Source organism: Hypanus sabinus, chromosome X1 (genome assembly GCF_030144855.1).
Source record: "Hypanus sabinus isolate sHypSab1 chromosome X1, sHypSab1.hap1, whole genome shotgun sequence".
NCBI lineage: Eukaryota > Metazoa > Chordata > Chondrichthyes > Myliobatiformes > Dasyatidae > Hypanus > Hypanus sabinus.
Window position 1 is genome coordinate 28,250,998 of NC_082738.1, and position 144,179 is coordinate 28,395,176.

The 144,179-nt window shown below is 44.8% G+C and overlaps 1 protein-coding gene across 1 annotated transcript; it reads left to right on the top strand.

Annotated features, from left to right (window-relative positions):
* Positions 1–32,540: 32,540 nt before the first annotated feature.
* On the top strand, positions 32,541–90,298 carry LOC132384730 (nuclear receptor subfamily 4 group A member 1-like). Its single transcript, XM_059956145.1, has 7 exons — positions 32,541–32,702; positions 58,081–58,895; positions 73,260–73,389; positions 81,556–81,719; positions 83,015–83,217; positions 84,768–84,946; positions 86,860–90,298. The coding sequence occupies exons 2-7, from the start codon at positions 58,083–58,085 to the stop codon at positions 87,114–87,116; spliced, it is 1,746 nt and encodes a 581-aa protein (XP_059812128.1). The 5' UTR covers positions 32,541–32,702; positions 58,081–58,082; the 3' UTR covers positions 87,117–90,298.
* Positions 90,299–144,179: the final 53,881 nt, after the last annotated feature.

The window sequence follows — 144,179 nt, forward strand, 5'->3', positions numbered from 1 at the left end:
GTCCCTTAGAACCCTTCACCCCCCCATACACTGTCACTTCACGCTGACACTCCACATCTCACACCTACACTCACACACTCCTCTCCACAGTCCCTCAGAACTCTTCACCCCCATACACTGTCACTTCACACTGACACTCCACACCTCACACCTACACTCACACACTCCTCTCCACAGTCCCTCAGAACCCGTCACCCCCATACACTGTCACTTCACACTGACACTCCACACCTCACACCTACACTCACACACTCCTCCTCACAGTCCCTTAGAACCCTTCACCCCCATACACTGTCACTTCACGCTGACACTCCACATCTCACACCTACACTCACACACTCCTCTCCACAGTCCCTCAGAACCGTTCACCCCCATACACTGTCACTTCACTCTGACACTCCACACCTCACACCTACACTCACACACTCCTCTCCACAGTCCCTCAGAACCCTTCACCCCCTCATACACTGTCACTTTACATTTACACTCCACACCTCACACCTACACTCACACACTCCACTCCACAGTCCCTCAGAAACCTTCACGCGCTCATACACTGTCACTTCACACCGACACTCCACACGTCACACCTACACTCACACACTCCTCTGCACAGTCACTCAGAACCTTTCACCCTCATGCACTGTCACTTCACTCTGACACTCCACACCTCACACCTACACTCACACACTCCTCTCCACAGTCCCTCAGAACCCTTCACCCCCTCATACACTGTCACTTTACATTTACACTCCACACCTCACACCTACACTCACACACTCCACTCCACAGTCCCTCAGAAACCTTCACGCGCTCATACACTATCACTTCACGCTGACACTCCACACCTCACACCTACACTCACATACTCCTCTCCACAGTCCCTCAGAACCTTTCACCCCCACATACACTGTCACTTCACACTGACACTCCACACCTCACACCTACACTCACATACTCCTCTCTACAGTCCCTCAGATCCCTTCACCCCCCATACTCTATCACTTCACGCTGACACTCCACACCTCACACCTACACTGACACACTCCTCTCCAGAGTCCCTCAGAACCCTTCACCCCCCATACACTATCACTTCACACTGACACTCCACACCTCACACCTACACTCACACACTCCTCTCCACAGTCCCTCAGATCGCTTCACCCCCCATACACTATCACTTCACGCTGACACTCCACACCTCACACCTACACTCACACACTCCTCTCCACAGTCTCTCAGAACCTTTCACCCCCACATACACTGTCACTTCACACTGACACTCCACACCTACGCTCAGACTCCTCTCCACAGTCCCTCAGAATCTTTCACCCTCATACACTGTCACTTCACACTGACTCTCCACACCTCACACCTACAATCACACACTCCTCTCCACAGTCCCTGAGAACCCTTGACCCCCATACACTGTCCCGTCACTCTGACAATCCACACCTCACACCTACACTCACACACTCCTCTCCACAGTCCCTCAGAATCTTTCACCCTCATACACTGTCACTTCACACTGACTCTCCACACCTCACACCTACAATCACACACTCCTCTCCACAGTCCCTGAGAACCCTTGACCCCCATACACTGTCCCGTCACTCTGACAATCCACACCTCACACCTACACTCACACACTCCTCTCCACAGTCCCTCAGAACCCTTCACCCCCATACACTGTCAATTCACACTGACACTCCACACCTCACACCTACACACACATACTCCTCTCCACAGTCCCTCAGAACCCTTCACCCCCATACACTGTCACTTCACACTGACACTCCACACCTCACACCTACACACACACACTCCGCTCCACAGTCCCTCAGAAACCTTCACCCTCATGCACTGTCACTTCACACTGACACTCCACACCTCACGCCTACACTCACACACTCTTCTCCACAGTCCCTCAGAACCCTTCAGCCCCTCATACACTGTTACTTCACACTGACACTCCACACCTCACACCTACACTCACACACTCCTCTCCACAGTCCCTCAGAAACCTTAACCCGCTCATACACTGTCACTTCACACCGACACTCCACAAGTCACACCTACACTCACACACTCCTCTCGACAGTCCCTCGGAACCCTTCAACCCCATACACTGTCACTTCACTCTGACACTCCACACCTCACACCTACACTCACACACTCCTCTCCACATTCCCTCAGAACCCTTCACCCCCATACACTGTCACTTCACTCTGACACTCCACACCTCACACCTACACTCACACACTCCTCTCCACAGTCCCTCAGAACCCTTCACCCCCTCATACACTGTCACTTTACATTTACACTCCACACGTCACACCTACACTCACACACTCCTCTGCACAGTCACTCAGAACCTTTCACCCTCATGCACTGTCACTTCACACCGACACTCCACACCTCACACCTACACTCACATACTCCTCTCCACAGTCCCTCAGAATCTTTCACCCTCATACACTGTCACTTCACACTGACTCTCCACACCTCACAGCTACACTCACACACTCCTCTCCACAGTCCCTCAGAATCTTTCACCCTCATACACTGTCACTTCACACTGACTCTCCACACCTCACAGCTACAATCACACACTCCTCTCCACAGTCCCTGAGAACCCTTCACCCCCATACACTGTCCCGTCACTCTGACAATCCACACCTCACACCTACACTCTCACACTCCTCTCCACAGTCCCTCAGAACCCTTCACCCCCATACACTGTCACTTCACACTGACACTCCACACCTCACACCTACACACACACACTCCGCTCCACAGTCCCTCAGAAACCTTCACCCTCATGCACTGTCACTTCACACTGACACTCCACACCTCACGCCTACACTCACACACTCTTCTCCACAGTCCCTCAGAACCCTTCAGCCCCTCATACACTGTTACTTCACACTGACACTCCACACCTCACACCTACACACACACACTCCTCTCCACAGTCCCTCAGAAACCATTCACACCCCATACACTGTCACTTCACACTGAAACTCCAAACCTCACACCTACACTCACACACTCCTCTCCACATTCCCTCAGAAACCTTAACCCGCTCATACACTGTCACTTCACACCGACACTCCACACGTCACACCTACACTCACACACTCCTCTGCACAGTCACTCAGAACCTTTCACCCTCATGCACTGTCACTTCACACTGACACTCCACACCTCACACCTATACTCACACACTCCTCTCCACAGTCCCTCAGAAACCATTCACCCCCCATACACTGTCACTTCACACTGAAACTCCAAACCTCACACCTACACTCACACACTCCTCTCCACAGTCCCCCAGAACCCTTCATCCCCATACACTGTCACTTTGCACTGACACTCCACACCTGACACCTAAACTCACACACTCCACTCCACAGTCCCTCAGAACCCTTCACCCCCATACACTGTCACTTTACATTTACACTCCACACTTCACACCTACACTCACACACTCCACTCCACAGTCCCTCAGAAACCTTCACCCGCTCATACACTGTCACTTCACACCGACACTCCACACCTCACACCTATACTCACACTCTCCTCTGCACAGACCCTCAGAAACCATTCACCCCCCATACACTGTCACTTCACACTGAAACTCCACACCTCACACCGACACTCACACACTCCACTCCACAGTCCCTCAGAACCCTTCAACCCCCACATACACTGTCACTTCACACTGACACTCCACACCTCACACCTACACTAACACACTCCTCTCCACAGTCCCTCAGAACCCTTCACCCCCATACACTGTCACTTTACATTTACAGTCCACACCTCACACCGACACTCACACACTCCACTCCACAGTCCCTCAGAACCCTTCAACAACCCATACACTGTCACTTCACTCTAACACTCCACACCTCACACCTACACTCACACACTCCTCTCCACAGTCCCCCAGAACCCTTCATCCCCATACACTGTCACTTCACTCTAACACTCCACACCTCACACCTGCACTCACATACTCCTCCTCACAGTCCCTTAGAACCCTTCACCCCCATACACTGTCACTTCACACTGACACTCCACACCTCACACCTACACTAACACACTCCTCTCCACAGTCCCTCAGAACCCTTCACCCCCCATACACTGTCACTTCACTCTGACACTCCACATCTCACACCTACACTCACACACTCCACTCCACAGTCCCTCAGAAACGTTCACCCGCTCATACACTGTCACTTCACACTGACACTCCACACCTCACACCTACACTCACACACTCCACTCCACAGTCCCTCAGAAACCTTCACCCGCTCATACACTGTCACTTTACATTTACACTCCACACCTCACACCTACACTCACACACTCCTCTCCACAGTCCCTCAGAAACCTTCACCCGCTCATACACTGTCACTTCACACTGACACTCCACACCTCACACCTACACTCACACACTCCACTCCACAGTCCCTCAGAAACCTTCACCCGCTCATACACTGTCACTTTACATTTACACTCCACACGTCACACCTACACTCACATACTCCTCTCCACAGTCCCTCAGAACCCTTCACCCCTTCATACACTGTCACTTCACTCTGACACTCCACACCTCACACCTACACTCACACACTCCTCTCCACAGTCCCTCAGAACCCAACAACCCCCCCATACACTGTCACTTCACACCGACACTCCACACGTCACACCTACACTAACACACTCCTCTCCACAGTCCCTCAGAACCCTTCACCCCCATACACTGTCACTTTACATTTACACTCCACACCTCACACCCACACTCACACACTCCACTCCACAGTCCCTCAGAAACCTTCACCCCCATACACTGTCACTTCATACTGAAACTCCAAACCTCACACCTACACTCACACACTCCTCTCCACAGTCCCTCAGAACCCTTCAACAACCCATACACTGTCACTTCACTCTAACACTCCACACCTCACACCTGCACTCACACACTCCTCTGCACAGTCCCTCAGAACTCATCACCCCCCCATACACTGTCACTTCACACTGACACTCCACACCTCACACCTACACTCACACACTCCTCTCCACAGTCCCTCAGAACCCTTCAACCCCCCCATACACTGTCACTTCACACTGACACTCCACACCTCACACCTACACTCACACACTCCTCTCCACAGTCCCTCAGAACCCTTCAACCCCCCCATACACTGTCACTTCACGCTGACACTCCACACCTCACACCTACACTCACACACTCCTCTCCACAGTCCCTCAGAACTCGTCACACCCTCATACACTGTCACTTCACACTGAAACTCCACACCTCACACCTACACTCACACACTCCTCTCCACAGTCCCTCAGAATGCTTCACCACCCCATACACTGTCACTTCACACGGACACTCCACACCTCACACCTACACTAACACACTCCTCTCCACAGTCCCTCAGAACCCTTTACCCCACATACACTGTCACTTCACACTGACACTCCACACGTCACACCTACACTCACACACTCCTCTCCACAGTCCCTCAGAACCCTTCAACAACCCATAAACTGTCACTTCACTCTAACACTCCACACCTCACACCTGCACTCACACACTCCTCTGCACAGTCCCTCAGAACTCATCACCCCCCCATACACTGTCACTTCACACTGACACTCCACACCTCACACCTACACTCACACACTCCTCCTCACAGTCCCTTAGAACCCTTCACCCCCATACACTGTCACTTCACGCTGACACTCCACACCTGACACCTACACTCACACACTCCTCTGCACAGTCCCTCAGAACCCTTCAACAACCCATACACTGTCACTTCACAGTGACACAACACACCTCACACCTACACTCACACACTCCTCTCCACAGTCCCTCAGAACCGTTCACCCCCATACACTGTCACTTCACTCTGACACTCCACACCTCAAACCTACACTCACACACTCCTCTCCACAGTCCCTCAGAACCCTTCACCCCCTCATACACTGTCACTTTACATTTACACTCCACACCTCACACCTACACTCACACACTCCACTCCACAGTCCCTCAGAACCCTTCACCCCCTCATACACTGTCACTTTACATTTACACTCCACACCTCACACCTACACTCACACACTCCACTCCACAGTCCCTCAGAAACCTTCACGCGCTCATACACTGTCACTTCACACCGACACTCCACACGTCACACCTACACTCACACACTCCTCTCCACAGTCACTCAGAACCTTTCACCCTCATGCAATGTCACTTCACTCTGACACTCCACACCTCACACCTACACTCACACACTCCTCTCCACAGTCCCTCAGAACCCTTCACACCCCATACACTATCACTTCACGCTGACACTCCACACCTCACACCTACACTCACACACTCCTCTCCACAGTCCCTCAGAACCTTTCACCCCCACATACACTATCACTTCACGCTGACACTCCACACCTCACACCTACACTCACATACTCCTCTCCACAGTCCCTCAGATCCCTTCACCCCCCATACACTATCACTTCACGCTGACACTCCACACCTCACACCTACACTCACACACTCCTCTCCACAGTCCCTCAGAACCTTTCACCCCCATACACTGTCACTTCACACTGACACTCCACAGCTACGCTCAGACTCCTCTCCACAGTCCCTCAGAATCTTTCACCCTCATACACTGTCACTTCACACTGACTCTCCACACCTCACACCTACACTCACACACTCCTCTCCACAGTCCCTCAGAATCTTTCACCCCCACATACACTGTCACTTCACACTGACACTCCACACCTCACACCTACACTCACATACTCCTCTCCACAGTCCCTCAGATCCCTTCACCCCCCATACACTATCACTTCAGGCTGACACTCCACACCTCACACCTACACTCACACACTCCTCTCCACAGTCCCTCAGAACCTTTCACCCCCACAAACACTGTCACTTCACACTGACACTCCACACCTACGCTCAGACTCCTCTCCACAGTCCCTCAGAATCTTTCACCCTCATACACTGTCACTTCACACTGACTCTCCACACCTCACACCTACAATCACACACTCCTCTCCACAGTCCCTGAGAACCCTTGACCCCCATACACTGTCCCGTCACTCTGACAATCCACACCTCACACCTACACTCACACACTCCTCTCCACAGTCCCTCAGAACCCTTCAACCCCCCCATACACTGTCACTTCACACTGACACTCCACACCTCACACCTACACTAACACACTCCTCTCCACAGTCCCTCAGAACCCTTCAACCCCCCCATACACTGTCACTTCACTCTAACACTCCACACCTCACACCTGCACTCACACACTCCTCTGCACAGTCCCTCAGAACCCTTCACCCCCATACACTGTCACTTCATACTGACACTCCACACCTCACACCTACACTCACACACTCCTCTCCACAGTCCCCCAGAACCCTTCACCCCCATACACTGTCACTTCATACTGACACTCCACACCTCACACCTACACTCACATACTCCTCCTCACAGTCCCTTAGAACCCTTCACCCCCCCATACACTGTCACTTCACGCTGACACTCCACATCTCACACCTACACTCACACACTCCTCTCCACAGTCCCTCAGAACCCTTCACCCCCTCATACACTGTCACTTTACATTTACACTCCACACCTCACACCTACACTCACACACTCCACTCCACAGTCCCTCAGAAACCTTCACCCGCTCATACACTGTCACTTCACACCGACACTCCACACGTCACACCTACACTCACACACTCCTCTGCACAGTCACTCAGAACCTTTCACCCTCATGCACTGTCACTTCACTCTGACACTCCACACCTCACACCTACACTCACACACTCCTCTCCACAGTCCCTCAGAACCCTTCACCCCCTCATACACTGTCACTTCACACTGACACTCCACACCTCACACCTACACTCACACACTCCTCTCCACAGTCCCTCAGAACCCTTCAACCCCCATACACTATCAGTTCACTCTGACACTCCACACGTCACACATACACTCACACACTCCTCTCCACAGTCCCTCAGAACCTTTCACCCCCACATACACTGTCACTTCACACTGACACTCCACACCTCACACCTACACTCACATACTCCTCTCCACAGTCCCTCAGAACCATTCACCCCTCATACACTGTCACTTCACGCTGACACTCCACAACTCACACCTACACTCACACACTCCCCTCCACAGTCTCTCAGAACCTTTCACCCCCACATACACTGTCACTTCACACTGACACTCCACACCTACGCTCAGACTCCTCTCCACAGTCCCTCAGAATCTTTCACCCTCATACACTGTCACTTCACACTGACTCTCCACACCTCACACCTACAATCACACACTCCTCTCCACAGTCCCTGAGAACCCTTGACCCCCATACACTGTCCCGTCACTCTGACAATCCACACCTCACACCTACACTCACACACTCCTCTCCACAGTCCCTCAGAACCCTTCACCCCCATACACTGTCACTTCACACTGACACTCCACACCTCACACCTACACACACATACTCCTCTCCACAGTCCCTCAGAACCCTTCACCCCCATACACTGTCACTTCACACTGACACTCCACACCTCACACCTACACACACACACTCCGCTCCACAGTCCCTCAGAAACCTTCACCCTCATGCACTGTCACTTCACACTGACACTCCACACCTCACACCTACACACACACACTCCGCTCCACAGTCCCTCAGAAACCTTCACCCTCATGCACTGTCACTTCACACTGACAATCCACACCTCACACCTACACTCATACACTCTTCTCCACAGTCCCTCAGAACCCTTCAGCCCCTCATACACTGTTACTTCACACTGACACTCCACACCTCACACCTACACTCACACACTCCTCTCCACAGTCCCTCAGAAACCTTCACCCGCTCATACACTGTCACTTCACACCGACACTCCACAAGTCACACCTACACTCACACACTCCTCTCGACAGTCCCTCGGAACCCTTCAACCCCATACACTGTCACTTCACTCTGACACTCCACACCTCACACCTACACTCACACACTCCTCTCCACAGTCCCTCAGAAACCTTAACCCGCTCATACACTGTCACTTCACACCGACACTCCACAAGTCACACCTACACTCACACACTCCTCTCGACAGTCCCTCGGAACCCTTCAAACCCATACACTGTCACTTCACTCTGACACTCCACACCTCACACCTACACTCACACACTCCTCTCCACATTCCCTCAGAACCCTTCACCCCCATACACTGTCACTTCACTCTGACACTCCACACCTCACACCTACACTCACACACTCCTCTCCACAGTCCCTCAGAACCCTTCACCCCCTCATACACTGTCACTTTACATTTACACTCCACACCTCACACCTACACTCACACACTCCACTCCACAGTCCCTCAGAAACCTTCACCCGCTCATACACTGTCACTTCACACTGACACTCCACACGTCACAGCTACACTCACACACTCCTCTGCACAGTCACTCAGAACCTTTCACCCTCATGCACTGTCACTTCACACTGACACTCCACACCTCACACCTATACTCACACACTCCTCTCCACAGTCCCTCAGAAACCATTCACCCCCCATACACTGTCACTTCACACTGAAACTCCAAACCTCACACCTACACTCACATACTCCTCTCCACAGTCCCTCAGAACCCTTCACCCCCCATACACTGTCACTTCAGACTGACACTCCACACCTCACACCTACACTCACACATTCCTCTCCACAGTCCCTCAGAACCTTTCACCCCCACATACACTGTCACTTCACACTCACTCCACACCTACGCTCAGACTCCTCTCCACAGTCCCTCAGAATCTTTCACCCTCATACACTGTCACTTCACACTGACTCTCCACACCTCACACCTACACTCACACACTCCTCTCCACAGTCCCTCAGAACCCTTGACTCCCATACACTGTCACGTCACTCTGACAATCCACACCTCACACCTACACTCACACACTCCTCTCCACAGTTCCTCAGAACCCGTCACCCCCATACACTGTCACTTCACACTGACACTCCACACCTCACACCTACACACACACACTCCGCTCCACACCCTCAGAACTCTGCACACCCTCATACACTGTCACTTCACACTGACTCTCCACACCTCACACCTACAATCACACACTCCTCTCCACAGTCCCTGAGAACCCTTGACCCCCATACACTGTCCCGTCACTCTGACAATCCACACCTCACACCTACACTCACACACTCCTCTCCACAGTCCCTCAGAACCCTTCACCCCCATACACTGTCACTTCACACTGACACTCCACACCTCACACCTACACACACATACTCCTCTCCACAGTCCCTCAGAACCCTTCACCCCCATACACTGTCACTTCACACTGACACTCCACACCTCACACCTACACACACACACTCCGCTCCACAGTCCCTCAGAAACCTTCACCCTCATGCACTGTCACTTCACACTGACACTCCACACCTCACACCTACACACACACACTCCGCTCCACAGTCCCTCAGAAACCTTCACCCTCATGCACTGTCACTTCACACTGACAATCCACACCTCACACCTACACTCACACACTCTTCTCCACAGTCCCTCAGAACCCTTCAGCCCCTCATACACTGTTACTTCACACTGACACTCCACACCTCACACCTACACTCACACACTCCTCTCCACAGTCCCTCAGAAACCTTCACCCGCTCATACACTGTCACTTCACACCGACACTCCACAAGTCACACCTACACTCACACACTCCTCTCGACAGTCCCTCGGAACCCTTCAACCCCATACACTGTCACTTCACTCTGACACTCCACACCTCACACCTACACTCACACACTCCTCTCCACAGTCCCTCAGAAACCTTAACCCGCTCATACACTGTCACTTCACACCGACACTCCACAAGTCACACCTACACTCACACACTCCTCTCGACAGTCCCTCGGAACCCTTCAAACCCATACACTGTCACTTCACTCTGACACTCCACACCTCACACCTACACTCACACACTCCTCTCCACATTCCCTCAGAACCCTTCACCCCCATACACTGTCACTTCACTCTGACACTCCACACCTCACACCTACACTCACACACTCCTCTCCACAGTCCCTCAGAACCCTTCACCCCCTCATACACTGTCACTTTACATTTACACTCCACACCTCACACCTACACTCACACACTCCACTCCACAGTCCCTCAGAAACCTTCACCCGCTCATACACTGTCACTTCACACTGACACTCCACACCTCACACCTATACTCACACACTCCTCTCCACAGTCCCTCAGAAACCATTCACCCCCCATACACTGTCACTTCACACTGAAACTCCAAACCTCACACCTACACTCACATACTCCTCTCCACAGTCCCTCAGAACCCTTCACCCCCCATACACTGTCACTTCAGACTGACACTCCACACCTCACACCTACACTCACACATTCCTCTCCACAGTCCCTCAGAACCTTTCACCCCCACATACACTGTCACTTCACACTCACTCCACACCTACGCTCAGACTCCTCTCCACAGTCCCTCAGAATCTTTCACCCTCATACACTGTCACTTCACACTGACTCTCCACACCTCACACCTACACTCACACACTCCTCTCCACAGTCCCTCAGAACCCTTGACTCCCATACACTGTCACGTCACTCTGACAATCCACACCTCACACCTACACTCACACACTCCTCTCCACAGTTCCTCAGAACCCGTCACCCCCATACACTGTCACTTCACACTGACACTCCACACCTCACACCTACACACACACACTCCGCTCCACACCCTCAGAACTCTGCACACACTCATACACTGTCACTTCACACTGACACTCCACACCTCACACCTACACTAACACACTCCTCTCCCCAGTCCCTCAGAACCCTTCACCTCCCATACACTGTCACATCACACTGACACTCCACACCTCACATCTACACTGACACACTCCTCTCCACAGTCCGTCAGAACCCTTCACCCCCCATACACTGTCACTTTGCACTGACACTCCACACCTGACACCTACACTCACACACTCCACTCCGCAGTCCCTCAGAACCCTTCACCCCCTCATACACTTTCTTTACACTGACACTCCAGACCTCACACCGACACTCACACACTCCTCTCCACAGTCCCTCAGAACCCTTCACCCCCTCATACACTGTCACTTTACATTTGCACTCCACACCTCACACCTACACTCACACACTCCTCTCCACAGTCCCTCAGAAACCTTCACCCGCTCATACACTGTCACTTCACACTGACACTCCACACGTCACACCTACACTCACACACTCCTCTGCACAGTCCCTCAGAACCCTTCAACAACCCATACACTGTCACTTCACACTGACACTCCACACCTCACACCTACACTAACACACTCCTCTCCACAGTCCCTCAGAACCCTTCATCCCCCATACACTATCACTTCACACTGACTCTCCACACCTCACACCTACACTCACACACTCCTCTCCACAGTCCCTCAGAACCCTTCACCCCCATACACTGTCACTTTACATTTACACTCCAAACCTCACACCTACACTCACACACTCCACTCCACAGTCCGTCAGAAACCTTCACCCGCTCCTACACTGTCACTTCACACTGACACTCCACACGTCACACCTACACTCACACACTCCTCTCCACAGTCCCTCAGAACCTTTCACCCCCACATACACTGTCACTTCACACCGACACTCCACACGTCACACCTACACTCACACACTCCTCTCCACAGTCTCTCAGAACCGTTCAACAACCCATACACTGTCACTTCACTCTAACACTCCACACCTCACACCTGCACTCACACACTCCTCTCCACAGTCCCTCAGAAACCTTCACCCCCCCATACACTGTCACTTCACACTGACACTCCACACCTCACACCTACACACACACACTCCTCTCCACAGTCCCTCAGAAACCTTCACCCCCCCATACACTGTCACTTCACACTGACACTCCACACCTCACACCTACACTCACATACTCCTCTCCACAGTCCCTCAGAACCCTTCACCCTCCATACACTGTCACTTCACACTAACACTCCACACCTCACACCTACACACACACACTCCTCTCCTCAGTCCCTCAGAACCCTTCACCCCCATACACTGTCACTTCACGCTGACACTCCACACCTCACACCTACACTCACACACTCCTCTCTACAGTCCCTCAGAACCCTTCACCCCCCCCATACACTGTCACTTCACACTGACACTCCACAAGTCACACCTACACTGACACACTCCTCTCCACAGTCCCTCAGAACCCTTCACCCCCATACACTGTCACTTCACGCTGACACTCCACACCTCACACCTACACTCACACACTCCTCTCCACAGTCCCTCAGAAACCATTCACACCCCATACACTGTCACTTCACACTGAAACTCCAAACCTCACACCTACACTCACACACTCCTCTCCACAGTCACTCAGAACCTTTCACCCTCATGCACTGTCACTTCACACGGACACTCCACACCTCACACCTACACTAACACACTCCTCTCCACAGTCCCTCAGAAGCCTTCACCTCCCCATACACTGTCACTTCACACTGAAACTCCACACCTCACACCTACACTCACACACTCATCTCCACAGTCCCCCAGAACCCTTCATCCCCATACACTGTCACTTTGCACTGACACTCCACACCTGACACCTACACTCACACACTCCACTCCGCAGTCCCTCAGAACCCTTCACCCCCTCATACACTGTTTCTTCACACTGACACTCCAGACCTCACACCGACACTCACACACTCCTCTCCACAGTCCCTCAGAACCCTTCACCCCCTCATACACTGTCACTTTACATTTACACTCCACACCTCACACCTACACTCACACACTCCTCTCCACAGTCCCTCAGAAACCTTCACCCGCTCATACACTGTCACTTCACACCGACACTCCACACGTCACACCTACACTCACACACTCCTCTGCACAGTCACTCAGAACCCTTCAACCCCCCCATACACGGTCACTTCACACTGACACTCCACACCTCACACCTACACTAACGCACTCCTCTCCACAGTCCCTCAGAACCCTTCACCCCCCATACACTGTCACTTTACATTTACACTCCACACCTCACACCTACACTCACACACTCCACTCCACAGTCCCTCAGAAACCTTCACCCGCTCATACACTGTCACTTCACACTGACACTCCACACCTCACACCTACACTCACACACTCCTCTCCACAGTCCCTCAGAACCTTTCACCCCCACATACACTGTCACTTCACACTGACACTCCACACCTACGCTCAGACTCCTCTCCACAGTCCCTCAGAATCTTTCACCCTCATACACTGTCACTTCACACTGACTCTCCACACCTCACACCTACACTCACACACTCCTCTCCACAGTCCCTCAGAACCCTTCACCCCCTCATACACTGTCACTTTACATTTACACTCCACACCTCACACCTACAATCACACACTCCTCTCCACAGTCCCTGAGAACCCTTGACCCCCATACACTGTCCCGTCACTCTGACAATCCACACCTCACACCTACACTCACACACTCCTCTCCACAGTCCCTCAGAACCCTTCAACAACCCATACACTGTCACTTCACTCTAACACTCCACACCTCACACCTGCACTCACACACTCCTCTCCACAGTCCCTCAGAACCCTTCACCCCCCACATACACTGTCACTTCACACTGACACTCCACACCTCTCACCTACACTAACACACTCCTCTCCACAGTCCCTCAGAACCCTTCACCCCCATACACTGTCACTTTACATTTACACTCCACACCTCACACCTACACTAACACACTCCTCTCCACAGTCCCTCAGAACCCTTCACCCCCTCTTACACTGTCACTTTACATTTACACTCCACACCTCACACCTACACTCACACACTCCACTCCACAGTCCCTCAGAACCCTTCACCTCCATACACTGTCACTTCACTCTGACACTCCACACCTCACACCTACACTCACACACTCCTCTCCACAGTCCCTCAGAACCCTTCAACCCCCCCTTACACTGTCACTTCACACTGACACTCCACACCTCACACCTACACTCACACACTCCTCTCCACAGTCCCTCAGAACCCTTCACCCCCTCATACACTGTCACTTTACATTTACACTCCACTGCTCACACCGACACTCACACACTCCACTCCACAGTCCCTCAGAAACCTTCACCCCCATACACTGTCACTTTACATTTACACTCCACACCTCACACCTACACTGACACACTCCACTCCACAGTCCCTCAGAAACCTTAACCCGCTCATACACTGTCACTTCACACCGACACTCCACACGTCACACCTACACTCACACACTCCTCTGCACAGTCACTCAGAACCTTTCACCCTCATGCACTGTCACTTCACACTGACACTCCACACCTCACACCTACACTCACACACTCCTCTCCACAGTCCCTCAGAACCCTTCACACCCATACACTGTCACTTCACACTGACACTCCACACCTGACACCTACTCTGACACACTCCTCTCCACAGTCCCTCAGAAACCTTCACCCCCCATACACTGTCACTTCACACTGAAACTCCAAACCTCACACCTACACTCACATACTCCTCTCCACAGTCCCTCAGAACCCTTCACCCCCCATACACTGTCACTTCAGACTGACACTCCACACCTCACACCTACACTCACACATTCCTCTCCACAGTCCCTCAGAACCTTTCACCCCCACATACACTGTCACTTCACACTGACACTCCACACCTACGCTCAGACTCCTCTCCACAGTCCCTCAGAACCCTTGACTCCCATACACTGTCACGTCACTCTGACAATCCACACCTCACACCTACACTCACACACTCCACTCCACAGTTCCTCAGAACCGTTCACCCCCATACACTGTCACTTCACGCTGACACTCCACACCTCACACCTACACTCACACACTCCTCTCCACAGTTCCTCAGAACCCGTCACCCCCATACACTGTCACTTCACACTGACACTCCACACCTCACACCTGCACACACACACTCCGCTCCACACCCTCAGAACTCTGCACACACTCATACACTGTCACTTCACACTGACACTCCACACCTCACACCTACACTAACACATTCCTCTCACCAGTCCCTCAGAACCCTTCACCTCCCCATACACTGTCACATCACACTGACACTCCACACCTCACATCTACACTGACACACTCCTCTCCACAGTCCCTCAGAACCCTTCACCCCCCATACACTGTCACTTTGCACTGACACTCCACACCTGACACCTACACTCACACACTCCACTCCGCAGTCCCTCAGAACCCTTCACCCCCTCATACACTGTTTCTTTACACTGACACTCCAGACCTCACACCGACACTCACACACTCCTCTCCACAGTCCCTCAGAACCCTTCACCCCCTCATACACTGTCACTTTACATTTACACTCCACACCTCACACCTACACTCACACACTCCTCTCCACAGTCCCTCAGAAACCTTCACCCGCTCATACACTGTCACTTCACACCGACACTCCACACGTCACACCTACACTCACACACTCCTCTCCACAGTCTCTCAGAACCCTTCACCCTCATGCACTGTCACTTCACACGGACACTCCACACCTCACACCTACACTCACACACTCCTCTTCACAGTCCCTCAGAACCCTTCACCCCTCATACACTGTCACTTCACACTGACACTCCACACCTCACACCTACACTCACACACTCCTCTGCACAGTCCCTCAGAACCCTTCAACCCCCCCATACACTGTCACTTCACACTGACACTCCACACCTCACACCTACACTAACACACTCCTCTCCACAGTCCCTCAGAACCCTTCACCCCCATACACTGTCACTTTACATTTACACTCCAAACCTCACACCTACACTCACACACTCCTCTCCACAGTCCCTCAGAACCCTTCACCCCCCATACACTGTCACTTTGCACTGACACTCCACACCTGACACCTACACTCACACACTCCACTCCGCAGTCCCTCAGAACCCTTCACCCCCTCATACACTGTTTCTTTACACTGACACTCCAGACCTCACACCGACACTCACACACTCCTCTCCACAGTCCCTCAGAACCCTTCACCCCCTCATACACTGTCACTTTACATTTACACTCCACACCTCACACCTACACTCACACACTCCTCTCCACAGTCCCTCAGAAACCTTCACCCGCTCATACACTGTCACTTCACACCGACACTCCACACGTCACACCTACACTCACACACTCCTCTGCACAGTCCCTCAGAACCCTTCAACCCCCCCATACACTGTCACTTCACACTGACACTCCACACCTCACACCTACACTAACACACTCCTCTCCACAGTCCCTCAGAACCCTTCACCCCCATACACTGTCACTTTACATTTACACTCCAAACCTCACACCTACACTCACACACTCCTCTCCACAGTCCCTCAGAAACCTTCACCCCCCATACACTATCACTTCACACTGACACTCCACCCCTCACACCTACACTCACACACTCCTCTCCACAGTCCCTCAGAAACCTTCACCCCCCATACACTATCACTTCACGCTGACACTCCACACCTCACACCTACACTCACACACTCTTCTTCACAGTCCCTCAGAACCCTTCACCCCCATACACTGAAGGCTTTCCATGGCACTTGAAGAAATATTAAAATGGCATCCCGAAGCACAAAGTGGAATAATCTTAAAAGGAGGGAAAAGGGCGAGGATGTTGCAGGGAACTCCAGGGAGCTTAGGTCTGCAGTGCCGGGAGGCATGGACACCAATGTCTGGAATTAAAGAACAGAAATCTGGAAAGGTTGGAGGAGCTGAAAGAATTGCTGGGGTGGGTTGGAGGTGTGACAGTTGTTACTACTAGTCTTGAAAGCAAGGGTGGAACAAGGGCAATAGTAAAGAAAGCCTGCCCGTGGCTCTGGCTTTACTTCATTAGGAGTTTGAGGAGATTTGCTGTGGCACTAAAGACCCTAGCAAATTTCTACAGATGTATCATGGAGAGCATTCTGAATGGTTACATCACCATCTGTCATGAGGGGCCTCTGCACAGGATTGGGAAAAGCTGAAGAGGACTGTAGACTCAGCCAGCTCCATCACGGACACTAGACTCCCCACCATCGAGGACACCTTCACGCCTCTAGAAGGTGGCATCCATAACCATCAATGACATGCCCTCTTCTCATTACTACCATTAAGGAGGCGGTGCAGGAGCACAAAGACACACTCAATATTTTAGTACCAGCTTCTTCCCCTCTACCATCAGATTTCAGAACAGTCCACGAACACTACCTCACTACTTTGGTCTCTTTTAGATATATATACACTTAAGGCTTATAGTAATAAGCATGTCTTGCCCTGGTCCGCTGCCACAAAACAAATTTCACAATACATGTCAATGCTAATAAACCTCCTGATTCTGAACATTTTAAAAACAACAAATTTTTAGTTCTGACTTTCTGGGAAGAACAGACCACCACTGAGAAGTTTCCTGCTCAGACTGCATCCCATACAAAATGTTTATTGACCTTTTCCTAGATGAGGTAATCCTAGATTAGGTTAAAAAACTTTTTAATCCCTCAAAACGTGGGAGAATCTTGGAATTGATGAACCCATCTAAAACAGGATGGCTTGTTTTTGGCGTGGAGACATTTTTTGGTCACCCCAGCTCTTTAATTCTGCAACTGGATCCTAGACTTCCTGACTGGGAGACCTCAGTCAGTCCGGATTGGGAGCAGCATCTCCAAAACCATCACACTGAGCACGGGGGGCCCCCCAGGGCTGTGTGCTCAGTCCATTGCTGTTCACTCTGCTGACCCACGACTGTGCTGCAACACACAGCCTGAACCACATCGTCAAGTTCGCCGATGACACAACTGTGGTGGGTCTCACCAGCAAGAACGATGAGTCAGCTTACAGAGAGGAGGTTCAGCGGCTAACAGACTGGTGCAGAGCCAGCAACCTGTCTCTTAATGTGAACAAAACAAAAGAGATGGTTGTTGACTTCAGGAGAGCACGGAGCGACCACACCCCACTGAACATCGACGGCTCCTCGGTAGAGATCGTTAAGAGCACCAAATTTATTGGTGTTCACCTGGTGGAGAATCTCACCTGGTCCCTCAACACCAGCTCCACAGCAAAGAAAGCCCAGCAGCGTCTCTACTTTCTGTGAAGGCTGGGGAAAGTCCATCTCTCACCCCCCATCTTCATCACATTCTACAGGGGCTGTATTGAGAGCATCCTGAGCAGCTGCATCACTGCCTGGTTCAGAAATTGCACCATCTCGGATTGCAAGACCCTGCAGCGGATAGTGAGGTCAGCTGAAAAGATCATCAGGGTCCCTCTTCCCGCCATTACAGACATTTACACTACACGCTGCATCCGCAAAGCAAACAGCATTATGAAGGACCCCACGCACCCCTCATACAAACTCTTCTCCCTTCTGGGAAAAGGCACCGAAGCATTAGGGCTCTCACGACCAGACTGTGTAACAGTTTGTTACCCAAAGCCATCAGACTCCACTGACAGCAAACTGCTGCCCTCTACTGTGCCTAATGTCTTTATTGTCCTGTTTATTATTTATTGTAGTGCCTGTACAATTTTGTGCACTTTATGCGGTCCTGTGTAGATCTGTAGTCTAGTGTAGTTTTTGTGTTGTTTTATGTAGTTCTGTGTAGATTTTGTATTGTTTCATGTAGCATCAAGGTCCTGAAAAATGTTGTCTTGTTTTCACTGTGTACTGTACCAGCAGTTATGGTCAAAGTGACAATAAAAAGTGACTTGACTTTACACTGACAATCCACACCTCACACGTACACTCACACACTCCTCTCCACAGTCCCTCAGAACCCTTCACCCCCCATACACTGTCACTTCACACTAACACTCCACACCTCACACCTACACTCACACACTCCTCTCCACAGTCCCTCAGAACCCTTCACCCCCTCATACACTGTCACTTCACACTAACACTCCACACCTCACACCGACACTCACACACTCCTCTCCACAGTCCCTCAGAACCCTTCACCCCCCATACACTATCACTTCACGCTGACACTCCACACCTCACACCTACACTGACACACTCCTCTCCACAGTCCCTCAGAACCCTTCACCCCCTCATACACTGTCACTTCACACTAACACTCCACACCTCACACCTACACTCACACACTCCTCTCCACAGTCCCTCAGAACCCTTCACCCCCCATACACTGTCACTTCACACTAACACTCCACACCTCACACCTACATTCACACACTCCTCTCCACAGTCCCTCAGAACCCTTCACCCCCCATACACTGTCACTTCACACTGACACTCCACACCTCACACCTACACTGACACACTCCTCTCCACAGTCCCTCAGAACCCTTCACCCCCTCATACACTGTCACTTCACACTGATACTCCAGACCTCACACCTACACTGACACAGTCACTGTTTTACTGGTTTCCCTACGCCCTGCTGCCACCAAGAAGAGTTCCTCTTGTCAAGAGTCACTTTGTCACTTTAACAGTTCCTGTCAGTCTCCTTACGCTCAGGTACTCCTGCACCTAACATCACTTTATAGTCATACAATCACTCTATGTGTATAAGCCAATGTTATGTATACAGTATATAGCCACACTCAATGGTTACTTGTGCATTGTGTTTTATAGGATTGCTTTTATATTTATATGTATTGTGTTTTTATTGTTTTTTCTTGCGTTCTTTATGCTTATTGTGATTTTTTGCTGCATTGGAAACTTATGTCTGAATACTGTTTCTGGATTTCTGTTTGACATTCAACACTATTGTCCCACAGACCTTGGTGAGCAAACTGCTACTCCTTGGTATAAATACACCTCTGTGCATCTGGGTGTTGGTCTTCCTAACAAACAGAGCACAGATAGTCAGGATGGACAACTGCTCCTCCCTCCCCTTCATCCTCAACATCCTCAATTACAGCCCACTGCTGTACACTCTGCTCACACATGACTCACGGCCAATCACCCGAGTAATCACATTGTCAGGTTCACCGATGACACGACAGTGGCGGGGCCCATCACCAATAACGATGAGATTACCTACAGAGCGGAGGCGAAAGAACTCGAGGTCTGGTGTCGGACAAAACCTCTTCCTCAATGTCAGCAAGACAAAGGAGATGGTTATTGACTTCAGGAGAACTCACGGCACTCACACCTGTTTACGTTCGTGGCACAGCAGTGAAAACTGTGATCAGTGTCAAACCCCTGGGACTGCATATCTCGCACAGCCTCTCACAGTCCCAGACATTGTCAAGAAAGCTCATCAATGCCTCTACTTTCTGAACTGTGAACATCATTCTCCAGAGATGCAGGAGAGAGCATTCTAAAAAGCTGCATCACTGCACGGTGCAGAAACTGCACTGTGGTGGACAAAAAGGCGCAACACCAGGTAGTCTAAATTGCCCAAATCATCACTGGCACCAGCCAACCTACTATGAAGGATATACAGAAGGGGGCCGGAAAAGGGCCAGTAACATCGTGAAGAATCCCACCCACCCCGCTCATGGACTGTTTGTCCCACTCCCGTCAGGGAGGAGGCTATGTAGCATCCACACCAGGACCACCAGTCTCAAAAACAGTTACTTTCCTAAGCAGTAAGGTTGAACAGCACCTCCACCCACTTAAGCTATCTTATGTATTTGTATTTATTGTGTTCTTTTTCTTAGTGTGTTTTTTTTTCTGCTGCATCTGATCCGGAGAAACAATTATTTCCTTTTTTACACTTGTGTACTGGAAATGACACAAAACAATCTTAAATCCTGAATGCTGAATTTTGAATCTTGAATCTGGAGTAACAATTATTTCATTCTCCTTTACACGTGTAGAGAAGAATGACAATCTTGAATCTTGAACAGATTGAAGGGACTAAATGACCTCCTGCCAATTTCCATCCTTTTATGTTGACACATTTTTTTCCTCTCCACTCCCAGTTCTGATGCACGATTTCGACAGAAAACTTGTACGTTTCTATTCCCCCAACAGTTCTTGCTCAACCTGCTGGGTTCCTGCAGCAGGTTGCAAATTTTTCTATATTTCAAAGTAGCACCTAGCTAAACTAGCATTCTTCTGCTTTTACAGGGTCATCTTGCATACTGGATTAACAGTCATTTACTTTAAAACTACTAATTCTGTAAATTATACAATTATTTATATATGAATTGTACAGCTACTCCACCCTGCAATCACCTCACAACCCCAACTAACCCTAGACTAATCATGGGATAATTTACAATGACCAATTAACCTACACGGTATGTCTTTGGACTGTGGGAGGAAACCTATGCATTGCACGGGGAGGACAGACAGAAATTCCTTACAAAATGGCGCTGAAATTGAACTTCGTTCACTGATTCAGTGCAAGCACTAACCTGAGTTAACAATCCTAATAAAAATAACACAGAAAATGGTCCCCATTGGATACATGCAGTAGAATGTTACTTTGTATCATTTATGAGGCCAATTCATTCCAAGAAGAGGAGATAAAAACAAATGTTTCTCTCTAACTATGAAATGATCTAAGTTTGAAACACTTGACAGATAAGACAGCACAAAAAGTAGCATAACTAACACTCTACAGATGTGAATGTGGCAGCTAGCCACTGGTAAAAAGTGGAATAGGCCCATGTGGTGTAACTGTGGTCTCAAGAATTATAAGGGACAGTACCTGTGTTAGTATCTAGTTTACAATCTGCCCACAATGTCAAAGTAAATTTATTATCAAAGTACGTATAGGTCACCATATACTATACTACATTGAGATCCATTTTCTAGTGGGCATTTACAGAAAAATAAAGAAACACAATAGAATTTATGAAAAACTATACATAAAGACTGACAAACAACCAATGTGCAAAAGAAGACAAATTCTGCAGTTCAGTGTTGAGGTGGATGAAGTTATCCACATTAGTTCAGGAGCCTGATGGTTTCAGGGCTATAACTGTTCCTGAACCTGCTGGTGTGGGACCTAAGGCTCCTGTACCTCTTTCCCGATGTCAGCAGTGAGAAGAGAGCATGGCCTGGCCTGAATGACAGGGGTTCTTGATGATAGATGCTGCTTTCTCATGGCAGTGCACCATGTAAATGAATAATCTGGACATAATACACCAATTCTTTTGTCCTAACCCTAATCCTAATAACAGACTTAGCAAAAATGTTACAGATTTCTGAGTGAAGTAACTTTAAGTATGGAGTCCACACCCGCTAATTCAAAGTTGAAAGGGGCAGCTTAGGGGACGGGGAGATGAGTTATAACTGATTCTTTTCAAAAAGAAATGATGAAACTAAGACCTCTTCTAAATCTGTGTTATTATTTGTGGTGATGAATGAATATTTTGTATTTGTCAAGGTACATGACGACTGAAACAGGCAACTGAAAATTCATGCAGGGGAAAAGAAAATTCCACTTCTGAGAGATGATAAGACCATCAGAATGTGGAATTCTTATGTTTTTAGGCTCTGCACTCCTGTGGTTTTGTGTTTCTGGGTTTCTGTGCTCCTGTGCTTTTGCCCATAAGGCCATAAGATCAAAAGACATTGGAGCAGAATTAGGCCATTTGGCCCATCATGGCTGATTTACTTTCCCTCTCAAACCCATTCTTCTGCCTTCTCCCCATAACCTTTAATGCCCTTATCAAGAACCTATCAACCTCTGCTTTAAATATACCTAAGGACTTGGCCTTATTCATATATTTAGGTATATGAATTCCACAGGTGGGAGAACCTACATCATACAAGAACTGTGCAAGGTGATGTTGCAAGTAGCCTGACAATAGAAAAAGAAATGCATTTCTGTCATTCTGGTCTTCTCTTTGGGACGTTATAGAACAATGAAGTGCAGGGAAACATCACAGTTTCTCCACGACAAGATCCCACAAATGGCAACAAGATCTGTTTGAGTGGTGTTGCCTGAAGGGTAAGTATTGGTCCAGACACCATGGAGAACACCCTTGCTTTTCTTTCCAACGATGGCAGTTTCCATCTGGCCAATCAAAGTTCTCAGATTAATTACTTATCTGTCACTGCAGCTTGTATTAAAATCCCTGTCTCTGGAGTGGGGCATCACACCTATATTTCATACTTTGTACCACTGCACAAGTGTCTGTAAACCAACGAGAAGAGGTACTCTGCCAAATCATCACACAGTGTATTGAGCTGGAAAAAGGCAAAACAATAACAATGCAGAATAAAGTGTAAAAACTAAAGAGAAAGTGCAGAACAGGTAAACAATAAAATGCAAGATTATAACTCGGTATCCCTGTTGTGATATTTTAGTAGATTTGTGGTATCATATGCATGTTGATAAAGGCTGCCAAATGATGACATATTTGTTAGAAGAAGAGGAGCAGCACCTCATATTCTGTTTGGGTAGCCTTCAACCTGATGGCATGAACACTGATTTTGCTGAAGTCCGGTAACTTCCCCCTCCCACCCCTTTCTCTTTGTTCATTCCCAATTCTGGTTACCTTCTAACCCCTCCTCTTCTCCTCACCTGTCAACGATCTCCCTTTGGTACCCTTCCACCTTCCCTTTCTTCCATTGTCTAATGTGCTCTCCTATTAAATTCTTTACTTCTTCCACCTACCAGCCTCACCTGATTTCACCTCTCACCTGCCAATTTGTACTCCTTCCCCTCCCCCACCTTTTTATTCTGTCTTCTTCCCTCTCACCCCTTCTCTTATCCTTACCTGACCATCACCACCATCTTCATTCTTCTTCCATGGTCTACTGTCCTCTCCTACTAGATTCCTTTTTCTGCATCCCTTTACCTCTTCCACCTATCCCCCATCTTACTTCATTCCCCCCTTCCCCACCTACCTTCCCCCTCACCTGGTCTCACCTATTACCTGCCAGCTTGTACTCCTCCCCTTTCTTACGTCCTTACTTACTGTCCATTACGCCATTGGCCTTCAGGGCAGCAATGAAGGTCCTCTATCTCTGGTGGTGTTCAGGGCTTCCTTCATCATGTCAGTAGCTTCCCCTTGGGTTTCACTACTGTCAGTCATGCAAGTCCCAGCTGGAGACTGAGGAATACCATCACACTCAGATGTAGAAGGATTCTTCATTGCTGTTTCTGTAACAATTTGGTTTTACCAGTCAGCGATGTTAGCCCTGAGCTGAACCCCTGAACATGGAGGACCAGTGGACCACTCTTAGTCTGGACTCTACCCTTTGATCTGTTTGACATGGGTGACCCTACTAAGAGTCAAGGCATAATGCCCTGACTCCACCCAACATCGCTCTCCGGGTCATTGAGGCACGCAAGCCTCCAAACCCTATGACAAGGGTGCAGTCCTCCCCCTTCTCCACTTTTTTATTCTGGCTTCTTCCCCCTTCCTTTTCAGTCCTGATGAAGGGTCTCAGCCTGAAATGTTCACTGTTTATTCCACTACATAGATGCTGCCTGACCTGCTGAGTTCCTCCAGCGTTTAGTGTGGTTTTCTAAAGATTTCCAGCATCTGCAGATTCCTTTGTGTTTATAATGTGCCTATTGGAGGTTAGACACAAAGGAAAACTAAGTACACAAAAATATTTCAGATTGTAACAGTGGCTGTGCTTCAAATATGCTTGCTTGGCCCTGAGACACTTTGGCACATCATTACCACCAAGGAAAACCAGGTATACAAAATTAAAAACAAAAATATGTCTGTAATGCAAGTTGAAGATGATGAGATATGTGATGGGAGGAACTACTTCCAGTGGTAACAGGCTGGCAACCAGAATGCACAAACAGAAGCTGTGAGAATGATGGAAGCTTTCTTAAGCAGCAAGTAGTGGTGGTCTGGAATTCAGGGGAACAAGAAGAACATCTTGAAAGACCTAGATAGAGTGGATGCGGAGAAGATGTTTCCAATAGTGGGGGAGTCTAGAACCAGAGAGCACAGCCTCAGAATAGAGAGACATCCATTTAGAACAGCGATGAGGAGGAATTTCTTCAGCCAGAGGGTGATAAATCTATGGATCTGTGGAAGTCATTGCCACACACTGCTGTGGAGGTCATGTCATTGGGTATGTTTTAAAGCAGAGATTAATAGGTTCTTGATTAACAAGGGCATCAAAGGTTATGGGGAGAAGGCAGGAGTGTGAGGTTGAGAGGGAAAATAAATCAGCCATGATGAAATGGTGGAGAGGACTCGATGGGCCAAATGGCCTAATTCTGCTCCTATGTCATATGGTCTTATGGACAGTCAATAGTAACTTGACTATTGGAATCCAGAAGCAAAATGCTGCATAAAAACATAAAAATAGAAGCAAGCCAGACCCTTTGCTCTAGCCCATTCAGACCTTGGTTGATGCTTTATGTCAGCATCACTTTCTCACACAAACCCCAGAATCAAGTCCCTGAGTGACAACATCTCTGAAGATCTATCCTGGGCCCAACATATTGATGTAATTACAAAGAAGGCACAACAATGGCTATATTTCATTAGGAGTTTGAACAGACTTGGTACGTCACCAAAGAGTCTCACAAATTTCTACAGATGTACTGTGGAGAGCATCCTAACTGGTGCATCACTGTCTGGTGTGGAGCTGCCAGTGCTGCAGAAAGATGTAAACCCAGCCAGCTCCATCATGGGCACTGGCTTTGCCAGCATCAAGGACAACTTCAAAAGGCGATGCCTTGAAAAGGTAGCATCCATCATTAAGGACCCCCAACATCCAGGACATTGCTACCATCAAAAAGGAGGTACAGGATCCTGAAGATGCAAACTCAACATTTTAGGAACAGTTTCTTCCACCTTGCCATTGAGTATCTGAATGGGCAATGAACCCACCAATGAACACTACATCAATACTTAATTTTTTTGTTTTTTTAACCCTTTTTTCACTACTCATTTAATTTATTTTTACAATATATATTTCTTATTGTAATTTATAGTTTTTAAAACTATTATGTATTGGTATATACTACTGCTGCAGAACAACACATTTCCTCCAATCACCATAAAATTATGCCTCTTTGTATTAGCCATTTCTGCCATGGGAGAAAGTCTCTGGCTATCCACTAGATCTATCTCTCTAATCATCTTGTACACCTCTATGAAGCCACCTTTCATCCTCCTTCTCTCCAAAGAGAAAAGCCCGAGCTCACTCAATCTGTCCTCATAAGACACGCTCTCCAACCAAGGCAGCATCCTGGTATATCTCCTCTGCACCCTCTCTAAAGTCTCCACATCCTTCCTATTATAAGGCAACCAGAACTGAATACTATATTCCAAGTGTGGTCTAACCCAGGTTTTATAGAGCTGCAGCATTAATTGGAGCAAGATATTTTACTCTTGTACACAGATCCTCTTGGAACAAAGGCCCTTTGCTTTCTTTATTATATGCTGAATCTGTATATTAGTTTATAGTGATTCAGTACAAGGACTAACAGGGCACGTTGAACAGCAACACACTTTCTTCTCTCATTGCTTAAAAAAATTCCATTTTTTTGTTGCATATAACTTTGGCTAGCTTCCACTTGGAGTATTGTGTGCATTTCTGGTCATCCCATTACAGAAAAGATATGGAGACAGTGGAGAGGGTGCAGAAGAGACTTACCAGGATATTGCCTGGATTAGAGGGCAAGTGCTACAAGGACAGACTTGGGCTGTTCTCTCTGGAACATCAGAGACCAAGGAGAGACCTGATAGAAGTTTACACGATTATGAGAGGCATCAATCAGTGTCTTTTTCCCAAGGTTGAAATGTCTAATACAAGATAGCATGCTTTTAAGGTGAGAGGGGTCAAGTTCAAAGGAGATGTGCTGGACAAGTTTTCTTTTGCACAAAGAGTGGTGGGTTCCTGGAATGCACTGCCAACATTGGTGGTGAAAACAGATACAGTAGAAGTTTAAAAGGCATAGAAACATGCATATACAGAGAAAGGAGGGATATGGATCATGTACTGTATAGGTAGAAGGAATTTAGTTGAATTCAACATCATAGGCTAAGTGCCTGTTCCTGTGCTGTACTGTCTATATTTGATGTTCCAAAACTGGAAATGATCAACAAGTTAGGCTGCACCTACAGAAAGAGGAACAGAATCAACATGTAGGGATGATGACCCTTCAAATAACACATTCATGCAATGGTGGTGTTGAAGTGTTATTGCACACAACCTGATTATTGTTGTACAACTCACCCTCACTGATTTCTTTCTCCACCGTTTTCTCATCATTTAGTTTTGGTATAATTCCATTTTAACCATCTATTTTGGGATGGAGAGTCCCTGCATGTAAACTGAATACATTCCCCTGCTGCTACAATCCAGTTGCTTGGCAGGCTAGTGGGGTAGATTGACTGCCCTTTTATTTTTTTTCTCTGCATCTTGTTACAAAATATCTTGATCTTTGCTGCCCTCCACCATTGTGAATGGTGGGTTTGAGTTCCTGTGTAACTGAATAAGCATAGTGTACCATGTTGCTAATTAGCTGCTACTGTGATAATCAGGGTGAATCAGTCCCAAGGACTGTGGTGCAGCCCTATCATGGTTGTCCAGCTATTAAAAAGGCAGTGATGTCAGGCCTCCGCGGCAACAAGTGTTACAAGCAGGGTAGATTCTCAGTTCCCAGATCAAGTGCTGATTTATTTTAAGTTTCAAATCTGGTACATTTCTCAAGGTGACTGCAGGATATATGTGTCCTGACTGTTATTAGAGCAGGGGTATGGAGTTCAGTTGTACCACAGCCAAGAGATAAAGCAGGTGGCTACAGCAGACCTTGACAACTATTGTTGAGTAGGAAAATATACTGTGGTCACCCAGTGTGACCCAGTTCATACAAAGTTGTGAAGAACAGAGTGACCTTTTCTGAGGTTTTTTAAATTTGTAAGGTTATTAGATAGGACAAATCTGCTTGTCAGGGAGGTCAAAACTAGGGAATATAACAACAAGGCAGTCTCTGGTAACTCCAATGGGGGTTTCAGAAGTCCCTTTACTTAGGGAGTGGTTAGAATGTGGAATTCAATCCAATCAGATGTCATGAGAAGTCTCTTTACTCAGGGAGTGGTTAGAATGTGGAACTCAATCCAATGGAGCGGTTGGGAATAGTACAGATTCATCGTGAGGGAAGGCAGACAAGAAGTCAAAATAGAGAGGGAAAAGAAGAGGAATACATTGATAAGGTGAGATGTACCCCCAGGCTGAAGGACAGCTTCTAACCCACTGTTATAAGACTACTGAATGGCTCTCTAGTATGATAAGATGGACTCTTGTCCTCACAATCTACGTACTTCATTATGGCCTTACACCTTATTGTCTACCTGCACTGTACTTTCTCTGAAACTGTTACACTTTATTCTACATTCTGTTACTGTTTTACCTTGTTCAAGCACTGTGTGATGATCTGATCTGTATGAACAGTGTGCAAGACAAGCTATTCACTGTAACTCTGTACGTGTGACAATAATAAACAAATTCCAGTGTAACAAGGAGTATGCTTAGATGTTGGCACAGACTAGATGGGTCAAATGGCCTGTTTCTGTGTTGGCACAAGTGTAATCAGAACTAATATGTTTGCTATAGTTTGGGTATCTGGTTATATTTCAGTAGGAACTGTGATGAGATGGCCCATTTCCCTGGTTTTCCTTAGTGTGTAAATAGTGAAGGGCAGATTCGGAAAACTCACTTGTGTTTGATGTAGTGTCTGAGGATCATGACCTTGCTGTTTGAAGAGACTTGTGTGTTCCTGAGATCCCAACAGTGATGCCGTCTAAAGCTTAGCTCCTGATAGGTTCACCCATGGCAGTAAGGTCACTGCAAAGGCTCTAGACAAAGAGCGATTCAACCAAGACCTCAATAGTGGAGCTGGCAGAAGATGCTGACACATCCCAACGGCAATGAAGGCAGGGGAAAGCTGTAGGAGTGAAGGTTCCCTAGTTGCCTTGAATTCAATGTCTCTGGATCCTGACCCCAATCTGTCAGGGACAATGTGATGGCTGCCCGTGCACCAGCCTCCCCACATTAAACAAAGTCTTGCAAGGGCATTCTCCATTAACATCATACTCACCTCAAGTGATCATGCTACTTCTACGAGAAGTAGTAGCAGCCACTCAAGCCCCAGGCTGCAGTCAATACTCTACATGCAGAATTGCAGCTCCATAAGCAAGTGCTCACTACCTGAAGGTTTAATTGCAACAAATAAGAGATCCTATTGTGGATTGCATTGTATCAATGGGTCATAGTTCAAAAACTATATCATCCAATTAATGCTGTAGGTTTCAATATTGTTTGTAAACTTACTTTCCCTATCATTTTAACCATTCAGTATACTAGGTTTTAGTTGAATATTGTCTGTTCTCTTGTATCTGAATTGGAAAGTTGTTGTTTGATTTTCCACCAATATTAACTTCAGCAGAAAGTTTAAATATTTATAGTACAGAACGGGGGGGGGGGGTATCGAAGGTGCCATCTCTCAAATAAGTTTTATCTCTCAGATAAGGCTGTGTCACTCCACTCCTTATGAAGGGAGTAATAAGCTCTTCAGGTCTGTGCAGGGTGTCAGAGATTGTCGGGCTGTGAGGTTTTTAGAGCACTTGAACTAATTAATAGTTGCTTAATGAGAGTCTTTAATCACCAAAACTTCCTTGCATTTTTCTCAAGGGGCTCGCTGTTTGTAATGCGGTCTCCTGGTGCTTTCTGCTTATGCTTGTGAAGTTTATTTTGATAGGCTTGGGGATTGCATGTTACTTGTATTATTTAAGCGGACAACTGATTAGCGCTAATCATGGGGTCCTAGTTTTGAGAATTTACATCTTGCGGTGTTGCTTAGCTGAGCCAGCAATGTCCTTTTTGGAATTATTTTGCATAAACTCTCATCGCTGTCCCTACATTGGAGTCTCTTTCTTCCACACTTGGGTTCCAATATTGCCAGCGCACATCATGACATAGGGGGTCTGCAAAATGACTTGGATGGAGTAGGAGGACAGGCAAGAAGTGACAGGTGGAGGTGTATGGTCATGTACTTTGGTAGAAGGAATAAAGGCATAGACTATTATCTAAATGGGGAGTGAATTCAGAAATCAGAGGTGCAAAAGGACTTGTGAGTCCTTGTGCAGGACTCCCTAAAGGTTAATTTGCAGGTTGAGTCAATAGTAAGGAAGAGAAATGCAACATTAGCATTCATTTTGAGCAGACAAGAATATAAACACACTTGGAGTATTGAAAGCAGTTTTGGGCCCCTTATCTAAGAAAGGATGTGCTGGCATTGGAGAGGGTCTAAAGCAGATTTACGAGAATGATCCCAGGAATGAAAGGATTCAAGTATGAAGAGCATTTGATGGCTCTGGACCTGTACTCATTGGAGTTTATAAGAATACTGGGGGGAGGGTTCACTGAAACCTAGCAAATATATTGAAAGGCGGAGATAGAGTGGACATGGAGAGGACGTTTCAAATAGGGTAAGTCTGGGACCAGAGGGCACAGCCTCAGAATAGAAGGGGCTCCCTTTAGAACAGAGATAAGGAGGGATTTCTTGAGCCAGAGGGTGGTGAATCTGTGGAATTCATTGCCACAGATGGCTGTGAAGGCCAAGTCATTGGGTATATTTAAAGTGGAAGTTGATAGGTTTTTGGCTAGTAAGGACGTCAAAGGTTACTGGGTGAAGGCAGGAGAAGGGGGCTGAGAGGGAAATTAAATCAGCTATGATGGAATGGCTAAGCAGACTTGATGGGCGAAATGGCCTTAACCTGCTCCTCTGTCTTATGGTTTTATGCTTTTTTTTTGTGAAAGTTGAAAATTAAGTCTGTAAATTGGTCTGTTTGCTGCATCACAACATTGATTCTTCTTATTTCTTGTAAAGGATTTTGGAATGCCCATATTTGAGCTCCAGGAATGTGCTATATAAATGTAAGTATTTACGGTATACGTTCTCCCCCAATGCTTAATAAGGGTAATACAATTCCCCAAATTGTTTGCATTACTTTCTACCACTACAGATAAGATTTGCAAACGCTATGAAAATGTCTTTGTTTGTCTAAATATAGTTTCTTTCAGTACTTATCTACAGGTGGGGACATCCTCTTCCCATGAATTCCACACACTCACCTGCGGCTATATTTAGATACCTCCTGTGCGTCAATGGATCTCCACTCACGTCACAGAGTGACACCGCCAGCCAAATTCTGTCGCCGGTTATTGGCTTAATTCCTAGACAGGCCCAGCCCACAAACTGACGATCTGGCCAATGAGAGTCGGTCCGGCCCTCCGGGGCCGCGCCCACTAGACGTAATGAATAGTTCATTACAGTGAAATTGACAAGAGTGATTCCCAGAAGCTGGAAGCTTGTCAGTCAGTGACCGTGGCTGCAAAAAGTGCCCGGGATCTGCGGCAGCTCAGCAGGTGTTTCAAACCTGATACTACTATTGATAGCTGTGCAGCTGAAATCATCCTCTGGGATTTAAAAAAAACTAAACATCATTTTGATCTGGATTCTTAAAAAACAAAAAAAAAGATAAATATATATATTGTAATCAGGTATGTATCACCCATATAACTTGTTTTATGATTGCTTTAAGATAACAATAATTACAAATTGTATCTGAAGGATAGATAAGTAGTATTTTTCAATGGTTTCCCTCTACACGGAGGGTTCAAGAAAGTTGTTTTGCACGTGTTTTCTTTATTTTCGTGCTGTGATGATTTGTTTTGTTTGCAAATTTTAACATCAAAGAACACAAAACAAAAGCGAGGATCATTCTATTTACGGCGTGTCTTAAATCATGTTATGCACAATGCACGAAAATTTAACTTGTTCTGTTAGTATATTCTGCGCAATATTTTGTTTAATTGCATTTGCATGCATTAAGAACACGCTTCATTTGTTTGAAAAGCGAGAATAAAAGCCAACTATTGTAAAGCTGCAGGTTTAAGTTCAGAAGGCTATGCAGACCCGCTTTATATCAGCATGCTGGGGGAGAAGAGGTCTGAGTGGTGCGGATTTGCAGGAGAATGTGCGTGAATGAGAGGAGCGATGCAAGAGGTCGAGTTAGCAGGCAGCGCTGACAGTTACGGAGGAACAGGACTTACAGATGCTGCAACCTTCCTTTTGCCGTCGTAGAACCATCGAATTGTGAAAACGAGTTACATATAAATACTGGGGCAATGGGGGGAAACCATTCTTGGGACCACTCCTCTTCTTGGCATTTAACTGAGTAATGCAACAGTTAACCGATTATACACCCAGTCGTGATGAAAAATGCATTGTTGGAATGAGAGGGGTTTTACTTCAAAGCCCACAAAACATGACCTTGGAAGGTAAAAAAGATATCTTCAGTGAGATGGTTTCTAAAACAGCTGAGAAGTCAGGGAAATGTGCCAGTGATGTAGCAGTGCTCTTATTTCTGACCTCCTCTTTTGAAAGAGACGAATAGCGTTGTTTACTTCCAGTTACTTTCTCCTGAAGGCAGTTACAGGTCCCTAGGCATTGGTCAAGTGGCTGCTCCTGTGTCTAAGTGGTGAACATTGAGCAACATTCAGCCCATAGACAATACAGTACTGCACGTCCAGCTCCTCAGCTGAAATCCCGCCGTGCGCTTCCAGCAGGGATCACGGGAGTGGGAGCCCTACCTGGATTCCCTCCGGAGCACTGCAGCCAATTCTAACAGCCCTACTTTGGTCCAGTTGAGATCACCTATCTTAGTCTGGGCTCGACTGGGAATTTAGATTGGGCGCTCATTGCCTTTGTAGCCACCAATTGTAGCAAGTAGTTCTTATAGACCTGAGCAAGTAAACAGCTTTGGGCACTATTTCTAATTCTGGTGTAGTAATGATAAAGTGCAGAAAGAGAGATTTAATAAAATGTGCAGAAAATTACAAATAAAATTATACAACAGTTAAAATAACAACAGATTGGCGTAAACATTTTGTCTTGAGTTGAAAATGCTGCTGTGGTGGAATGGATTTTTAAATATAAATGATTAACAAAATTAAATCAAAAGGATGTCTCTGTGCCTAGCTTTGATATATAAAATATTTCAAAACACAAATATGTACAAGAGGAAATATACATTGATTATGAAATCCAAGTGTGCAAAATGCCCTTTGGCCACTGGGGAGAAGGCTGCTGGCAAGTGTAAATCTAAAGCAGATTAACAGGTGCTTTTATAGTTAATAATATGATACCCATTGCTTCTTTGATCATGTATCTGGTATAGCAGTGATATTTATTTTTAAAAATGCTTTATTGACTGTAAAAGCACAACTTGATTTAAAAGTATCGAGTCATAAAAAACCTAATTAGAAAGTGTTTTAGTCTGGAATATGCAGCAAAACATAACGTGCATATAATGTGCTCGCTATTATGAATGTGTCAGTAGGCCCACCTCGTGTGACACGAGTTTCCAGTCACCACAAATTGATGGCATTATCAATTTGCAATGTGTGGGGCAAAGGTTTTACTGATCTGGAAGGTTGGAGAAACCTCACCCTTATCGAACACACAGCAAATTCAGGTCCGTTTGATGTCCTTCGATCCTCACACTATTGTGCTCCATCACCCTATCTTCCTGGTTTAGGTTCATAGAGTCATTTACAGCACGGAAATAGGCCTTTCAGCCCAACTTGTCCATGCCGACCACGATCCCTTCCTGAGCAAAAGCAGTTTTCCCACATTTGACTCATCTCTCTCTAAACTTTTCTATCCATATACCTGTCCAAGTGTCTTTTAAATGTTTTTTTAACATTTCTTTATTGTTTTATGGAATAAAAAGAAAAAAAACCCAATATATATTATTCATAAGTTGAAAATATAACAAAGTTGAAGAAAAAATATTGGAAAACAAAAGAAAAAAAATATATATCAAAAAAAGATGCAACCATCCCACTGTGAAAAAAAAGCAGTCAATTCAGTTCATTACTTTCAACATCTTGAACATTATTCTCTAGGAGCTTGTAGAAAATGTTCCATATTTCTCGAAATTTGTCAAGTTTGTTGTTTGTAATGTAGCTTATCTTTTCCAGAGCAAGATAAGAAGTCACTTCTTTCAACCATTGTGAGAGTCCACTGGTTGATGGTTTCTTCCATGAATAGGCTATGCAGCGCTTAGCTTCCAAAAAACAAATGTTAAGCAGAGACCTTACATTTTTGGAGGTTACAAAGTCATTGGGATAAATATTCAGAATACATAATTTAGGATTGAGGAGCACCTTTTTCCCAATAATCTGACCAATCAAATCCAGCACCTTCTGTCAGAAACAAATTATCCGGGGGCACTCCCACATAAAATGAAACAAAGACCCCTTTTGATGGTTATATTTAATGCAAGTGTCTGGAATGTTGGGGTTAAAATGATGCAATCTGACTGGAGTAATGTACTGTCTGGTTATCCATTTATATTGTAATAATTTAGAGTGAGTGTTCACTGATTGGGTTTGAGCTAAGGAACAAGTTCCTGACCATTCTTTTTGAGATAGATTCTCATTCAAATCAATTCTCCATGCTTGAAGTATGTTGTTTGATGACTCTTTGCATTTGCTTGCAAATAAGTTGCAACAAGTCCCCTGGCTTCAGATAAGTTCAGAGTGATGTCTTCTAGGGTAGATAAAGGAGGGAGTTTCAAACTGTTGCCTTGCCTGGACATAATAAAACTTCGCAACTGAAGGTATTTAAAAAAGTGTTTTGTTGGAATTCCATATGTGGCCTTGAGTTCTTCAAATGACATAAATGTATCACCCTTATAAATATCAGACACCTTTACTATGCCTCGGGTCTTTTAAATATTGTTAATGTATCTGGCTCAACCTTTTCTCTGGCAATTCATTTCATATACACACCACTCTCTGTGTGAAAAACCTGCTCTCCTTGTCCCTATTAAATTTTTCCCTTCTCACCTTAAACCTGTGCCCTGTAGTTTTCGACTCCTTTAACCTGGTAAAGGACTGTGACCATCCACCTTATTAATACCCCTCATGAGTTTGTAAACCTCTAAAAGGTCACTCCTCAGTTTCCTTCACTCCAGGGAAAACAGTCCCAGTGTATCTGGTCCCTCCTTGTATCTCAAGCCCTCCAGTCCTGGTAACATCCTTCTGAATTGTTTCTTCACCCTTTCCGAACTAACAACATCCTTTCTGTATCTGGGCGATCAGAACTGTATACAGTACACCAAATATGTCCTCACCAACAATGTGTGCAGCTGTAACATAATGTTCCAACTTCTGTACTCAGTGTCCTAACTGATAAGGACAAGTGGAACCCAACACCATCTTCACCACCCGGTCTACCTGTGTCACCACTTTCTGGGAACTGTGCTCTTGTATCACTAAGTCTCTCTGTTCTACAACAGTCTCCCAGGCCCTGTCATTCACTGTGTTTGTTACAGCAGGCACCATCATGGAGTGTGTGGAGGCTCACATTGTTGCTGTACATGTGTCTGGTGAGAGTGATTTTCTTACTGGAATAGTGGTAATGCCTGTGTGTGAAGGTGCCGATGCAAGGGCTAGCTCACTCTTTCCTGTGCCTCCATAGTCTGCCTTCTGCACAATTGTAAAGAACTTTTGAATTACAGTTCTAGCTTTCTACTGGACTGTATTCATCGGGTATTAAAATAATGAACATCATTACTGCAGTTCTAGAATTTGATAATATCAAAACAGTGCATTAGACCTTTTGGACTCTGAAGTTTTATATTTGGTTATATAAAGTATCTTGATCCAAAATGCAGAATCTAAATGATTGTGTCTTTCTCAAGAAGCTGACAATCTTGCAACAGAATAATTTACATCCTTCCCGTTAGTCTTTAGAAAGGGATTGAGGTGGGGAGCAGGGCGAGGAAGATGCAAATTCAGTTGGTGAGAGCGAATAATGTGGAGTGGAGGGTGGAATTATAAAACAGATGCAGACACAAAATGCTGGAGGAACTCAGCAGGTCAGGAAGGAGGAAGAAGCCAGAATAAGAAGGTGAGGAGAAGGGAAGGTGTACAAGCTGGGGAGGGGGGGAGAGTGATAGGTGGACAAGGTAAAGAGCTGAAGAGGAAAGAATCTGATTAGAGAGGAGATTAGACCATGGACAAAGGGAAGGGAGGAGATGATAGGCAGGTAATGAGGAGAAGAGGTAAGGAATTGAAAAGAGAGAAGGGGGAGGGGGTATAAATTACCTGAAGTTAGAACAATCGATGTTCATGCTGTCCCAGATGGAATACGAGGATTTGTTCCTCCAACCTGACAGTGATCTCATTGTGGCAGTAGAAGAGGCCATGGTCCGACATGTCGGAATGGGAATGAGAAGCAGAATTAAAATGTGTGGTCATCAGAAAGCCCACCTGTTGAGGAAGGTGCTGCATCCACCATAACAGATTTAATGAGAGTTTAGTTTGAATGTGGAAAGGAAGAAGACATTTAATTATTTGAAAGCTCAATTTCATTCTTATAGTATAAATAGACTTAATCAAAGTAGATGCTTTTAAAGCAAAAAATATGGGGCTGTGATATTGTTACTTACAGAAAAAGGATAAAAATCTCCACAAGCTGCTGCCTCACAGCTCCAGGAGCCAGGGTTCAGTCCCAACCTCGGGTGCTGTCTGTGTAGAGTTAGCATATTCTCTCTGTGGCTATGTGGATTTCCTTCCACATCCCAAAAATGTGCAGATTTGTAGGTTAATTGTCTGCTATAGTCCGTAGTGAGGTGTTGCATCCAGGGGAAATTCACAGGACTGTTACTTACTGCCCTTTATGCTGCTGGCGTGTAGGGCAGCAATGAAAGTCCTCCATCTCTGTGTCTCTGTCCTTGGCCAGTCAGATGATGTAGAAGGATTCTTCATAGCTTTTTCTGTAACACTTTTGTTTTACCAGTTGGGGCTGTTAGCCTTGAGCTAAACCCCTGGACAAGGAGGACCAGTGAAACACTTAGTCTGTCCTCTACCGTTTGACCTGTTTGGTATGGGTGACCCTATCAAGAGCCAAAACGTAAAGCCCTGATTCGAACTGACATAGCTCTCTGGGTCATTGAGGCACACAAGCCTTCAAAACCATGACAAGATTTATTTATTTATTTTGGGGATACAATGTGGAATAGGCCTTTACCCAGCCCTTCGAGCCGTGCTGCCCAGCAACCCCTGATTTAACCCTAGCCTAATCACAGGACAATTTACAATGACCAATTAATCTACTGACTGGTATGGCTTTGGACTGTGGGAGGAAATTGAAGCATCTGGAGGAAACCCATGTGGTCACAGGGCAATGTAGGATCGAAGGGTTAAAGCGATCTTCGAGTAGGTTATAAGGTTGGCACATCATGGGCGGAAGGGCTTATAGTATGCAGTTTCACATGGGTATCTTTGTTGGGTAATAACAGGAGCACTGTGTGAAACTTCTCTATGAGGGCACATCTCTTTTTTGCAGACTTGCTATTTTTCTTTTAAGGTTTTACTTGAATTAAATAGAATCACAAAGCAGGATGAGGTCAGATGATAGTAACCACGACTAAGTAATGAAAGGGATGCAATAGCAGGAAATGTTAATAGAATAGTCCTCACTATCACCCACCTCAAGAAGGGAGCCTCTGCATCATATTAATGTGACATGTCAATCATCATCATGTAAATTGTCGTAACTCTCCAAATATTACAAAGATTGAATTTAATGCTCCATCATTGGTAATCTTGCCTGCTATTATCTGGGCCCTAAGCTCTAAAATTTCACCCGATCAAATATGTTCAAAGCCATTTTTGAAGTGGCTTTGAAAACTTGTATCTCTACAGTAGCCTTGTGACGTTTGTTCATCCCACTGGACTTTATGGCGCTGAAGCACCTCTGAAGTACGGCCGTCTGTAATATGGGTAACATAGCAGCCAACTTGTGAACAGCAAGATCCTGCAAGCAGTGCTGATAATGACCAAATAATCCATTATAGTAAAGTTGACTGAGGAATAAATGTTAGCCAGAGCAGTGGGAAGAGCTCCTCTACTCTCACTCAGAATAGTGCCGTGGAAATGATTATATCCACTTGAGGCAGAGCAGGAAAGCTTCAGTTTAATATCTCGCCCCTTAGCACCTCTAAGAGTGTAATGCCCTGTTTTTGCTGCGCCAGAGTTTTAGCCTGTAATTTTATGCTCAAGGCTCTGAGATCCAAGCCCACAGCTTTCCAGCTGAGAGCCAACAGAGCCCCAGTTGTCATTAGCAGCCAAAGTGTGATTATAAATGGACAGAACCATAAGCTGTTGTTATGGGGGTAGCTGTAGCTTATAAAGAGAATCTAATGACATTACTTGACATTTTAAGTGGCAGCTTCAGATCGACCTTATCAGAGAAATTGATATAAAGATACATCACCAATTGATTCCATGTTGTAATTTGCATAATGTGTTACTCTCATATTTTAAATTGCTCTTGTATTTTCTTTATCATGTTCCATGTATCTCATCTCTATTCTAAGAAGAAACAATTCATCTTGAATGTAGTTCATTAATATGAAAGGTTCTGCAAATGCTGGAAATCCAGAGCAACACACAAAACACCAGAGGAAATCAGCAGGTCAGGCAGCATCTATGGAGGGGAATAAACAGGTGACATTTTGGGCCGAAACCTTCATCAGGACTGAAATGGAAGGGGAAGACACCAGAATAAGAGGGGGGAAAAGTACACACTGGGAGGTGATAGGTGAAGTCAGGTGAGGGGTAAGATAGGTGGATAGTGGAGGGGGTATGAAGTGAGAGGCTGGGAGGTGATAGGTGGAAATGACAAAGGGCTGAAGAAGAATGAACCTGATAGAGGAGAGTGGACCATGGGAGAAAGGGAAGGAGGAGAGGCAGCAGAGGGGGGTTTAGGCAAATGAGGAGAATGGTAAGAGGGAGTGCTTGAATGGGGAATGGAAAAAGAGAGGAGGAGGAGGGGGAAGAGCTTATGAGAAGTCAGGAAATTTGATGCTCATGCCATCAGGTCCGGTAACTCAGAAAGTTTTCCGGCTGAATTATTTGGAGCATGCGGGTGCCTACTTTGATCTTCATTTGTAGTTTGAGTCGGGAGCATGCTGCTGGTGATGACACTAGATGCCAAAAGTGGGAAAGTATTCCATTCTTTATAACTACCTCACTCCAACAAAGCAGTGGTGCGTCTGTGGGCAATTTTTTCATGGCCCGGCAATGAGTCATTGACAACACCTGGACTACTACTGATTCAAGTTAACCATGATGATCTCATTACTCTAGTTTAGTGAGAAATGGTAAACCTACAAGGGGACATCAGGTTACTCCAGAGTCATTAAAAATGCAGGGAAATCAAACACTGAGAAAGAAGAAACACAGAATTAAATAGTTTTGTTTTCATTGCTTAGTATGAGCTGAAACACACTGTATATTGTGTGGTAAAAGGCCTGATTTAGACTAAATTGCAGAACACTTAACAGTCTCCATATTAAACATGGTTAGAAAGGTATTGTTGAGGGCGTAAAGAAAATTTACAGGACTAATATGAGAATCAAGGAGGACTAAATAGATTGGGTCCCTCCCTTAGGAATGGCAGCATTGTGGCACAACTGGGACAGCTGCTTGCCTACAGTGATGAAGACCTGGTTCAGTTGTGCCCTCCGGCACTGTCCATGTGGAGTTTGCACATTCTACGTGACAGCATGGATGTTCTGCAGGTGCTCCAGTGGGTCGGATGGTTAATTGGACACTGTGAGAGTGTGAAGCAGAAAGTTGGGAGAATAAAATGTGTGAATGAGAGGTTGATGGTCGGTGGAGACTCAGAGTAGTGAAGGGTCTGTTTTTGTGCTGCATCTCTCCATACTCTACAGTATAGTACAGGCACTTCAGCCCACATTGTTGTGCCAACCTTTTAACCTACTCCAAGATCAATCTAACCCTTCCCTCCTACATAGCCCTCCATGTTTCTATCATTCATGTGCATATCTAAGAGTTTCTTAAATACCCTTAATGTATCTGCCTCTGCCACCAACCTTCGTAGTGTGTTTCACACACTCATCACTTTGTGTAAAAATAACTTACTTTTGACATCCCCTTCATACTTTCCCCCAATCACCTTCTAGTTATGCCCCCCATATTAGCCATTTCCACCCTGCGAAAAAGTCTGTGACTGTCCACTCAATTTGTGCCTCATAAATCTTGTACACCTCTAACAAGTTGCCTGTCATCCTCATTCACTCCAGAGAGAAAAACCCTAGCTCACTCAAACAGAAGGCTTTGAATTGCCCAAATGGAGATCTTTGACTACTGAAGGATTTTGACATTTCCACTTGTGCAGCATCCAAGTGGAAGCCGCAAATATGACACCATTGTTGATTAAATCATTTCAGGGCTCGGCAGGATCCCTAAGAGTAGGCTTCGCTACAAGGGGAAGCCAGAGAAACAGGCACAGGAGCAGAAAACAAACAGAAGGATGTATAGAAGAGGATGCATACTGTAGACCAATAGAATTAAATAGCTCTATAGACTAGCTGTCCTGACTTTTGTGCTGTCGACCCTTTGTAACTATTTTAGTACAGAAATGGACAGTTCCGCACCTATTCCTCACTGGATTTAATAACATCAACATAGTGCACAGTTGTTATATTCATCACGTTGAAACTAAATGGATCTACTCAATCAAATCTCAATCTACTCAGATTAAGACTCAAACTAAATCTACTCATGGATAGTCAGCATGGCTTTGTGACAGGAAGATTGTGCCTCACAAGCCTGATAGAGTTTTTTGAAGAGGTAACAAAAGAAATTGATGAGGGTAGGGCAGTGGATGTGGTCTACATGGACTTTAGCAAAGCATTTAACAAGTTCCCTCATGAGAGACTCATCCAGAAAGTCATGAGGCATGGGATAAGTGGAACCTTGGCTGTTTGGATAAAAAATTGGCTTCAAGGAAGAAAGCAGAGGGTAGATGTGGAAGGTAAGTATTCTGCCTGGAGGTCGGTGACTAGTGGAGTGCCGCAAGGATCTGTCCCTGCTATTTGTGATTTTTATAAATGACCTGGATGTAGAGGCGGAAGGATGGGTGTGTAAGTTTGTGGATGACACGAAGATTGGAGGAGTTGTGGATGGAGCTGCAGGTTGTCGAAGGTTACAAGGGGATATAGACAGGCTGCAGAGTTGGGCAGAAAAATGGTAGATGGAGTTCAATCCGAACAAGTGTGAGGTGATGCATTTTGGAAGGACAAACCAGAAGATTGAGTACAGGATGAATGGTCAGTTACTTAAGAGTGTGGATGAACAAAGGGACCTTAGGGTTCAAATCCATACATCCCTCAAGGTCACTGCACAGGTTGATAGGGTAGTTAAGGTCTATGGGATGCTCGGCTTCATTAACAGGGGGATTGAGTTCAAGAGTAGAGAGGTCATGTTGCAACTCTACAAATCTCTGGTGAGACCGCACTTAGAGTATGGTGTTCAATTCTGGTCACCTCATTATAGGAAGGATGTGGAAGCTATGGAGAGAGTGCAGAGGAGATTTACCAGGATGTTGCCTGGTTTGGAGAACAAGTCATATGAAGCAAGGTTAGCAGAGCTGGGACTTTTCTCTTTGGAGCGTAGAAGAATGAAAGGGGACTTGATAGAGGTCTACAAGATTATGAGAGACATAGATAGAGTGGATAGTCAGTACCTGTTTCCCAGGGCACCAACAGCAAACACCAGAGGGCATATGTACAAAATTAAGGGAGGGAAGTTTAGGGGAGACATCAGGGGTAAGTTTTTTACACAGAGGGTTGTGAGTGCCTGGAATGACTTGCCAGGGATGGTGGTGGAGGCTAAAACATTAGGGGTATTTAAGAGCCTCTTGGACAGGCACATGGATGAAAGGAAAATGGAGGGTTTTGGTGTAGTGTGGGTTTAGTACTTTTTTTAAGGATTATATGGGTCGGCACAACATGGAGGGCTGAAGAGCCTGTACTGTGCCATAGTGTTCTATGGTTCTAAATGTTGGCTTGTTCATCCTTGTCCATGAAGTGCTCTCCTCCTTTCCACCATGACAATAACCTGTTGCACTAGTACTTTGGAAAAAGAAGGCCATGAATTCAGTTGAGACAATCATGAGATCTAGGCTGTCTCTCCAGCCTTGCTTTTTATTTCCGGTGGCCCAATCAAATTGGGAGCGAATGAGAGAATGACTCACAGGTCTGTGAGTAAGATTCTGAAAGAGGAACTTTCACAGGTTTTCAGTATTTTTAGCAGCCCAATTAAATCACAATTCATTAGCAAGGGCGAATAAGAATAAAGCAGGGACAAGTGTTGTGGCCGTTGTTGGAGTGGGCCAGTGTTAGAGTGGGGAGGCTTTGGCACATTAGGCTTGGGTGAAGTATGTATTTGGTAAGTTTCTTCTTCATCTGTTAGTACATTGGTAGAGAATATTGAGGATGGTTCCATGGGCTGAGTTGTGTTCTTTATGTGAGATGTGGGAATTCTGGGAAACCTCCAGCCTCCCAGATAACCACATCTGCATCAGGTGCTCCGAGCTGCAGCTCCTCAGAGAACGTGTTAAGGAACTGGAGCCAAGCACAGGTACTCCAGCAGAGAGCTTCTGTTCTGATAGTTTCGCTTTAAAATCGTCACTGTAGCCCATTGCTTATGGTGCTTGAGGCTTGAATACTTTCCTCTTCCATAATTTGCTTCAGTTTTTTAGTTTACCCGTTTTTCATTACCATCTCACAGTGCTGACCACTCTTTCATCCTTCCCTTATTGCTATCCCTTGAACAAGCTTGAAGTCTGCCCTGAGTTTATTTTGTCCAATGAGAGGGACTCAAGAGGTGACCAACTGATTATCATTTCCATTACTGCTTGTGTTGGGAATGTTCAGCATTCACAGCACCATAGCCTAAACTGTGTTTCGGCTTTGTACCACCTGTAAAATAAAGTAGTTGCTGAGTGTATGTTCGTGGTCTTCTGCTGTAACCATCCACTTTGAGGTTCGATGTGTTGTGTGTTCAGAGATGCTCACTGTTGTAACATATAATTGTTTGAGTTACTGTCACCTTCCTGTCAGCTAGAACCAGTCTGGACATTCTCCTCTGACCTCTCACATTAACAAGGCATTTTCACCAATAGAACTGACACTCACTGGGTGCTTGTTTGTTTTTTGTGCCATTCTGTGTAAACTCTAGAGATGGTTGTGTGTGAAACTCACAGGAGAACAGCAGTTTCTGAGAAACTCAAATCATCCCGTCTGGCACCAACAACCATTCCACAGTCAAAGTGACTTAGATCACATTTCTTCTCCATTCTGATGTTTGGTCTGAACAACAACTGAACTTCTTGACCATGTCGGCATGCTTTTATGCATTGAGTTACTGCCATGTGTTTGGCTGATTAGATATTTGCATTAACATGCAGGTGTACTGGTGTGCCCAATAAAGTGCCCACTGAGTGTATTTATTGCAAGGGATTTATGTATAAAACAAAACCAGAAAAAAAGCTAGTGCTGATATAAAATGTTCCCAAAAGGCTTCATTAGAGTGTTTGCAATCAAATTTGGCACCAAGCCACAAAAGAAGTATTAGGATTTGGACAGGCAACCAGTCATGTCACTGGGTATATTTAAAGTGGGGGTTGATAGGTTCTTGATTAGTACGGGAAGGAGAATGGGGTTGAAAGTTCCTCCCCATGCCTTGTTTGGCGAATCGAGAGGCAATCTTCCCTTTTCTTTTAGCGTTTGTCTGTTCTACAAGGCCAAGTTGCTAGCTTGACTCTCAACTCAATATATATGTAAAGCATTCAAGGAGCCAGCCGGATTTGAACCTGGGACCTCTTGTTCTGATGTCCAGGTGGTGATACCACTACACCATCAACACAGACAGAATGAGGCTGAGAAGGATAATAAATCAGCCATGGTGGAATGGTGGAGCAAACTTGATGGGCTGAATGGCCTAATTCTGTTTCTATGCCTCATGGTCAAAGAGGTAAGGCTATTTGTAACGAAGAGGAGAGAAGTGGGGAGGAATTTCCGGAGATTATGGTCTTGTGAATGTTAAAAGTTAAAACTGTAAATGGGGAGCCAAATTATGTAAGCTGCACAGGGATGACAGGTGAAGAGGAGTTAAAATCTGAGCAACAGAACTTTTCAATATGGATATTTTTAAATGAATGAAGTGATGACCTTCACAGACAGTGAGAACGGAAAGCTCTTCACACTCAACCGGACCTTCATATCTCACTCTTAGATTACCACATTAGATCACAGGTGACATGCTTTTGTTAAATCCCCAGCACTGTTCCATTGTACACAGTCTCCAAGGCAGTGTCACAATCTGTTATGCAAAATGAGTCCATGATTGCTTTCGCCTTGTGTTAACAAGACCTAGGAATTGCCAGGATCTGTAGGTGGCAGCTAAGAGAGAATCCTGGATGAGGTGTGTCAGAGTAGAATTTCGAAAACCGCCTTCTCCTCAGTTGTGGAGATTATTAACCATATTGGTTTATTGCTGCCGAGCGAGGGGTAATGTAGCGAGGGTAGCCATGTGATCTCCAACAGCCTGTCTCACATTGGTTTGCAATCAATGTAGGCTTGTGGCAGTGATGCAGTGTTGGTATCACATAGCATTGAGATTCTCGAGAGAACTTACACCCGTGGTGTTGCTGGCTGCATCTCCATTGGTGTAGATTCATCAACTCTCCTTGCTTCCAGTGAGGAGCTGCCTCTTGCTGTGCTGTCTATGGCTGGCTTTGCCAAAGCCACAGCCAAGCCACCATTCCAGTTCAAGTTTATTGCTGTCATAGGCATGCATACACAGAGTATAAGTGCCATGAAAACCAGTACTGTGGATATACACGAGCTTAAATTAACATAGATCATCCATTCCTCACTGTGAGTCTTGACAGAGAATGATGAAGCCTTCTGCATGGGAGGGGCATTGTGACCAAGAACAGCACAGTCTTGTGAGGTTTAAGTTCCCCAGGTATTGCAGTGCGAAATGCTGCTAAAACTGTACCACAACCAAGAAAACTTGGGGACTTGTTGTTGGGGAGGGAGTTGGTTAGTTAACGAGGAAGAGGCAGAAATTATGCCACTGGATTGGCTAACTTTCCTTTAAATTTCTTTTCTTCAAGCCTCTCTCTAGGTGTTTCAGAAATACATGAAGTACCCCCACTTCACTTACCCAATGATGGGAGTGCCACAGACAAGTACAATAATGTACGTGTAGCACAAACAAGAGAAATCCTGCAGATGCCGGAAGTCTGAAATAAAAACAGAAAATGCTACAAGGACTCAGCAGGCCAGGCAGTATTGATTTCTCACAAAGTATTTCTAACCTGAAGCCATAAGCCTGCACCTCTCTCCATCAAAGATGCTGCCTAACCTGCTGAGTATTTCCAGCATTTCCTGCTTCAATGGCACAACTGAGACTTATTCTTTGGAATTTATTCAGCAACTGATAAGCACCTGTATTTTCTCTTTAAAGCCCTAGTTTTGATTTTACTTAAGAAACTCAAATGAAGCACCAAGCCATGGTGCAGGAGTCCAGCCATCCTGAACGGGCCAGGACACTTGGTGAGTGGAGGAGCAGTGATCGGCAATGAGGCCCACACCTTCATGTTAACCCCAACAAGCATGATAAGAAGGGGTTTCAGTACCATGTGCGAGGAATGTGTGGGTAAAGAATTTCGTACCAAAGCCCAGAGTGCTCCATAAAGTAATGGCAGATGAGTTGTCAATCACCATCATACACCATTCAGTCCAATGTCCCAACAGCACCCCACTGTTTCTGATTACTAATGTGGCTCTGTGTAAGCATCCTTCCAATCTGATTTTTCTTTCTTGGTTTGGAAAGAGTTTTTAGCAATTGAAAATGTCAGTAAGCATTCTTTGGGAATCTGGAATTAAAACAGACAGTGCAGGACATATTCAGCATCTATGGAGATGGAAGAACGGGCAGGAAGACATCAGAACTTTATCAGAAACGCTGACTGTTTCTCTCTCTCTACAGATACTGTGCGATCTTTCCATCATTCTTCATTGTCGGTTTTAGATTTAAATTTATATGCTGCTGTTTGAAGACTGTGGTACTTGCCTGCCACAACTTGAGGTATACTATGGCTGCTGGTGTATGTGACATTTGTTCTCTCTCTCGCAAGGCAGCGCCCCTCCATTTTCAGAGATAACATAAGGGGTCTCCGCAGCCCGGGGCGCGCGGAAAGTTTCGCACCTTTCATGTGGTGCACATCTCTTGCTGACTGAAAGAAAAGTAACTCCACTTTATTATCTTCGCAGTCGTGAAAAGGGATTAATACCTTCTGTTGCTGGAAACGAGCTTGCAAGATAAACGAACTTTGAGCTGACGACGTTGCAGAGGAACTCTTTCACCAGAGCGGGGTGTCGGGGGGTGGGGGTGGAACTGTTGGAACGACCGCCCAAGGCCGTACTGGAGATATACGCGATGACCGAGACACCTGTGGTCGATATTTAAGCATCATCCCGCCGAAAGCTCACGATTAGGTTTTCCGCAAATATTTCTGTTTACAAACCCTAGATTAAGGATCACTTCTGTCAAAGCTGAATCATTGTGTTCCTGGCGCTGGAAGAAAAGGGAAGTCCACCCCAACCACCACCTCTATGCGTACTTGTTCTAGCAGCTTGGAGACCCACAAGGTGACCGGTTCCACTCACACCCCTCTCCAGTCGGAAACCAAAACCAAGCTGGACAGATGAAGCAATACACGTCTGTGTCTAATCGTACTGAAGATTTCCAATACATCATTGCACAGCGGTGCAGGCGCGTTACCGCGACGATCTTTAGGCTCAGTATGGTCAACCCCATCTGCAGCGAGAAGGGAAGCGCATTTGTGTAAAACGTGTTTTAACCCCACATTGAGTCATGATTTAGAGCAGGAGTTTTAACCTTTTTTATGCCAGGGACCCCTTTGGCAGTCCGCTGAAGCCCATGGACGCCTCCACATAATAATGTATAAAATATAAAATAAAATACAGAAGCTTAGAAAGTAAACCAATTATATCGAAATACAGTTATCAAAATATAAAAATCCGCACGAATTTGTAATATAGAAATATATGTGCTTCTTTATTAACGTATTAAATAACAGAATTTTCAGATTCCCTGGAATCTACCCGCGGACACCCAAGGGGTCCATAGACCCCAGGTTAAGAACCTAAGAACCCCTGATTTAGAGTCATGATCAGTGTTTTTATTGTAGTGCACACACACACACACACACACACACACACACACACACACACACAAACACACACACACACAAACACACACACACACACACACACACACACACACACACACACACACACACACACACACACACACACACACACCCATTCAGTAACAACATTACATCCTGCTTTATCCCACAAATTGGCCCCCCTCCAGTTCTGTGAGTTTGCTCCTCTTGTTCCCCACTCTCACATTGGCTTCAGGTGAAGACAAGAGACCCCTTGCACACCCACCCCTCCCCCTTTCCTCAGTGTTATACTTTTGAAGATAATTTCTATAGTATGTGACTAAGAAATTGTGTACTAAAAGTTTGGAAATCACAGTCAGATCTTCTTGTAAGCAGCAAACTGTCTGCTAGAGGAACTCAACAAGCCCAGCAGCATTTGTGTGTGTGTGTGTGTGTGTGTGTGTGTGTGTGTGTGTGTGTGTGTGTGTGTGTGGGGGGGGGGGAAGGAGAGGTAAAGGTGAGGTGCAGGGGTGGGGAATGTTGCAGTCTCTCCTGTCTACTGTTTGTGAGCAAAGTGTATAACCCATGTATCCTTATTTCATATTTTTTTGTGTGAAGGTGCATTTTCAGGTCCTAAACTGGGCCAAGTGCTTCACTGGGTTAAAATGTGGTGCCTGGTCTGGTCCTAGGGAAGGTGGCTCTGAGAAACAGCCAGGAGAATGAACTATCTTTGGCTTTGATCAATAGGTTGCCATAGAAGCTTTCCTGAGGCTTGCAGCACTGCCTGGTTTGTGGCAGGAGATGTCACTCCCACCTGAGCAAGCAAATGTGGCTTCATCTGAAAGGCAGTACTTGTGATGGTGCAGTGATCCACTGGAATATCGGTGGTTCTCATTTGGGATTGCATACCTGGCAGTTGTTGATGATTATATTTATCTCCAATAGAGCTGGGGGGAAGTGGCAAAAGGCCAGCGTTTTTGCTGGAATACAAACTCATCCCCAGGAGGTCTAACCTCTGCAGAAAAAAGAACAGTGAAGGATCCTTTCCATTTCTTTGTTGCCTTGGTGGTTCTATCAGGCTGCTTGCCAGTGCACCACTTGCCCATGGATGATTTGAAGATCTGGGCCACTGTTGAGTTAAGGAAAGATAACTGCCCCTTCCCTCAGAGCACAGTCTGAGATTTGACACACTGGAGTAATATCTATTGTGCCATAACCATGGGGTACCATACAGTGGTTATCCTGACTAACCTGAATGGTCTGCCACTACCGATTGACCCAGCAGAGTATGCTCACTAAAGCAAGTCATCCATTGAGGTGAGCACACGGTCCAGAAGCGGCAGGAAACTATTCACCTTCTGCTCGCCACTCTCAACCAACTCTCCATCTTGATGCAGCAACCCAGTGACAGTCAACCTCCTCCCTCGGAGCCCTGGTTTCTGGTTGGGGATGGATCCCCAACCTGATGCCGCAACTTTCTGTCCTAGTGTGTCTTTCACTTTGAACACCAAGCCCCCCCATCTCTGTATTTTATAGACTGAGGCAAGATTGCTTTCATCATCTCTCTCTTGATTGGGCAAGCTATGTGCTTGGGCCACTGCTAATTAGAACAATAAAACCATCATTTGCAGTAAATGTGAGGAATTCACTAAGGAGATGCGCCAGGTTTTTGACCATCCAAGAAGTGGAAGGTGGGCAGTGGATTGGATACCTACACCAAGGCTCACGTTGGTACTGGATTACACCATGGAATTCAGAAACCTCATGGCGGAGTGCAGTTGGAATGTAGAAGCACTGCTGGCCCATTACCATCACAGCCTATCAGAGGGCTTGAAAGACAAGCTGTCTACCAGGGAGATGCACACCAACCTTGAAAGCCTTATCGTTCTGGCTCTCCAAATTGACAAGGATCTTATGGAATGACCCTCCAGATCTCCAGCCAGAATCCTAGTTCTGTTCTCAGAACTATTTCAGGCTGCAGGGCCCTCATCATCAATGTCTCCAAAACCCAGTCAGTAAGGGAGATCTCCTTTAACCCCACCAAGAGTCTGAGCATTGGTGGAGAAACAATTTGTGCACTTACTGCAGAGCCGCAGATCACCCATGCATCAGATGTCTATTGCCAAGGGCACCGCACGGCCATCCAATTTCTCCTTATCAACTCACTCAACACTCCTCTCATCTTGGGTTACCACTGGCTCACCACTCATGACCCTCACTTCACCTGGTCATCTGGTTTACTGCTGAGCTGAGGACCCACCTGCTGGACCACCTGTCTGCAACCTCAGGTGATTTCACCTGGTAAATCTGTGAAAACGGAAGAAGCCCTCAACCTTACCAAACTCCCACAGGAATATCACAACTTAGCCATCGCCTTCAGTAGAAGGGTAGCCAGCATCCTGCCACCTTACAGACCACACAACTGCACAATTGACTTCCTCCCGGGCACCACCCTTCCTCGAGTTTGTCTGTTCTCCCTGTCCCCTCCTGAGACCCAAGCCATGAATGGTTATCTCACAGAAGCACAACAGCACAGCTTCATTCGACCACCCCAGTCCCCGACCGGAGCAGTATTCTTCTTTATCAAAAAGAAAGATGGGGGGTCTTCATCTCTGTATTGACTACCATGGACTCAACAGTCATCACTTAAGAACCACTACCCTCACCCCTTGGTGGGTAGCAATTTGAAACACTCCGCAGGGCCCAGATCTTCCCCAGACTGTATCTATGGAGTGTGTACAACCTGATCCGCATCCACCAAGGGGATGAGTGTAAGTCGGTGTTTATAACATCCACGGGTACCTGGTGATGCCTTTCAGACTTTCCAACAGTCCAGTCATTTCCAAACCTTCATCAACAAGATCCTCCTAGACATACTACACAGTTATGTGTTCATCAACCTCAACAATATCTTCATCTTCTCCAAAGACCCCCAAACCACATCTATCACATTTCCCCAAGCTCTCATCCTGGTTCTTGACTCCCTTTAGGGTTACCCATCACTTACCCTCTAGTCACTTATCTGCCACCATCCGTCAGATCACACCTATCTTCCACATGTCTTGGCTGTTAACCGTGGACCACTCAACCCATCTAAGGCTGCAACTCCAGAATCTAGGATGTGGACGATGGTCCAATCCACACAATTTGCTGGTTCGTAGATTCACATTGTCATGGACATGGTGTGCAGTACCTGGCCGACTGGAAAGGGTGTGGCATGGAGGAGAGATCTTGTGCTGTCCAGTTACATCTTGGATCCAGCACTCATCGAGGAGTTCCACCAGACCCATCTGGATCGTCCTGAGTTGGTGAGTGCCAGCCGTTGGAGGGAGAGTCCTGTCAGTCCTGCTAAGGTAGGCACCTCCCAGTCTCCACCAAGCAAACAGGAGTTTAAACCCACTCATTTAAACCCAGCTCTCATCCACAATCCTTGTTCACTCATTGAACCAGCCAACCTTAACAAGTCGCTCCTAGCCTTCAGTTACCTTGTGGTATTTAGTACCTGTTCCCTGTTGTTTTGTGTCCACTTGTGGCTTATTATTTTAAAGTTTCTTATTAACGTTATCATTCACTACTGAACTGTCTACACTGCTCTGCTTTTGGTTCAAGCCTCTTCTACACTTCCTAACAATGTATTTAAAGATAGAATGGTCTCTCAGTCTTGAGTGACCATCTTTTAGGCTTCAGGCAAAGAGCGACCCAACCAAGACCTCAATAGTGGCGGTGGTGGAAGATGATGACACATCACAACGGCAGTGGAGAGTTCCCAGTCCTCTTACATTCCATGCCACTGGACCCTGACCCTGATCTGTTAAGGACCATATGGTGGCTGCCTGTTCATCAGCTTCCCCACATCAAGCAAAGTTATGCACAGGTGTTCTCCATTAAGGGAATCCACCGTAATACCCTGGATTAAGTCCCATGGTAATCAACAAGTGGTGAAGGGGACAGGATTGTGAGATCTGGAAGCCCCTCAGAATATATGGATCCCAGATCTACCTCTACAACCACCTGAAGACTCACTAATAGACAATCCCTTAGGAGAGCATCTTAGTCGACTCCAGTGATACAGTACATATCTTGATAAGCTATCGACTGATAGATGGAATACTGTCTCCTCACAGTGGATATCTCAAGTAAGTATTTCCTGTGGGACAGAATATTCATCAAAAATGATGGATACCCTGACTAAATAGTTACTTTAGAATAGAACAATCTCCTCAAATACTGGATACATTGAGGTAATGTCTACTGTGGGTAAAATGGTCTCTTCATACAAAGGTGCCTTGAGTGAGTATAAAATAGAAAGTTAACCCCATTTACCTTCAGTAACCTTTGAAATGAGTTGCTGAAGGAAGGGCGATGTTCAGTGTGCTGTGTTCACGGGTCACCCAAATGTTCAACAGCCTCCAATAGGTGGAAATCAAGTGTCAATGATATTGGTAGCTGGCACAGAGAAGCAGTTAATTGCTTTGTCATGTGCTGGGTAAATCTTGCGTGATTGTGTTATAGCTTGTGCAGCTAGTAGCTTTAATGAGCTATTCCCTGTTTTTGTTGTCAGCAGCAATAAACTGCCTTACAAAATGCCCTCATTGCTTTATATGCTAGAAGCCACAGCCTGGTGTTTTCCTGTCTTTCTTGTAGCCTTTAAGACTCATACAGTCTTGTATCACTAATGCTCACTATTCTTCAATCCAAGCCAGTCCAGAAGACAATTCTACATATCTTACCACACATGAGATAGATTCATATTTCAAACTGATTGCTGGTTTTATTGATTGAAATTATGGAAACCAGACAAATACAGAACAGCACTGTGTGTGTCCAATTAAAACAGCAGGTGGTCAGATGTTTTTAAACTATCCTCTGTTCCATACAGAGTGAATAAAGACAGATAGGATGAATCTCCTCAGTCTTCTTGCTGTTCCAACCGTGTAACCTTAACTGAAGCTCCAAAACTTCACCCCAAGACTCATTCTACATACAGTTTAGAACTCTCTGTGTGACTCACTTCTGGGTTGATGATTGGAGGGTGGGTCAATTTCACTTCACCCAGGATCTTCTTATACATTCAGTTCATTCTTTATTTCTTTATTTTTGTTTGAGTTTGACTAGACTCATCAACATCAATACTGATGCCACAATGCTCGAGGTGTTCTGGTTCCTCTCATAGCCCAGGAGGACAGATCCTCAGGAGGGTATTGTTGACTCCTCCTCAATGAGCTCTTCCTAACTAAGTGAACAATAGATGCTGAATTTACAAATCCCCTTCTGAAAGCTGGATCCAGTGGACCCAATCATTCATTTTATGCTCAGTGGCCATTTTATTAGTATGCCTGTATAGTTGCTCATTAATCCACATATCAAATCAGCCAACAATACATAAAAGCATGCAAACATGGTCAAGCAATTCAGTTGTTCAGGCCAGACACCAGAATGAGGAGGAAATGTGATTGAAGTGACTTTGACTGTGGAATGACTGTTGATGCCAGACAAGGTGTGTTTGAGATCTCAGAAACTGCTGATCTGGGATTTTCATGCACAACAGTTTCTCGAGTTTGCAGAGAATGGCATGAAAAATTAGAAGACATCCAATGAGTGGTAGTTCTGTGGGTGAAAACACCTTGTTAATGAGAGAGGTCAGAGGAGAATGGCCAGACTGGTTCAAGCTGACAAGAAGGTGGCAGTAACTCAAATAACCATGCATGAAAACAGTGGTGTGTAAAAGAGCACTTTCAATGCACACCACACCAACCCTTGAAGTGGATGGCCTACAGCAGCAGAAGACCACAAAGGTACACTCAGTGGCTACTTAATTAGGTACAGGAGGTACCTAATAACATGGCCACTGAGTGTACTTTTTCCCTGATACTTTGGGTATAAATACACGCTAATATAAGGACTGTCCTTCCCTGCAGTTTGCAAGAAGAAAATGATTTTAAGGAGATTAAAAACAGGAAAGCACCTTGTCTGTCTTCTCTTGCATTCTGAGAGAACAAGTTGCATCCAATTTATTTCCCCAGAAATATTAAGGAAGTAATTTACCACTTCTGCATTCTCCATGTGGAACCACATCCGAAGGGAATAGTGATTAAGGAATTAGCTTTGAAGACAGCTCTTAGTGGAGGCCACACAACTGAGCTCTCAAAGAAGTTGACTTAAGTGAAATCCAGAGAAGTGTGATATTGGAGATCTACTCCAAGAGCAGTGTTAGGAATCTTTAATCATCTCCCCCCAAAAAAAGTTAAAGCAAGAGGCCACTTGAGAATATTAATGTTGTTAAGCAATAGAGATATGTAATGGAGTTGGTATTGATCAGCTTTGAATGGGAATGGGCTGAAATGAATGAATACTCCTCCTATTCGTATGTTGTTTTTTTTTACTACTGTACACTTCAGGCATCTTCATGTCATTGCCCTGTAAGACCATAAGACATAGGAGCAGAATTAGGCCATCTGGCCCATCAAGTCCGCATGTCACATTTAGAACCATAGAACCATTTTTCTGCCTAGTCCCACTGACCTGCACCTGACCCATATCCATCCATACACCTTTCATCCATGTACCTGTCCAAGTTTTTCTTAAATGTTAAAAGTGAGCCCGCATTTACCACTTCATCTGGCAGCTCATTCCCCACTCCCACCACTCTCTGTGTGAAGAAGCCCCCCCCCCCATGTTCCCTTTAAATTTTTCCCCTTCACCCTTAACCCATGTCCTCTGGTTTTTTTTCTCCCCTAACCTCAATGGAAGTTGATTTGAAGCTTTTGAAGCTGATTTTACAGTATTTTTCAAATTTCTTCTTATAAACATAAACAAATTCTAGAAGATGATACACATTTTTATATTTGTACATTTACATCTCTCAGTGATGACAAATGACACTTGTGAGCTTAGAGTGTCTGCTGTCATTCAGCCAACACAACTGCTTGGATTGCAGCCTTATATTTTGTTATATTCCATTTATTTGAAGCTACATGCCAATGACCTCCTTTTCCCATTGGTGAGATCCAGGGAGCAGACTCAAAATATAGCCAGCAGATTTAGCATAAATCTTTGGTACCTAGATTAGAAAGTGTATAATCATCAGGAAAAGTCAATGGCCTAAAATGGCTGAAGTTTGGAACTTGGACCACAACTGGCCTGCACTATATTGGTTTCATTGGGTGAAAAACAGCAATTCCGCAGTGTCATAGCACCATACAGCGCAAAAACAGGCCCTTCAACTCAACTCGTCCATGCTGACCAAGGTGCCCATAGAAGCAAATCCTATTTGCCTGCATTTGGTCCTAATCCTGCTAAACCTTTCCTCTCTGTATACTTATCCAAAAGCCTTTTAAATGCTGGTATTGTACCCACGTTAACCACGTCCTCAAGTAGCCCGTTCCATATATTGATCACACTGTGTGTGGAAAAAGTTGTGCCTCAGTTCCTTTTAAATCTTTCTCCTCCCACCTTAAACCTCTGCCCTTCAGTTTTTGGTTCCCTCTCCCCGAGAAAAAGGCTGTGTACATTCATCCTGTCAATATACCCCCATTATTTTATACATCTCCATAAGGTCACCCCTCAGCCTCTTACATTCCAAAGGATTAAAGTCCTAGCCTGCTAAGCCTCTCACTATAACTCAGGCTCTTCAGTCCTGGCAACATTCTTGTACATCTTCTGTACACTCTTTCCAGCCACCTAGTGTTCTTGATAGTTAGACCAGCGTTCAAAGTTCAAAGTAAATTTATTATCAAAGTACGTATATGTCACCATATAGAACCCTGTGATTAATCTTCTTGCAGGCATTTGCAGTAATTACAAGAAACACAATAGAATCAATGAGAGACCACACCCTACAGAATGGACAAACAACCAGTGTGCAAAAGACAACAAACTGTGAAATACAAAGAGAAATAATAATAATAAGAAATAAGAAATAAATATCAAGAACATGAGATGAAGAGTCCTTGAAAATAAGTCCACAGGTTATGGGAACAGTTCTGTGATGTGGAAGTGAAGTTGAGTGAAGCTATTCCCTCTGGTTCAAGAGCCTGATGGTTGAGGGTTAATAACTGTTCTTGAACGTGGTGGTGTTAGTCCTGAGGCTCCTGTACCTTCTTCTTGATGGCAGCAGTGAAAAGAGAGCATGGCCTGGAATGTGGAGGTGCTTGATGATTGATGCTGCTTCCCTGCAACAGAGCTCCATGTACTCAATGGTGGGGAGGGCTTTACCAATGATGCGCTGTGCCGTTTCCACTATTTTCTTGGAGGATATTCTGTTCAAGAGCATTAATGTTTCCATATCAGGCTGTGATGCAACCAGTCAATATACTTTCCACCACACATCTGTAGAAGTTTGTCAATGTTTTAGATGTCATGCTGAATCTTTGCAAACTCTGAAGAAAGTAGAGGCACTGCTGTGCTTTCTTCATAATGGCACTTACGTGCTGGACCCAGGACAAGTCATCTGAAATGATAACACTGAGGAATTTTAAGTTGCTGACCCTTTCCACCTCTGATTCCCTAATGAGAACTGGCTCAGGAACCTCAGGTTTCCTCCTCCTGAAGTTAATAATCAGCTCTTTGGTCTTCCTGACATTGAGTGAGTGATTGGTGTTATGACACCACTCAGCTAGAGTTTCAGTCTCCTTCCTTTATGCTGATTCATCACCACCTTTGATTTGGTCAACAACAGTGGTGTCAGCAGACTTGAATATGGCTTTGGAACTGTACTTAGCCTCACAGTCATAAGTGTAAAGTGAGTAGAGAGGGGCTAAGCACACAGCATTGTGGTACACCTGTGCTGATGGAGATTGTGGGGGAGATATTGTTGCCAATCCAAACTGACTGGGGTCGACAAGTGAGGAAATTGAGGATCCAGTTGCACAAGGGGGTATTGAGGCCAAGGTCTTGAAGCTTTTTAATTGGTTTTGAGAGGATGATAGCATTGAATGCCAAGCTGTAGTTAATGAAGAGCATCCTGATGAGCATCTTTGCTGTAGATATTCCAGGGCTGAGTGAAGAGCCAATGAAGTGGCATCTGCTGTTTTCCCGTTGTGATGGTAGGCAATTTGGAGCTGGATCCATGTCACTTCTCAGGCAAGAGTTGGTATGTTTCATCAGGGGTATAAGTGCTACTGGATGATTTGAGGCAGGTTACTACATTCTTCTTGCGCACCGGTACAATTGAAGCCTGCTTGAAGCAGGTGAGTACCTCAGACTGCCAAAGTGAGAGGTTAAAGAGGTTGCTAAATAAAACACACAACCATCAAAATCAACATTTAAATCAGAATCAGGCTTATTATCACTGACATACTTCCTGAAATGTGTATTGCAGCAGCAGTACATAAACTATGCTATAAATTACAATAAGAAATATATAAAAAACTAAGCAAGTAGTTCAAAAAGAGGGCAAAAATAGTAAGGTAGAGTTCATTGTGTGTTCAGAAATCTGATGGCAGAAGGGAAGAAGCTGTTCCTAAAACATTGAGTGTGTGTCTTCATGCTTCTACACCTCCTCTCTGATGGTCATAATGAGACGAGGGCACATCCTGGGTGTTGGGGATCCTTAATAAAACTTTTTGAGGCATCACCTTTTGAGATGTTCTCAATGGTAGGCAGGCTAGTGCCCACGATGGAGCTGGCTGAGTTTAACCTCTCATTTCATCTCATTAACCTCTCAACTCCATGATAAAATAAAAGCTATCCACAAGGTTTTGACCTTGTGCGTAGCCTTTATTCTGTGTTAATGAAAGAAGAACAACATAAACTGTGGTCTGACTGGATTTTGATCTGTTTTGTTTTCAGAAATGCCTTGTCTCCAGGCACAGTATGCAACCTTGCCACAATGTGGAGGACCATATGAGGACCACAGTTCTGACTTACTGACTTCTGAGTTTGTCAAGTTTGGAATGGACCTCAGCACCACAGAAATCACTGCCACCACCTCTCTACCCAGCTTCAATACTTTCATTGACAGCAACAATGGGGACTTTGATGCCTATTTGTACCAATTGATGGTTTCTAACCAGCAGTCTCCATTTAAAGTGGAGGATGTTCAGATGTTTGGCTGTTACCCAGGCTCAATCAACATGCACTTAGAAGAGGTGACACCTCATTGTGGGTCTTCTCAATACTACAATGGATCTTGCTCCATCCCATCAGCTTCAACCCCTGGTTTTCAGATGCAGCAAGTGTCCATTTGGGATGAAACTTTTCCTCATCATTCACTTCAGTATAGTGAGATGGATCATTTGTTAGATCAGCAAAAAAATGTTTCCCAACTTTCTTTCTTTTCCTTTAAACAGTTACCTTCAGAGCCTCCAGGGCCACATTGCCACATGAGGCTTGATACAAGTTCTCATGGACCGAATAATGTCCATCAACTAGTCGACACTATGTCTTACGATATCACCAACCATGCCTCAATGACTTTTCCTCCCTTACCCATGGACCATGGACCGCGTATCTTGGACAGTCCCATTGTAATAGATAATCCCATCCCCTCTCCGCCATCTCGGAATCCCCCCACTAGTGAAGGCCAGTGTGCTGTATGCGGAGATAATGCTTCATGCCAGCACTACGGTGTACGAACCTGCGAAGGATGCAAAGGTTTCTTCAAGGTATTTGAACAATTATTTAAACCTTAATGACGATCGGAGTTAATTTTTATTCCGTGTGATGATGTGCAAAATGGACAATTGCAAATTGCCAGTGTGTTTTGCATCTTTAATTTTTATTGCTACTTACTTTACCCTGTTTGTTACAGCACTTTAAAACAATCAGAGTTCTGCCAACATGATCCATACTGCAACAGCTCCTAAGCAGAATAATAGTTGTTACTTGGAATGTTATGCACAAAGGATCTTTGCTGTGATGTGTCACACATGCAGTAGATCGTAGAGTTCCATTAGTAACATACACCTCGCCACCTTCAACAGCTCAGAGCATGAAGCATCAATTTGCATGACATATCATTGCTAGCACACACTCCTCTCGGCAGGCTCACGGAGCTCTCTACACATTGTCATTCTTTAATGCAGACTCCCCAAGCACACTTCCACCTCCTCAGCTTTAATCTTCAACATAACACTTTCCCAGCTGTGACCCATTCCCAACCTTCTGATGGGGCAATGTGTGAGGTCGTTTCACTGTATTCTGTGAAAAGATGTTGCAAGAACTGAATTTTGTCTAAAGATTATAATTTGGCTTAAGTCTTTGGCCATTTTTGAGATTGAAGTGTAACAAGTAAACTTGAGGCCAGAAACACAAGTGTTACACTGTTACTATAGAACCCATTGAGCCAATCTGCAAGCTGTCCAAATATCAGTGGAAAGAATACAGTAAGGCAAGTAATTTTTTAGAACTAGGAACAGTCTGTGCTTAGCATGCCACTCAAATTTATGGCATGTTGTATGCTAGGATAACTGATAACATTGAACTTTCAAAAGGAAATTGGATATACACTTGAAAAGGAAACACCTGTGGAACCATAGGGAAGAAACAGGAGACTGGTATTAATAGGATATCTCTCTCAGAGAGCTGGCATGGATAAGGTGGGCCAAGTGTCTCCTTCTCCAGTGTAAGGTTGTATGTAAGATCAACAGACACAACATCTGAACTTTATCACAGAGACACAAGAGACTCAGCAGATGGTACAAGTCTTGAGAAACCCACACAAATGCTGGGGGAAGTCAGCAGTTCAGGCAGCATCTATGGAGGGAAACTATGGAGCTGATATTTTGGGCTGAGATCCTTTATTTGGACTGGGTAGGAAAGGGGAAGAAGCTACAGTAAGAAACTGGTGGGGGTGGGGGTGGAAGGAGTACAAGCTGGCAGGTGATAGATGAGTCCAGGTTGGTGGGTGGGGGAATGGCATTGAAGTGAGAAGATGGGAGGTGATAGGTGGAAGGGATAATGAATGAATTTGATTCAAGTGAAGATGAATGAATCTGATTAGAGAGAACAGTGGGCTATCTAATAAAGGGAAGAAGGTGGGGATCCAGATGTAGGTGATGGCAAGTCATGAGGGGAGGGGAAGCGAACGTATCAATCACTTTCACATTCCCTCCCCACCCACCTACCTTCCCCTTCATCTGGGCTCACCTATCGCCTGCCAGCTTGTGCTCCTCCTTTCCCCCATCTGTTTATTCCGGCTTCTGCCCCCTTCCTTTTCAGTACTGATGAAGGGTCTCAGTACAAAATATTTTGAAGTTCAATTTATAATTTCTGAAATGCTCAGGGTGCCCAGATAACTCAGGTGAAAAAAACTACTTGTGATACAGTAGCCCTCTGTGTACTAGCTTAAAGAAGTATTGCACAAAATAACTCCCCAAAAAAATGGTTCTTTCAAATGTCTCATTGTTTTTTAGTTGGGAGTGGGACTTGAGATATAATGGAAAATAGACTTTATTTGTATTTAAAAGCTGCATTTAGGCTTAATTTTATTTCAATGCCTCTTTCATATCTGCTAAGTATAAAATAATTTGAATTTCGCCTCAAGGCTAATGCTGTGTGTGCCTGTTCATTCTCAGACTGGTTCTCTGGGAAAATGCATACTGGGGTCATTTAGTGCACATGTACAAGATTCAACTGACTTTTGTTAATGTGCTGTTCATTGAGGGGAAGAGATGGGAGACAAGAGGTATCTGAAGAGAAAGAGATCAAACCAGTGAGATAAGGCAGTGAACAGAGATAAAACACGGAGGTGAAGCTTGCTGTTTTCATGCTTTTGAAAGCATGGTTTTCACTTAGCTTTGTCAAACGTATCTGTCCAAATGCCCATAAAAAAAGTCTGTGAATGGAAGCAATGTTTTCTCATCCTGCAAGTTCTATAACACTAGTAGAGTCAGAGAGCCATACAGCACAGAAGTAGGTTCTTTTTGATCAACTCATCAGTGCTAAGGTGCCCATCTTGGCTAGTTCCATTTGCTCATGGTTGACCCATATCTCTCTGAGCCTTTACTATCCAATTACTGGTTCAAATGTCTTTCAAGTATTTTTATTGTATCTGCCTCAACCACTTCCTCTGGCATCTCATTCCATATACAGACCACCCTCTGGGTGTAATAGTTGCCCCTCAGGTTCCTATTAAATCTTTCCCCTCTACCCTCTAGTTCTTGATTCCCCATCCATGGGGGGAAAAGACTGTATTTTTAAAATTTTAAAAATGGTTAATTCCTCTTCTATGTGTGCTAAACATGCTTTAATACAATTTAAAATTGTACATAGAGCTTATATGTCTAAAGATAAGCTTGCTCGATTCTACTCTTATATTAACCCTCAATGTGACAGGTGTCATCTAGAAGTGGCTTCATTGACCCACATGTTTTGGTCATGTCGCACTTTACATAACTATTGGAAGGACATATTTGTTACCATTTCCTCAATTTGGAATATCGATTTACAACCTCATTTTATTACTGCAATTTTTGGTATACCAAATGAGGATGGTATTCAGTTTTCCCCTTCAATCAGACGAATGATTGCTTTTGTAACATTAATGGCCAGAAGGTCCATATTACAAAACTGGAAAGAAGTAAATCCTCCTACCATGTCTCAGTGGTTTTCCCAAACTATTTCATATCTAAGTTTGGAAAAAATCAGAAGCACTATTTTTGACTCATCAGTCAAATTTGAAGAAACTTGGGGACCGTTTATTCGACATTTTCATATGAATTAATCTGACCTTTTCCAGACCTCCTCTCTGCTTATTCTTGTTCAGGTATGGAGTTCCGGAGTTTTTTTGACACTATCATATACTTATAAACTGTTATTATTGCCCATGTTAGTTTAGTTTAGTGTTTTTTTTTCAATATACATTTTCTTTTACTTATTTTCAATTTTTTTTCTTTTTTGACGATTAATTTTGTTTTTTTTCATATATAGTTATACAGACGATTGATTAATGTACTTTTTTCTGTTGATGTTTAATAGGATATTATCTTATTACCAATGCAATTTCAAATCTATTGTATTCATAACCTATTCATTATTATGTTATGTTTTTCTTTATATATATATGAAACTCAATAAAATGATTGAAAAAGGTTTTCTTTAATCCTGCTCACCAAGGCATTCTCATGGCCCCTTCTGGCTCTCCTAATTTCATTCTTAAGCTCCTTCCTGCTAGCCTTAGCATCTTCTAGATCTCTATCATTAACTAGTTTTTTTGAACTTTTATTAAGCTTTTCTTTTATTCTTGTCTAGATTTTCAACGGCCTTTGTACACCACAGTTCCTGTACCCTACCATCCTTTCCCTGTCTCACTGGAATGTACCTATGCAGAACTCCACGTAAATATCCCCTGAACATTTGCCATATTTCTGCCGTACATTTCTCTGAGAACATCTGTTCCCAATTTATGCTTCCAAGCCCCTGCCTGATAGCCTCATATTTCCCTTTACTCCAATTAAACACTTTCCTAACTTGTCTGTTCCTATCTCTCTCCAATGATAGAATTGTGATCACTATCTCATAAATGCTCTCCCAGTGAGAGACCCGGCACCTGACCAGGTTTATTTCCCAATATCAGATCAAGTACAGCCTCTCCCCTTGTAGGCTTATCTACATATTGTGTCAGGAAACCTTCCTGAACACACCTAACAAACTCCACCCCATCTAAACCCCTCGCTCTAGGGAGATGCCAATCAATATTCGGGAAATTAGAATCTCCCACCTCAACCAAATCATTAATATATATAAAAACAACAGAGGTCCCAGCACTGATAGCCTCCAAACACCGGTGGTCATAAAGACATGTGGAAAGTTAAAATCACCTACTATCACAATCTTATGTTTCTTGCAAAACTCTGAGATCTCTCAACAAATTTACTCTTCTGAATTCCACAGACTGTTGGGTTGTCTGTAATATAGCCCCATTAATGTGGTCATACCTTTCTTATTCCTCCATTCCACCCATAGAGCTTCACTAGATGAGCTCTCCAGTCTGTCCTGACTGAGCGCTGCCGTGATATTTTCCTGACTAGTAATGCCACCCCTCCCCCTTTAATCCCTCCCACTCTGTCACATCTAAAACAACTGAATCCCAGAATATTGAGCTGTCCATCCTATCCTTCTTGCAGCCAAGTCTCACCAGTGGCTACAATATCATAACTCCACGTGCTGATCCATGCCTTGCATTGAAGTATACATAGCTTGGAACATTAGTCCCACCATGCTCAACCTTTTGATTCTTGACTTGGTCTGAGGTCCTAACAACATCTTTCTCCAGAACTTATTCTGGCACTCTGGTTCCCATCTCCCTGCAACTCTAGTTTAACCATATCCCCCCCCCCCCTCATTTCCTGGGCAGTACTAGCATACATTCCAATTAGGATATTAATTCCCCTCCAGTTTAGGTGCAAACCATCTCTTCTATACAGATCCCACCTTCCCTGGAAGAGAGCCCAATGATATAAAAATCTTGTGCCCTCCCTCCTACACCAACTCCTTAGCCATTTGTTAAACTGGATGATCTCCCTATTTCTGGCCTCACTAGCATGTGGCCAGGGTAGCAATCCTAAGATCACAACCCTGGAAGTCCTGTCCTTTAACTTAGCACCTAACTCCCTGAACTTGCTTTGCAGAACCTCGTCCCTCTTCCTACCCATGTCAATGGTACCTATATGGACCACAACCTCTGGCTGCTCACCCTCCCACTGAGTACTCGATCTGAGATTTCCCAGACTCTGGCACCTAGGAGGCAACATACCATCTGGAAATCTCACTTTCATCCACAGAACCTCCTTTTTGTTTCCCTAACTAATGAATCCCCTATCACCACAATGTTCTATCCTTATCTATAACTATCTTGAATCTTGAGGAATTATAATCACTGTTCTCAAAATGAACTCCCATTGAAACTTTGATCACTTGGCCAGGCTTATTTCCTGGTACAAGATCTAATATGGCCATTTCCCTGGTTGAATTATCTGCAAAAAATTGTTTCAATACACCCTCCTGGATGCACTGAAAAAAATCTGCCCCATCTAAACCTCTAACACTTCAAGACAAAGTTGGGGAAATTAAAGTCACCCGCAACAACACTGTTACTTTTACATCTTTCCATATTTTGCCTACATATCTGTTACTCTATCGCCTGCTGGCTCTTGGAAGGCCTATAGCATAACCCCATCATAGTAATTGCTCCTTCCTTACTTCTGAGCTCTATCTATATTACCTCAGTTGGTGAGCTTCCAGGATGTCCTGGTTAAGTGCTGTTGTGACATTCTCCCTGATCAGTAGTGCAATCCCTTCTTTTTCTTTACATCCCTTTCTTAGCACATCTGAAACATCTGAATCCTAGAACACTGAGCTGCTAGCCCTCCCCTTTTCTCAACCAAGCATCAATAATGGCTAAAAAATCATATTTCTATGTTAGGTCCAGGATCTAACTTCATCTGCCTGATCTGTAATAGTTGCACTGAACTAAATACACTTTAGACCATCATTCCTGCTATGTTTATTATCTGGGCTCTGCCTGTTTTCCCTATTATACTTATTTGACTTAACCTCTACCTTTTCCTCAATCTCTATATCTACTGACCTGTAGCTCCAGTTGCCACCCTCTGCCACACTAGTTAAAACCTACCCAAATAGCACTAGAGAAACTCCATGCAAGGATATTTGTTCACTTTTAGTTTAGCTACGACCTATCCCTCATACCCTGGTTCCACCTGCCCTGGAAGGGATCCCAGATATCTGAAACCCTCCCTCGTACACTAGCTCTTTAGCCACACATTTCAGTTGTACTATTATTCCTATCACCTTACTTCTGACTTTACTAGTATGTGGGATTGAAGGATATTACAAAGGCAGGAAAGGGTATAAAAATGGAGGTGACTTGCAGGGATTGGGAGGGGTGCAGGAACTGGACTGGTTATGGTCATAAGAAGAGGTGTTCGGGTTGTAGGGATGATGGAACCAGGGAGATTTCAATTCAATAATTCAATTATGATCACCCTATTGAATATCACAATTACAAATGAGAGCTGAATTTGTTCAATAGAGCAGCAATATCTCTTGTGAGCATTGAAGATATGGCTCGGCTTCAGCTAGGATATAGTTACCATGCATCAGGAAAAATGTCATGGCCTGGAGAGGTTACAGAGGAGATCTCCTCATATGATCTCAAGGTGAATGACTTCAGTTATGTAAAAGAAGTGGGAGAAGGTGGGGTAGTTCTCTTCAGAGCAGGAGGATTAAGGAGGTACACAGTGGTGGTTTTCACCTGCCCATCACCCACCCCTGGTTCCCCTCCTCCTACACTTTCTTCCATGGTCCACTGTCTCCACCTATCAGATTCCTCTTTCTTCAGCCTTGTACCACTTTCACCTATCACCTACCCAGTTACTCACATCATCCCCTCCCCCTCCACCAACCTTCTTATTCTGGCTTCTTTCCCCTTCCTTTCCAAAGCCGATGAAGGGTCTCAGCCCGAAATATTGACTGTTCATTCCCTTCCATAGATGCTAACTGACCTGTTGAATGCCTCCAGCATTTTGTATTTGTTGCTCTGGAATTCCAGCATCTGCAGAACCTCTTGTGTCAATGGTGGTTTTGATGGAGAAAGGAAAACAAAACTGTTCCAGTGGCAGGAGGGTCAATTACTGGAAAGCATCAGACCTACCTTGCAAAGAAATGGAGGGAAAGGAACAGTCATTTATTCATGCAGCAAGTTGTTGTGATAATGCTGCACACTCCCCTGAAAGGATAGTGAGAACAAATTGAATAGAAATTTCCTCAAAGGTATTGGATTAATACCTGAAGGGGTAAAAACAAAACAGGGCAGTGGAGAAAAAAACAATGTTTCAGATTAATGGAGAGCTCTTTTAAAGAGTCAGCAGAAGCATAATCCAGTGACTTCTTTCTGTGCTTTAAGATTGTTAATATGGTGGTAACTCTATTTATGCCTTATAAATAAGATAGATACAAAATACTCAAAAGAACAAATCAAAATGTTGTAAATACTGGAACTGTGAAATAAAGATGACAACGATGTTATTGTCAGAAATTTGTGTCCTGGGTAAATCTTCAGCAAAATACTCACCAGTACTAGTTGATATTGAGTTCTTTTGGATCAGTTCCCAGGTTAATATTTAAAAATGGACTTGGTTGTACTTTAGAATTTCATGTAACTCCCTGTCTCACATATCACTGTAAAACTGTATTAAATAGCCCCTTCTAAACTGTCTGTGATGAAAATAGCATTTGAAAGTAATGCATTAATAGTATCTGTGATTGCAATAGTAGTGTAACCAATATTTGGCTCCTTAAGGTATCTTTTCTCAATCTGTGGTTTAAGCTGACAACAATGGGGATCTGGGGGAATACCAAGGTAATTACATTTCTGAGAGAGACCTTTATATCTCAGTCGTGACTCACTTGTGACTAACTCGTGCTTTCACTGAAAGCCAGTGACATGAGAATTCCCCCACCCACCCTTCCTCCACACACAATCAGTTACTCACACATAGATTTCAAGATCCGCAAGTTTCAGGAAGCAGGCTTCTTGCACAGCCGTGACAGGGTGATTTCAGCTGACTCCCTTATCTTTCTTCACAACCCGCACCATGTTTTAATAGCTGTGAAACTTCCAAGGATGTGGCAGCTTAAGGAGCAAGAGCTTGAGTGAGCATTTAAGCCCCTCAAGCCTGTTCATCCATTCAAAAAATCATGCCTCATTCATAAGATCATAAGACATGGGAGCAGACTTAGGCTATTTGATCCATTGAGCTTGCTCCACCATTCCATCATGGTTGATTTATTATCCCTCTCAACCCTATTCTCCTGCCTTCTCTCCATAACCTTTGACAGCCTTACAAATCAAGAACCTATCAACCTCTGCTTTAAATATACCTAGTGACTTGGTTTCCGCAGCTGTCTGTGGTAACAAATTCTACAGATACACCACCCTCTGGCTTAAGGAATTCCTCCTCATCTCTGCTCTAAAGGGACATTCTTGTATTCTGAGGCTGTGCCCTCTGGTCCTCTAGTCCTAGACTCCCCACTATAGGAAACGTCCTCTCCACATCCATTCTAGCTAGGCCTTTGCTGAAGGATCTCAGCTTGAAATGTTGTAGAATTCAGGAAGGAGAAGTTGGGAGAACACACATCAGTCCTGATTGAAGGGGTCTGTGATGGAAAGCACGAGCAGTTTCCAGTTCCTGGGCATCAACATCTCGAGGGATCTATCCTGGGCCCAACACATGGCAAAGGCATTATCAACAGCTATATTTCATTAGGAGTTTGTGGAGATTTGGTATGTCACCGAAGACTCTATCAAATGTCTACATATGTACCATGAACAGCATTCTGACTGGTTCCATCACCATCTGGCATGGAGGCTGCAGAGGGTTGTAGACTCAACCAGCTCCATCACGGATACAATCCTCCCCAACTATCAAAGAGATCTGCAAGAGGTGGTGACTCAAGAAAGTGATATCCATCATGAAGGAGGCACAGGAACCTGAAAACTCACACTCAATGTTTGAGGAATGGGTTCTTCCCTTCTGCCATCAATTTTCTGAATGGATAATGAACCCATGAACACTACCTCACTATTCCTCTTTTGCATTATTTATCTTTGATTGTAACAATTATTTATAGCAACTCATTATGCCTGCACCGTACTGATGCCATAAAACAAAAAAATTCACAACTTATGTGAAAAAATGTAATGGACTTGATTATGACCAAAAGGGCCAGTGAATGAGTGTGTGACTCAATATGCCCTTTAAGCACAGAATCTTCATAGTATTTTGTCAAAAACAAATCTGTTTTTCATCATGTAACATTGACAACACAGATATTCAGCACAGCTGTGACATTGTTTCTTGGGAGAGCGAGGGAGAGTGGGCAGATAGATTCAAGACAGTTGTTTTGCAAATATGCTAACTTCCTATCAAAAGGCCATTTGCTTAGCAACAATATGTCTTCCGCTATATGTCAGATAAGCACATTATCCTTGTGTGAGGGTTATTTATTAAGTTTGAAGTGGATAAATACCTTTACATAATGGCATCATTCTTCTGTGTCTTGGATCATAGCACATGCACTGCCAGACAGCGTGGTGGATGCAGGTTTGATTGTGGTTTTTGAAAGGCGAATGGATAACTATTTAAAGGTAAAAAGTTTGCAGTGTTGCGAGGAAAGTGTAGGGAATGAAAAATGGTGCTCAAAGAGCTGGTACAGACCTAACAGAGCAAATGGCTTTCTTTGGTACAATAGCAAATCTATGATTACATGTTTTAATGAATAAACAGACTGTAAGTAAAGTATCCCCCAAGGTACACCACTGGATACTTTGTAAGCAGCTTGAGAAGGCAGTGTTTACACTACTGGGCCTTCAGGTCAAGACTAGCTAGATGAGAGCGTCCCAACTGAGTGAGCAGGTGAAAATGACGTGCGAGCAGGCTACGCCCAGTTTATTATAGACAGGCACACGTGACATGAAAATATCCACTGCGCAGGCCAGAAAGTATTGAAGTCAGTGTGGCAAGCTGTGCACCACTTTTCTAAACTTTCAGACCAACAATCTCTCAGCTTTATTCGATTCTTTTAATCTGCTCTCCATGGAAAATTAAGAGAGAGTTGAAAGATAGTATCCATTGGTAACTGATTTAGATTGTCACATGTACTGAGAGACAGTGAAAAGCTTTTGTTCTTTCCCCATCCAAATAGATCATTCCAAACATGTCATCAAAGACTAGTAGATTTCTCCACATGTACCATGGAGAGCCTTTGACTGGTTGCATCACCGTCTGGTGTGGAGGCTCCAATGCACAGGATCACCAGATGCTGCAGAGGGTTGTAGATTTAGCCAGCTCCATCATGGGCACAACCCTCTTCAACATAAAGCACATCTTCAAAAGGCAGTGCCTCAACAAGGCGACATCCATCACTAAGGACCATCACCATCTGGAACTTGCTCACTTCTCATTACTACTATCAGGGAGGAGGTACAGGAGGCTGAAGACCCACACTCAATGATTCAGGAACAACTTCCTGCCCTCCACCATCAGATTTCTGAATGGTCCATGAACACTACCTCACCATTTTGTTTGATAATTGAATTATTTTTATTATTTTATTATATTATAGTAACTCATAGTAATTTTTTATGTACTGCCAGAAAACAAATTCCAGTAATAATAAACCTGATTCTGATTCTGGTTCTTCCCTGAGTACATTGAGGTAATACAACAGGTTGCAAAGAAAGTGCAGTGCAGGTAGACAAATAAAGTGTAAAAGCCATGTTGAGATAAATTGTGGGGTCAAGAAATATCAATAATTCATCTTTATTATACAAGAGGTCTATTCAATAGTCTTATAACAGCCAGTTCTTGAGTCTGGTGGTGCCTGTTTTCAAGCTTTTGTATCTTCCTGATGGTGGGAGGGAGGAAGAAGAATGTTCTGGCTGGGAGGGGTCCTTGGATGCTTTACGAAGGCAGTGAGAAATTTATTCCGAGTCCATGGAGGGGAGGCTGCACTGAGTCCACAACTCTTTACAATTTCTTGAAGTAGTTGCCATGCCAAGCCATGATAGGATTGTGTACTTTCAATTGACCTTATAGTCTCTTAACTGGATTTAGATATTTAACCATCTTGGCCAAAGGAAACATAATTAAAATAAATTGGGATTGAAGTGACATTCATCTAGTTTAGGATGTTGAATGCCAGCTGAGGCTGTTTTGGAAATGGGATCAATTGTAATTTAAAACCGTGTTGCAAATCACTGTCTGGTCAGTTAGGTAGTTACTACATCGCTCATCTCTTTGCTGATTTCCTATTGACCTCAGTTACACAGGAGCACCAAAGGCATCAAGAGCCTCTACATTATTGCCTTCAATTCCCCACTGCCAAGTGAGCTGTTCGTTCCCCAAGAGGGGGCTGTCTTTGCCCATCATCTGTATGGTGCTGATGTTCCCGGGGTTTCAAGGTTCAAACGTTATTTCCAGTACACAAGTGTAAATGAGAACAAGATAATTGTTACACTGCATCCCTTGCAACACATAAAAGAACATAGTAAGATAAACAACACAACAATAATAAAAACACAAATATAAATGCATAAGATAGCTTATATACTCAGATTGCTTGTATGTCCATAAAGTGACGCTGGGCACATGAGTGTCTGTACGTAAGGTGACTGAGAGGAAATGATAAAGTAGTGGTGGTTGGGGGTGTGGAGGGGTGGGTTAGTGGGTGGAGGTGCTGTTCAGCCTTACTGCTTAGGAAAGTAACTGTTTTTGAGACAGGTGGTCCTGGTGTGGATGCTACGTAGCCTCCTCCCTGATGGGAGTGGGACAAACAGTCCATGAGCGGGGTGGGTGGGATTCTTCATGATGTTACTGGCCCTTTTCCGGGATGTTTCTGTATGTATGTCCTTGATGCCAGGTAGGCTGAGTGCCGGTGATACATTGGGTAGTTTTGACTACCCATTGTGGAGCCTTCCTGTCTGCTGCTGTGCAATTTCTGTACCATGCAGTAACGCAGCTTGTTAAGGTCCTCCCTACTGCGCATCTGTAGAATGACGTGAGTATTGATGTGCACAGTCCAACCCGCTTCAGTCTCCTCAGAAAGTAAAGGTGTTGGTGAGCTTCCCTGATTGTGTAGAATGTGTTCTGGGACCATGAGAGGTTGTGTGAGATGTGCGCCCCAGGAATTTGAAACTGCCTCAGTTTCCACTGCTGTGCGATCGATGTAAAGAGCGGTGTGGCTGGTGCAAGTTCTCCTGAAGTCAATAACCATCTTCTTTGTCTTGTTATCATTGAAGAAGAGATTATTTGCCTGGCACCAGCCCTCGAACTTTTCCACCTCCTCTCACGTTAACTTGTCAAAAGAGGAACTATCAAGATCTTATTTGTTTACTTAACAAGGTCAATACACATAGACAATGCTGGAAGTTGGCATTGTCTGTGGAAAGAGGAACAAGATCCATTTTGAGGTGAAGATTCTACGTCAGAACTGCACTGCAGCGGACTCGCAAGGAAAGTCTGTTTTATTTCCAGCACCTGCAGTTTATTTTGTTTTCAGAGTCCTCCAAATGTACACTCGGTGGCCACTGTTAGTTAAGGAGGTACCTAATAAAATGACCACTGAGTGCACTTTCGTGGTCTTCTGCTGCTGTAGCCCGTCCACTTCAAGGTTCAATGTGTTGTGCATTCAGAGACGCTCTTCTGCACACCACTGTTGTAACACGTGGTTGAGTTACTGTCACTTTCCTGTCAGCTTGAACCAATCTGGCCATTTTATTCTGACCTCTCTCATTAACATGAACTGCCACGCACTGGATGGTTTTTTTTGTTTTACGCACCATGCTTTATAAACTCAGGAAACTGTTGTGTGTGAAAGTCCCAGGAGATCAGCAGTTTCTGGCACCGACAATCATTCCATGGTCAAAGTCACTTAGTTCACATTTCCTCCCCATTGTGATGTTTGGTTTGAACAACAACAGACCCTCTCGACCACTGCTGCGTGCTCTTATGCATTGAGTTGTGGCCACATGATTGGCTGACTGGAATTTGTATTAATGAGCAGCGCACAGGTATACCACCGAGGGTCAGTGAAATGAATAAAATGTTGCATCCAAACCACTCCACCCCTATTTGTTTATTATGATGTTTTAAGACCCCCAGTTGTTCCATCTTCCCCTTCACCTGCCCCCACAGCTTCCCCCGGCAGGACATGGGTGTTGAAGTTCCGCGTTGCTTTCCCCATCTAACTACCTTCTCCAAGCTGGAGCATGAATGGTGCTATTCCAGCCCACTGACCTTGCTCTCGCCTCACTCCACTGGAGCATCACTGTGCATCACTCAGTTGTAGTGACTGATCATCTATAATCCTTCTGGCCTTTGGCACTGAAGCTGACTTCAGAATCAAAATCAGAATTGATAAGTAGAGCAAAGGAGGAATAATGGGGTAGTGTTCACGGGTTCATGCATCATTCAGGAATCAGAATCAGAATCACTTTATTGCCAGTATGTGAAACATAGCAGAATTGATGGTGTCTCGGTGCCAAGTGTGAAACACAGGACAATACCATAACAGACAACACAATAACAACCAACAGTTTACAAGACAATAGTGCAAACAGTCATGAGCAATCAACAATTAGCAGAACGGTCACATGTGCAAATGTCAATAACTAAATTAAATAAATGTGAACAGGTGAACAGACTCAACAATTATCAACAGAACAAGGAGAGCAGGAAAGGCCACTTAATGGATGTTGTGCAGGGACAGTGAGTTTTGTTGAGAAGCTGGGGAGCTACAGGATGGAGGTGACGTGTAGTCCTGGTGTTGATGGACCTGTAGCGTCTCCCTGATGGCAGTTTGGTGAGTAGGTGGCTGCTAGGGTGGGTGGAGTCAGCGGTATTTTTTCAGCTCTTTTCTTCACTCTGGCGATGACCAGGTCTTTAAACGTACGTAGATGACAGTCAATGATCTTCTCCACTGAGTGAACCAGTCATTGCAACCTGGACTTGGAGAGGGAGGAGGCAGTGGTAGAGGTGTAAATCTGATGGCAGAGGGGAAGAAGGGAAACCAAAGAACAGAATGCAGAATATAATGTCACACTTACAGAGAAAGGGCAGTGCGAGTAGACAATAAAGTGCAAGGCAATGACAAGATTGAATTGGAGATCAAGAGTTCATCCTTATTGTACAACGGAGCTATTCAACTGTGTTATAATGACAGGAATGATACTGTCCCTGAGCCTGGTGGTATGTGTTCTCAAGCTTTTCTATCTTCTGCTGTGTGGAAGGAGGGAGAAGACAGAATGGTTGGAGTAGGAGGGCTTCTTGATTTAGACTTTCAACCTTTGAGGTATGATTGGTGCTCTGGTGCAGGAATGGGGATGCATGCTGGAATGTTTGTTGGTAGATTTGTGTGTACATCCAGTTGCTATGGCAGGTTGTATCTGTATGTTGGATGTTCCTTAGTTAGGCACTCTTCTCACTGGCAATTTCCATTTGTTTTCATAGCGCACAGTTCAGAAAAATGCCAAGTATGTTTGCCTCGCTAATAAAGACTGTCCCGTGGATAAACGGCGACGGAATCGATGCCAGTTTTGCCGTTTTCAGAAATGTCTTGCTGTGGGCATGGTAAAAGAAGGTAAGCCCTTTGAGAAATTCTGGATATATATAAATGCACACATTCTGCTTATCAACCACAAATCCCATTAATTGCACCTGCCTTTCCACTAACATTAGTGATTTAATTCCAGCCACCAAATAATTGTATTATCAAAGGGTGTATAAATAAGGTGTGTTTGCCATTTAGAATGCAAGTCACTTCTTTACATACTCCCTTGAGAAATTTTTGCAATGGGGAAGTAACAGTTTCAGAAACTACCCCCTCCCACCTTTTGCTGTCACATGCGAGGCTTTGTTTCACATGCATCTCCAGTGAGTTTTTGGGCTGTGTTTTGGTGGTTTATTTTCAAGAACAATTATACTCAGAGGCAAAGATGTTCAAAGCTTAAGTTTACCATAATCAAATCAGTCAGGTTGAAGAGGAAACCAAGGGTTGGATGTGCAGCAAATAGAATTGATCTTGATAATCAGAAAAGCATGGAGGTAAGTACAGACATCCTTTCCATTCCAGACGAACAGAAGATATCCATATTAACATGCGCACAATTCAACCCAGCGGAGCAAACTCGTGATTATTTTGGAGAAACTGTATTATGTACAAAGCACAGTGAGAACTTACTGAGTGAATACTCTTTGAAAGGAGGTCAACTTTGATAAGAGGGAGTTACACCATGGCATTAGTTCACACTAAAATACCTCCTTGCCAGTTCAGAGGTTGCCGCTATTGACATTAAATGGAGAGTGATTAAAGACGGGCGAGAGACCTCAGAAGTTGGAGGTGACCAAGCACTTAGTTGTGTGGTGTCTATATAAGTTTGTCTTTTTGTTCTTCCTTGCACATTCATCCACATTATTCTACATCTGCTATATATTTCTCCATTCACTCAACCTGTCTAAGTCACCTCAGGGCTTCTTTAAATCCTCCCCACAACCTGCAATCCCACTCAGTTGCCAACAGCAAGCTTTGAATAAAGTTCAAAGTTCAAAAGAAATTTATTACCAATGTATGTAATATGTCACCACGTACTAGCCTAAGATTAATTTTCTTCCAGGCATTCACAGTATAACAGAGAAATTCAATAGAATCAATGAAAATCTACACACCAAAGCTGACAAACAACCAATATGCAAAAGAAGACAAACTGTGCAAATACAAAAACAAATAAATAAATAAATAGACAAACAAATACATGAGTTGTAGAGTCCAATGTACAACATACATTTTGTTCCATCATCCAAATCATATAAGATGTGTAGCCGAGGACCAAGCAATGACCCCACTTGGCAGTAGAAGAAGGCCCATTGGTTCTCCGTTTTCCGTCTGTTGACCAGTTTTTCCACCCATGCCAATAGATTAATTCCAAACGCAAACAAACCTATATGTGGGACTTTCCAGCATTTGCAGGGTTTTTGGTTGACAGTATCATACTAATGTTGGACTTGCCTATTAATTTTGGCTCAAAATTGGCCAGTGCTTTGCAAGGAACGTTTTGCAAGATTTGGGTTGGTGGTACCTTTATCATGCCCGGGTCATTCACTGGGATTATCTTTATTATGTCTTGCTGTAGTGACCTGATTCTTTTGTTTCTCCTCCTTAGCTATTTCAAAGGGCCATTGACTACAGGTAGATTTCAAAACAAAGGAGCAGAATAAGGCTGTTTGGCCCATTGAGTCTGTTCTGCCATTCATGGCAGATTTATTAACCCTCTCCACCTTATTATCCCTCTTCACCCATTTCCCTGCTTTCTCCCTGTAACCTTTGAATCCCTTACTAATCAAGAAGCTATCAACCGCTTCTTTAAGTATACCTAATAACTTGTGTCCATAACCATCTGTGGCAATGAATTCCACAAATTCACCACCCTCTGCTAAATAAATCCCTCCTCATCTCTATTCTGAATGGATATCCTTCTATTCTGAAGCTATGCCCTCTGGGCCTAGACTCGCCCACTATTGGAAACATTCTCTCAATGTTCACCCTATCAAGGCCTTTCAATATTCAATATGGTTTTATGATATTTCCCCTCATTCTTCTGAATTCCAGTGACTACAGGCCCAGAGCCATCAATCACTCCTCATACATTAACTCTTTTATTCCCAGGATCATTGTCATGAACCTCCTCTGAATCCTCTTCAATGCCAGCACATTCCTTCTTAGATAAGGGGCCCCAAACTGGTCACAATGGAGTTGGAGTCTGGAGAAACTTCTAAGGCCTGGGTAAACATAGAAGGCATTAGTGAACCAGATAATAATAACCGGGCACTGTGACAATTTGTGATAATTTAATTAGTTGATCTTAACATCCTGGCTGTAGTGGTTAGATTTAGATTCAGATCCCTAGACCTATTGACCAGCATTTTAGCTAGTGTGCTGCTACTTCCATAATGGCACAACAAAAATCAAGCTGTTAAGAAACAGAATTAAACAAAGACAAAAGTAGTGAATCTCGATCAGTCCTAGTGAGCACATGCTTATCTCAGAGTCATAGAATCTGAACACTACAGCACAGAAGCAGACCCTTTGGCCCATCTAGTCCATGCCAATTCATTCATCTGCCTAGTCCAATTGGCCTGCATCCGAACCATAATCCTCCATATCCCTCCTATCCACGTACCTATCCAAATTTCTGTTAAATGCTGAAAGCGATCCTGCATCCACCACTTTAGCTGGCAGCTCGTTTCACACTCTGAGTGAAGAAGTTCCCCCTCATGTTCTCTTAAACTTTTTAATCTTTCACCCTAAACCTCTGTCCTTTAGTTGAACATCAGTGGAAAAAGCCTGCTTGCATTTACCTTATCTACACTGCTTCTAATTTTTATAATACCTGCTAAGATATTAATTCTCCTCCAGTTCAGGTGCAAACTGTCCCTTCTGTGGGAACGCCCATAAGGGTACTCTGCACTGGCTCCCAATTGCCTTCCACCTCCTGAAAGTCACCCAGTTACCTATGTCCTGCGCCTTGGGTGTAACTACCTCTCTGTCTGTCCTGTCTATCAAGCCCTCAGCCTCCTGAATGATCTGGAGTTAACCCAGTTCCAGCTCCAATTCCTCAATACGGTCTGTTAGGAGCTGCATCTGGATGCACTTCTCACAGTTGCAGTTGTCAGGGACACTGGAGATCTCCCTGCCTTCCCACATCCTGCAAGAGGAGCATTCCAGTAACCTTCCTGGCATCCCCTCTGCTCTAAATATGCAGTAAGAAATAAAGAAAGAATAAGTAATGAAAAAAAAGTTGAGGCTTAGCCTCTCCTTGCCAAAGCCTCAACTCCCCACTCTAACACTGGCCCACTCACACAATCAGTGGCCGCTCTGCTTAAACCTAACTTCTTTTTATTGGTCCTTGCCAACTGCCTAATTGTGCGCAATCCAATGTCTCCTCAGAAATGTGGCACACAAAAATGTACCAGCTTGTCCCGCACATTTCTTTTAAACTTTCTCTCGCTCTATGCACTCCAATGTCTCCACTGGACTGTTGCGCAAAAATGTGCCAACTGCCCTCGTTCACTTCTTTTAAACTCTCTCCATCTCCAAGCAATCCGGTGTCTCCTTGGGACCGTAGCATGCAAAATGTAATTTGATTATTTTGCTTCTAACACCCATGCCTCTCCTCTTCAAAAGTACTAAATGTCTTGAATTTTCGATCACTTTCTGTGACATAGGACAGTTCAGTACCACTGCAAAGTGATCACCAAAGTTTACAGTTAGCTGGTGCGCAAAACAAACAACTATACCACCTTTCACTTTGAAGCTGACATTGAATTAAGAGGAGTTTCCAAGGTAGGTATTTTTGAACCCAGCCATCACTCACATTAGGATTTATAGTGTTCAGACTGGTTTCCCAGAAACTGGCTTCCAGACATCCACGCCCGTCACAGCAAAGCCAGCCGTGTAAACCTTCGCTTTGCAGCAATCACTGATGGGGCAGATCACTGCAATTGTCTCACTCTGACTCTTTCTCCCATCCTGTTGATCAGTATAAAGTTCCAGTCACCTGAATGAGGACTTGACCATCAGCACTCGTCAATGAACCCTGAACTGAAGTGACTTGATCTTCATTTGAGATACCATCGACTGGTTTGGCTGCCAACTAAACATTTGCTCCCAGTCATTAAACACCAGCTGGCCAACAAACAAGATTTTATTCACTAATTAAAACAAAATACATGACCAATCATTCCTGGTTAGGAATAGAACAGATCTCTGGCCTTTCATGTATGCTGGCATCCCCCATTATAGAAGTGCTAAAACCCATGGAGGAGTTGACCTCCAGCCCGGAGCTACTGGTCATAGCACGACACTCTGGCCGTGGGCATGACTTAAACCAAGCAGCAGCCACACTTTGGAAGGTACTTGCAGAGGAGACGCAGAGTGTGTTGTGGATCACAGAACTGTTCAGGAAAGGCAAAAGTGCACTTAAGGGGTAACTGATCCTCTAATAAGCTTCAGAGTACAGGGACTCCCAGGACAGCCTTCACAATATGTGGTGCCGTGTGCTGAGGGACCAGTGTGCATCACTCACCTCTGTGAGACACACCTGAAGCTGATCCTTAGGGAGTTCTGGCACTCTGCTGTGTTCGGCCCTGTCTATTTTCCAGATTGCCATCGAGCAGCCTGCATAACAGAACATCTCCATAAAAGCTCTCTGACAAAACAGCAGGCACAATGAAATCTTCGTCCCTAGGCGCTCATGAGATGCAGAGACTGGTCACCTGTGCCAGGTCTTGGCTGCTAGAAGTAGCGTACGTACAGTTAACAGAGGCACAAGAAAGTGGTGGCATCAGGCACTTCTGAATGGAAGAAAGACCCCGTTCCAACTGAAGTTAACAGTAACACATCCATGCATCAATACACAGGCTCGCACACACAAACACACTACATGGAGCTGGTGGCCATTGGCATTGGAAGAGGAAAATAAGGACAGTACAGTACTGTAAAGGTACAGGAGCCTGAAGACACACACTCAATATTTTAGGAGCAGCTTCTTCCCCTCTGCCATCATATTTCTGAATGGATTACCTCACTTTTTGTTCTCTTTTTGTATTATTTATTTTTTATATATTTCTTATTGTAAATTATAACTTTTTATATTTTGCACTGTACTGCTGCCATGAAACAACAAATTTCACAAAATATGTCAAAGATAATAAACCTGATTCTGACACCTTGTAGCGAGTTACTCAATGCATTAAGTAATCTTGCAGGAGTATTGCATGAGGCAAGTTGAAGAATTAAAATCATTTCAATTTAAAACTGACTGTTATTTTTTTGAGGATATATGGACTTATTTCTACTTAAAGGGAGCTTTCAAAATGCTGGGTAAAACTGTGATTGCTAATGTAAAGAAGTCAAAGATCACTTGCAATCTTGGTTTCTGGCTCACTGGCTTCACGATTTTCGTGGCTGATAAAGTCTCCGCGAAAGTCCTCATATCTCTCAAGAGACAAGATAGAGAGGCAAAGCTGAACTATCACCAAGTAGATGGCACAGTGGCACAACGGGTCGAGCTGCTGTCTCACAGCTCCAGAGACCCAGGTTTGATCCTGACCTCTGGCACTGTCTGTGTGGAGTTTGCACATTTCCCCTGTGACCATGTGGGTTTCCCCATGGTGCTCTGGCTTCTCCCCACATCCTTCATTCCACATCTACACTGTAAATTGTTCTCAGTGTGTGGATGAAGGGTAGAAGATGGTGAGAAGATGTGGAGAAAAATGAAAAATAGGATTAAGGTTAGGATCAGTTTAAGTGGTTGGCGACTGGCACAGACTCATTGGCTGGTGGGGTCCTGTTTCCACACTATGATTGACATTTGGAGCAAGGACCAATGGCTGGGATACAAGGCCTTGGGGTGAGAGAGGAGGTGCTGCATACTCCCAAATGTTGCCATGGAGACTGATGTGACTATGATGCTGCTCTGAGTCTTGTAAGGAGAGGAGAAACCCACAAACTCCACATAGGCAGCAGCCGAGGACAGGATTGAACCATGGTCTCTAGAGAAGTGAAGTAGTGGCTCTACCACTGCATCACCGTACTTTTGCCTGACTTAGATGATGTTTGTGACCAAACTGAGATGAATAAGCTTTTCCTGGGCTTCCAGCTGGAAGAGTTTATTCAGCAGATACACCAGGAAAGCACTAGATCCTTCTTCGCGTTTAATAGGCTGGTCAGAAATACCATTCTTCTCAGGAAGGCTTGGGATGCGGGGGGGGGGGGGGTGAAATAAGGGGGAATAACCTTCAAATTCTGGCCTGACAAACTGGCCTCCTCCCAGCAGGGATGAGCTGGAGAGAGAAGGTATTGTGAAGATGCTCTGACCATAATTTTGTCATCAGAATGAAATCAAACAAGGGCAGTCCTACTTAGATGAGAGACATTGGAGAAGGATGGTGTCATAGATGATGTCAAAGGGTCCTAAATTGAAAACATTTCAGCCTTGCAGCACTGTAGAGACTGGGGAGGTGGGCACTGGAATGTGTAACAACACTTGCAGGCTGCCTCCAGCACTTTGGGTGTGTTGGATGTTAATGCAAACAACACATTTCACTGTATGTTTCAATGTCCTCATGACAAATGAACTTGGTTCCTGAACCTTGGGGGCTCACTCAGAAGGGAAGCCCAGAATGTGGTAATTGGATTATTACTAATCGTGGCAGAGGTGTTGCTGCCGACCCTTACAGATTATGGGCTATTGGGTCAGGAAGTCAAGGATCCAGTTGCAAAGTGGGGTGTTGAGTCCTGGGTCGAGGTGTCCGGAGATGATTTTGTGTGGAATTATGACATTGAAGGCAGAGCTGTGGTCAGTAATAGGAGTCTGAAGTTGGGGTCTTTGTTACCCAAAGATTCCAGCGATGAGTATAATTGCCAATTTGTCAGCGGAGCCCAAGTAACTAATGGTGGGTGGGGTGAATGAGCTGATAGGGAAAATTGATATGGGTTGAGGTTTCTGCACACGAGATGAAAGAGACTCAAACACAAAATTCCAGGCTGTGATTGCAAAGGCTGTGAGGAATTTCAAATATTATTTCAAATATTACTGTTTTTCAAATATGATCTTAAAGTGAAGCCCCATCTGCTCTCACAGGTGATTGGTTCTTGATTAGTCATAGTGTCAAAGGTTATGGGGAGGAAGCAGGAGAATTGCGTGAGAGGGATTATAAATCAGCCATCATGGAATGACAGAGCAGATTCAATGGGCTGAATCACCCAATTCTGCACCTATGTCTTATTGTCTTATGGTCTTATGAATGTGGAGGATTCAGTGTCAGGGGAGATATCCTCACTGACTTGGCCAACATTCACTCCACCAGCAACAGCACAAAAACACGGACTGGTGTTGCCCTGTATGTGAGATCACTATGCGCATACTGGCTGCTATGTCTCCTGCGTTCCAACAGTAACTGCACTTGAATGTGTTCTTCCTGCAAAGGACCTGAGAGACAGTGTAAGTGCAGGACATTCTTCCCTTTTATCGGGGTCAGTGATAGATTCTGTACTTCAGTAGGCCCTTCACAAGAGGACAGAGGAAAACTGGGGGCTTATCCAAAGAGATTTAAATCTGAAACAGCTGGAAGAGTAAATGGGAAAGCAGAAGAGTAGTCTCATATTGGGGATGGAGAGAGGGAGCATGCAAGAGGGGAGAAATGAAATGTATTCTGACTAGGTGTGGAAATGAAAGGAGATTAGGAAAAAGGGTAAGAAAAGGAGAGAACAGAGTAATGATGTGAGTGCCTGAAGTTGGATCCTGAGCCCCAATGCTGGGATATCATTCATTTGTAGGCAGGTAGAGCAGTGATAGACCAAAGACAGTTACAGAGTCCAAGACTATTTGAGGAACAGGGGATCAGTAGTGAAATGTTTCTTGTTGCTGGTTGCTTTCAGGTGGTTTAGCAGCTTCTTTATTGGACCTAATGAACACAATGTGTGTGGAAAGGCAAGCTGGAGCATTTAACAAGATCTTTAAATACAATTTTAAAAAAATGGTAAGCTTGGACCAGTAGATAATGGCTGTGTCACTAATTCATCTACATGCGGAATTTTGCGCGAGTCCCAAGAAGTGACCAGACTCTGTGTAACACTCAAATCTGCTCCTGGCTAATACTCACTTTGTACATCCAGTAGCTCCAATGGCGAGAAGAACACCTTAGCCTAAGAGGCTTAAAAGAATTTCTAAATCTTTTTTTCTTCCAGTGGTTCGCACAGACAGCCTGAAAGGTCGCCGAGGTCGACTTCCATCCAAACCAAAGAATGTTCAAGAAGCTACGCCTTCAAATGCTCCAGTTAGTCTCATCACAGCGTTGGTCAGGGCACATATTGATTCCAACCCAGTCATGTCCAATCTAGATTATTCCAAGGTAAATATAAGGAAAACAAAAATAGTTGAGAAGTTGAAAAGAGAATGTTTGTATTGGGGAGGTGGAAGCAAGATACCAACTTGATAAATGATTCAAACACTTGGATATGCACATGTAATTACTGACTTGCAGTTCCTCTGACCTACTTGCTTGTCAATGGAGCCTATCTGAACTCGGGCTGTCAGCCAGTGCCCACTTACTGCCGCTGCACTGAGGGTCTGGGGACATCTTTTGGGCCTGGGGCTGCTGAAATGTGAACAGTGCTGAGCAATACACGGAAGCCTCTCAGCCCATTACCAGGGAAGTCCTGGAGTTGATGGAGTTGAGCTGAGGGTGTGGAAGGGGGAGGGAGGTGTTGTAGGGGAAGTTGAGCACCTGAACCAAATGTACCAGGGGTTATTTTTGTCAAGTCACAAAAATAGTTTCTAGTTTATACTTCTAAACCATCTTCAGTTCTATTGTCCTGTGAGACTACAACCAGCACTGGGCTACAGCAGCAAGCATTTGTATGGCATTATTTATCTGGTTTGCCAAGCATTAAGTGGGCATGGGAAGGTGGCAAACTACTTCCGCTTTGAAGGATTTCCCTTCACTTATTCCGTAACTGCACCACCCACCTGCCTGGTGGCACACCATTTGTAAAGAGGCTGTTTGCACCTTCGAAGCTGCGCCTGCAGACCTATTCTGTGAACATAAAGTGGCAATGAAGGCATCATTAATGTATTCGCCTCAGCAAATTATAGTTAGTGCGCACTGGTGTAAAGATTTGGAAGGCAGCAAATCTGCAGCCGTGCGAAGAGAAAAAGATAAAAGCCTGGCGCCAACTTCATAAGAGAAAATGTGCAATTTTGCCGTCAGAAATGATTTAAGCATCACCAGTCCAGCTCAGGAATAAGTGAATCCATCAACACTACCTCACTATTTTGCTTGCTTTTTGCAATACTTTTTTTAAGACGTATTTCTTAATATAAGATAGTCATTTTTATGTTTATTTCACTGTACTGCTGCCACAAAACAACAATTTTCACAATATATATCAGTGATAATAACCCTGATTCTGAGTGCAATCTTGAAACAGCCTGCATTCTCTAATAGGTGACAAAATTCGACCAATTCACAAAGCTAGAAATACCTGTTGAAACCTAAGCTACTGCTTTGCAAAGAAATGTCAATTTACATCTAATGAATGATGAAAGTTTTTATTTTTTCTTTGCTGTTGTTGATTTAATAAAAAATGTCAGAGTTGTTCTGATGAACAGAAAGGTTCTCCTCTTTACTTAATGTATCTGGTCCAGTTTCAGGATTCTAGTACTTACCAGTCAGAAGAGGATGAAGCAGGGGAAGTCCGACAGTTTTACGAACTGTTGGCAGGTTCGATGGAAATGATACGCAAGTGGGCCGAGAAGATCCCAGGGTTCAGTGGTTTTCCCAAGGAGGATCAGGATCTACTGTTGGAATCTGCCTTTTTAGAGCTCTTCATCCTCAGGCTGGCCTACAGGTGGGTATGGCCCCCGTTGTCAGTATATCACCCTCCACTTGTTAAAAAAATATATTTTATTGTTTTATGTGAACAGACTTGGAAAAAAATAACGAAAAAAAATACAGTACAACCACAAAAACCACAACCATAGCAAAATCAAATTAAATATTGAGCAACGAAAGAGAAAAAAATGTAAAGGCAATAAGTAAACATACACAGCAGAGGTGCCCCGCACCAAAAAACCTCAGTCTTCACCCTGTAAGAAGGTCCAATACAGGACCCCATATCTTTTCAAAGATGTCCCCTCTGTCCTCATTACATAGTCTCGGTCTCTCCAAATGTAAAGTGTTTGCCAGTTCTCTCAGCCACAGATTGTACATAGGGCACAGAGTCCATTTTCCACATTTGCAGGATTAACTTCTTAGCAATCGCCATTACAAACAATACAGCCACTCTTTCATACTTATTGGCTGAAGATAAGGAGCTTGTTGACCCTCCACTTTTGACTCAATGCTTTCATCCCCTCTGCTCCTGAAGACAGTGAATTATGTTGGAATACAGAACCATGGTAACATCATCCCTTCTATAACTGCAACATCTGTGGGGTGGGAGGGGAGAACATGTTGAAAGGAATTGCCAATATTTCAGGTCGAAACCCTTCTCCATTCACCCCCACATATACTGCATGACCTGCTGAGTTCCTCCAGCAGATTGTTGCTCCAGATTCCAGTATCTGCACTCTCTAGTATCTCTGAGATGCTGGAGGAAGTCAATGGGAGAAATAAAATTAAAGCTCATGCTGAAGCTGACATAGAATATTACAGCACAGTACAGATCCTTCGGCCCACAATGTTAACCTTTTAACCTACACTAAGATCAATCTAACTCTTCATGGTCCTCCATTTTTCTATCATCCATGTACTTATCGAAGAGTTTCTTAAATGTCCCTAAGTGTAACTGTCTTTTATCAACATACTTGGCAATGTGTTCCACTCACCCATTACACTTTGTGTAAAAAGCCATACCTCTATCAGCCCCCCTGTACTTTTATCCAATCAATTTAAAACTGCGCCCTCTGGGAAAAATATCTGGCTTTCCACTCAATCTATGCCTTTTATAATCTTGTACACCTCTAACATGTTGCCTCTTATCCTCCTTCTCTTCAAAGAGAAAAGCCCTTGCTTGCCTCATGAGACATGCTCTGTAATCCAGACAGCATCCTAGTAAATTTCCTCTGTGCCCTTCCTATAATGAGGCAACCAGGACTGAACACAATGCTCCAAGTATGGTCTGACCAGAGTTTTATAGAGTTGCAACATTACCTTGCAGTTACTGAACTCAGTCCCCCAACTAATGAAAGCCAATGCACCATATGCCTTCTTAACAACCCTATCAACTTGCATTGCAAATTTGAGGGATCTATTGACGTGGGCTCCCAAGATGTAACTGTGAAAAATAAAGTAGGCACTTTGATTTATTTGATCCTCTTCCTAATAAGCAAAAGGCTTACAGGAGGGTTGGATCCTTTGATCCCAGTACATCTCTCTTAGAGTATCATCTGATTGTAGGTCCAACCCTGAAGAAGGCAAGCTCATCTTCTGCAGTGGTGTCGTTCTCCATCGTCAGCAGTGCGTGCGAGGCTTTGGGGAATGGATTGACTCTATCATCAGCTTCTCCAGCACACTGCAACGGATGAAGATCGACGTGTCCAGCTTCTCCTGCCTTGCGACTCTGGTGGTCATAACAGGTGAGCTATAACCACTTCTTGCCTTCCATTCAGATGGGAGCACACTGACTCTCATCCAGGATAGCTCCCCTCCACTAATCTTTTTATCTGGTTAACATTTCACATTCAATTCTTAAAGGAGCATCGTTGTTGAGAAGTCACCTGGTTTTAACCTAACTCAGTGTAAGGCCACAGCAGTGCTGGGAAGTTAGGAAATGTCCATTTGAAAATCATGATGAAATTGTGAGTTACCCGAGACCTACTTCTCCAACATATTCAACTTGCTTTAACTAATTGTGCACAAGCTTTTTGTGCACAGAAAATTTGCAGTCGGAAATAAAATAAGAAAATGCTGGAAATACTCAGCAGGTCAGGCAGCATCTGTAGGAAGAGGAACAGAATTAACATTTCAGGTTGATAAACTCTGATGAAACTGACCTGAAATGTTAACTCTGTTTCTCTCTCCACAGGTACTGACTGTTTCTGACATTTTTCATTATTTTATTTCAGGATTCCAGCATCTGCAGTTCTCTGCTTTTGGATCTCTGCACAATCATTGATAGCTGCTGAAGTCAGATTAAATGTGTTTAATAACAGCCTTACAGATGTTTATACACCCTTGGCAAATGACCTTCTGTATGAGAACTGGCAAATTCTACCTGTGAAAAGCAAATAAAATGTTGAATTAGGCAGTAGCTGATTTGAAGTAAATTCAAATGGTTTACACTACAGTAATATTATAGAGTGAAAGGAATTTCAGGGTAACCAAACAACAGACAATAAATCTGGCCTTGTCATTGTCTCTTGAATATTGCGAGTGTTTGAAATGTACGTTAACAAAATTAACTGATTAATTTTTCAATCTACTTTTTTTTTTACTTTTTCTTTCTTCTCTTGACTCAATTTTTTCTTTCTATCTCTAAGATCAGGTCCCTTAGCCCAAACCTCCAACGATGAGGGAATTTATTTGGCCCAAGGGATGTCTGGAAACTACGACTCTACTTTGTGAATGGAAATCTTAAAATCCAATTTCATTATCTATTTTCCTTTCTTTCTCTTCCTAGATTTAATTCCATTCTTTTTTTCAGAATCAGAGTCAGATTTATAATACATGATTTTTTTTTGCAGCACCTCTGCAAAGACATAAAATTACTAAGTTACAAAAATAAATTAATAATACAAAGTAGAAACAGAGGTAGTGTTTATGGGTTCAGTGAACATTCAGGAATCTGATGGCAGAAGGGTAGGAGCTGATCCTGAACTGTTGAGTGTGGGTCATCAGGCTCCTGTCCTGAGGGCACGTCCCAGATGGTAAAGACCCTTAGTGAGTCACCATCTCCTGGAGATGCCTTCAAAGGTGGAGAGGATTGTGCCCATGATGGAACTGCCTGAGTCTACAATGCTCTGCAGCCTTTGTGATCCTGTGCATTGGAGCCTCCACACCAGGTGGTGATGCAGCCATTTCACTCCCCTTTGAAATGAACATATTCATGGGAACAGAGTTAGCGACACTTGGCTGTTATGGGGGTAAATGTTGTTTCCCAGACCAGTGAGCTGGGAAATTGCACTTCCGGCAAATTCTGTGTGTTGTACCAATGTTGCCATTATCTCAGAGAGTTTTACACCTGGGAACTAAGGGAGCAAAAGTGTCACTGAAAAATCAGAAGTCAGATTTGTTGGCAGATGCTAAGACCACCCCCCCCCTAAAAATGTGCACAATATTATTGTACTCTGGTTAACTCAACTTCCAGCAGTGCAACACTGGCTTGTTTTGGAATCCAATCTCTTTATGCTGCAGAGAGTAACAACTTTTTTCAAATGGAATACTTTTGCCTAGATGATATTGGCTTTAAAGTTTAAATTACTGTCTGTATGTTTGCATCCAGTTCTAAAAATGAATTTCATGGCTCCTGTTTGATCTTGCAATGTTTCAGACCGGCACGGCTTAAAAGAACCCAAGAAAGTTGAAGATCTGCAGACCAAGATTATAACTTGTCTGAAAGACCATGTCACCTCTAGTGCAGGCGAGCAGATGAGGCCAAACTATCTGTCCAAACTTTTGGGCAAACTACCCGAGTTGTGTACCCTCTGTACACAAGGACTCCAGCGCATTTTCTATCTGAAGCTCGCCGATCTGGTCCCTCCACCTGCCATTGTTGACAAACTATTCTTGGATACTTTGCCTTTCTAGATAAGCTACCAAGCTCTGTGACTTTAGAACTGGACCCCGCCATCAGATTCGATGTTGCAGTATGAGCAGGGAGTTAAACTTACACTGGAGCCAGTTCAGAACTGAAAAGGCTGCAGGATTTGGCCAAGTATGCTATGTGCTATTTTGGGTTTGCTGCTTTTCAAAATGCTGTATTTTTATTTTATTCAGCATACTGATTGTTGAAATAAAAGTCCCTTTGCTGTGTTGCAGCTTCTACAATGCAATCTAACTGATCAGCTGCTCTGAGGTTTGACAAACAGCATTGGTTAGATGTTCTCTGCCCCCATACTGTTTGTTATGGACCCGAGTCTCAATGTTCAACCTAAAGCAATGCAGTGATATTTCTGTGCTGCATATTCTTATTCCTGTCATCTTTTGCAATCAAAAGAATTACTAGGCAGTAATATTATAAAAACTGAGCTCAAACTGCATTTATTCCATTTATTATTATTCGTCTAATGAAATGTAAATATGCTCTCTCTGTCTGGGCAGGGTTTGTAATCACTTACCTGAAACAGAAAAACATATCCATCTTTCCATCCACCTGGGATGGATTTTTTAAGGACAATAGTCATTGACACTGCAATTTTCAAAATGCCAAACTGTGGAGATTGAAGTGTGACGGAAGGAGCCTTGAATGTGTCCCAGATGAATGTTGCATGAATACTTCTCACACTGGCTTAGTGGCAAATTTCATCAAATCTAAAAACAAATACAGTCCTGCCTGGAGACAGTGAACTCAAAATCTCTTCATTGAGCAGACTAAACTCTTGTTTAATGGGGTACAGTTTATTGGCATTAGCTTGGATGTTTTAAAATATTTTCTTTTGAGTGCTGTAAACAGAAGTGGATGCACTTGAATTCATTGCACTGACTTACAGAAAAACTTTGAAACTTTCTGTACTATAGAGCAAGTCCTATTGCACCACTGGCTCTTTCTGGGGTAAGCAGAAGTGGAGTGTAGGAGAGGTGGTGCTGTTGGGAGTACGTCCAATATTTCTTTTGTGAATCCACCTCTCATCAGTTTAGCCCTCAGTTACAACATCTAGTTGTGAAAGTATCATCTTCTGAGAAGTACTTATTGAAGCTACTACCTTTTGAAGACACTGGACAGGATTCTGTTGCCACACCATGTCCTGTTCTGATGGGCAAATTTTGAAAGAGACATTTGGAAAGCTTTCGAAGGTGCTGGGGAGATTTCTGGAGCGGAACACAGGAGTAGGGGCTTCAGTTCACGGGAGTGATTCAGCACACTGGGATGGGTGGGGGAACCTGTTCTCTTTTCTGTAGCAGAGACTCAGAATAGGTTTACATCTGGTAAATGGAAAGGATGAATCTGCCTCCATTGGCCAGGAGACTGCACAAAACACACAGACATCAGCCAGCTACAGCTCCTCTGGAGTTTCCTGGGGGAAATTTGAGGAGGTTGGCATAAGCCAGAAGGCTGATGAGACCTGGGAATGGAGGGGTGGGGGGATGCAGTCATACAGGCAGGATGGAGAAAAGAGACTGGTGGCTGCGAGCTTGCAGGGTGAGGTAGGGCCAGTGAGGGGTTGTTGAGAGGAATGAGTAGTCAAGGCAGGAATGAAGCAGAAGGTGATGCAATTTGCGAAGAGGGGACAGAAGCAGGGAAGAAACTGAGAGGGGAGGGCTGACAAAGAGGACATAGATTACAGTGTGTATGCACATGTGTGTGACTGCATTTGGATGTTCAGCAGAGCCTGGTCTCCAATCACCTTGGACCTCTTTGTCATTGGACCAAGATCTCGCTCTGACCAGCTTGGATGGGAGCTGGAGCCAATTCTCACACACACACACACACACACCTCCCTTTTCAAAACGGGGTGGAAATAAGCCATCCTCAGCTCTGAGGGACTGCCTGAAAGGAGGCAGCCTTTTCTTATTTACATGGACTATGAGCATTTTCTACTGACTGCCTCTTGCTTTAACTTCTCATCTTGTGACAAAAGGAAACAAAAAGGCTTATATTTTGTTGGTGCCTTTAACAATATCTACTTGCTCCAAAGCACCTTACGCTCAATGAATCACTGTTGTAATGTAGAAAAGGCTCAAATCAATTGGTCTATTTACTGGTTGGCCTTGTATGGGAGCAAGGTTGAAAGTGATATATCGCACTGTTATAGTCGGGAATAATTATCTAAATTTATACTCTCTAGAAAGGATTATGAGTAGGAATAATCTTTTTATTTTATATAGGGAGGACTATAGTACTCAACATGTCCAATGCCATAATGGAAATGTGTAAATTTTATATTGGTTAAAAACCCTACACGATACTTACAGTGCCTTACCAGTCAATGTGTACAGAAGATGCTTGATTCTGATGTTGCCAGGAAGTGATGTAAGTCATTGCACTGTATTGTCATCACTTGAGTCCTCATCTGTAAACCTCTGAGGCATGATTTGTGGTTTGCAGTACTGGTCTCTCCTGCTTCTACATGTGGACCTTGCAGTGGACCTGCTCAAGCACCTAGTGATGCCCATACTCTGAGACATCAACCAGGCCTCAGGTGTAACCTGAAGCAGGTTAGTCCACTCACAATGTGGATAGAGGAGTTGTGGCAATCCAAGAAAAAGTTCAAAGTAAATTTATTATCAAAATACGTACAGTATCTGTCACCTTGAGATTCATTTTCGAGCAGCTATTTACAGGAAAATGAAGAAATACAACCGCATTTATCAAAAACTATAAATAACAAAAGACAGTCAATCAACCAATGTGGAAACGAAAACAAATTGTGCAAAAAAGTTAAATAATTAATACTGAAAACATGAGTTGTGGAGTCCTTTAAACTGAGTCTATAGGTTCTGAAGACAGTTCAGCGTTGATGTGAGTGAAATTATCCAAAGATATGAACAAATCTCCCTCCTGCCCAATACCACTTGGGTACTGTAGCTGGCCACTGTTGAGGTCCACCTGCCTATGTTATGATGTTGCAATGTAAAGTGTGATTGCAAAATGCATATACTTTTCTATGGTTAGTATATATATTTTAAACCAATATTTTTCAATGATAGGATGTGAAGTTAAGATGTCTCTTCTAGCTCAATGTAAAAGAAAAGCTGTTGAGTTGGAGACAAAGTACTCCAGTTCTTACATCTATTCTAAGCACATATGAAGTGTGGGTCATTTTGGAGTTGTGCCAATAAAGCTTCTGACTCTTCCATCATTGTTTCTGGATTTTTTTTCCTGATGCAGAGCATGTTCATCGATGGCCACACTTTCACATCCTGATAAACAGGCCAGTTGTGGAAACCTTGTGCAAAAATGGTTCTGCCTTGGAGTTCTCATGCAGACCACATTTAACGTGCAAGAAAAATTGAAGCCCACATAGATCATTGGCAGCGCTCTCAGTGGGGAACCAGGAGACACTAAGGGGAGACATGATAGAGTTTTATAAGATTATGTTGGTCATGGATCGAGCAGATGGTATATTTTTCCTAAGATCAAATGTCTAATACCAGACTCAGGTCCACCAAACCCAGTAACGTCCTTGTAAATTTTCTCTGTACTCTTTCAACCTTATTTACCTCTTTCCTCTAGGTAGGTGATCGAAACTGCATACAATACTCCAAATTAGGCCTTACCAGTATCTTATACAACTTCAACATAGCATCCCATCTCCTGTACTCAATACATTGATTTATGAAATCCAATGCGCCAAAAGCTTTCTTTACGACCCTATCTACCTGTGACACCACTTTCAATGAATTATGGATCTGTGTTCCCAGATCCCTTTGTTCTAGCGCACTCCTCAATGCTCTACCATTCATCATGTAAGACCTACCCTGGTTGGTCCTATTGAAGTCCAAAACACACAATTGTCTGCAATAAATTCCATTTGTCATTTTTCAGCCTATTTTTCCAGCTGGTCCAGATCCAACTGCAAGCCACAATAGTCTTCCTCACTGTCTACTACACACCCAATTTTGGTGGCATCTGCAAATTTGCTAATCAATTAACCATCTTATCATCCAGATCGTTGAAATAGAAGATAAACAACAACAGACCCAGCACTGATCCCTGTGGCACTCCACTAGTCACAGGCCTCCAGTCAGAGAGGCAACCATCTACCATTCTGAACTTCCAGAGGACCAGTGTTGTCCCTTGCAATCCTTTTGCTCTGAGTATATCTGTAGAATCCCTTAGGATTCTCCTTCACCTTGTCTGCTAAGCAAACTAATGCCTTCTTTTAGCCCTCCTGATTTCTTTCTTAGGTGATTTGGGGGAGGGCAATGCATAGTAATATATTTTTTAAAACTATAAATTACATTAATATATATATATATATATATATAAATTAAATAAGTAGTGTCAAAAGAGAGCAAAATAAAATAGTGAGCAAGTGATTATGGGTTCATGGACTGTTCTGAAATCTGATGGCAGAGCGGAAGAAGCTATACCTGAAATGTTGTGTGTGTGTCTTCAGTCTCCTGTATCTCCTCCTTGATGGTAGCAATGAGAAGAGGGCATGTGCTGGGTGACGGGGTCCTTAATGATGGATGCCACCTTTTTGAAGTATCGCCTTTTGAAGGTGTTCTTATCGCTAGGGAGGCTAATGCCCATGATGTAGCTGGCTGAGATCAACCTCCAATTTAAATGCATGTGGCCTCCACAAATGCATGAATTCCACACCGGCTAGTGAAATAAACTCCTCCTCATCTCTCTTCTAAAGGGCATCCTTGTATTCTGAGTCTGTGCCCTCTGGTCCTAGACTCCCCCACTATAGGAAACATCCTCTCCATATCCACTCAATCTAGACCTTTCAACATTTGATCATTTTCAACAAGATCCTCCCTTATTCTTCTAAATTCCAATGAGTACAAGGCAAGAGCCACTAAATGTCCTCATGTGTTAACCTTTTCATTCCAGGAATCATTCCTATGAACCTCCTCTGGACCTTCTCCAATGTCTAAGATAAGGGGACCAAAACTGCTCACAATACTCCAAGTGCAGTCTGAGCAATGCTTCAGCATTACATCCTTGCTTTTATATTCTAGTCCTCTCAAAATGAATGCTAATATTGCATTTGCCTTCTTTACCATTGGATCAACCTTCAAGCTAACCTTTAGGGAATTTTGCTCGAGGACTCCCAGTTTTCTTTGTAACTCTGATTTCTGAATTTTCCCCCTGTTTAGAAAATAGTCTACTCTATTATTCCTTCTACCAAAGTGCGTGACCATACATTATATTCTATCTGCCGCTTCTTTGCTTATTCTCCCATTTTGTCTGAGTCCTTCTGCAGTCTCTCTGCTTCCTCAATTCCTCGACACAAAGCCATCAATTCCATCATCCAAATCATTGACATATAATGTGAAAAGAATCGGTCTCAATACAGACTCTTGAAGAACATTACTAGTCAATGGCAGCCAAATAGAATTCGCAGAGACTGGAAGGATATGGACCTTGTGAACAGAAGGGATTAGTTTAGTTATGCATTTAATTACCTGTTGAGTTAGTTTGGCACAGATATGGTGAGCAGAAGGGCTTATTTCTGTGCTGTACTATGTTGGATATCTAAGGTTTCATGCTGGTCAACTGAGTGCAGGACTGGCAGCTGCAACCTTCCAGCAGTTCGAGCTTCCCTGAAATACATGGCATTTGTGTACAGGAAAATCCAGGAAATTTAACACGTCAGCCCTGGGAACAGATTTAATGACTATGCAGGCCTATAACTTTTGGAAAAACCATTGGCTAGCAAAAGCAACTATTTGTGGAATCCCCCACCACAGACAAGTGAATCTACAATTCACATGCATGAGTCAGCTGGATATTGCAGCAGGTACTTGGAGTGTTAACAATGACAAGAAAGCAGATATATGGATAGATATAAAACCACCAAGGTCATTGCAGTAGATGAACTTTATTCCCCCAACATTCACTTTGAGTCCCAGAGGATTTGACAGGGCAGAATTTGTCAGGTGCATCCAGGAGGTTTTTCTCATTACAATTTGGAAATAATCCAGCCAGGGAAGGGGCCATACTGCATCTTGTATTGGACAAAGAGCCTCGCCAGGTGATTGGAGCTTCAGTGGGAGAGCACTTTGAGAACAGTGATCACAAGTTTTCAGGCAGTTATGGATAAGGATAAGACTGGACCTCACAGGAAAGAGCTAAATTGAGGAAGTTATTTACAATAGTATCAGGTAGAGGCTGGGGAGAGTAGACTGTGACATTAACACTGATAACAGACAGGGAGAGGTATTTGAAAAATACTGCAGTTATGGACACAAGGCCTTTCCTAAAACTGCCATATTCACAAAAGCAGATTACAATATTACCCTGAGCTTTCAATTGCATGCTACATGAATTCCTCATCCCAGTCACACTAACCTCCCTATCTTTGTCCTCATATTGCCCCCTCAATGCCCAACATAAACTTAGAAAATAGTAGTTGAACTTCAAAAAGGCATGTTAAAGCCCTCAGGACTCAAGACTGAATTCAACAATTTCAGATAGACAACCTCTTCAGTTTGTATCAAAGATGGCCAGCTCTGATGAGAGGTCGTCAACATGTAATATCCTCCGCTTTAAATATACCCAATGAAGTGGCCGCCACAGATGTCTGTGGCAATGAATTCCACAGATTTAACACGCATTGACAAAGTGATTCCTCCTCCACTTTGTTCTAAAGAGACATCTTTCTATTCTGAGGCTGTGCGCTCTTGTCTTAGACTCTCCCACTATAGGATACACCCCCTTCACATCCACTCTGTCTTGGCTTTTCAATATTCTAAACGTGAGGTTCTGCAGAAGCAGTAAATCCAGAACAATACACCCAAAACACCGGCAGAACTCAGCAGATCAGAGAGCATTTATGGAAATTAGGCTGAGACCCTTCATCAGTTGGGTCTTGGCCTGAAATGTCGACTGTTCATTTCCATAGGTACGGTCTGACCTGCTGAGTTCCCCCAACACTTTGTCTATGATGCCGTTTCATAGGTTTTAGTGAGATACTCCCTCATTCTTCTAAACTCCAGCAAGTACAGGCCCAGAGCCGTTAAATGCTCCTCATACATTAACCCTTTTATTACTAGGATCATGCTTGAAAATCACCTCTCCATCCGCTCCAATGCCAGCACATCCTTTTTTAGATATGGAGCTCAAAACTGTTTACGATTCTCCAAGTTAGTCTGACAAATACGTTATAAAGCCTTATACAGGTTCTGCAGAGTAGGTCACTGAGACACCGATCTAGCTCAATCTCACTAGTGGAAGCTCACTCCACGAAGGTGACTTCCCCTTCCAGTTTATCCCGCCAGACGGAAGTGTACCAACAGACTTGGTCTTTAAGCAGAAAGCAGATTGCTGGGAGAACTCAGTGGTTCAGGCAGTATCTGGACAGAGGAAAATTGCTGTAAGGGAGCTATGATTGTATCACTGTTTAAATAATTAGGCAGCAAAGCTGACTGCAAAAAGTACAAGGGGATTCTCCTCAGAACACACACAAAATGCTGGAGGAACTCAACATCTATGAAAATGAATAGATAGTTGACATTTCAGGCCAAGGCCCTTCTTCAGGACTGGAGAAAGAAGTGAGGAGTCAGAGTAAGCAGGTGGGGGGAGGGTAGGAAGAAACTCAAGGTGATAGGTGAAACCAGGAATGGGGAAGGGGGTGAAGTAAAGAGCTGAGAAGTTGATTGGTGAAAGAGATACAGGGCTGGAGAAGAGCAAATCTGATAGGAGAGGACAGAAGGCCATGGAAGAAAGAAAAGGGGAGGAGCATCAAAGGGAGGTGATGGGCAGGTAAGGAGATAAGATGAGAGAGGGAAAAAGGAATGGTGAATGATGAAGAGTGGGGTGGCATTACCGGAAGATTGAGAAACCAATGTTCATGCCATCAGGGTGGTGGCTACCCAGATGGAATACAAGGTGTTGTTCCTCCAACCTGAGTGTGGCCTCATCACAACAGTGGAGGAGGCCATGGACTGACATGTCGGAATGGGAATGGGGAGTGGAACTAAAATGGGTGGCCACTGGGAGATCCCGTTTTTTCTGGCAGAAAGAGCTAAGGTCCTCGGCAATCTACGTCGGGTCTCATCGATATATAGGAGGCCACACCAGTAGTACTGGATACAGTTTTTTGCATGCATCTACAGAGCAGGTTCATCGCAAAACACATTCACGTGGAAGTGTAGTTGGGTTTCAGTGGTGGTCAGAGCAGCACAAAGATTTTGTTTTATATTGCTGGCCCAGAAGAAACAAAGAGAACAGAGAGGGTCAGTGGGCTACAGTCTATGCTGGACTAGACGGTTTTGGTCATAAGGAGAGACTGAATCAGCTGGGACTGTTTTCCCTGGAGTGAAGGAGGCTGAGAGTCTCCTTCCCTCACTATTGAGGGGCATAGATAAGGTGGAAGGTTATGGTCTTTTTCTCTGGGGTAGGCGAACATGAAACTAAGGGGCACCAGGTTTAAGGTTGGGGGGATAGATTTAAAGAGGATCTGAGAAGAAGGCTTTAGACATAGGGGTTGGTGGGTATGCACTATCTCTGTGTGCTCTTTCTCCACATTGAATGGCCATGGACCTGTGGATCAATGAGGATGTTGCATTTCATCTTTTGATCATATCCCTGAATCTTTTCCTCTCTCCACTCGGGATGGAGTGTCAGCTTTGGGAATCTGGTGTCAGGCGTGTGAACTACTCAGCACAACTAACTGAGAGTAAGCAGGAGCTCAAAGCTGAGGCCACATTATCCTCCAACAATAAAGATTCACAACAGCGCCCTGGAGCATTTGGCCCACTTCCAATCTCTTAGGGCTTCTCAGTGAAGGAGACGCTGATGATAAATTTCACCACTGTCTTCAATACACTAGCACAGCCTTTGGTCTATTGAGGAAAAGAGTGTTTGAAAATCAAGACATTGGACCCTACAAAACTACACAGGGCAACATTGAGCCATGCCCACCAATATGCTTCTGAGACAGAGACTCCCTTGAACAGGCAATTCCAGATCTTAAGAGACATCCCACTCCCACCAACCCCATCTCTGTAAGATCCTCCAAGTTCACCTGAAAGGATAAATGAACCAGCAACCCTGACAACCCTGATTTAGCCCTAACCCAATCACGGAACAACTTACAATTTTGTCTTACGGAATCATCGTTGAAAATGATGCTTTTTGTTATGTTTGTACTGACAGAAAAAATAAAATTTCATTCCTTTCATTCATTCACAATGACCAATTAACCTACCCGGTACATCTTTGGGCTATAGGAGGAAACTGGAGCACCCAAGGCAAACTCATACATTCTACAGGGAGGGCTCACAGAGACTCCTTCAAGAAAGGTGCCGGATCTGAACTCCGGACTCCAGAACACCCCAAGCTGTAGTAGTTTTGCAGATACCACTATGATTCTGCAGTTATAGAGTGGTTGATATTGGAAACGCACTGTCAGAAACAGACACCATCACTATGCTTAAGAAACATTTAGACAGACACTTAAGTAGACAAGGGATAGAAGGAGCAGCAAACAATCTGGTGGGTGAACTCGATGGGTCGAGCAGCATCTGTAGGGGAAAAGGAATTGTTGACATTTTGGGCTGAGACCCTGCACCAGTACTTACCTGATACAGAGTTACAACCCAAAATGTCAACATGTCCTCTTCCCCTACAGATGCTGCTCAAAACTCTGGGTTCCTCCAGCAGATTGTTTGTTGCTGCATATTCCAGTATCTGCAGTGTCTCCAAGGCACATCCTAATCCAGGCAAATTGAATTTGTATGGCTGGGCAAAACATCTCGACATGCCATGGTGGTCTCTTTTACCATTGGCAGTGAGGGGGGTTCCAAGTGGAATTGGGAAGCTTGGGTGGAGGGCCGATGCTCACACTCATTGTAGACAATGATAATTGCATTTTAATTTGTAACTGTAATGATTGTGATGGCCTGATTATTGTGAAGTGTTATTGTTAGAGAACAAATGCTTGCAAAATAACAAGAGGTCATCGTGAATGTGGTGGGCCAAAGGACCTGTTTCTGTGCTGTACAACCCTGTGACTGCACGACTCAGTGAACCAGAATTGAGGAATGCTAAAGTTGGTGGTCAGCTCATTTCACCAGAATTGAAGAGCCTTGCCTCTGAAGCAGAACTTATCTGTGGGACCAAGATATAGCAGAAGAAAGAAGGGTCATTTGTACAGATGTTTCCAAGGCAGCCTGTACGGTGTCTCTAATGGACCAACGGCAATCTGATAACTTCTGTGATCTGACTCAGGGCAGAACTCACTGGCAGGCAGTCTACAAGATTAGCCAGCAGTAATCTTGACCAAGATCAAACACCAAACCACAGCTAGGGCTTTTGACAGCATTGACATTGACAAAAGACCAAGCGACTTCAATGTAATGGAATGATTAAGAAACTTACAGATTGTGCAAGAATTAGCCATGTGGTTGATACTGAGAGAGACAAGTGCAGTTTTCAGGGAGATACCAATGCTCACATCATCAGAGGTGTAGTGGAGAGAATTCACTGTAGAGGAATGTGAGCTAATTGGTTAGAGCAGAGCAAGAAATAAATGGTGGGAGTCTGAAGGGGGAATACCTACAGATGCTAAAAATCTGAAATAAAATCAGAGAATACCTGAAACACTGAGACACTGCAGATACTGGAATATGCAGGTCAGGCTGCATCTGTGGGAAGAGAGACAGTGCCAATGTTTCAGGTTGAATTTGCGGAGTATTTCTGGAAATTTGAGTCATAGTTCTATTACAGTTAAGAGGGCATAGTCTATTACTTATTGCCAGAGGAGATGCTAGTGTAAGATATAATCATTACATCTAAGAGACATTTAGACAGACTCTTTTCATATCATAGAACATGGAACATAGAGCAGTACAGCGCAGGAACAGGCCCTTCGGCCCTTAATGTTGGACCAAACCAACTAAAAAGTAAATCAAAAACACCCAAAAAAACTAATCCTTCCTACCCACACAACGTCTATACCCCTTCATCTTCCTCACATTCATTTGCCTAACTAGATGTCTCTTAAAAGCCTCCAATGCATTTGCATTTACCATCATACCAGGCACCCACCACTCTCTGAGTAAAAAACTTACCCTTCACATCCTCTTTGACCCTACCCCCTCCCACCTTCAATACATACCCTCTGGTATTAGATATTTCAACCCTGCGAAACAGATACTCTCTGTCGATTCTATCTAAGCCTCTCATTATCTTATAAACCTCTATCAGGTCTCCCCTCGGGTGCCACTGCTCCAGAGAAAACAACCCAATTTTGTCTGGCTTCTCATGATAGCACATGCCATCTAAACCAGGCAGCATCCTGTTAAATCTCTTCTGTACCCTTTCCAAAGCCTTAACATCGTTCCTATAGTGGGGCGACCAGAACTGCATGCAATAATCCAGAAGGGGCCTAACCAATGTTTATTATAAAGTTGCATCATAACCTCTTGACTTTTGAACTCAATGCCTCGCCTAACAAAAGCAAGCATTCCTTCTTAACCAACGTATCGACCTGTGCAGCCACTTTCAAGAAGCCATGAACTTGCATCCCAAGATCTCTGAGCTCAGCAACGCTGTTGAGGATCTTGTCTTTAACAGCATTCTGTCTCCTTACATTTGCCCTACTGAGGTGCAACACCTCACATCTATATGCGTTAAACTCCATCTGCCATTTCTTTGCCCATATATTGTGCTGTATTCTTTGCCAGTCTTCTACACTATCCACAACTCCACCAATCTTGGTATCATCCATAAACGTACTAACCCACCCATCTACATTTTCATCCAGGTCATTTATATACGTATATCACAAACAGCAGAGGTCCCAGTACAGATCCCGATGGAACTCCACTAATCACAGACCTCCAACGAGAATAAATTGCTTTGACCACTCCTCTCTGTCTTCTATGGGAAGCCAGTTCTGAATCCAAACGGCCAATTCACTATTGATCACACGCATCTTAATCTTCTGGATGTGTCTCCCATGAGGAACTTTGCAACTGCCTTAATAAAATCCATGTAAACAACATTGACAGCTCTATCTTCATCAATCATCCATGTCACCCCGTTAAAAAAGTTGGTAAGACATGACCTGCCCTGCACAAAGCCATGCTGGTTCCCCCTAATAAAGCCATAGATTGCAAAATGCTCAAATTTCCTATCCCTAAGAATTTTCTCCAGCAATTTCCCTACAACTGACATTCTCAGGAGATTCCCTTGTTCCTTTCTTAAATAGAGATACAACATTAGCCAATCCTCCAGGACCTCACCTGTGCCTAAAGAGCACACAAAGGTACTGGCCAAGGCCCCAGCAATCACTTTTCTTGCCTCCTTCAATACCCTGGGGTAAATCCCATCAGGCCCTTGGGACTCATCTACATTAACAGTCATTAGGAGACCCAACACTTACTCTACCCTGACCTCTAAATACCCTAGTGTGTTTATACACTCAGCACTGGTCTGGTCCTCCAAGACCTCCATATTCTTTCCTGTCTGTGCAGAATATCCTGTTCCCCACTCTATCCCCTGTGCCTTGCAGATTTATTTCCCTCCAGTCCCAGCGTAATTTCCTTTTGAAATCATTCATTGTCTCTGCTTTTGTCTCCTTTGAAAATACCACTCCAGGTCATTATCATTTACTGCATAAAATAGTTCTTCCATATATCCCTCCCTGTAACTCATGCTGAATTCCTGTGACACCCAATCCCAAAAGCATCAGCTTTACTTTGCCTATCTTGTCTAAACCTGTCATAATCTTTTGCACTTCTCTCTAAGCTTGCCTAAGCCTCCCTTGTTTCATGTTGAACAATTCCAGCTTCTCCAACCTAACCTGTCAGGAACTTCTTCAGCCTTTGGCTCAACTCCTTCATGCTAACCAAGGTGTCTTCCTTTGCTTGACCCGTATCCTTCAGTGGACACCACTGGTTGGCCATTTACTTCCCTCACCTTACAAACAGAAAAATATTTGTTCCTCAGTCTGCATGGGATGTGAGGTGCATGGTGGGGGGACCCAGCAGTCAGCTTCCTTAACCAATGAGAAGGTTAAGGAAGAAATAGAGAGCAGAGAAGGAAATGAAGGTGAATTTGAGACAAGTTTCATAAAAAAAAAGAGTAAGATGGTGTGTTAATTAGTAAGTGAATTCAGTGTCATTAGGGTATAAAAAGCAACACAAGGAGGGGGAAATAACTTCAATGAAAAGAAAGAATAAAAGACACAATGGAAAAGCAAGAAAGAACTAATGCCTCAAGGTCCAGCCACACAGTACAGTTTCAAGTGTCCTTTCAGTCTAATTAAGCACTCTATCAGGACAAGTCACGCCAGTTATGCATCAGCCTTAACTTCCTGCAGCAGTCTAAGTGACCGATTAGCTCACACTTATAGCAAATCCTTCAAAGGCAACTTGTTGCTATCATGATGCTAAACAAAGAGAGATTTGGATACTGTTTTGTTACCACTTTGGATACTGTTGCGGGGGATGACCTCCTAAGGGAACGCCACAGAGAGACCGGGTTAGTGACACTGAGCATGAGTCCGTGGTGCAGAAAGGAAAGAGGGAGAAGAGGGGAGTGGTAGTGATAGGGGACTCAATAGTCAGGGGAACAGACAGGAGATTCTGTGGATGTGAATGGGACACCCGGATGGTATGTTGCCTCCCTGGTGCCAGGGTCAGGGATGTCTTGGATTGCATCCACAACATTTTGGAGGGGGAGGGAGAGCAGCCAGATGTTTTGGTACGTATTGGTACCAATGATACAGGAAGGAAAAGCAATGAGGTCCTGAAAAGAGATTTTAGAGAGCTAGGTAGAAAGCTGAGAAGCAGGACCTCCCGGGTAATAATTTCTGGATTGCTGGCTGTGCCACACACCAGTGAGGGTAGAAACAGGATGATTTGACAGATAAATGCGTGGCTGAGAAGCTGATGCAGCAGACAGCTCTTGGATCATTGGGATCTCTTCTGGATGAGGTATGACCTGTTCAAAAGTGACAGGTTGCACCTGAACCCGAGGGGGACCAATATACTCACGGGCAAGTTTGTTGGAGCTGTTGGTGGGTGGGGGGTGGAAACCGGAGTGAAGCGACTCAGGATAGGACGGATGGTAAATAAAAACAAAGATAGCGTGCAGTCAGATGGTCAGGAAGTGCAGGGAGGTGATAGGACAAAATTGCAGCCAGCAGGGTGAGCATCAGTGCATTAGGGATGCAGAATCAAAAAGGATAGCAAATACAGTACTCAAAGTGTTTATCTCAATGCTCAGAGTATAAGAAATAAGGTGGATGATCTTGTTGTACTTCTTGTAGTTGGGAGCTGAATGTCCAAGGTTACGCATTGTATCGGAGGGATAGAAAGGTTGGCAGAGGGAGTGGCTTGGCTCTACTGGTAAAGAATGGTATCAAATCAGTAGAAAAATGTGACATAGGCTCAGAAGACGTTGAATCCTTGTGGGTTGAGTTAAGAAATTGCAAGGGTGAAAGCACGTTGATGATAGTTATATACAGGCCTCCCAACAGTGGCTGGGATGTGGACCACAGATTACAACAGGAAATAGAAAAGGCGTGTCAAAAAGGCAATGTTATGGTAGTCATGGGAGATTTCAACATGTAGGTCGATTGGGAAAATCAGGTTGGTGAAAGAGCTCCAGACAGTGAGTTTGTTGAATGCCGATGAGATGGCTTTTTAGAGCAGTTTGTCATCGAGCCTACTCGGGGATCAGTTATACTGGATTGGGGGTTATGTAATGATCCAAGGGTGATTAGGGAGCTTGAGGTAAAAGAACCCTTAACGAGGCAGTGATCACAATATGATTGGGTTCAGCTTGAAATTTGATAGGGAGAAAGTAAAGTCTGATATAGCAGTATTTCAGTGGAGTAAGGGAAATTACCGTGGTATGAGAGAGGAGTTGGCTAAAGTAAATTGAAAGGAGCTGCTGACAGGGAAGACAGCAAAGCAGCAATGACGTGGGTTTCTGGGAAAAATAAGGAAGGTGCAAGATCCATGTATTACAAAAACAAAGAAATACTCAAATAGTAAAATAGTCCAACCATGGCTAACAAGGGAAGTCAAAGCCAATGTAAAAGCATACAACAAAGCAAAAATTAGTGAGAAGACAGAGGATTGGAAACTTTTAAAAACCTACAAAGAGCAACTAACAGAATCAATAGGAAGAAAAAGATGTAGCATGAAAGCAAGTATGTAAAAAATAAAATAGAGATGAGAGTGGATATAAGACCACTAGAAAACAAGGCCAGAGAAATTATAACAGGGGACAAAGAGATGGCAGATGAACTAAACGAGTATTTTGCATCAGTCTTCACCGTGGAAGACACGAGCAGTGTGCCATATGTTGAAGGGTGTCAGGGAAGAGAAGTGAGTGCAGTTACTATTACAAGTGAGAAAGTGCTCAAAAAGCTGAAAGACGTAAGGGTACATGAGTCACCTGGACCAGAGGAGCTGCACCCGAGAGTTCTGAAAGAGGTAGCGGTAGAGATTGTGAAGGCATTAGTAATCGTTGTTCAAAAATCATTAGACTCCGGCATGGTGCCAAAAGGCTGGAAAATAGCAAATGTCACTCCACTCTTTAAGAAGGCAGCAGAAAGGAAATTATAGACCAGTTAGCCTGACCTCAGTGGTTGGGAAAATGTTAGAGTCAATCATTAAGGATGAGGTTATGGAGTACTTGGTGACACAGGACAAAGTAGGACAAAGTTAGCATGGTTTTCTTCAGGGAAAATCCTGCCTGATTAACCTGTTGGAATTCTTTGAGGACCTTGCAGGTTGAATTGGTGGTGAGAAAGGTAAATGCAATTTAACAGTCATTTCAAGAGTTCTAGAATACAAGAGCAGGGATATGATGCGATACTGAGGCTTCATAAAGCACCAGTGAGGCCTCACCTCGAGTATTGTGAACAGGTTTGGACTCCTTATCTAAGAAAAGATGTGCTGGCAATAGAGAGGGTTCAGAGGAGGTTCACAAGGATGATTCTGGGAATGAAAGAGTTATTATACAAGGAATGTTTTATGGCTCTGGGTCTGTACTTGCTGGAATTTAGAAGGATTGGAGGGGGGGGGGGAATCTCATTGAAACCTTTTGAATGTTGAAAGGCCTAGACAGACAGAGTAGATGTGGAAAGGATGTTTCCCATGGAGGGGGAGTCTAGGACAAGAGGACATAGCCTCAGGATAGAGGGGTATCTATTTAAAACAAAGATTCAGAGAAATTTCTTTAGCCAGAGGGAGGCAAATTTGTGGAACTTATTACCACAGGCAGCTGTGGAGGCCAGGTCTTTGGGTGTATTGAAGGCAGAAATTGATAGGTTCTTGATTGGACACGGCATCAAGAGTGGGGCTGAGGAGGGGAGAAAAGGATCAGCCAGGATTGAATTGCAAAGCAGACTCAATGGGCCAAATGGCCTAATTCTATTGCTATATCTTATGTCCTTATGGTCTTATAGATGCAAGTTTTCCAGCAACTTAAGACAGTTCACAAATCCAACACAATAGCCTTCCTACACCACAGCCAAATTAGATACTGAGAACAGCAAGTGCCTTGAACACATCATTAGTTCATGAGAAGATTCTGGGCCATTATATATTAAACACAATAAGGATTATAATATGTTCCATGTGTTGTAAGTTATACTCAGTCAGGTCCTGGTCAGGCTATTTATACTCCTCTCCTTTGGATCAATTGAGCTGCTAGTGAATTCCCTTTACCAAAAGAGGCTGTTTATTATTTTATGTAATATACTTGAATATAAGTTCCAAATGCCTGACGCTGTCTTTAGCTTGATTCTTTTTCAATGTGTTTAATACATAAAAGCTCAGAATTCACTGGAAGAATTAAAGGAAAGCAATAACCACTAAATGCTATAGAATTTTAAAACAGAAATATCTAGCTCACCACAACAGTATCATAATAAATCAATCGCACACAGCATTGATCTTCACTCTCAGAGATGCACCACAGCTGGTGGCAATTAATAGTAACTTAGGAGCAATTTAATGGCATAAACAGAGCAACAAGCAATGAAGTCGTAGGTAATTAGCACAGTATCATGGTGATTGAGTATTGATTAAATCTTCAGTATCTTTACCTTGGGGCTGATAATTTGGAACCATGGAACCGAGAAGTTGGAAGTGGAACACGCAGTAAGATTTTCTGAAAAAGGAATCGATTGTTACTTGGAGCTCATTTTCCTCCCTCCCTAGGCACGTATGAGGGGTTCTGTGGGAAGCTGAGAAGGACAGGCTGTACCATTAGTACTTAGTACAGCCACTTAGAGCCAAGCATGCATGGTAGGAGGCCATTTGTGGATGTGAAATGATTTAAGTGGTTCCATATCACAGAACCAGTGGGAAGCAGATGTCCAATGCAGACACGGATCGAAATAAATCAGGCTGTTTTTGTATTATGAAAACACACTTTGCCAGCATTTCAGGTGATAATACAACAGGAATAACAAACATCACTGCTGCAGCTGAAAATTAAGCCAATTGCAACATTGTACTTGACACTTTAAGGAATTAGTTCAAGTGCCAATTTATTTTGAACAAATGATTTGACCTACTGATCACAGTCAGTAAGGATAAGCAGTTACATCTCCACCACATTTATTCTAAACACTGGTGCTTAGCAAGACTGCATCCTCAGCTCCCTGTACACTCCGGTTTATGTGACCAGATTCTGCTCTAACCATCCCTCCCCCACCCCACCTCTGCAAGTTTGCCGATGATGCCACAGTAGCAGGCTGTATCTCAAATTAACGATAGTCGAGTACAGAAAGAAAATTGAGAGATTAGTAGCCTGGTGTCATGACAACGCCCTTTCCCCCAATGTCAGCCAATCAAAAGGTCATTGAATCAAGAGGTGGTGAACATGCTGCTGTCTGCATCAATGGTTGAGAGGGTTGAGACCATTAAGTTCCGAGGAATGAATATTACCAAAAGTTTATCCTGGTCCATTCATGTCTTTCATGGTCTTTCATGGCAAAGAAAGGTCACCAACACCTCTATTTCCTCAGAAGGCTAAAGAAATCCAGTAAGTCCCTGTCAATCCTTACCAGTGTTGACATAGAAAGCATCTTATCTGGATTCATCAGGGTTTGGTATGGCAACTGCTCTGCCCATAACTGCAAGAAACAGCTGAGAGTCATGGACACAGCTCCCTTTTAATGACTCAACTCAAAGAGAGAAGATCCAATATTTTATCAACCCCCACCCACCAGCTCTGCGCTGGAGTTACACTTCAAACCAAGGCTGCTGTGACTCAGAGATGAAACTCTACCAACTGACCACATCTAACTTCATCTGAACGAACTGTGTTAGTAATCCTCTCATGTCCAAGACCAAGCGTTTAATTGGAGTAAGGGGAATTCTGAGGCTATCAGGCAGGAAATTGGAAGCTTAAATTGGGAACAGATGTTCTCAGGGGAAAGTACAGAAGAAATGTGGCAAATGTTCAGGGAATATTTGTGTGGAGTTCTGCAATGGGTACGTTCCAATGAGACAGGGAAGTTATGGTAGGGTACAGGAACCGTGGTGTACAAAGGCTGTAGTAAATCTAGTCAAGAAGAAAAGAAAAGCTTACAAAAGGTTCAGAGAGCAAGGTAATGTTAGAGATCTAGAAGATTATAAGTCTAACAGGAAGGAGTTTAGGAAGGAAATTAGGAGAGCCAGAAGGGGCCTTGAGAAGGCCCTGGCAGGCAGGATTAATGAAAACCCCAAGGCATTCTACAAGTATGTGAAGAGCAAGAGGATAAGACGTGAAAGAATAGGACTAATCAAGTGAGACAGTGCAAAAGTGTGTATGGAACCGGAGGAAATAGGAGAGGTACTTAATGAATACTTTACTTCTGTATTCACTATGGAAAAGGATCTTGGTGATTGTAGTGATGACTTGCAGCAGATTGAAAAGCTTGAGCATGTTGATATTAAAAAAGAGGAGCTTTTGGAAAGCATCAAGATGGATAAGTCTCCGGGACCGGATGAGATATACCCCAGGCTACTGTGGGAGGTATGGGAGGAGATTGCAGAGCCTCTGGTGATGATCTTTGAATCATCGATGGGGTCTGCAATTGTGACTCTCAGCATCACTTGAGTTTAATTCAACTGAGTGTGAGGTATTGCATCTTCTGAAGAAAAGTCAGCAAAAGAGCTTGCCGCTGGATTCTCAGTTTATCATCTCAATCTGAAGATGACATCTCCAATAACGCCACACTTCTTCCTGTCACCATAGACTCTGTTAATAGAATAAAGATCAGAGCTTTACTCCATCACCTTTGGTAACGTAGAAAAACATTGAAAACCTACAGCACAATACGAAGGGTGATTGATATGTTTGTGGCCTAAGGTAGAAAGAGATGCGTTATTAACTTCAAACTTTTGCTTAATCACTCAGAGGGTTGAACTGTATGTGCATGTAACAAGAGCTGTATAACTCATCTCCTTCTATCCTAGGTCATGAACTTATCACCCAGAGAGCGGTGATGATCTGGGACTCAGTGTCTGTGGGGGTGGAGTTTTGTACTGAAGATACGGGGAAATGGTGAGGAAAACCTCTTCACCCAGAGAGTGGTGATGATCTGGGACTCAGTGTCTGTGGGGGGGGGGGGGGGGTGGAGTTTTGTACTGAAGATACGGGGGAACGGTGAGGGAAACCTCTTCACCCAGAGAGTGGTGATGATCTGTGACTCAGTGTCTGTGGGGGTGGAGTTTTGTACTGAAGATACGGGGGAACGGTGAGGAAAACCTCTTCACCCAGAGAGCGGTGATGATCTGGGACTCAGTGTCTGTGGGGGTGGAGACAGGGTCAGTCAGGGCCTTCAACAGGGAACTGGATCAGCACTGGAGAAAATAATCTGCAGGTGGGGAAGGCACAAAGGAATAGGGCTGGTGGGAATGCCAACAGAGAGTTGGTATAGATTTGATGGGTTCAATGCTGTCCTCTGGTGCCATAAGAATTCCTCTGCTGTTAACATGCTCACATGATAGTCTGTTTTAGACCCCACACCTCAGCAAATTATTTTATTTGCTGAAACTTGTTTCAGGATGTCTTGAGGTGATAAAATATCCCACAGAAACAATTAACTGATTTTACTTGAGAGTAACATCTGTGATTGTGACTCTCAGCATCACTTGTGTATTGCTTTGCGGTGGATAATAATCAGCTGAGTTTGTTAAGAACTGATGTCTCCTTAAATACTGGGCCATGGACATGTGCAGAAAATCAGGGTTTGTGATTTCATGCTCTGCTTTCCATCTCCCTCCTCTCTCCACATCCACTGAGGTTTATCAGGGCAGTGAACTTGATGCCTCCAACCTGATGGCATGAACATTGACTTCTCTAACTTCCGTTAATGCCCCTCCTCCCCTTCTTACCCCATCCACTGAGGTTTATCAGGGCAGTGAACTTGCTGCTGCTGATTATGGACCACCACACAAGATCAGGATGTAAACAGTTCCTTTTATTTTACTTCATGCCACCATATGTGTCTCACTTGGTGGTTCCTCTTGCTTGAAAGTCAAGTTCAAGTCAGACTTCAGCGACAGGAGCACACATTCCAGGCCATACACAGGTACATGTGCACAGGTGCGATGAAAAACTTACTTGCAGCATCATCACAGCAGCATAAAAGCAGTTCTCACATGAAAAGCATAAATTAAACACGTTATACACAATCTTTACAGGAAAGAATACATTTCAAACAAACAAGAAGTCCATTTTAGTGCAAAGTGGTCATAGTGTTGATAAACTGCAGTGATTAGGGTTGTGCTGGTTGGTTTAAGAACTGAATGGTTATACCTTAAATCCTTTTCGCTCCTTATGGGGCATAGGGCCTCAACAAAAGTCCTCCACTTTCTGCGATCTCTAGCAGATGTTTTTGCAGTCTCCCAAGTTTGGCCGGCGGATTTCAGTTCATCCAGAAGCCTACACCTCCAGGTTTGCTTTGGGCGACCCCTTCTTCTCTTCCCTTGTGGATTCCATTCGAGTGATTGTCGAGTGACATTCGACTGGCTCTTCCTCAAGGTGTGGCCGACCCATCTCCACTTCCTCCTCCTCATCTGGAATACAATGGGCTCTTGGTTTGCTCTCTTCCATAGGTCTAGGTTTGACACTCTGTCGTACCACTTGAGGCGGAGGATTTGCCGGAGGCATTTGTTGAGAAAGGTCTGGATCTTGTTGCAGCTGGTGTTAGCGATTCTCCATGTTTCGGATCCATATAACAGGATGGCTTTCACATTGGAGCTGAATATATGGAGCTTAGTTTTGACAGAGATGGCGGTAGATCTCCAAACAGGTCGCAGGGTTGTGAAGGCATGTTGGGCTTTTCCGATCCTTGCTCTGATGACCTCATCTGTACCTCCTGATTTACTGATTTTGCTTCTGCTGTAGGTGAGTTTGTCTACATCTTCAACTATTTGTCCTTCAATCCATAATGGCTCCTCTTGTTTGTTATTAATGCGTAGAACTTTGGTCTTCTCCTGACTGATCTTAAGGCCTACTCACTGTGAGGTCTCTCCCAAGGAATCTACTTTCTTCTGCACATCTTGAAGCCGGTGTGAGAGAAGAGCGAGATCATCTGCAAATGCCAGGTCTTCCAATTTCCCTGTTAATGTTCACTGGATGCCTCTCTCTGAGCCAGCATAGGCTGTTCTTGTAGCCCAGTCAAGTACCACAAGAAAAAGTAGAGGCGACAGCAGGCATCCCTGTCTGACTCCATAGTGACCAGGAACTCTTCGGACTGTCTCCCATCATGGATGACCCTGCATGAGAAGCCATCATAAAGCTGCTTGATGATATTCACCATCTCTTCCAGTACACCATAGTGTCGTAAGATGCTCCACATTGACTTTCTGTCCAGGCTGTCAAATGCCTTCTCAAAATCAATAAAACACACATATAGTGGAGTTTGCCATTCTATTGTCTGCTCCACAATGACTCTAAGTGTAGCTATCTGGTCAATGCATGATCTCTCTTTCCTGAACCCTGCCTGCTCATCTCTAAGTCTCTGGTCAATGGCGTCTTTCAAGATGACCCTGGTCAGAACTTTGCTAGGAATGGACAACAAGGTGATCCCCCTCCACTTGCCACACAGTGAAAGATCTCCAGATTTTGGCAGCTTCACAAGAAGGACCTTCTTCCAATCTGATGGGATCTCTCCTGTTCTCCATATCAAATTCAGCAGTATATGCAAATGTCCCACCATGACCTCTCCACCCTCTTTCAATGCTTCTGCAGGAATGTTGTCTTCTCCAGCAGCCTTGCCGTTCTTCAGGCTTTTCAGGGCTTTTCAAATTTCTTGCTTGGTGATTTCACCTATATTGATGTGGAGTGGGTCTCCGGGCTCCAGGTCAGGTGGGTCCTGTGGTGGTGGTCTATTCAATACTTCCTGGAAGTATTCCTTCGCACATGCCCAGGAGAGTGAGGTGGTATCGGTTCATTTCCTTCACTGCCTGTGCGCACCTACCTGTCTCCCAAAGCGATCTCACATTCCATGTTCTGATTAGGATAGATTTCTTCTGTGAGAGCAGCTTTGGAACCTCCATTATGGTTTTCCTCGGGTGAAGGAGGGTTGTCAGCCCTGCAGCTTCCTGACGGGTTTGGTTGCAGCACGTCACCAGCCTCCTGAATGGGGCCCTGCTTTTCCCGAGATCTGGGTTAATGGTTGACAATCTGTTGACGGTTTCTGTAACAATTGCTTGTTTTATGTGAACGGGTTGTTAGCCCATTGCACAACCCCCAACCTGGAGGACCAGGAGTTTTCTGTCGGGGTCACCTTTTCCTAGGGCCTAGGCGATGGCATTTCCATGCTAACAAGCTCCACCTGCCCGGATTTGAAATCAGAGTTTACCCTCTCCTGGATAGGCTGCCATCCAAGACTAACGAGTCCTATCTACCCGGGTTTGGAATCGGAGTTCCTTCTCCTAGGCTATGTTGGTTCACGGCACCTTCTTCCATATTATCCGGTGCACCCCTCACATGAGGGATCCCCCATCCACCACCCAGGGGACGCGCCTCAACGCCGTATGGCCCCAGCGCGAGGTGAATGGTTATAGGAAAGTAGATATTCTTAAACCTGGTGGTGCGTGACTTCAGGCTTCTGTACTGTGAGAAGATGATAGGGACTGGATGGTGAGGATCTTTGATGACAAATGTTGGCCCCCGTAATGTCTTGGAGAACCTTGCAACGCAATGCTTAAGCACGAGTGCTATCTCATAGCTTACTGAAACAAAAGAAGCAGTAACTTCAGATAGATTTTCTTGACTGTTCTACCTTACCAACAATGAACAAGCTTAGGATTCATTTCCAGTGCACGTGATGGGACAGACCATGTGTTACAACTTGACTGAGATTGTTTAAAGGAGGTGACAAAGGTGATCAAAGCAAATAGAGTAGTGGATGTTGTCTGCGTGGATTTTAGTACAGCGCTTGACAAGGTCCCAAGGGTGGGGTTAGCAAGTTTGCAGGTTAGTGATGTTGTGGATAGTATAGAATGATGCCAAAGATTACAGTGGGATATACTGTAGATCAGTCGCGGATATGCATGGAGAAATAGCAGATGGGATAGTGTGTTGAGGTGTTGCACTTTGGGCAATCAAGTGTAAAGGGACAGTACACAGTTAGTGACAGGACCTTTACAGGGCTGATGTACAGGAGGACCTTGGGGTCCAAATCCACCACTCTCTGAAGGTGTCAGCACAAGTTGTAAAGAAGGTACAGTGTATGCCTTCATTAGTTGAGACACCGAAGTTAAGTTGCAACTTTATAAAATTCTGCTTAGTGCCCCAGCTGGAGTATGGCACTCAGTTCTATCACCCCAATATAGCAAGGACATTGCAGCTTTGCAGAAGGGGGTCGCCAGGATGCAGCCTGGATCAGAGAGCTGTGCTGTAAAGGGAGGCTGGACATGCCCGCACTGTGTTCTCTGACAGGAGATCTGACAGAAGTTTGTAAAACTATGAGAGGCAGCTGGCATCTTTTCCCCAGGAGCGAAATCTCTGAAACTAGAGGATGTGCGTTTAAGGTTGGGGGGGGGGGGTGGGGGGAGGTAAGTTCAAAGGAAATGTGTGGCCCAAGTATTTTTTACACAATGAGAAGTGGATGTTTGCAATGCGCTGCCAGGGGTAGTGGTAAAGGTAGGTACAATACAGGTGCTTAAGAAGCTCTTAGGTGTGTAGAATGAGTAGAGACTGGTGGGATATGGACTATGCACAGGCAGAAGGGATTAGGTGTCATTAGGTTAATTAGTTCAGCACAACATTGTGGGCTGAAGGGCCCATTCCTGTGCTGTAATGCTCTACATTCTATGTTGGGGCTGCTTTTCAAAAAGAACCCTGAACTGGCCATTGTCCAATGTATCCGATCTGGGTGTGTACACTCTATTTCTGTTTTCCAGGGTTGTTGCCAAAATGATTCATGCATCCCCTGGGGGGCATTTCTGTGATCAGAGCAACTGCTGTGTTTCAGAAGGTGGCTTTATAGTGTTCTGGCAGAGCTTAGACACAGTTCAAGTTAGCCTCACTGTTGCCAGCATTCACTGGAATGTGCCCCTCATTATCAAAAGTAGACAGTTCTGCAGAGTGCCCTGCCTCTTCTGCAGCACATTTTGAGATAAACATCAGGCGTGGCAGGCTGGTGGGTGAAACAAGCAAGGTTTCACCAATAATATCAACTTATCTTTCTGCTGATTCAATTAATCTGCCCATCAAGTTCTTGGAAATTCTTGTCCAAATCATTAACTTTGGTGCAAAGGTTAAAAATGAGAAAAGCGATGTGTCACACATCCTTATCAGCTACTCTTGATGCTTTCAGAAGCTGCATAGGGAACCCCACAAATTCTCCTTCCTGTTTATATAAAATTACATAAGAAATGCAACACAGAACTCAGCCTTTCGCTCTACACTGGCCCAAGCTAGTCATTATCTGCAGATCAGAACTCAAACTGTTCCTTTATTCCTCCTGCCTACTACTGCTAATCTAACCTGTCCATCATTGTGGATGTAATCTCTACTCACAGCCTCATAAATGTGTGTGTCCTAAATTTAGTCTCACACTCAAATAAGACCATCAGACATTGGAGCAGAATTAGGTAACTCACCCCACTGAGCCTGCTCCGCCATTCCATAATGGCTGATACATTTTCCCTCTCAACCTCATTCTCCTGCCTTCTCCCCATAACCTTCCATGCACTTACTAATTAAGTACCTATTAACCTGTGCTTTAAATATGTCCAATGTCTTGGCCTCCACAGCTATCTATGTTAATGAATTCCACAGATTCACCACCTTCTGGCTAAAGAAATTCCTCCTCATCTCAATTTAAAGGGAACTCTTCTATTCTGAGTCTCTGCCCTCTGGTCCTAGACTCTCCTGTTAAAATCACGTTTCCCTAGACATTCAATCATTTAAAACTGTCCCTTTCCATTATTTAGAATAATACAGATCAATTTTGTTGCCAGGAGACCCATTCTCCTGATAGTATCTAAGGAAATTTGGTCTGTTTACTCTTTATATTGTCTCAAATTTCTTTTCTGTAGTGTGGAGCCCAAATCTGCAAAAAAAAAGCTCTAAAGCAGTGAACTCAATGAGATGTTACACAGACCCAACATTTCCTCCTGCCATCATTACCATTACTATCTTTAGCTAACACTACCTATTACCATCATTAGAATTCTATCTAAATCTGTTTGATTGGCTTTTATTAAGGCATCAGCATTGAGTTCTGCTTCTGGTCATTTATCCAGAACTCCAAATTGCTCTTCCCTGGATTTGCCCATTCAAAATATCATTCTGAATTTTTCAGTTTTTGATTACTAGAATTCAGTTCTACCTGCCATTTCCAACATTGTGTGAATATCTCCTTTGCAATGGTTTAGGTTGGCACAGTGGCACAGCCTATAGAATCGCTGCCTCACCGTGCCAGAGTTCTGGGTTCGATCCTGACTTTGGGTTCTGTCTGTGTGGAGTTTACACCTTCTCCCTGTGACCATTCCCTCTGGTTTCATCCCACATTCCAAAGGTAGGGTAATTATTAAACCCTAGTGTGTGAGTGAGGGGTAGAATCTGGCAGGGGGAGTTAGTGAGAATGGGATGAATGTCACATTGGATTAATATACTGTAAATGGGTGGTTACTGGTCAGCATGAACTCGATGGGCTGAAAGGCCCATTTCCAGGCCATGCTTTATCTCTACAACACATCGGCAATGTGTGTTTGATACATGAGCAACATTTGAATGCTTTCTTGATTGGTACATGCTTGGGGTCAAACAGGGGCAGATGGGACTAGGTCACTGGGCAAGTTGGGCTGAAGGGTCTGTTTCTATTCTGTGAGATGCTAGGACTCTATGACTCCTTGTTTTGGTCCTCAGGATAATGGTTCCTATTTTTGTATATCTGTATACATGAACCCTGCTCTCTCTCAGCTCTGCATCCAAATCACTGATGTACACTGAGGAAAAAAAAGGAATGTTCGGGAGCATCCAATTCCTTCACCTGGTTTTCCTCCACTCGTTCCCCTGTCCAGGTGACGCTTTATCCAGACCATCCATTGCCAGCACTGAGACTGATAATGAGCTTCATTGTGGACTTACAGCCAGACACTTTCTTGCAGGCATTCACAGCAAATACAAGAAACACAATAGAAAGACCTCACCCAACAGAATGGACAACACCCAGTGTGCAAAAAAAAACAAACTATGAATACATAAAGAAAGAGGAAATAATAATAATGATAATAATAAATAAACAATAAATATTGGGAACATGAAGAAGTGTCCTTGAAAGTGAGACTGATCCACCTGCAAAAAATAGAATGGTGAGGAGAAGGCTTTTGGTTCACTTTGTATCTGCCGTCCCAGTCCATGGTTCACTGCACGTTAAAGCCAAAGTAAGCTTATTATCAAAGTCCCTATATGTCACCATTTATTGCCTTGATATTCAGGCATTTACAGGAAAATAAAGAAATACAATAGAATTTATGAAAAATTATACATAAGTAAAGACTGACAAATAATCAATGTGCAAAAGAAGAGGAATTGTGTAAATAAAATAAATACTGAAAACGTGAGTTGTGGAGTCCTGAAAGTGAGTCTAGGTTGTGGAATCAGTTCAGAATTGAGGTGAGTGAAGATGTCCATGCTGGCTCAGGAATCTGATGACTATAGGGTAATAACTGTTCCTGAACCTGGTGGTGTGGGACATAGAGCTTCTGTACATTCTACCCAAACGCAGTAGCGAGAAGAGAGCATGGCCTGGATGTTCGGGGTCCTTGATGGCCCATGGATGCTGCTTTCCTGTGGTAGTGCGCTACATGAATGTGGTCAATAGTGGAGAGTGTTTTTCCTGTGATTGGATGGGCTGTATCCATAGATTTCTGGAGACATTTCCATTACTGGACACTGTTGCATCCATACCAAGCCATGGTGGAACCAGTTAAGGTACTATCCACTGTACACCTATAGACCTACATCAAAGTTTTAGGTGATATGCCGAATCTATGCAAACTTTGAAGAAAGTAGAGGCACTGTTGTGCCTCTTTGTGATGGCACTTACATGCTGGTGCCAGGACAGATCCTCTGATATGGTAATACCAAGGAATCAATTTAAGGTTACTAACCCTCTCCACCTATGATCCCCTAATTCCCCTAGTAAGGATTCCAATCACCACCCCACCTCCCGATCATGATTGACATTTATCCCCCTCCTTTTTCAGTTTATGGAGTGTTCTGCCTTCCGTACTGTTGCAGAGGCCAGTGGACGTGGCATTCCCGGCGCGGCAGCTTTACGGAGCCAAACACTACTGGTCTCTTTTCTCCAGACACAAAGTACTGGATCTGCCTAAAAATCCGAATCAGGTTTATTATCACCAGCATATGTTGTTAAATTTGTTAACTTAGCAGCAACAGTTCAATGCAATACTTAATATAGAAGAAGAGGGAAAAAATAATAAATAAGTATATCAATTACAGTATATGTATATTGAATAGATTAAAATCAGGCAAAAAACAGAAATAATACATATTAAAAAAGTAAAGTAGTGTTCACGGGTTCAATGTCCATTTAGGAATTGGATGGCAGAGGAGAAGAAGCTGTTCCTGAATTGCTGAGTCTCCTACCTGATGGTAACAGTGAGAAAAGGGCATGCCCTGGGTGATGGAGGTCCTTAATGATGGACACTGCCTTTCTGAGACACCACTCCCTAAAGATGTCCTGGGTGCTTTGTAGACTGGTACCCAGGACATGTTGGGACCAGGTTAGATCCTCAGAGATCTTGTCACCCAGGAACTTGAAGCTGCTCACTCTCTCCACTTCTGATCCTTCTATGAGGATTGGTATGTGTTCCTTCGTCTTACCCTTCCTTAAGTCCACAGTCAGCTCTTTCGCCTTTCTGACATTGAGCATCAAGTTGTTGCTGTGGCACCATTCCACTAGTTGGCATATCTCACTCCTGTATGCCCTCTCATCACCATCTGAGATTCTACCAATAATGGTTGTATCATCAGCAAATTTATAGATGGCATTTGAGCTATGCCTAGCTACACAGTCATAGGTATAAAGAGAAGAGGATAGTGAGGGAGAGGGTAAGACCACTCAAGGTCAAAGGAGGGAATTTGTGCCTGCGGCCAGAGGAAGTGAATGATACTAATTGAGTACTTCACGTCAGTATTCACCATGGACATGGAGAATAGTGAGAACTCAGGGAGGGATACGCTTATAATCTAGGGCATGTTAATATCAATAAGGAGGTATTGGATTGCCCGAAGAACATCAAGGTGGATAAGTCTCCAGAGCTAGTTGCCATCTTAGGCCGAGACTCTTCATCAGAAACATCGACTTTACTCTTTTCTACAGATGCTGCCTGACCTGCTGAGTTCCTCCAGCATTTTGTGTGGGTTGCTCAGATTTTCAGCATCTGCAGATTTTCTCTTGTTAATAGGGATAGAATCTACTCACATTTAGAAAAGCATGAGAAGCAAGTTTGTCAAGCTTTGAGAAAGGTTGTCAAAGGATTCAGCAGGATATGGACCAGCTACAAATGCGGGCTAAGCAATTTCAGATGGAGTTTAATCTGGACAAATGTGATGTGTTGCCTTTTGGAACATCAAATGTAAGAAGAAAGTATACAGTAAATGGCAGGACCCCTTGGAGCACTAATGTCCAGAGGAATCTTGGGGTGCAAGTCCATAGTGGCAACACAAGTGAACAGGCTTGTAAAGAAGCATAAGGTGCAGAAGGGGTTCACAACGACTTTGCCTGGATTATCGAGAGGCTGGACAAACTTAAATTGTTTTCACTGGAGCGTCAGAGGCTGAGGGGAGACCTGATATAAATTTAAGATTACGAGAGGCGTAGGTTGGGGCAGATGTGCAGTTTGAACTGGCATCATGGTCATCAGAGACACCATGGACAGAAGGGCCTGTTCTGTGTTCTATATTCTGTGGAATACACTATTACTGTTCTGTGTTATCGTTGACCCTGGTATTAAGATGGCAATAAACGAACAACTGGAGGAACTCGGATCCTTCCTAAAGTGAGGTGACCAGAACTGAACACAATATTTCAAGTGTGGTATAACTAGGATTTTATGGAGCTCTTGAACTCAATTCCCCCAATTAATGAAGGCCAGCACCTCATATGCCTTCTGAATTAATCCATAGAGGCCAATGGTTGAGGCCCTGTGTCTACACAACACATTTCCAGGATCTACATCTACAGCTGCAGAAGTGCCTGCTTATTCCTCTCACTATTGAGTCTGTAAGAACTGTTTGCCTTGGAGTTTTGACCCTCCCCTCACTTTGTGCAGCTGAACCACCCCTTAATACCGTGATATTGGTTCTGACTGAACTCCAGAGGTACATTGACCTCACCATTGTCCAACAAGAACAGACCGTTTCAGGGTACGGTGAACTTTGAGTTTTCCCTGATGACCTGCCCACATCCTGTTCTCCGCCCAGTGGTCATTCTTCTCTTCTGCCTTAGGTACTGTACACACATGAAGTCTGAAGTAAAACGGCATACAGAACTGACAACAGATCAGGTAGTGTTATCCACTTCACAGGGAGCTCAGCCACATTAACAAAGCTGTTTCTGAATGACTCACGTGCAATAACACAGTTAAGTAGAAGACCATTCAAAGTCAAAGTGGAGTTTATTGTCCTCTGCACAAGTGTGTGCATGCACAGGTGCAATGAAAAACCTGCAGCCACATTGCAGGGACACAGCGTCATATAAGCAGTATTCATGAGAAAAAAAATAAACAGTAAACATTAATTATACACAATCTGTCTATCAGTCATGTTCCCGCCTGAACTAGATTGCATTGGATCAGTACCTTAGCCTCACATAGTGTATCCTTGATATCCTTCTTAAGCCTATCACCCCCACTGGGGCTAGGCCGCCCTCACCGGAGTCCTCTGTTCTGGGCTGATTCAAGGTTAATTGGCCCTGTGGCATCTGTTTTCACCACACAACTTTATACGTCTTCTAGGCAAAGACCCTCCCTCTCCCAGGGACTAGGTCTTTAGAGCTTCTGTTGGTGTTTATGTAGCTCTGGGTTTTTACAGATTCTTCCAATGGAACCCTTCATCAAAGGGTTCATACTCATAATAGTATCTAACAGGTCGGTATCTAATATGTAAGGAAAATTACTTAAATATTTTTGTAAGAAATGTCTAACTTGAAGGTATTGTAAGAAGTGTGAATATGAAAGAGAGTATTTATCAACTAATTGTTCAAAAGACATCAGTCTATCTTCTTTAAATAGATCCAAAAAAGAATTAAATTTTTTTTTTTGCTGGCGGTTTGATGTTTATCCTTAGAAGCTTTTTGTACAACACATGGCTCCAGGGTTGAACACCTCATGGGTCCTTTTTTTTCTCATCTTTTTCTTGCTTTAGCAAGGTTTTTTTTTCTTTCCTTCTCTTTTTTTTTGTGTCACCATATTTTTCAATCCTTAATATTGTTTTTTTCCCTCTTTTGAGACATTGTAAGTGTTACTTACTTCGATGTACTCTTGGATTTTGGATAGTAATAATATTAACAAAAAGATTTGAAAAGAAGCTCTGGGTTTTTACCAGATGAGTTTGCTAGGCCCATGCTCAACTCTCCTCCTTTCACAGTTAGGCTTGGGACCATCCATGGTGGAGTTTTGATGTTCTTCCTGACAAAATACTTTCCACCTTAGTTTTGTAAGTTCCATTATTCCGCTAATAACCACAGCTGAAAGGACTCCTGATTTCCTGAAGAAGGATCGCAGCCAGAAATGTCAACCCGCCTGACCTGCTGTGTTCCTCCAGCATTTTGTGTGAATTGCTCTGGAGTTCCAGCACCGGTAGACTTTCTCGCATTCCAGATTTCCAGAACCTTTTGTGTGAAGATATGCTTTTTGATGTCAGTCCTGAACCTGCCTCTAACTTTTGTCTTTCAAGAGGAAATTGTTTAGCTTTATATCTGTCCCACTGAAAACATTTAATCTCAGCAAAACAATCAAAGCCTTTAACATTAAGCACTGAATGCAAAAATCTCACTCACAGAGGGTTCTTAATGATATGTTATGTCCAACATTTCCTGCTAATACTTAAGAACAGGGCACACACATTAAGAATGGTCATAAACCAAAGAAGGGGATAGGATCTAATCCAGTTGGAACTGAACCCCTGCAAAAGCCAATATCTAGGAAAATACAGGATTGCATTCAGAAATAAATAAGGATAAATGTCCAGCAACGAAAGAGCTACAATGGGTTAAAAAAGACATTTTCAAAAGCATTTCTGATAATTGGATTCCACTTAACATTTCACTGAAAAAAAATTCAAACAAGATATGATGCCAAGTATTTCAAAGCTGTCTGCTGTTTTGTTGTGGACAACATCACTTCAAGGGATGGATTTCAAGGCAAAGTCAAAAGGAAATGTTTAGTGGAACAGTCCAAGGAAAGAGTTTAAAGAGACTGTGAAGAGAAGTACTGTTTGAGCTTTTGCAGGCAGTAAGAGTGTTAGCAAGGCTGAATTGTTTTGGGGAGAGTATTATGCTTTGAAATAATTGAAATAAAAGCTTCTCATAATGAATCTGTGCTACTGTGTAATTGTGATTTTTTTTAATGGAAGTTTTGTATTATAGTCAAAACTTTCAAAGAATCTGAGTTGCCCTGACCAACCGTTGCTGGAATCTAGAGCAACAGTCAAGATGCATGCCTTTGGCCCAAAATATTGACAAATCCTTTCCCTCCACAGACGCTGCTTGACCCACAGAATTCCTCCTGCACATTGTTGCTAATCTGCTGTAAGGTTCCAGTGGGCTGTGGGCTGGGGGGGGGGGGGAAGTTAAATTAATGAATTAAATATGCTGTATTTCTAAAAGCTGGATGAACGCGAGGTGCTGTGGACGCATCAGCAGCAGACGAGCTGGATTCACCACCACGTTTCCCCTCATGGTCTGGTGTTTCTCACCTTCGTTCTACAGCTCTCCTCAGTACAACTGAGGCAGGGGACCAACCAGGTCTCAGTGAAGCTACAACACAGGACCACAGGCATGTTCAACAGCAACTAAGAAAAGCATACGGTAGTTGAACCTATACAAACACAAGACAATGCAGATGCTGGAATCAAGGATCAACTTTATTCACCATATATATTCATATGTATCAGGAATGTGCTGTGGTGTGTTGGTGCATCATGCAACAAAAAGCAGCATTCAACAATTATAAGGATAATTATATAAAATTAAGATGGAGGTTAAAGTACAGATATGGAATAAAATGTGCATAAATACATGCAGTAAATACCAGTTTGTATTTGCAATCTAAACAGCATTATGAAGAGTGATTTAAGATGCTTACAATGACAGAGGTAACAAATAGAAAGGATGGTGGGGTGAGGAAATTAGAATGGTTGATCAGATTAACTGCCCGGGGAAGAAGCTTTTAATCATGTCATGAAGTTTTTGTTTTCTGGAGCAACAAACATTCTGCTGCAGAAACTCAACAGGTCAGGCTGCATCTCTGGAGTGAAATAGACTGTCAGCATTTTAGCTCCAGACCTTGCATCAGGACTGAAAGAATAAAGGGGAAATAGTCAGTATAATGAGGTAAGGGGAAGGGGTGGCAGGTGCTGGGTGGATCCAGCTGAGGAGGGGAGAGTTGGAACATGCAACCAAATAAAAGAGGTGGGGATGGCAGATGGGAACAGTGGGGGAGGGGACCCAGTGGGAGGGGTGAGTGGGTGATGGACAGATGGAGCGGGTGGGGGAGGGGACCCAGTGGGAGGGGTGAGTGGGTGATGGACAGATGGAGTGGGTGGGGGAGGGGACCCAGTGGGAGGAGTGTGTGGGTGATGGACTGATGGAGTGGGTGCAGGAGGGTACCCAGTAGGAGGGGTGTGTGGGTGATGGACAGATGGAGTGGGTGGGGGAGGGGAGACAGTGGGAGGAGTGTGTGGGTGATGGACAGATGGAGTGGGTGGGGGAGGGGACCCAGTGGGAGGGGTGTGTGGGTGATGGACAGATGGAGTGGGTGGGGGAGGGGAGACAGTGGGAGGAGTGTGTGGGTGATGGACAGATGGAGTGGGTGGGGGAGGGGACCCAGTGGGAGGGGTGTGTGGGTGATGGACAGATGGAGTGGGTGGGGGAGGGGACCCAGTGGGAGGGGTGTGTGGGTGATGGACAGATGGAGTGGGTGGGGGAGGGGACCCAATGGGAGGGGTGTGTGGGTGATGGACAGATGGAATGGGTGGGTGAGGGGACCCAGTGGGGGGTGTGTTTGGGTGATGGACAGATGGAGTGGGTGGGGGAGGGGACCCAGTGGGAGGGTTGTGTGGGTGATGGACAGATGGAGTGGGTGGGGGAAGGGACCCAGTGGGAGGAGTGTGTGGGTGATGGACAGATGGAGTGGGTGGGGGAAGGGACCCAGTGGGAGGAGTGTGTCGGTGATGGACAGATGGAGCGGGTGGGGGAGGGGACCCAGTGGGAGGGGTGTGTGGGTGATGGATAGATGGAATGGGTGGGGGAGGGGACCCAGTGGGAGGACTGTGTGTGTTGGACAGATGGAGTGGGTGGGGGAGGGGATCTAGTGGGAGGAGACTGTGGGTGATGGACAGATGGAGTGGGTGGGGGAGGGGACCCAGTGGGAGGGGTGTGTGGGTGATGGACAGATGGAGTGGGTGGGGGACGTTACCCAGTGGGAGGGGTGTGTGGGTGATGGACAGATAGAGTGGGCGGGGGAGGGGATCCAGTGGGAGGGGTGTGTGGTTGATGGACAGATGGAGTGGGTGGGGGAGGGGACCCAGTGGGAGGAGTGTATGGGTGATGGACAGATGGAGTGGGTGGGGTAGGGGACCCAGTGGGAGGAGATTGTGGGTGATGGACAGATGGAGTGGGTGGGGGAGGGGACCCAGTGGGAGGGGTGTGTGGGTGATGGACAGATGGAGTGGTTGGGGGAGGGGACCCAGTGGGAGGGGTGAGTGGGTGATGGAGAGATGGAGTGGGTGGGGGAGGGGACCCAGTGGGAGGGGTGTGGGTGATGGACAGATGGAGCGGGTGGGGGAGGGGACCCAGTGGGAGGGGTGTGTGGGTGATGGACAGATGGAGTGGGTGGGGGAGGGGACCCAGTGGGAGGGGTGAGTGGGTGATGGACAGATGGAGTGGGTGGAGGAGGGGACCCAGTGGCAGGGGTGTGTGGGTGACGGACAGATGGAGTGGGTGGGTGAGGGGACCCAGTGGGGGGTGTGTGTGGGTGATGGACAGATGGAGTGGGTGGGGGAGAGGAGACAGTGGGAGGGGTGTGTGGGTGATGGACAGATGGAGTGGGTGGGGGAAGGGACCCAGTGGGAGGGGTGTGTGGGTGATGGACAGATGGAGTGGGTGGGGCAGGGGACCCAGTGGGAGGGCTGTGTGGGTGATGGACAGATGGAACGGGTGGGGGAGGGGACCCAGTGGGGAGTGTGTGGGTGATGGACAGATGGAGTGGGTGGGGGAGGGGACCCAGTGGGAGGGGTGAGTGGGTGCCAGACAGATGGAACTGGTGGAGGAGGGGACCCAGTGGAAGGGGTGTGTGGGCGATGGACAGATGGAGTGGGTGGGTGAGGGGACCCAGTGGGAGGGGTGTGTGGGTGATGGACAGATGGAACGGGTGGCGGAGGGGATCCAGTGGGAGGGGTGTGTGGGTGATGGACAGATGGAGTGGGTGGGGGAGGGTCCCAGTGGGAGGAGAGTGTGGGTGATGGACAGATGGAGTGGGTGGGGGAGGGGACCCAGTGGGAGGGGTGTGTGGGTGATGGACAGATGGAGTGGGTGGGGGAGGGGACCCAGTGGGAGGGGTGTGTGGGTGATGGACAGATGGAGTGGGTAGGGGAGGGGACCCAGTGGGAGGGGTGTGTGGGTGATGGACAGATGGAGTGGGTGGGTGAGGGGACCCAGTGGGAGGGGTGTGTGGGTGATGGACAGATGGAATGGGTGGGGGAGGGGACCCAGTGGGAGGAGTGTGTGGGTGATGGACAGGTGGAGTGGGTGGGTGAGGGGACCCAGTGGGAGGTGTGTGTGGGTGATGGACAGATGGAGTGGGTGGGGAGGGGACCCAGTGGGAGGGGTGTGTGGGTGATGAACAGATAGAGTGGGTGGGGGAGGGGACCCAGTGGGAGGAGTGTGTGGGTGATGGACAGATGGAGTGGGTGGGTGAGGGGACCCAGTGGGAAGGGTGTGTGGGTGATGGAGAGATGGAGCAGGTGGGGGAGGGGACCCAGTGGGAGGGGTTTGTGGGTGATGGACAGATGGAGTGGGTGGGGGAGGGGACCCAGTGTGAGGGGTTTGTGGGTGATGGACAGATGGAATGGGTGGGGGATGGGATCCAGTGGGAGGGGTGTGAGGGTGATGGACAGATGGAATGGGTGGGAGAGGGGACACAGTGGGAGGGGTGAGTGGGTGATGGACAGATGGAGTAGGTGGGGGAGGGGACCCAGTGGGGGGTGTGTGTGGGTGATGGACAGATGGAGTGGGTGGGGGAGGGGACCCAGTGGGAGGAGTGTGTGGGTGATGGACAGATGGAGTGGGTGGGTGAGGGGACCCAGTGGGAGGTGTGTGTGGGTGATGGACAGATGGAGTGGGTGGGGAGGGGACCCAGTGGGAGGGGTGTGTGGGTGATGAACAGATAGAGTGGGTGGGGGAGGGGACCCAGTGGGAGGAGTGTGTGGGTGATGGACAGATGGAGTGGGTGGGTGAGGGGACCCAGTGGGAAGTGTGTTTGGTGATGGAGAGATGGAGCAGGTGGGGGAGGGGACCCAGTGGGAGGGGTTTGTGGGTGATGGACAGATGGAGTGGGTGGGGGAGGGGACCCAATGTGAGGGGTTTGTGGGTGATGGACAGATGGAGTGGATGGGGGAGGGGACCCAGTGGGAGGGGTGTGTGGGTGATGAACAGATAGAGTGGGTGGGGGAGGGGACCCAGTGGGAGGAGTGTGTGGGTGATGGACAGATGGAGTGGGTGGGTGAGGGGACCCAGTGGGAAGGGTGTGTGGGTGATGGAGAGATGGAGCAGGTGGGGGAGGGGACCCAGTGGGAGGGGTTTGTGGGTGATGGACAGATGGAGTGGGTGGGGGAGGGGACCCAGTGTGAGGGGTTTGTGGGTGATGGACAGATGGAATGGGTGGGGGATGGGATCCAGTGGGAGGGGTGTGAGGGTGATGGACAGATGGAATGGGTGGGAGAGGGGACACAGTGGGAGGGGTGAGTGGGTGATGGACAGATGGAGTAGGTGGGGGAGGGGACCCAGTGGGGGGTGTGTGTGGGTGATGGACAGATGGAGTGGGTGGGGGAGGGGACCCAGTGGGAGGAGTGTGTGGGTGATGGACAGATGGAGTGGGTGGGTGAGGGGACCCAGTGGGAGGTGTGTGTGGGTGATGGACAGATGGAGTGGGTGGGGAGGGGACCCAGTGGGAGGGGTGTGTGGGTGATGAACAGATAGAGTGGGTGGGGGAGGGGACCCAGTGGGAGGAGTGTGTGGGTGATGGACAGATGGAGTGGGTGGGTGAGGGGACCCAGTGGGAAGTGTGTTTGGTGATGGAGAGATGGAGCAGGTGGGGGAGGGGACCCAGTGGGAGGGGTTTGTGGGTGATGGACCGATGGAGTGGGTGGGGGAGGGGACCCAATGTGAGGGGTTTGTGGGTGATGGACAGATGGAATGGGTGGGGGATGGGATCCAGTGGGAGGGGTGTGAGGGTGATGGACAGATGGAATGGGTGGGAGAGGGGACACAGTGGGAGGGATGAGTGGGTGATGGACAGATGGAGTGGGTGGGGGAGGGGACCCAGTGGGGGGTGTGTGGGTGATGGACAGATGGAGTGTGTGTGGGAGGGGACCCAGTGGGAGGGGTGTGTGGGAGCACGGAGAAACTTCGGGAAATTCCGGGAAGACCTTCTTCGTTGCTGCTGCTGCTGTGAGGTCCGGGACTCTGCTGGGAAGAACAGGCCCCCAGTCCTCGGGGTTGCGTTGCTGATGGCCGTTGGCGGGGCCGTCTTAATACGCTTGGCAGAGGATGGTGCTCAGAGAAGTTGTGCCGGAGGGGATGATCGTCTGCTCGGAGGTTCGACGGACTCGGAGTCCGCTGCGGTCAGGTCGCTTTCTGTGAGGCTGAGTTGGGCGGCGCCGTGGAAGTCCATAGTGGGGGTATTCCCGTCTGCTGCTGGCAAGTCTGTCGGGACCCTGGGTACTTGTGGAAACTGTGTTGTGATTTCTTTTGGACTTATCGTCCTTTAACATCTTTGGACTATTTTTACTGTGCCCATGGTCTGTTTTTTTTTATCAATTATACTATTGTTTGCACTGTTGTAAATATGAGGTTTTGTGCAGGTCTTGTAGCTTTAGTTTTTGGTCTTGTTTTGTCTGGTGGATTTGGAGCTCCTTTTCGGGAACGCGCTAAGACGATAGCACGATATTAATATGCAGCAGCTTCTCCGGACTCTGGATTGGGAATTACCGAACATTATGTGGATTTTCCGGTGTAGTCTGTTTTGTCATATGCTTTTGTGATATCATTCTGGGGGAACGTTGTCTCATTTTTAACAAATGCATTGCATTTGTGGTTTCTAAATGACAATAAACTGAATCTGAATCTGAATCTGAATAAGATTATCAGAGGCATAGATAGACTGCATCTTTTTCCCAGGGCTGAAATGTCTAATACCAGAGGTCACACATTTAAGATGAGAGGGGTAATTTTAAAGGAAGGACAAGTTTTTTTACACGGGGAATGGTGGGCACCTGGAATGTGCTGCCTGGGGTTGCGGTAGAGGCAGATATATTAGGGCTTTTAAGAGATGTTTAGATAGGCACATCAATGTGAGAGAAATGGAAGGCTATGTACATTATGTAGGCAGAGGGCAATAGTTCAGTTGGCTATTTGATTAACAATTTAATTGGTTCACCACAACGTTGTGGGCCAAAGTGCCAGTTCCTCAGTTGGTCTAGATCCTGATGGGATCTTAGACAACCTTCTTCACTGTCCACCACACCAACGATTCTGGTGTCACCGGCAAATTACTGATCATGCCACCTACATTCTTGATCAAACCATACAATCTTGTACACCGAACACGAGGAAATTTGCAGATGCTGAAAATTCAAGCAACACACACAAAATGCTGGTGAAACACAGCAGGCCAGGCAGCATCTATAAGAAGAAGCACTGTCGACGTCTCGGGCCAAGACCTGACAAAGGGTCTCGGCCCGAAACGTTGACAGCGCTTCTCCCTATAGATGCTGCCTGGCCTGCTGCGTTCCACCAGCATTTTGTGTGTATTGCAATCTTGGACACCTGTTTGTTATACAAATATCTTATCAGTCAATCATGTGGCAGGAACTCAATGCATAAAAACGTGCATAAACTTCTACTGTGGAATGATTGCTTCAAAGGTACATGTAATGTCAGAGAAATGTATACAATATACATCCTGAAATGCTTTTTCTTCACAAATGTCCACAAAAACAGAGGAATGCCTCACAGAATAAACGACAGTTAAATGCTAGAACCCCAAAGTCCCCCCCCAGCTCCCCCTCCTAAACACAAGCAGCAGCAGAGAAAAGAGGAAAAAGCATCGGCGACCCCCACCGAGCACTCAATCGTGCATCAAAGCATCAATAAAGACACAGACTTGCAGTACCCCAAAGACTACTTGTTCACCTGGTATTTGACATACCACAGGCTCTCTCTATCCCTAGTAAGAGAAAAGGGGATGTCTCCATTTCTCAGCGAGAGGGGAGACATAACAACCAACTCACTGACTTACGATGTTATAAGTTTGTTGTGTCGCTTTTTCCAAACTCTGTGTCCAAAGGACTCAGGTCTCCGGACACACATCCAGAGATCTTCCATCTCCCACGACACACCGGTTTCCTGCGGAGGCATCGACCTCCAGAGCCACGAAATCCCGAAACTCACGGCCGGTCGTGAGACCCCGAGAGCAGGTCCCATTCCTGCAAAGAACCAAAATCAATGTCAGGTCAGGGTCTTCAAAAGAACCCAGAAAGGGAAAAATAGAGATATTAAAGATAGAAACAGAGCCGTTTTCAAAGATGCAAGCAAAGGAGTCACCGTTAGGTGCCGCCGTCTCTGCTAAGCTCCACCCACTTAGGATAGTTGGTGCCAGACAGGGTGGTTTGAATATCTCAGAAACTGCTGATCTCCTGGGATATTCACGCACAACAGTCTCTAAAGAGACATACAAACAAGTTGGATGAACTCAGCAGGTCGGGCAGCATCCGTTGAAATGAGCAGTCGAAGGGTTTCAGCCTGAAACGTTGACTGCTCGTTGCCACGGATGCTGCCCGAGCTGCTGAGTTCATCCAGCTTGTTTGTAAGTGTTGATTTGACCACAGCATCCCCAGTGTACTTTGTGTTTACTAGTCTCTAAAGAGATTAGTGTGAGGAACATAAAAACATCCAGTGCGTGGCTATTCTGTGGGCGAAAATGCCTTGTTAATGAGAGAGATCAGTAACAAAAGGTCATGGTCATACACTTAGTGGCCACTTTATCAGGTACAGCAGGTCCTAATAAAGTGGTAACAGTGTATTTTTGAATTAATTTGTCCCGGACCCCCCATTGCACTAAAGTGAAAGGTGACCAAGCCACTAGCACTGTGACCCAAACTTTTAGGATACAACCTTGAAGAAAATAGTGATGTTGAAGTCAATGAGTCTGTTCATTGAGGACTGGCATCAAAACCAGTAACCACACAGCAAAATTTCACCCATTTCTTTGTTGTCTTTCAGAGGAGAGATCCTAACATTCTCATCCCACCTTCACCTCCCAGCCTACCTGTGTTGCCTTTTTCAGGGACCTCTGTATTTGTACACCTCAGTCTCTTTGTCGCATTCATTGTGTATGGCCTTTCCTAGTTTAACTTGTCATAATGCTTCACTTCAGTCTTCTCTGAGGTAAATTCCATCTGCCATTCCTTGGCTCACTTCCCCAGTCGACCTAAATCTTGTTGTAATCTTCAACAAACCTCTTCATTTTTGCTAGATCCTGATGGTTTTGTGATCCAAAGGTTCTTTGGAAGTCAGGAATGAAGTATATAAATTGTGCTTGCAGCCTTTTTACTAAATGTTGCAAGAGTGGATACCAAACAAGAAAAGGGAACTGAGAGAACAAAGAAAAGACAAAGGAAAAAGCAGTCGTGGTCATCTCATAGAAACATAGAAACATAGAAAATAGGTGCAGGAGTAGGCCATTCGGCCCCTCGAGCCTGCACCACCATTCAGTATGGTCATGGCTGATCATCCAACTCAGAACCCTGTACCTGCTTTCTCTCCATACCCCTGATCCCTTTAGCCACAAGGGCCATATCTAACTTAGACCTTTATCATGTTTCGATATTGTTAAATCTCACTGTAGACCCTTCTGCTTGATACATCGCTATTTCTATCTCTTTTTCTATATTCCTCCTGTGACGCTCCAAACAGACCATGATTGCACCTGTGATTGAGGCTACAATGATGCCATTGATAAATATTGCAAAACCAACCACCACGAAAAATATAGTGATAGTGATATACAATAATAGTGATAACAATAATTCCATTTATAACAATTAACCTATAAAATAGCCAGATTCAACCTGCTACTGAAAACTAAGAAATTTCTAGAGAAATATAGAAGCAACTGTACTACAATTACTGGAAATTTCACTGAACAATTACAAGTATATAGGTGATTATATAAAAATTCAAACAAGCATCGGGAGATTGAAATGGTTTCAAAGGTTTCAAAGGTACATTTAATGTCAGAGAAATGTATGCAATACACATCCTGAAATACTTTTTCTTCGCAAACATCCACAAAAACAGAGGAGTGCCCCAAAGAGTGAACAACAGTTAAATGTGAGAACCCCAAAGCCCTCCCAACTCCCCCCACCCTCCCGCGCATAAGCAGCAACAAGACAACAACCCCTCCTCCCCCACCAGCAAAAAGCATTGGCACCCCCCACGAGCACGCAAGCGTGCAGCAAAGCATCAGTAAAGACGCAGACTTGCAGTACCCCAAAGACTACTCGTTCACCCGGTAATTCAACATACCACAGCCACAGCTCTACCTTCATCAATCACCCTCAGCACCTTGTCAAAAAACTCAGCCAACTTGGCAAGATGCGCCTTGCCTCACACAAAGCCAAATGGTTCTCCATAATTAGGCCATGGTTTTCCAAATACTCATAAAGCTTATTGCTAAGAATTCTTTCCAGTAACTTCCCTACCGGTGATATGCAACTCGCTGCTCTATAGTTCAACGTTAACCCTTGTTCCCCTCTTAATTAATGGAACAATATCAGCTACTCACCAGTCCGCACCAGTACTCACCAGTCAATGCCCCAAAAATCTGTACATTTGCCTCTCTCAATAACCTGGGGGTATACCCATCAAGCCCTAGAGATTTATCCACCTTATTACTCTTTAAGAGACCCAACACTAGCTCCTCCTTTACCTTGAAATGTCCTCACATATCAATATATATATACCAGTATATCTCCCTATCCTCCAAGTTTTTCTCCTTGGTAAATACTGATGTAAAGTACTCATTAAGGACCTTAACCACATTTTCAGCAACCAAGCAAATGTTTCCCATCTTTGTCCTCGAGTGGTCCTATCCTCTCCCTAGTTATTCTCTTGCTCTTGATGCATGCATAGAATGTCTTGGGGATTTTCTTTAATCCTATTTGACAAGGACTTTTCATGGCGCCTCCTGGCTTTCCCAGTTCCCTTCTTGAGTTCTTTTTCAGCTTCTTTATAATCCTCCAGAGCTCTGTTTGATTCTAGCTTCCTAAGCATTACATTCTTTTCTAGTTTATTCTTGACTAATTTCATCACTTCCCTTGACATCCAAGGTTCTCTTACCTTGCCATCCTCGTCCCTCCTCCTGACTGGAACATACCTGTCCTGTACTCTGTGCAGTTGGTTTTTAAACACCCTCCACATGTCAGATGTTTCCAATTCACTCTCCCTAGTTCCTGCCTCATGCTCTCATAATTTGCCCTGCACCAATTTAATACTCTCCCACAAGGTCCAGACTTATCCTTATCTATAGATATCTTAAACTTTAGAGTTGTGCTCACTGCTCCCTAACTGCTCAACCATTGAAAGGTCAGTCACCTGGCCAGGTGCATTACCCAACACCAGGTCCAGTACAGCCCCTCCTCTTGTTGGACTCCACACATTGAATTAAGAAACCCTCCTGGATGCAGCTAACAGATTCTGACCCCACCTAAACCTCTTGTACTAAGAAGCTCCCAGTTTATATTAGGGAAATTGAAACCCCCCCCATGAAATAACTCTATTGTTTTTTACACGCGTAACACCCTGGGAAATGCTTCACTGCTAACGTAATGGTCTTTCTGCAGAAGCAGTGTTTGTGTTATGGTTAGAGATAACGTGTGCTTTGGAATGTGCCCCGTCCAAGGATGGGAGGGTGTTTTCATGCCGAGTGCTTGACACCAGGGTGATCTGGGTCTTTTGTTTGGTGGGAAATGAAGAGAGAAGATGCCAGAGTGGAGCCGTGATCTAATGAAGATCAGGGAGATCGAAGGAGGATTGGTGAAGGAGAAACCGGGAGCCACAACTTGGGCTCGTTAGACTGTTTCATCAAAATGGGCCTTTTCCTTTCTTTGCTTTTTCTTCACTAACCCTGGAGACAAATTAAGAATTATAAAGCTAAATCGTTTAATTGTATGCTGTGTACTGTCTCTTATTTTGTGGTACTGATTTGTAACAGGGGAACAAATCATGCAGCATCCACACAAACAGAGGGGTTTAGGGGTGGACTCACATCTCAATCTCACCTGTTTGGCAGGGCCAGAGATTGTCTTCCCTAGACTTACGCAGCTGACAGAACCTGAGGGTTACACACTTTCCTTTAATCTGTCTGTATATCTGTTCCTCAGTGTCCTGGTGTTATTGGGGGTCAGTAGTACAATCCCATCGGAGTGATTGCATCCTCCCTATTCCTGAGTTCTACCCATATAGACTCAGCGAATGAGCTCTCCGTCATTTCCCTCTGAGTGCTGCTGATATTGTTCCTGATTAGTAATGCAACTCCCCCACCTCTTTTACCTTTCTCTCTATCTTTTCCAACACATCTAAACTCTGGGACATTAAGCAGGCAGGTCTCAGTAATGGCCACTACATCGTAGTTACATGTGCTGATCCTAAAGTTGTTCATTAGGGGTTTAGAGGAACATCCTTGCTTCTGAACTCTATTCCTCCACTAAGAAATGGAGAGAATTCTTAAGGACAGGATTTACGAGTATTTGGAGAAGCAGAGTCTGTCTGATTAGGGATAATCAGCATGGCTTTGTGAGGGGTAGATCATTCCTCATGATCCTGATTGAATTCTTTGAGGTAGGGACAAAACAATTTAATGAAGGTAGAGCAGTGGATGTGGTGCAGTAGATATGTGGCTTGCCCATAGGACACAGAGGATGGTAGTAAAGCATATTCTATCTGGAGGTCATGACTACTGTTGTTCCACAGGGATCTGTTCTGGGATCCCTGTTCATTGTGATTTTTATAAATGACTTGCATGAGGAAGTGGTAGGGTGGGTTGGTAAGTTTGCAGAAGACATAAAGGTTGGAGGAGTTGTGGATAGTGTAGAAGGTTGTCATCGGTTATAGTGGGAAGTGACATTGAAAGGCTGCAGAGCTGGGCTGAGAAGTGGCAGATGGAATTCTGTCCAGAGAAGTATGAAGTGATTCACTTTGGAAGATTGAAATTGAAGGCAGATTACAGGATTAATGGCTGGACTCTTAGCAGCATGGAGGAACTGAGGGATCTTGGTGTCTATGTCCATAGATCCCTCAGAGTTACTGCACAAGTTGATAAGATGATGAAGAAGGCCTGTTGGGCTTTATTTGTCAGGAGATTGAGTTTAAGAGCCGCAAGGGTAATGGTGCAGCTCTATAAAACCGTAGTTAGACCACACCTAGAGCACTGTGTTCAGTTCCAGGTGCCTCATTACAGGAAGGCTGTGGAAGCTTTAGAGAATGTGAAGTGAAAATTTAGCAGAATGCTCCCTTGATTAGAGAGCACGTCTTATGAGAATAGATTTAGCCAGCTAGGGCTTTTCTCTTTGGAGTGAAGGAGGATGAAAGATGACTCGATAGAGGTGCATAAGATGATAAGAGCCATAGATAGAATGGACAAGGGAGAAATGGGCAATACGACAGGGCATAATTTTAATGTGATTGTAGGAAAGTATAGGTGGGATGTTAGTTCTTTTTCACAGAGAATGGTAAGTTCATGGAGCACATTGCCAGAGATGTGTAACCTTAGGATGCAGTGATCATAATAAGATAGAATTCACCCTGGAAAGTGACACTGAAGAGGTAGTAATGGGGGACAAAGAAATGGCGGATGAACTTAATAACTATTTTGTGTCAGACTTCACTATGGAAGACACTAGCAGTATGCCAGAAATTTGAGAGTGTCAGGGGTTAGAAATAAGTGCAGTTGCTATTACTAAGGAGAAGGTGCTTGGGAAGCTGAAAGATTCACCTGGACCAAATGGACTACACCCCAGGGTTCTGAAAGAAGTAGCCAATGAGATTGTGGAGGCATTAGTAATGATCTTTTCAAGAATCACTAGATTCTGGCATGGTTCTGGAAGACTGGAAAATTGCAAATATCACTCCACTTTTTAAGAGGGGAGGGAGGTAGAAGAAAGGTAATTATAGACCAGTTAGCCTGACCTCAGTGGTTGGGAAGATGTTGGAGTCGATTATTAAGGATGATGTTTTGGGCTACTTGGAGGCACACGATAAAATAGGCCAAAGTCAGTATGGTTTCTTTAAGGACAAATCTCGCCTTGTAAATCTGCTGGAATTCTTTAAGAAAATACTGTAACAGGTAAGATGGGCAAGGGGAATCAGTGGGTGTTGTCTACCTGGATTTTCAGAAGGCCTTTGACAAGCTGCTGCACATAAGGCTTCTTAACAAGAAAAGACCCCATGGCATTACAGGTAAGATTCTAGCATGGATACTAGACTGACAGGAGGCAAAAAAGTGGGAATAAAGGGAGATTTGGCTGTGGGCTGTCAGTGGCTAATGGTGATCCACAGGGGTCAGTGTGGTGACCACTTCTTTTTACGTTACATATGAATGATTTTGATGACAGAATCGATGGCTTTATGGTCAAGTTTGCAGATGACACAAAGATAAGTGGAGGGGCAAGTAATGCTGAGGAAGCAGAGAGTCACCAGAAGGATTTAGACAGATTAGGAGAATGAGCAAAGAGGTGGCAAATGGAATATAGTGTAGTCATGCACTTTGGCAGAAGGAATAAAGGCGCACACTATTTTCTAAATGGGGAGAAAATTCAAAAATTAAAGCTGAAAACGGACTTGAGACGGAAGGATTAGACTGATCTTGAAGTTAAAAGATCGGCACCACATCATGGATCGAAGGGCCTATACTGTGCTCTTCTGTTCTAGGGTCTATGTTCTAAAGCTAAGTACTCACATGCACCTTAACTGATCTCAATATGTCACAGACCAGTGTACATTCACCATCAGATCCCACCATCCCTGCCCTTGCTTTAAAGATGCACCATTTATTTCTGGTTTAAGATGGCACTACTGAATGCATGCAACAGCTTATTGGTATTTCAAAAGGCAAGAAATTCGACTAAAAACCGAACTAGTAAAACCTTTTTGGAAGGAAATTGTGGTAAATATCACCACAAACAATGAAGAAGCAAGCAGAGGCAAAGCTGATACGAAGGATGGATCGTGCGGGTGCATCGCAAAGCGGAAATGCAACGTGTTCAAGACGGGGTCGCGGATGGAGCTGGTATCACTGTTGCTGCTGGAGTGACCAATCTGGAGCGGAGTCAGTGCCCGTCCACCTAACCCGAGTGCGAAGTTGGATCGCACCAAGTGCCGAGCCGATTTGGCGAGATCGAGAGCAGCTTTGGTGAGATGTGCAGCCTGGGCATGTCACTGCACTGGGACCCAGGTCCTAGAGCAAGGCACCACCCGGCGCTTGGACAACTTAAACGCCAGTCCAGATAGACTGGAAAGCCTGAGGGTTGGGCTGATTTCGCTGGCTCTCCCGCGATGCTCATTCCTCTCAGCGGCGATGTGAACTGCTCCGGCAGCTGTCGTCTCTGCGAGCTTCGCGCCATTTTCACCCGGCTTATATGATGAACTGAGATCGAGGCTTGGGCCTACTACTCCAGCTCCTCCAGGGAGTGGATCTAAGGAGTCAATCCGGTTCGGAATGCTGTCGCATGCTTCTAGTGTTTGCATGATGTTCAGGTTTCTTGCTTTGTGGCTGCCCGTGAGCACACAAATCTCAAGCTGCATAATGTATACATTCTTTGATAGTAGATGTACTTTGAGTCTTTGAAATTACTTCTTCCCCTCCCATACTTCCTACAAAAATAGATCACATATTGCATTAAATTTCATTAGCTATGCTCGAGCAGAAATTGAACCCATGTCACAGAAAACAATACCATTACTCAGCACTAATGTTGATTGTTATCTTTGCAGTTTCCAATAAAAGAAAATTACTGGGTCTCCCCAATGAATTTTTGAACTTGGAACAAAATATATGGAGATTCAAAGAGATATGCTTTCATTTGCGTCGAGATTTAAAATCAAGATACATTAAGACACATAAACTTGGAAATTCCATTTCACTCATTTTCAGTATGCTCAAGCTTCACTGCATTAAACGTTAATGTCTCTAGAGATCCCTGGTAAAACATAATGGAATTAGCTAAATAGACATTTGAAGCCAAATTAGAGTCAGTTATGGCAAAAAACAGATACTAATCTAGGAGTCCAGACAAATCAGTGCAGCTTCTGGCACATCATTACTCCACAGGACCTTGTGTGGGAGAACCACATCTCCTTCATTAACAAAAAGGCTGAGCAGAGGATGTACTTCTTGCGGCTTTGGTAAAATTCCATCTTCCCCAGAACATGCTGTTGCAATTCTACACTGCCATCATAGGGCGTTTCCTCACATGAGCAATATATATGATATATATCCTCTCACAATATATGAAAAACACAGTGAACTGTCAGGACAGCAAGAAAGGTTATTGAGTGCGATCTCCCATCACTGCAGGACTTGCATGTGTCCAGGACAGAGAAACAGGCAGGATAAATCATTGTGGACACTACCTGCCCAACAAACTGCCTTTTCCAAAAACTCCCTTCTGGAATGCGCTGCAGGGATATTAAATCAAAAACTTCACACCATATTAAAAGTTTCTTCCCCCGATAGTTAATCTGATCAACCATTCCAGTTAGCCCCCCGCACCCCCCTTATCTATGACTACATGTCATTGCACTGTAAACTCTTTAAATAATGCTATTTATATTATAAATACATGTTGGTATTTATGCACATTTTATTCCATATCTGTACTTTAACCTCTAACTGAAATAATTTTCTATTCTTTTTACTTATTGAATGTTATTGTTTTTTATTGTACGTAGCAAATTTCTAAGACGTGGTGAATAAAGCTGATCGTTGATCTTTGATGACCATACAGCAACCAGAACAGGAAGTAGACTTTAAAAGCGCAGTCCCCACACGGCAACAACACACTCTACGGCTGTCATAGAGCAAAGAAAGACCAGAGGGGGGACAGTAGCAGCTGCCACATTCACTCAAGTCCTGGCCAAAAAGATGCATTGCCAGGATGGAAATCTTGTCTGCTGGACAATGGGATTGTTGGGGGGGTGGGGGGGGGGCGGTTGCAGGAACATTGCTAGACCTAAAATCAAAAGATTCTGGCAGGAGGTGCCTGCGGTGATTCTGGTCATCAGAAACCCATCCTTAGAAATTAGATAGTGCCCATTTTTTTTTGTTTTTCAGCACTGGAATAACTCAGGGCAGGTGTGGCTGTAGCCCACCCCAATATCAAGTTTGCAAACCTCTGAATTGTGTTGTTTCAGATACTGACGCAGCCTTTAATTTGCCGTTCCTATGATTTCCCTTCTGTATTTTGCTGCCAGCAGCATTCTGGAAATGAGTCGTCAATTCCTGGAGGATCCAGGACAATCCTGGAGGTTTACCAACCTTACACTTCATTTATTGGTAACAGGCCCTTCCAGCCCAACACCACCCAATTACACCCATGTGACCAATTAACCGACTAACCCGTGCATCTTTTGGATCTGGTCAGCGGTCTGAGCTAGCTGAGTTGGCAGAGGTCAATGCACAGACACTGTCCACTCTTTTTATCTCCAGGAGCTTTATATGAAGCGAGAGAAGAGGTGTAAAAGAGAGGTCATTTCTCCGTCAGATGGGTTGGTCTGTTTCCTAACCATCCATCTTCTCTTTATTTGCTCTTGAAACAGTAATATCTGTGAGTCTTATATTTTTGTTAGTATTGGTAAACAATTAGTAGATCTATTTTGAAGGAAGTATTATGTTTATTGTTTATCATTACTAAGATAGCATTACACCATATTTATATGGCATAGTTATGGATTATTGCATATGTGTATTACCTTGTTTAACACTGTTTCTGAGAAAAATCAACAGTATATTCAGGCATGCAATTTAATATGTATTTTACTTAACTTTCTGCAGTTTTACAAGTAAGATCTCATTAGTAACCCTGAAAGAAACTTCCATCTTGGGTGAGATGATAATGTCGGCTTCTAACCTGAGCAATGTCGATCACCAAGTCCTGAAAGCCAGGTCATCGATCGTGTCTTTGAAACTCAGTTAACACAGTTGCAGCTCGAGCCCACACCAGAGCTGAACTGGCAAGAATGAGAGCGGCTTGTGCGAAACAAGAAGTTGAGATGCAAATGGAGAAAGCTCGTACAGACATGGAGAGAGCACATATTGACATGGAGAGAGCATGTAGCATGCACCCAGGAGAGAGCATGAAGCAGAGGCAAAGGTGTATGAAGCAGCAGCTAACTTAGACAGTGGTGAGACTACAACTAGAACCAGAATCAGTCATGCTTCGCCATTACAACAGCCAATGCATCTTACTTAAGAATATGTCCAAACGCATTTCAGCTATAAAAAAGACAGTGCTCCAGGTCTACGTGGAGAAACTATCCACACCAAATAGCCTAAATGCCTTTCACATTGTCCAGGTATTGGCAGTCAAGGCCTACAGCAGTAAAGACCCACAATACCTGCTTCCGTGAAAGGACACAGTCTCAAACCGAGCAAAGAGCGAGACCTTCTCTGTAATTGGCTTGTTGAGTCACTGCAACATGCAACAAGGGTTAGGGCAGTTCACGTCGATACAAATGCTGTGGCAGAGTCAGGACAAATGCCATGGCTTTCCAGAAGCAATTGAATCTTGAGACCTTGGCTAGGTCCTCATTACCGACATCTTTCCTTTTCAGGTCACTGATAGCAAAAGACCCTTTATGTGTGGTGGTCTACTATCAACTAACAACAGCCTATTTGTCCTTATTGGATTTGCTGCTCCAAAAACCCAGGGCTTTTGTCTACAGTGCAGTACCCACACAATACTGGTCTTTGGAGAGTGCACCCACACCCTTACACAGACTGTCCCGTTACATTGAACATGCAGCACAGGAACAGGTTCTATGGCCCACAATGTTGAGCCTATCCAATTAAATTAGTAATGAAATGGGCAACCTAACTGATGCCCTCAGCCTACACAATGTCCATGTCCTTTCATTTCCCTCACATTCATGTGTCAGTCTAAATGTCTCTTAAAAGCTAATCCAATGTATCTGCCTCTATCACCACCCTCAGCAGCGCATTCCAGGCACCCACCACTCCCTGTGTAGAAAAACTTTCCCCTGACATCTCCTTTGAGGTGACACCCTCTCACCTTCAATGCATGCCCTCTAGTATTAGGCATTTCAACCCTGGGAAAAAGATAGTTTGTCTATCTATGCCTCTCATAATCTTATAAGCCTTGATCCTGTCTCCCCTCAGCGTCCCCCGTTCCAGAGAAAGCAACTCAAATTTGTCCAGCCCCTCATCGTAGCCCATGCCCTCTAATCCAGGCAGCATCCTGGTGAACCTCTTCTGCACCCTCTCCAAAGCCTCAAACAATGAGGCGACCTAAACTCCAGATGTGGCCTAACTAGAATTTTATAAGGCTGCAACATAATTTCCTGATTTTTGAACTCAGAGTCTCGACTGACAAAGGCAAGCATGCCATATGCCTTCTAAAGCACCCCATCAACCTGTGTAGCCACTTTCAAGGAGCTATGAACTTGGACCCCAAGATCCCTCTGCTCCTTAGCACGGTTATGGGTCTTGCCCTGAATAGTGTACTGTCTCTTTATGTTTGGCCTAACAAGATGCAACACTTCACATTTGACCAGGTTAAACTCCATTTTTGCACTGATCTATATCCTGTTGTATTATTTGCCTGTCTTCAGTGCTATCCCCAAAACCACCAATCTTCGTACCTTCTGCAAACTTAAACACCCACCCATCTACATTTTCATCCAAGTCATCTATCTAAATCACAAACAGCACAGGTCTCAGTGCAGATCTGTGTGAACACCAGTAATCACTGATCTCCAGCCAGAATAAGTCCTTTTGACTGTCACTCTCTGTGTTCTATGCGCAAGCCAGTTCTGAATCCAAACAGCCAATCCACCATGGATCCCATGCATCTTAATCTTCTGAATGTGTCAAACACCTCACTAAAACATCCCTGCAGACAACATCCACAGCTCTACCTTCATCAATCGCCCACATCATCTCGTCAAAAAACTCAGTCAAGTTAGTAAGACATGATATGTCCCGCACAAAGCCATGCTGGCTCTCCCTAATTAGACCATGGTTTTCATAAATCCTATCCCAAAGAATTCTCCCCAGTAGCTTCCCTACCACTGACATGATACTCACCGGTCTACAGTTTCCAGGATTACCCCTGGTTCCTTCTTGAACATTGGAACAACATTAACTACTCGTCTGTCCTCCAGGACTTCGCCTGTGGCTAGAAAGGACTCAAAGATATTGGTCAAGGGCCCAGCAATCTCTTCACTTGCCTCTCTCAATAACCTGGATATATCCCATCAGGCCCTGGGGGCTTATCCACCTTAATGCTCTTTAAGAGTCCCAACACAACCTCCTCCTTTACTTCAAAATGCCCTAGAATATTGATACTCTCGCCACTGATCTCCATACCCTCCACATCCTTCCCCTTGGTAAATACTGATGTAAAGTACTCATCAAGGACATCAGCCACATCCTTCACGTCCAACCAAATGTTCTCCCGTTTATCCTTGAGTGGTCCTACCATCTTCCTCATTATCTTCTTGCTCCTGATGTATGAATTGAATGCCTTGGTATTCTCTTTAATCCTACTTGCAAGGAATTTTCATGGCCCATCCTGGCTTTCCTAATTCCTTTACTGGGTTCCTTATTTGCTTCTTTATAATCCTCATGGCTCTGTTTGATTTTACCTCCTAAGTTTTACACACTTTTCTTTTTCTTGACTAATTTCATCACCTCCCTTGACATCCAAGGTTCTCTTACCTTGCCATCCTCGTCCCTCCTCCTGACTGGAACATACCTGTCCTGTACTCTGTGCAGTTGGCCTTTAAACACCCTCCACGTGTCTGTCAGATGTGGACTTGCCCAAAAACAGCTGTTACCAATTCACCCTCCCTAGTTCCTGCCTAATGCTCTCGTAAATTTCCCTGCTCCAGTTTAGCACACTCCCTCAAGGTCCATACTTATCCTTATCTATAGTTGTCTTAGAACTTAAGAAGTTGTGGTCACTGTTCCGTAGCTGCTCCCCCACTGTAAGTCACCTGGCCAGGCTCATTACCCAACACTAGGTTCAGTACGGCCCCTCCTCTTGTCAGATTATCTATATATTGATTAATGAAGCCCTCCTGGATGCACTGGTTCCTTAAGGTTGTTATAGCCAGGGGTGGTAGTGCAGACGAAGCTCCCACTATCTATTAAATGCCCCTGATGGTGTGCGTCTCAAATAGCCTCTGACGACCAAGCCCAGCTCCTATCCTTCGCATGTGGCTGAGCTACTAAGCCCAGCGGATCTGTTTCTACAGCCAGCAGAAGGGGCAAAAGCAGGTTACTGGCTTCTTAAAACCTGCTGCTTTGGGCAGATGGAGTTGGCAGCTCATCTAGGAGAAGGAAAATCTCCACAGCCTTGTGGCTTTACCCACTCATGGGGAAAGCTTTGGGAGTAAACCCTGAGGGAAATCTGGAGCTGGACTCTCTAAGACAATCTTAAGTTTGAGTTCAATGCTGACTGATAGCTCCTGCAATGCTGCTGGCGCCAGTCTCAGTATCAGTATCAGTATCAGTCTCTGCCGTTCCTTTGGATTCATCAGCTGCATGGAGAGGGAGAGCCTGCTGCATGGGCAACAGCATGCCCTCCATATCCTACTGCCCTATCTTGCATACTGCCTTGTGTACACATAGACAGCTGGGATGCAACATCCAGGGTCAACCCCTACAAACGAAGGGCTTCCTGGATGTACCCAACAAATTCTGCCCCATCCAAACCACTTATATTAAGAAGGAAGCAACACACCCAGAATGCTGGAGGAGCTCAGCCGGCCAGGCAACATTCATGGAAAAGAGCAAACAGTCGACGTTTCAGGCAGAGACACTTCATCAGGATCCTTCACCCTCCTGATGAAGGGTCTCGGCCCAAAACGTCGACTGTTTGCTCTTCCACACCTGGCCTGCTGAGTTCCTCCAGCATTTTGTGTGTGTTGCTCGGATTTCCAGCATCTGCAAATCTTCTCATGTTTGTGGTACACTAAGAAGGTCCCAGTTTATATTATGGAAGTTGAAGTCCCTCATGGGAACAACCCTATTGATTTTACACCTTTCTTTAATCTGCCTGTCTATCTGTTCCTCAATGTCCTGGTGGCTGTCGTACAACCCCATGAACATGATTGCACCCTTCCTATTTTACCCAGATAGACTCAATCCCCTCTGTGTGCAGCTGTGATATTGTCCCTGATTAATAGTGCAAACCCCACACCCTCCTTTACCCCCTTTTCTAAAACATCAAAACCCTGGGACATTAAGCACCATTCCTGTCCCTCTCTCAACCTGGTCTCTGTATTGGCCATAATATCATAGTTCCATGTACTGATCCATGCTCTAAATTCATCACCTTTACACATAATATTCCTTACATTAAAATACACACACTTCGAACTATCTGTCATACCGTATCTATTACTTTGCTCCTGTCTGGTTTCACCGGCGCTGGCACCTACCTTCCTCATCATCCCTCCACATCCTGACCTGCTGCTCTGATTCCCACCACGCCTCCCCCCCCCACCCCCAGCCGAACTAGTTTAAACCCTCCCAAGTAACACCACTGAACATCACAGCCAGGATTTTGGTCCACCCCTCCCCCCCCCCCAGTTCAGGTGCAATGTGTCCCTCTTGTATAAGTCACCTCTGCCACATTTTAATAATCCAAGAACCAGAAACCCTGCCCCCCCACAGCACTTCCTCAGCCATCCAGTCATCAACCTTTTCCTGCCCTGACTAGCACGTGGCACCAGGAGTAATCCAGAGATTACTACCTTGGAGATCCTGCTCTTGAGCCTCTTTCCAACTCCTTATACTCACTGAACAGGACCCCTTTTACCCCTTTCTACCCATGTCATTGGCGCCAACATGCACTACAACCTCTGGCTGCTCAGCCTTCTTCTTGAGAATATGCTGCAGCTGCTCTGAGATATCGTGGACCCTAGCACCTGGGAGGCAATGCACTATTCTGGCGTCACTTTCTCGGCCACAGAATCTCTTGTCTGTCCCCCAGCTATTTGCAGGAAAATATCTTCTTACCTGTTCTTACCTGTGCCTCCTCACTGAAACATTTCAGTTCATAATCACCTAGGTTACTTACTCACCCTCTTCTCACCCAGCTTATTGTACTTTAGATCTGACTTCTCAAGACCAAATTCCACAATCAAAACAAACGATAACCCGTGACGCAACACCCTTAGCTCCACCTGTTCTCAGCGTAGCCTGTTGAACCAAAGTTTGACCACTCCAGCACTGGCCCACTCCAACAATGGCCAGTTTGCTTACACCTTGCTTCTTTTTATTGGCTCAAATAAAACTCACTCCCAATGAGACCTCTTTTCAATTGGCTCTCATCTTGCTATGATGCTACTCTCTCACTCGCTAATTCAAAGAATTAGTTGCTAGTGCTCATTGCACAGGTAAGCTGCCTCCTGCCTGTGTAGGGTTGTCTGCCCCTCCCCTGGGATTCTACCACCCCCACTCACCCACCTCTCCACCCTACTCAACTTGCACTCACCCCTTGCAACATACCCCAGTAACCAGAAGAGTGCTGTCAGTAATCTGGGTGGCTTCCCAATGGCAGAGATAAGAGGAGGGATCTTACAAACATGGGACTTTGCACCCGCTATTCCTGAAACAGAGTAGCATTACAAGAGGGAGCTCGTGGGCACTATTTTAAACACACACTCACAGCTTTCATATTTCTATCAGGCTCCTTGAAGCTGTGTTTGGGAGATTGCTAGTGCCATTTTTATGCTAAAATATCAAACAAGAGAGTTGTCATAGGCATAAGCTGTTGAGACTTTAATGAGGACAATTAGAACAATTAGATAAATGTTGTGCCCACCTTTTAACCTACACTGATATCAATCCTCACTTCCCTCCCACATAATTCTCCATTTTTATCATCCATGTACCTCTGCCACCTACCCCGGCAGAACGTTCCACACACCCACTACTGTCTGTGTGAAAAGCTTACCTCTGACATCCCACCCTTATACTTTCCATCAATCACCTTAAAATCATGCCCTCCGTATTAGCCATTTTCACTCTAGGAAAAAGTCTCTGGTTGTCCACTTGACCTATTCCTCTTATCACTTTATACATATCTATCAATTACCTTTCATCCTCCTACGGTTCAAAGGGAAAAGTCCTAGCTCGCTCAATCTATCCTCATAAGATGTACTCTCCTGTCCGGACAGCATCCTGGTAAATCTCATCTGCACTTTCTCTAAATATTCTATATCCTTTGTTACGTATCCCGTAACTGGATAACTTACCAGCAAAGATAGAGAAGTCCATTGAAGTCTGATGTCATTATTTTCAAACGTTTTTATTTATAAGGGGACACAAAAGTAAGGTTAATACAAACATTCAGATAATGCACGTCATCAATACTCAATCTAAAGTGCGGGTATAGTAATAATCATCATTAAGAAGTGAGCTCTACTGTTGTCTAGGGGTTAATAGATTGTCCGTTGGAAATATAAAAGTCACTCAGAAGTCTGCAGGCCTCAGCCCTTTGAGAATCGCTGGGTTTCACGTGGGGCGACCGAGAGAGAGAGATTGGGGGGAGAAGAGAAAGAACTTGCCGGGTCTTGATGAAGCTTCTGTGAAATTGGGGGAGCGTTGGTTCCCTCTCCCCAATGTTAGTTAAAAGCGGTTTTCTGTGATTCCAGCCACAAATTCCAATCCCGGAATCTAACGCACGTGGCTTCCTTCAGAATGGCTTCCCGCTGCTGCGGGAACACTCTCTCGTGTCTTCTGGGTGCGTTTGAAGGGCTGTCCCCCTGAGACTCTCCTTTATACTTCCTCACGGGGTCGCAGGTGTCAATCAGGTTGGGATGATGCAATCTCTCTCTCTCTCTCTCAACCAGCCCACCTTGCCCGAGGGCTTTTCACGTGGTCTCCATGAGACAATAGTCGATGTCGTCTTATTCTGCATCCTGGGTGGAACGTGCAATTCGGCACATTTCTCTCTCTCTCTCTCCTACTGGATCTACTGACCCCCCCCCCCACCCCGACGGGTGCCCTTGCGATTCTCACAAAGGAGGGGGCTGGGATCATAACACCTTCCTATAATGAGGCAACCAGAACTGAATATTCCAAGTGTGGTCTAATCAGAATTTTATAGAGCTGCTTCATGACCACATGGCTCTTGAACACAATCCCCCAGCTAATGAAGACCAAGATACCATATGCCTTCTTAATCACTCTATCAACTTGCATGGCATGTTTGAGGGATCTACAGATCCTACCATACCTCCATACTACAATGAATCCTGCCATTAACCCCTGTACTCTGCCTTTAAGTTCCAAAGTGAATCACTTCACACTTTTTCCAGATTAGACTCCATCTGCCACTTCTCAGCCCACCTCAGCATCCTGTCAATGTCCAATAGGACAACCTTCTACACTATTCACAACACCACCAAACTTCATGTCATCTTTAGAGAAGCAATGTAAAAGCTCTGAAATGCAGAGCTGTAGCAAGTGCTCAAAGAGTTCAGTCTGTGCTAGTGGGGAGAGAAAACAACCACTTATACACCGATGAGCCAATTTCACAGAGGAATGACAGACAGCAGAACTGGTCAGACAGGGAGTGTGAGTTTCCTGAAGATGAAGAATTTGATATCGAGTCCGGAAGCCTGTAACATTCCCAGATGGAAGACAGGGTATACTTCTTCAGGCTTGTGCTAGGCAGCACTGTAACAGTGCAAGAGGTTACAGAGAAACAGATCAGATTGGGAGTGGGATGGAGAATTAAAATGGCAGATAACAGGAGCTCAGAGTCACCTGAGTGTAGTG

Excerpts from the sequence above, each read along its gene's own strand:
- LOC132384730 (XM_059956145.1), top strand. The coding sequence starts at position 58,083 with ATGCCTTGTCTCCAGGCACAGTATGCAACCTTGCCACAATGTGGAGGA. Across the intron at positions 58,896-73,259 it reads GATGCAAAGGTTTCTTCAAG|CGCACAGTTCAGAAAAATGC; the intron begins GTATTTGAACAA and ends TTGTTTTCATAG. Across the intron at positions 83,218-84,767 it reads ATCCTCAGGCTGGCCTACAG|GTCCAACCCTGAAGAAGGCA; the intron begins GTGGGTATGGCC and ends ATCTGATTGTAG.